The 144179-nt window shown below is 36.6% G+C and overlaps 1 protein-coding gene across 1 annotated transcript; it reads left to right on the forward strand.

Moving 5' to 3' along the window:
- Window positions 1-31538: 31538 nt before the first annotated feature.
- On the forward strand, window positions 31539-102230 carry GLRA3 (glycine receptor alpha 3). Its single transcript, XM_075041804.1, has 8 exons — window positions 31539-31617; window positions 38124-38191; window positions 59271-59494; window positions 62432-62514; window positions 77792-77929; window positions 89786-90000; window positions 92687-92833; window positions 101919-102230. Exons 1-8 carry the CDS (start codon window positions 31539-31541, stop codon window positions 102186-102188), a joined length of 1224 nt encoding a protein of 407 aa, XP_074897905.1. The 3' UTR covers window positions 102189-102230.
- The last annotated feature ends 41949 nt before the right edge of the window (window positions 102231-144179 follow it).

Here is a 144179-nt window from a genome sequence, read left to right on the forward strand (position 1 = left end):
TCATATGTAGACTTAAGGCATGGTCATTTACAGGCATGATCACTATAGTACATTTCAGAATGTAATGAAATTACTGATATTTTTTTTTTAACTTAAAAGCCAATGACTCCAGTAGATTTCATGAGCTCTGAAGAACACAAATGAAGGACCAAGATAAGCAAGACATCTAAAGTAAAATCTAACAAGATGGTCCAAAACCTATGAACAGGGATATTTTTGTTTCTTTTCTTTGATTTGGTTCCAAATGAATACTGCATATGTCCAGAATAGTCTCTTGGTATTTCCCCATGTATTGGGAAAGTTATTTTTTTTAGGGAAGTACTAGTGCCATTCTATGAAGTCCTGAACTGACCTTATGCAGAATACTGCCTTTTATTCTCATCATTTAGTTTTGAGAAAGAGAAAATCAAAGTGGAAAAAAAGGTGAGAAAAGCTACTCAGGAGACTGAAAGAGCTTGGTTCATTTGGTAAATGCATTTCCTGAGGTAAAAACAAAGGAAGGAAAAGAATAATATTGTTGAAAAAAAACACAAACATAAAGCCCAAGCAATCAAACAGAAAACTGTATGTGAATTCAAACTTGCCAGGGTTTGAAATTAGAAAAAAATTTCCAATCATCAAAGCAGTAAGATACTATCCTTCTAGGAGCAGCAGCAGAAAAAGAGTTAGATATTTTTACGATGTAACTTACATTTGTCAAACTGTGGATAAATTTTCGTGGTGCGATTACCCAAAATAACTGTGAACTAAACCTAACGTCTCAGAATTCAACTTCCAGACCTATCTTCAGCTTCACAGTACACACAGAAATACCACTGTACTGAAGAAACAAAGGATCTCATTGAGTAGAGGAGTTAGTGCTACGCAAGCAGGTGTATATCCTGTTCCCCTCCCACCACTTTCCCAGCGTGACTAATTAGGCCAAGGCAGAGCACTGCCATAGCATGGTTATTGGCCTTGCCAAATTGTTTCAAGCTGGCTCGAGTATCTTTATAGATTACTACACTGAGACAAGTAGAATCACAAGCAATATCAAACACTTCTTTCAGTATATTACTGCTCGGACCGTTTTGACAGCAGACGTTCTAGAACAGTCCTCCTTTCTGGCCCAGACAGTAGTTTCCCATTCATAGCCAAGCCTCCTGAAAGCACTCTGTGCTGAAAGTAGTTAAGTAGAAGCTAGGACATATACAAAGCAAGCAAAAATAAGTAGAATAACCATAACCTTCACTAATTGTTGACATGTGTTACTTTTCCAGTTTTTAATGCATTGACCACATTTAGCATTTAATAGTAAAATTAATAATAATAATAATGAAAATAAATTCCACCAGTTAACTATGCCACTATGAGACAATACTAAAATCACTGCTGAAAGGAAAGTTGCTAACTGTAGAACATTTGCTTTGTAATAGAAAATTTTCAATCTTTTGCTAATAGTGTTTATATATGTAATTTTGAAATACCATGCACAATTGACTTTGATGCTTCAAACCCTTCTCCCTGATAACCATGGATTCAGATCAAGAACAACAGTTGCCTTTTTGTAGAAACTAGAATTTTAAAGTCCAGTTGACCTCAACAAAAAGGAAGACATCAACAAGGATCAGTAAACTGAAAGTACTTGTCTCTGACTTAGACCATGAACGTATTCAAAGTGTTGTGAGCTATGAGGTATTTTATGGTTTATCAGGATCTAATGAATTATGAGATTAAGAACTGGGCTTACAAGGGTTGCAAAACAACAATCAAGCTGAAACTGGATCTTAAGCCTGAGTTTGACTTATTCTTTCAGGCTTTCTTCTCTAAACTCATTCTGCAGCAAGTCTGAGGGAGATGCATTCGCCTTCCCTTGAGGAAGTTCTCACTGATACTCCAAAGTTCCTTTGTGAAAACATGTCAGTGCTTTTAATGAAGACATAGTTCACAATGTACCTCAGCAGGATTGCTCACATGAACACATTTTCCAAAATCCTAAGGTATTAAGTCACTTACTGTAACAGGAATGTACATTAGGGCATCTTACAGCAATACATTCTGCTCAAAAATTATCACTTTACATACTAAGCCTATTTTTCCAAATTATTATCACTCATATTCTGCCCAAATGAAAATGTCTAATAGGTCAGTTGCTGTAGAGAACAATAAGGGGTGGTTTCCCTTTGTTCTATTTAGTTTCAGAGAGAATGTTCATTTGCTGTATTTCTTGAAAGAGCTTCCAAGTGCAGGATTCTCAAATAGGCTGCTGAAGAGAGAAGGTCAGAGAGATGGATAATTACACCTCAGTGCAAATGATCCAGTCATACAAGCCCTTATAAACAAGTCAAAATATGTTGTCGAGCACTCATTCCATATAAAAAGTAATATGTATAAAAACAATTTTATGTAATTAATTATAATGAAAATAACACATTTTCCCTGTGAATTAATTAGCTGAAATAGGTCAATAGTTGTCAAAATGTGTTTAAGAGCTACTGAGGAAAACATGGACAAAAATAGTTTGGTTTTCAGTCACAACTCTGAAAACCAGTTTTGAGTAGCAGTGTTTATAAAGTAACAGCCAGCTACCAAACTAGGCTACCCTAGGTCTTACATTTTGGAATCACTTCCCAGATCATTATAAAGGATCCCCTGCAAGTTATTTAAGTCATACAGGAATTCAAAGAGTTATTGACAGTTTATATAGCTCATAATCTTCTTAATGGAATTATGTCCTTTCTCTGTCCTTATGCTAGATGTAGCATGTACAGTCAGTACAAACATTGGAGCTGAGCACAGACCATAGCGAGAGACAAAACAGTTAGTGGGAGATTTTCACTTTGGTCTACATCTTTAATATTCACTCTCTCCCTAAAGTCATACTTGTGCTTGTTAGCTTCCAGAACGTGCTGTGAAATCTGTATAATCTCCAAGATGAATGAGAAAACTGGTGTAAAGTATGGCAGGACGAGAAAATTCGGGGTCCCAGGTTTGATTCCTTCTATTTCACATACACCTGCTGTCACTATGACTTTGCTGCATCTGTTTGTGGGCACTGAGAAGGGCTTATCTGAAAGTTGTTGGTTTTTTTTTTATTTTAATGTAAAATACTCCAAAGGTAGTCTAACATCAGCAGATTACAAAAATGTCATATCTAAACCCCTGCCTCTAAGCACAAGCATCAGTACAGCCTAAAATATGAAACACTGAGATGTCCTCATAATAATTCCACTCATTAGAAGACCCACACATTTTCACCTGTATCATTAAAACAGTCTCAACCCATATTATGTTTTACACATGCAAGCAATCGTATTTCTAGCATCAAAATCCATGGGAGTTAATTTATACAGGTACAATTTGCTTCTCAGTTAATTTTTTGCATGCAAAGCTATCCCATGGGCAAAGAAAAAAAAATAACATTCAAAACATGGAAGACACTTAAAGTTTCACACTGGGAAAATGGCAGGCTACTCTGGATACTTAAGCATTGTTCTGCTATGATTACAAGGAGTAATTAAATAAAAAATGGGGAGCGCTCACTAACTAGCAGGAACTGTCTCCCTTGAGGCTTGAGCCAGCAAAACATTCACAGGGCCGCTGACTCCAGCAGAACAACTCACTTGCTTTGAGCTACATAGTGTTTAACGGATTGAAGCCTTGATTAATAAATGGAGCAGCCTTGATTAATAAATGGAGCTAATAACAAAGTATGAAATTAGTTTGAAAATCTTTCTGCTTTTGATTGGACTCTGTGCACAACAGTTCACAGGCACTTCTGCCCCTTTTTTAGACGACTGTTTGTTCTGTTCTTTTTTGTAAAACATAGAGAAAATACTAACTTCCCATTGACTCTCATTGTCTGACAGAAATTCTCTTTATAAGCACATAAAGAAAAGACCAGATTTTGCTCCAAGGCTGTCAAGACACTATAGTGAATATAAACATATCAGCTACACCTCAGCACTTCTTTTCAGTGATGACTACTACTTATGGAGTACAAATTTACAGTGTATTTATATCCTTGCTTTGTTGTCTTCATTTAAAGTGAATACATACACATACATTTTGTAAACATAGTGACTAATATTTAATAATGTTATATTTGGATATTAGACAATTTCAGGGTGCTATTTTTATGAATATACCGGTTATTTACAAGGCTGTGGGGTTTTTCATTGAAGTTTCCAATCTGTTCTCCCTCTATCAATATATTTTCCAAATTCTGTTGTATATACACTTGATATGTTGTCGTGGTTTAACCCCAGCCAGCAATTAAGCACCACGCAGCCACTCACTCACTCCCCCCCATCCAGTGGGATGGGGGAGAAAATCGGGAAAAGAAGTAAAACTCGTGGGTTGAGATAAGAACGGTTTAATAGAACAGAAAAGAAGAAACTAATAATGATAATGATAACACTAATAAAATGACAACAGTAGTAATAAAAGGATTGGAATGTACAAATGATGCGCAGGGCAATTGCTCACCACCCGCCGACCGACACCCAGCCAGTCCCTGAGCAGTGATTCCCTGCCCCCACTTCCCAGTTCCTATACTAAATGTGACGTCCCATGGTATGGAATACACCGTTGGCCAGTTTGGGTCAGGTGCCCTGGCTGTGTCCTGTGCCAACTTCTTGTGCCCTGGCTGGGCATGAGAAGCTGAAAAAATCCTTGACTATAGTCTAAACACTACTGAGCAACAACTGAAAACATCAGTGTTATCAACATTCTTCACATACTGAACTCAAAACATAGCACTGTACCAGCTACTAGGAAGACAGTTAACTCTATCCCAGCTGAAACCAGGACATATGTACATGTGATATGTTATTACTCTGCAATATACCACTTACTAACATTGGATAAGCTCTAGCACTGAGAGTAAAATAGAGACCACCTACCTGCATTTTAATTTCTGCTACTGCTGTAACCAACCTCCCCAGAGATTAGCTTCTCATATAGTTTAGCACAGATCTAAAGAACATGATGGATAGAATAACATCAGTTGCCACTGGAACCGGGGAACTCCATCTGAATTAGGAGAAGTAAGGCTTCAGATAGAAGGTGCTTGAGAAGAAAAATTATCTGAAGAAAAACATGTGCAATCTGTTGGTCATATCTCAGTTTGCTAAAAGACTGTTAATTTCCTTAACCATGAATTAGAAACAATTTCTTTGCATACATCCAGAAATTAAATGCAACGGCCACCAGTTAAGCAAACCAGACTAAAAAGTCCATTTATTTTAGTTACCCCAAGACTTGCTTTTGAGGTAATACATTTTGAAGAATGTTATGTTACGGCCTTCTGGTAAGCACCTATATTTCTTACAGAGAAAACTGGCAAATGCTCTTATACAGACTCTCCACTTCATTTTCAGAGACTGAAATATGTTGCTCAGCCATTTGTTGCTTATTGAGGTATACTGAACTACATTTTTCTTTTTAGTGACTTTACTCCTATATTTTAAAGTTGGCCTTTCTATTTTAGGATTGTGTTTATCAAAAAACATCTATTCTATTTGTAGTTTTGTGTTTAGTAATAGGTCAAAGCCTCTGGGGTTTCACACTTGAATGAATTACATCCTGGGGAATCCTGTGTACTGAGAAAGCCAGATTAATTAACATAATCAAACATGTCTCAGTAAAACCAGAATCTAAAACTACAGTGATGTCATATCCCATCACAACACCCTCTTAAAATGCTGGAATGTTCAAACTGGCAATACAAGTGTGGTAAAGACTACATACATGAGATCTTTATTCCTTACCATGAAGATATATGTGGTTTTCAACTCTGTCAGCTTGGAGGCCAATCTAATGTTTGTAAGGTCAATTTATTGTTTTCCTAAGAAAGTAAATAACTTTAACTTTGTAGCTGAATATATCATGACAAAACACTGTGGGTTTATAGATTCACGTTTTAACACTGGAGCTATCGTTGTTTTGAACTTCTGAATCTCAAGGCTCATCAAATTTTACCCAGCAGCTTCTGGATCAAACCCAGAACATACACTGACCTACATTCAAAGACTTTAAACGGTGATCAGTTCTGCTCCCTCTTCAGTTGTTTTAATCTTTTAATTGCTTCAAAGTAGGATTTTTTTTTCTATTCTGAATTCATCTTTTATCAGCTTCCTGTCTTGCTAATTTACTACCTCTACTTACTGAAAAAATTACCTTCACTTCACAATCTTTTTTCCATCAGGAAGGTGTCTGAAGAGACCTCTAAACCTTTCTGTTTTTTACAAGCTAAACCACTTTAATCTTATGTTAGAAAAGTATTCCAGACTGTAATGTTCTTGTAGCTCTTTTCAGAAACCTTTCAAATTTTTCAGCAGCCTTCTAACAGAATGATTATTTAAACATGTCGAACCATAACATGTTCCAGGATTGGGCAGACTATAATGACAATAACAACTTCTCATGACTAGCACTATGATTAGTTTGTCTTAATATTCCACAAGGACTCTGTCACACCAAAAAGTACATTCAGTAATCCTTCGATCCATATCTGCACATTGGCTTCTCTGTATGAACACTGTTGAGTAGCTGCATGATCTTGCATTCAGTTGTATAAATTGTGTGTGTTGTTAAAGTCAGCTACTCTATAAAATTGACCTATGCTTATCTTTTGTGAGTGCAAATACACAGCTTTTCAAGTATCCCTATTTTGCGGACAAAGAAAGGTAATCTACTGTTATGATCCACATTAGTATCATCTCCTTCCAGTAACCTTACAGCATTTTCGAGTCCCAGGCTGCTACTGGTGAACATCTCTCAAGCTCATAAATACAAGTGGTTTACTTTCAAATATACCCAAATACTGGTTGGACCAGAGAAAGGGTAGCTATACAGCCTGCTGGTTATGGGCAGAATTAGAGATTGACATTAATGTATTTTGGTGAAAACTTTTCATTTTAACATACTAGTGTTTTGCATTTGTAAAGAATGTTCTTCAATTAACCTCCAATACTACTGAAAGTAAATTATACCACTCAGCTTTGTACACATATGGTATACACATGCCAGCTATCATGTTTTGAATGATGAGCAATATTTTATGATGTTGTTATCCAGGTTTATGAGGCATAGGTGAATGAACAACATTAATACTTGAGACAGATTCATACCACAGTGACACTCTATGGATTCTGTTTTTAAAATGGACGTTCAAACAAGTTTCACCTTTCAATTTACTGCATCTACCAGAAGTATCAAGAGATACCATAAAGATCTTCTAAAGATTGGACGTAGCCATGTGTTCAGCTTTGTCTAATCGCAGGTAAGTCTACCAGTAGTGATATGGAAAGAATAAAAAGATGGTAATTAAAACAATAGTGAATTAAAACACTTGAAACAATTAGGGAATATTTTATCAAAGCTTGTGATTAAAAACTAAGTATGCGTCTATGTTTCTAATCTCACTGAAGTCAACAGCATGTGCTTGAATACTTTGTTGAACTGGATCTTTTCATAAATCAAGGCGAGTTATTTGAATCCATCAGAAAAGAGTATTTTCATATTCAACACTATCCATATGAAAATTTTCAAAAGCTTGAAAACAACGTTCGTATTTAGCAGAACAAAACAATGCAACAGCAAAGTTGCTACTTAACGCACAAGCATCTGTTTTCCCACAGGGATTTTGAGAAGTTTGAACTCTGCATATCTAAAGTATAGCCTATATTTATAATTAATAGAACTTTTCCTATTGGAGAACTGGAGAGTTTGTGCTGGTAGTCTTAACTAATATCATCATAAGAAAAATGCAGTTGCCTCAGTGCAAATAAATGACACGTTAGACCAATTCACTGTTGAAGTACATAACGCACAAAGATAAAGAGCACCTGGAGAAGCGGCCTCACTAAATTCTTATTTTGAGGTGAAAGATAAGAATCAACTGTTCTAAATATACAAAGGAAGTGCTCTATACTGATTCTGTAGAGCACCTGCACTGACAGACTGTCCTTGAGCAAATAGAGGAATTCTTTAGTTTGTTTGCTATTATGTTTTCAGTTAAGAGTTTAAAGAGGTTATTTTCATGATCATTGTTGCCACCCAGGGCTATGGGGAGAACAAGAACAAAAGGGTAAACTTTTTGCACAGTGGACCTAGAAAATTGGAGAGCTGAATTCAAAGAGTCCCTGAATTTATGTAACCACTAATAATAAAAAAAAAGTTCAGGGAACAGAGGAAATAAGTTAGTGATATTCTAGTACATTCTTCAGCCATACACTTGACAGGTATCAACAAAGAAATCCAAACTGGATCTAAAATGTGTGGTTTGTGTTATTATTTAGTGATATCTGCTGGAACAACCTTGAAGAAGAGATGAAAAAAGAATAAGCACATGGTGAAAATGGAAAATGTAGGTTAAGAACGGAGGTGAAATCTACATGTGGGATATCTTTTAAACAAAAAAGACAATATACCTGGAGGTGGAACATGTGATTTCTTTAAAGATTTCTAATGAAATACCTTATTTCTAACACACACCCTATACTTGGATATAAGGAATGCATAAAATCTCTGTTTCTTATTTCTTTCCTGCATCTCCTATACTCAACGTATCTTTTAATCTCTTCCTGTTCTGTGTAAAAAGTTGTTCTGTATTTCACTCTCTTTGTGTCTTCCCTTTTCTGTAATGAGTTTATTATACTTCCCTCAAATTTCAGTTTCTTTTACCCTGCTTCGTGTGCCTAATCTTCCTGAACTTTTGCCTTTCTCCACATCTGCTTCCTTCTTCAACAGTTAAGCTTTCTATAGCTTTTTAATAGTTTAACTAAGACTCTGGCCTGAGATAATCGTGTGGGCTGCGCAAGTAGTGGAGCTGCACAAGTACTGGGGCTCCTGTCTAACACAAATTAGGGGCTATAGGAAAAAGAAAGCCAGCAGATTATACTGAGGCAAAGACTGAGAGAGGGACATGCCCAGCCAGATACATTTCACACATGCAGAGATCTGTCCCTGAACTGCTCCCAGATTTCTCCTTCCATTGGCTCTCCCAGACACGATGTAGGCATTCAAAGGCCATTGCCTTTTAGGCTCACAGAGAGTATCCCTGCTCTACAATCTCAGACATATTTCCCTCCTCTGTCCCTCTCCAGGTATAGCCCTTCCTCACATATCTTTCATTGTATCTCATGTACAATCCGTACAGATTCCCACAAGAATTTCTCAAGCAGTATTTCTCACTATTGACTCATAAATCCTCACCCCTTTCTAGTGCAAGCAGCTCCTGGCTTGCATGAAATGTTTGGTTTCTCTAACAATAACTGTAGTCACCTCACTTTCCTACTGTAACCTGTACTTGTAAACTCACTCTCTGATCCTCCCTCTTCTCATGAGTAACTTTCCTGTTTCCGTTTTACAGTGCTCTTTCCCTTGCTCCTTCCCATAACCCTTTCCATTCTCCTCCCCAGCCAAGCTTTCAAACTCTTTGGATTTCCCTATTAGTCCGCTTTATGGCACTAGATCATCTCCCTTTTCGAAAAAGTGCAGTAGAACAGGATATACTTTTTGTGTGTCCAACAGCACTCTACTTTCAAAGAAGAAGAATAGACTGAAATACAGAGGTGGGGTTTTTTCCCCCCGTTTCCAAAGAAAAAGCGCCCCACCAGCCCCACAGACAAAGCACAGTAACTCCCCCACCCCTCCTTCCCCAGCCCTTTCCGAGACCCAAGTTTTCCGTGAACTCGCCCCAGCTCTCGAACGAGAGCTGCCCTGCGCGGGCACCACTCCCGCCGCCCCTCTTCCCGCAGGTGGGAAGGCACTCAGCTCAGGCCGGGGCCGTTCTCCGCACCAACATCCACCGCCAGCCCCGGCTGAGCCCTCCCCCGCGGCCCCGGCGGGGCCAGCTCCCCTTCCAGGGCAGCCGCTCCAGGGCGCCCCCTCGCCGCCGCCCGCCCCGGGCCCGCCCCGCCGGCCTCCGCGGCGGCAGCGCGCTCCGGGGCGGGGGACGGGGGACGGGGGACGAGTTTGGGGGCGGCCGGGGCCGGCCCCCCGCCCTGCCTCCCCGCCCGCCCCGCCGCCGCCGGGGCCGCGGCGCCCTCCGCGCCCGGGCTGCGGCCGGCGGCGGCGGGGTGCCGGCTGCTGGCAGGAGCCGGGGGCAGGAGGGCGGAGAGGTGGGCTCCCGCCGCCGCCGCCGCCGCCGCGGCTGGGCGCCGCCGCCGCGGCTGAGATTAGGCTCCCGCTCGGCTGCGATGCGGAGCGGCGGGGCCGGCGCGGCGGGGCCCGGCGGGAGGGCGCGGGGCGCCGCCGGGCACTAGGCGGGCGGCGGGCGGGGAGCCGCCGGAGCTCTCCAGGGTGCTGGGGCGCCGCCCGCCCGCGGGGAGCCGCGCCGCCGCCCTCCCCGCCGCGCAGAGCCGCGCAGAGCCGCGCCGAGCCGAGCCGAGCCGCGCCGCGCCGCGCCGCGGAGCCCCGCCGATGGCTCGGACACGACCGCCCCAGGGCGCCGCGGCGCCCCCGAGCAGCATGGCCCGGATTCGGTACCTCCGCGCGGCTATCTCGGGATTTTATCTGTGGGAAGCCGCGGTACTGCTCAGGTGAGTTGTTTTTCTTTGGGGATGCAAAGGTTCCCCCGCCGGTTTTCTCGGGTGGCTGAAATGCCCGGGACTCGCGCGGAGAGTCGCCGCGGTCACTGCCTTGCCTCACCGCTAACGCCCGGCTGCCTTCGGCAGCCACACTCCGGGCACGGAAACTATACGCGTGGCGTCCGCGCTTCGCGAATGGCTTTGTAACTTTGCATTGCCTCCAATTTGATTTTGCGTTTTGCATGCTGAAGGCTGTGTATTCCCTTCAGCTGTTCACAGGTAGGGTTTCCCTGTTTGATCTGTGAATTTTATCACTGGTTTTAGCAGGAATTCTAACATTAATGATCTTGAAAATTCTTCAGGCGCAAAGTGTCTATACGTAAAAGTTACAGAGGATGGTCTGAGTTGGGAATATATGGACTTATTTATTACTGTCAGTTCTTTTCAGTAAAAGGAAAATCAGGGATTACGTTAGGTCTGAGAATTCTTATACAGAAACAGAAAAATGATAGCTGAGTGAACAGAGGATACGGTCTACAGAATTTCCCTCAAGAGGGAAAGCGTTTGTTGTACCACCGGCAGTCTAGGATTTGTACTATGAAAGACAGCAACATATCCATCGATTATGACCTGAGTAGAAGACTGAGGTTCATACGGCTTTTTCTACTTTCTGCCCGGCACACTTTTCCTAGCTAAAGTAATGTTATGATATCAATGCAAGCATCCTTTTAATACATAGCTCTGGAAGCGTGGTGTTAACAGGGTAAAATAAACTTGAGTCCTCCATTTAAAGGTGAGGCAAAACTTAAAAAGAAGAATCAGACATCTAAAGAAGCAGACTTCAATGTCATCATGTATTCACTGGTGATGCAGAGTTAGCCATGCTTGTTATCAACAAATATTCTAGCTCCATATCACAATAAACAGACTATGGCATATAACATGACAGTGCCGGACTGTTTGAAGATTCACATTGTTACTTGACAAAGATAAAAAAAGGAAACTTAAATTTGAAAAGTGGTTCTCCAGAGAGAGTTTGGGAATTATACATGCAAGGGATTTATAACTGCAAAGTTAAAACGGTAGCGTGCAGTGCCCCACAGTGATGGCACGCTTCACAGGTGCTCCCAGGTTCATAGCAAATCTTTTCTTTTTGAAGTTAGCTTAATGACCTGTTTCATATCAACATATGTAACGTAAATAGTTTATAATGTGATTTTATTGTAATTGTGCCAAAAGAAAGAGATTTTGAGAAACTGGGTCACATGGTATGGGATTAATTGACACTGGGAAGAAAGAGTAAATGCACATATATTACAGCTTAAATTTTCCAGTTGCATTGAGTATTTAATGTTCAGACTAGATGACCAAACCCCTGTGTAGTGTAGGCAATACAAGCAGTACTGTGCTGTTATTATTCTGTTTCAATGTACTTATAGAACTTATTTTTCCTCTGCATATTATTTAAATGTCACCATACTGTTGAGTGATTCATCCTTTATTTTAATGATATAAAACCACATATTATAATCCAAGGGGGGGGGGGAAGTGAAAAAGTCAGTTTTGGAAAGCATACATGTATTTTGCATCACATAATTCTGGACTAACATTTAATTGTTTCAAAATCTATACAGGCATCTTATTTTGCATAAATTCAAACTATTCTGTTCAGTCTCCAAATAACTGTTGTATCGCAATGAACATGGTTACTGTGCACAAGGAGTATATAGTCTGAGAAAGACTTCAGAAAGCTGCTCAGAATCTATGTATAACTTTGATATGTATCTCAGTATAGAGACTGCTGGTGACTTTATGTCTAGCAATAATACCCGAGAAACCTGAGTCAGTTCGAGACACAGAGGAGTTCTGTCCATGTTTTAAAATGGAAAAAGTGTTTAAAAAAAAAAAAAAAGTTAAAAGATTAAAACCTGTAAAATTCCCAATCTTCCTGGAGCCATTAATTCTAGTTCTTTTCCACCTTAAGCCTTGTGAAATGATTTACATTAGAGCAAAGGGAACAGGGAACGGGAGGACTCTGCTTCCACTCTGTGTAAGACACACAGACTCTATCCTTAGCACGTATCAAACACTCTCAGTGAGAAGATGGATGTGCCGTGAATTTCTAGGAACAACCAAACCTTAAGTGCTTCACTTGCTCAAATGTTATGGAAAAAAATAGTGTATGTTCTCCTACATTGTGCAACATTAAAACTTTTCTGCTTTTTATTAACAAGCACTCAAGGCTGTGTGAGAAGACTGAATGAACCTAACAGGAAGAACCTTCAATTCTTGTCCAACAGCCCTGAGGCTGTTTAAAGTGATTGTTTATATGCCTGTGAAGATAGACATTTAGTTTTATTTTCAGTACAGGTCAAATGAAAACAAAAAGGATTTTTTTCAGTATAAAGTTACAGGTTTGTTACTTTAATGAGCAAAGTCTCTGGATTGGCATGCTTCGTAAGAGGAAACTGCACCTGATATTTTTTTTTTCAATAATAATTTTTCATCCCACAGCTAAAGGCTCTTCAAATGGAAATGACTGAAACAAGATGTATATAGATTGTAGTAGGATCTAATTATTAATTTGATCTCTGAAAGACATTGTAGAGAGACTAAAATGTTGTTAATAGTCTTTCATAATATTGTGCATGTTTGTACTACTATGTCTTAGATTAATAACATACTTGTTGGTAATATATTAATAGATTTTAGACATGAAAAACAAGGGTTTAACCACACAGCACTCTATTATGTTTTCAGTGATATATTTAAGGACTGGGAGAAAAGCTATAATCAGACCTAAAATAAAAAATTATTATTTATTAATGACTGCCAGGCCAAGCCCCAGTGTGATATTAAGAAGAGGGTAGAAGTGTAAAAATGAGGGTAAAAGCTAGGGAAAATAATGTAATGGAGCCTAAAAATAAATGTAATTCACTACCAAAGGAGGAAAATAAACACTTCTAAGATATGGTTTGAAATTATAATAATCTCTAAGACTGAGTATTCCTCTGAGTTTTCATTAAAGTAATAGTGTTAACAGAAATTCCTCTGGATTTGTCTGGATCCCAAGAGGTCAGGCTGAAAGCAAGATCATATTTGTAGAATCAACAAGAAGACCATATTTGTAGAATCAACACGAAGACCATATTTCTGATTCAAACAGTTTTATGACAGCTCTCGAACTTGCATGGGCACCAACACAGGTCTATTAGAACTACACTGTCAGGGACTTGCCAGGCACTCTGCTTTCTCCTTAAAGAGTATAGTATAGGTATTTTATATGTAGATGTGTGTATGGGGAAAGCACAGGGTGAAAAGGTAGGTGGCACTGTGGAAATGCAAAATAGACTCTCCCTATATGATACTTCTTCAGTTATCCATATTAGCATAGACAAGAATCATGCTACTATTAGGTTATTGACTCTTTCCTTGTTCTATTCAGTACCCCATTGTCCTTATATTGAAGGAAACAGTATCACAGAGACAGCTAATTGCACGTAGAGACCAGATTCTTGTGGAAAAAACCTCCAAGCACCCTAACTCTGGGGCATGTCCGAGCTTACAGTTAACTGACTTTGAAATTATTCCTGCATTGTATTGCAAATTGATTTCAGATGAATAGCTTTCAGAAGCAGAAGTCAATATCCTTTAAGCCAGCATTAGTTCCTCCAAATAATGAAAGAGAAAAAAAAACAGCTAGAAAATATTAACTCAGACATATCATCAAAAACATCTTTGAAAATAAAGATTTTCAGATGTTCTAATGAGACTTCAGTAGCTTATTAATAAGAATTATACCTACAATACTATTCAAGAAATAAAAGTGTCTGTTAAAATCAGGATGTGAATAAAATAGTGTGTGAAAGAAAATGTAGTAATGCAAGATGAGAGCACTGAAGCACAGTACCTTTCCTCAGCAGCCCAGACTCAATTTGAAAAGATTGTTACTGTGGGATAAATCAGTCGACAGACTCCAGGTCCTAATGAAAAAGATTTGGTATGTGTCAGGGAGCAGCAAGGGAAGGGAAGGTGAGCTGGGAGTTCAGACTCACAGCAAGGCAGGCAGGAGCGGGATCCTACCAACAAAGTTTGCAGTTGCAGAGCACCTGTGCAGGAGCAGAGCAGATCCAGTCCAAACAACAGTTCAGATTGACAGGCCAGGTTGGTAGTGATGAGGCAGGTCCAAGGTCAAGCCAAAAAGTCAGGTCAGCGGATCAGGCTCAGGGTCAGAATTAGGAAGGTACAAGGCTGGGTAAAGGTATACTTGCACAGTAGCTCGCACAGAGACCAAGAGCATCTCCCCAGCACTCCTGAGGGAGGAAAAAAAAAAAAAAAAGGAAAAAAGAAAAGAGAAATGAACAAAGAAAAAAAGAAAAAAACTGCTCCTGAGAGAAGAGGGGTGGGTGAACCCCTGCCGAGGCTTCTACAGCTTTTTATCAAACAGCTCTGCTTCAAAGCTGGGCTGCTGCATTATCAGAGCTGGCACTAAGTCCAGGTAGCCAAACCCCTGGGATGAAGGAAATGTGCTCAGGGTCCTTAAAAAAATGTTAGGAGGAGAGCGTCGGGGTTCCCTTGCAGGATGTACCCATAGGCAGGCATTCATTGTACTTTCCAAAACTCAGACAAAAAGGAAGTGGGGGGTTTTGTGACGAAGAATACATGATTCAAATTCTCCTGTATTTCAACTATACCAGTGAAAACACTGAAATCCCTTTGAACCAAATATGAGTTTTGTCATGAGTATGCATTTGATCAGAACTTTTACTATCCAATCTTTATTTCTATAAAAAACAACTATTTGTGCAACTACCATGTTTATAATTTTGAGAAAGAATTATTTGTAGATTTTTGAGTTTATAACGTTATAAACTGTAAGAAAAATAAATAACAAAGAAACTTCAATTAAAAACATGAATCTTTCAATTCTTACCATGCCCATGACATTTTCTTACTTTTTAACCTCTCCTAATTCATCCCTAGCCAACTGATGCTAACAACTGAAAGCAAGTAATATTGTGAGATAAGTGCTGTGCTTCTATATGATGAAAAAGGTAGTAGCTCCTCTATCAGATTAGTCTTGTCCAGATATCCTAGGAATCATGACAATTAGAGAAAATGAAAATTTTTATAAGATTAGAGCTTCTTATTTTAACAGATTTAGAATACAAGCTTCAAATGACCTTACCGAGTATTATGTAATAATACCTATAGGGAATTATTCCTGCAAATCAGCTTTTCTCAAGTAATGAACAATGAAGAGCCCTCTGTGTGGTGTTGCATCTTCTCCTTTTTATTGCTTTTTCTACTAATCTTCATGATGTTTATTGGAATAATCAGTAAAAGGAGATGGGAGCTAAAAAGGAGTAGCTTTACTTTCACTGATATGTAGACCTTGTGAACAGATGGAGTAAAAGCCACCTTTTTGAGGATATCAACTACCAGCAGAAAGGGAACATTTCAGAGAGCAGGAAAAGACACAGCTAGAAACTATGTGTAACAAGAATGCAGGACGAAAGCAGAAGAATTAGAAGAGCATCATGAAGCAGAACAGTCTGCACAATAATGTCAAGAGAAAAGAAGGCGAGAATCTTTGAGACTGTGCTTTTTTCTCGCAGGGACTATAATCCATTATTTTTTATGGCTTCTGAAACAATATGATCGTTCCTGACCGATGTCTTTAGATGCTGTGTCAATACAAATGCTAAGCAGTGACAGTAAAAAGAAAGAATCAAGGAAAAAAAGTACAAAAATAGACAGCATATGGTTATAAAAGTATAAAAGAATGCATTTTGTTATTACTCTTCCAGTCAGCTGTAATGAATTACTCCAACCTTATTCAACAGCAGACAGGGTAATAATACTTGGTCTACATTGCAGTGGACTTTCTACATAATGAACACTTCCTGTATAATTTTCCTATACCACATACCACCCTGTTATTCCTGTAGACCTGCCACAGATGTACAAAATGAGCAGGGACTGTGGGGAGAGTCAGGATTATTTCCAGGTAGGAACTTCCCTAGGGAAGATCAGAACTCTTCAATATTGTTATTACTCAAGTTTCTATTTGGTGACATGAAACATTAGCAAAATGTAGTTTCCAAGGGAAACAGTTTGAGACCACAGAAAATGTAGAAAATTTCAAGAAGACTCTGACCTGAGATAATCATGTGGTCACTGATGGGGCTGTTGAAATAATGGAGCTGCACAAATAGTGGGGCTACTGTCTAATACAAATCAATGGCTATAGGAAAAAGCAAGCCAGCAGATTATCCTGAGAGTGTTTCAGTGAAACAATGAAGTGAGTAGAAAGCAAACACAGGAGTACTAAATTATCTCAGACTGTGAGATTGAGTTAATTGCTATTAACCTGTATGTGACTGTTACAGCTAAAACTAATTTAGGAAGGGTATCATAAGCAAAATCAGTAGACCTATGACATTTAAAAAAGCAAACTGATTTTCTCCTCTTCCTGATTAAAATTCAAGCTGCAGTTATAACCACATAACCTACTGTCTTAATATTTTGCCCTTCATTGCATTCCATCTTTGATATAAAATATATATAAAAATACCTTTGATAGAAAAAAATATAATATTGGAATATGCTACCCATCTCACCGTTGCCCAAGGCTTCAAATACTATGTACAGTTTGCATAAGACTCCACTATGTCTAGAATTTATCTCCAGTTTCTTGTAAAATACATTTTTCTACCTTTCAGAATTTTGAAAGGTAAAGGTAAAATATGAACCTAATTTAACCCTAAATAGCATCTCTGAGGATCCATAAGTACAATAATATATCATTTCCAAGATGACTTTCTATAAAATTGGCTGCTTAGAAATTTGTATAATTTTTACCAACAATTACCTTTAATTAACTTCAATTTCACAACTAACCACTCAGCAGAAATGCCTAGTAAATACAGTTATACCAGCATAGTTCTTCAGGTTTTTTAAAAATTATTATTACTTTACATCTTAGTGGGTGACTGCAGAGCTTAGGGACTTTTTTTGTGAAAAGCTGGTTTATAATGTTCTGGGATACAGTGGGACTTGTTTATTAAAAAGATCCTGAGTTCTTGTCCTGCTAAGGCTTTCATTTCATAAAGTTTTCAAAACTGCACTGTCATCTGTTAGATTCAGTAATGCACAGGGGCATTCATGCTCTGGGCATATGTAGGCTAAGACATATTCATCTGCAGGGACCAACTAAACTTCCAGTTTCGTGAGCAAAGTATCCGCTGGCTAAGGGTGCCCTACTAGATAAATAAAATAAATGTCACAAAGTGGTAACTTGCTGGCAAAAGTAGGGTAAAACTTTTCATTTTTTTGATGGGAAAAATAAAAATAAAAATTTTGAAATCAATCATGACTAAAGCACTGACTTCACACAGCTAAATTATGACTAACTACAGTATTCTAATCTAAATGTTAATTCTGTGCCTAAGCATCTATATAATGCCTCCATGAAGGGATGCGCATCTGAGCGATGTTTTCCCCGATGCTATCAGGTCAGATCCTTTACCACTGACTCAGCAGTATTAGAACTAAAATCAAAGTGGGCAGATATCAGCATTACATCTGGACTACATCCCATAAAAGACTTTCTTTGAAATCCATAGTGGGTTTTTTCATTGCTTTATTCTATCAGGAAGAATGCTTTATGCAAACTTACTTTTATTTTTTCTAAAAAAAAGGAAGCAGATTTATCAGAGTTTGCTTTAACTCTCAATTTGCAAGAGTTAGAGTAAAATAAACTATCTTCTGTGTTCCTTTAGTTCTTGCACACTAAAGATTGGATACTCAGTTGTTTTGAACAATATTGCAATTTTTTACTACACAAAGTGAATATGAAATGCACCCTCTTGAGACAGTAATCCCTGGTGACAAAAAGTACCATAAAGTAGAGAACTGGAATTAAAAGTGCTATTTGCAAGCAGTTTCTCCATATATGCATTAAAATTAAAATCTCCAAAACTTATCCCAAAATTCTAACACTGTGCAAATGAACTCTACAAATATACCTATATCTTTACCTGTTTTTGTTGTTCCTGTACACAGATCTTTGGAAGTAAAAGTACTCAAATCTTCCTCTGTAATCAAAATGTGAGCACAAATGCACTTGTTCAGATTCCCTAAGCAATGGTTAACAGAATGCCCTTTTTCATCCGTTTTAACAGTGATGACTTCTTCAGGAGACGAAGTGTTTTGCACATAATAAAGACTGGAACACTGTTAGGGGGGCTCCTCAAAGTCTCCATAATCGCCCAGGGAAGGGGAGGGGAGGGGGTGCTCTACCTGGACCCCATGAAGCCCCCGGACCAGCCCGCGCAGGTTCTGCTGGGGGTGGCGGGGGATTGGTGCATGTCATGATCTTTCCTTCACCCAGCATATTTCCATTTGTTTATACGAAGCTTAGATTACTCAGATGAAAATGAAGGGGGTGCTGACATAAGCAAGACTAGTATAGCAAAGACAAAATGTGTATCTGAGGGGAAGTTTAAACACCACTTTCCATGTGTGAAAGAGAATGCGTGTAGTGGACCACAATAATTTTTTTGGAAATATGAAAGGCTAGCAGCACTGTTTTTTAACCTTCACATTATTTTCTTTGACTTATTCAGTAAGGAATATGCTTCAGTGCATGCATTAGGAACACTGGGTTCTGTCATTATGTGGCATGAATCCTGCCACTCTTATCATCACCCTGAAGCTCAGCCCTGTTGTTGCTTAAAGAAAGTCTTATACTGAATTATTATAGTGTTGATTCTGGATAGAATTAATAAAAAGGAAAAAATTACTTAATCCATGTATCACATGTAAATTAACACAGCTGGTTGAACATCACCATTCCTGCTCACAGAAAATTCCAAAGCTCTGAAAAGATTTTGTTGCTTTTTCAATGCACAGAAGGAATTTTAAGTTGCAGAAAGCAGGAAAAAAATCACTGTCAATTCTGTGGGGGAGATGTTCAGAGAAATTTTTGAAAATTAGAACCCAAGACCTCACCTTCAGTTCCCTCCGACATTAGAAAACTGATTGTGGCTGACAGAATAGAAAGGACACTGGACAATAGTCCACCCAAGCCTGCCAGTATTTCATTAAAAAAACATCGAAACAGATATGTTTCTGTAAAACTCTATTTCAAGAAATAAGTATTTTTTCAACTAGAAATATTGCCTTAATTGAAAATTCTTAATCAATAGTAATAACACAGTATCTACACTTTAATTAGCTGACTAATCAAAATAAACAATTTCATGAGAAGTGTTTCAGGCAAGAACTTTATATAGCACTGAGTTCTACTGACTGATAAGTTTTGACTTGTCTGGGCTGTAGTCCTGCTTGTTGAAATACTTTATTTTAAGGTGCATGACTCTTCAGGCTATATTCAGCTTTTCTCTAACTGAACTCATACCTTATCAAACTTATTTGGGGGAAAAACTCTCATCTTCTTAACAGCCATCTGACAGGCTCACTGAAGATACAGGACAACATTGTTGTACTGATACAAGCAGAGCTTCCCTAAGGCAAATGGAATAGTGTTTAATTGAATTGTGCTTCAGTCTTCACAGACCCTGGGGTTTTAATTCAAAATCAAATTTTTATCCAGTTTTGATAAACATCAACCATTTCATTCTGTTATAAGATTTTCTATGAAGATTTTTACGAATAGTAAAATAATTGTTTGAAAAGAAACATCAAAGTACGCCAATTTTCAGTTTCAGTTATGGTTTTCAACTCATAAAAGTGGATTTTTAAAGCAAAACCAGGCAAAAGAGGAACAGAAGGCTTATGACATTCTAAATGGTCATTAATTATGATTAAGATAAATATATCTTTTCTACAGTTGCACACTTCAGTGGACGTTGTTCCTGTTTATATTGAGTGAGAGTACAGCAACCTAGTGGATGCAAAGTAAGCTGATGGGGCAATGCCACAACAATAGTAAAAAAAATCTATCCAGTGAATTAGAACTAGAAAACACAGTAATATGCAGCTTTACAATTGAAAGGACATTTGGGGATGCATTCAAAATACAGGATCAACCAAGCAGCTATAATCTGTAGAATTCTGTTTTCAGAATTTGTTTTGCCTTGGAAAACAATAATTTGCAGTTTTAGCCAGGCAAAAGTCTTGTTTTAATTAATTCTCTTTTCAATCTAGTGCGGCCTCATTGACATCAGTTGAATTACTATTCATTATAGTGGTGAAAGACACCAGTCAGTTCCTGCACAAGTTCAGCTGGTTAGAGGAATCATTCGTTAATCACAAAAATAAATGTAATTGTTCAGCTCTGAGAAGCCTTTATAGAAGGATATCTGGTGTTATAAAAGATAATATTCTGAAATTATTTTACTTGGTCATTTTGCAATCTATCCATTACTCCAATTTCTTTTCTCCATTATTCAGTTAATAGTAATGCAAGTTCGGATTGCTATAAATCAGTGATTTACAGTTTCTATTTTCAAAGATATTCTGTTCATTTTAGCCAAGTATTTTCTGTCTTAAAAAAACCCCACCCAAACAGTTAATTGAATTTTAGGAAAATCTGACTTATCTTTAATTCAAAGTTAGTTCAAAAACTTAACCCATGCAGTAGATCTTTGGAAGAGTGAGAAATTTGCCAGAATTTGAATATTTGATACATTCTCTGCTCCTTGTATAGCTGTTTGAGTCAGCTTTTTCTCCAAAAATGTAGGTTGAGTAAATTAAGAAACAGCAAGAAAGTAAGACCTGAGTTTAGAACATTTATAAAAATAAGGTATACAACAGGTACAAAATACTACTAAGGAAGTAGGTGCTTCTGGGAAAACAATGAACAAATACGCAGATTAGAGTCACAATTCGTAAAAAATCTCAAGAAAATTCACATGCTGCATGGCTGTAATTGGCAACAACAAACTTGTCTTAAATTAAAATTAGAGGGACAGCCTGTGGTTTATTGAATCCAGTTGAATCCATACCTTAATTAAGCTAGAAAGCCATGCCCATAGGATTATGAAAAATGCTGACAAATTATTTTTATTCCTTTACCCTAAGGGATAATTTTTTTTTTCCAAAGGGGCGAGGGGAGGCGGGAGGGTATAGTAAAGCATTGTGCTTATATATGTGCACTGAGTCACAAACAAAAATAAGTATATACAAATTTAGCATCATCTAGAATATAAAGCCCTCTGACCTGTAGAATTGTGATCAGGTCAGAGTGACTTAATCAGAATACTTAAAACCCCATTGTTCTGTATTTTTATTCTCTGTTAAGAAAAGCTCCACAGCAATCCAAAGCTTTTTTAAACTATAGTACACAAAGTAAATAAGCTATAAACATTATACCATTTTATTTCCGTGACAAACAGGACTGGAGGAAGACTGTAGGGCTGGAGGAATTCTCAACTGTATTAAGAAAAGGGAAAAAAATATGACACCATAAAGGTATCAGGAACATCATAACAAAATGCTTGTAACCATTGCCTAACCTAAAAAGAACACTAAAATGCAATGTTACTTCAGTCACTGAAACAGAAAAATGAAATTTTTCCAAGTCTGAAAGAAAAGACATTTTTAATAGTTTCATTGAAATACAATCCCATGTATTTTTCACATAGTTTTCATTTCTAACTGAATCACTAAAACAATAAAGAATGGATAATTAGTGATCTTGAAATGGAAATTTATTGTTTGTTTCACATAAAAATTGTTACTTTGGCTGAAAATGTGTCCGGATGTAACTCTACTTATCTCTGCAGGGTTATATTGAAAAATTAATCTGACCATTTGAACTTATTCAAAATAAGAGGATAAAAGAGCAACTAGAAAAATCTAAAACTGTGAAAAATCAGTAGAAAATATAACCTGTCGCAGAAAATATTTAAAATTCTCCTGAAGATTTTTCTTAGAAAATACCTCTTTAAAATACTGGTGATACAACGCTTCTGCTCCTGTTAGTTGAAGTGACAGCCTTTTCTCTGGCAAACGTGAGTTAAGAGTTCTGTGTTTCTCTCTGATCTGGTAAAATTATTATCTAAAACATTGTAGGATATGAAAATCTGCATTTTCATTGCATTAGGAACTAACAACTTCATGACCTACAACAAATAAAAAAAAATCATCTTTAATTTGCAAGCAACACATTATTGTCAGTTTTAACAGAAATAATAGGAGAAGCATTTGTAATCTCAGTCTTTTTTGAGACATTGGAAACAATTTTTTCTCCTTCATTTAATCTTTTTGGGTTTAGTACATCACTCTTCCACTACTCTTTCATCATTGGAAACTCACCTTTCTTTTTTTTTGTTTTATTTGGTCCCTCAGAATGAAATTAATTTATTCACCAATAAAGCTCAAGCAGAATTATTTTCGTGCTGGAATAGAAAGGAGTTGGAAGAAAATGATCTCCTTGCATTAACCTTGAACTGTAGAAGAAGGTAAAGTTATGTAATTCAGGCATCTAAACTAGGAGTTCAGTTACCCTGGGTTCACAATGTAGATAATGTGAAGAGATTGAGTCTTCCAAAAGATAAATCAGAGAAGAAGCTGAATTTTGAGTCTTGTTTTGCTCCTCAGAAGAAATTCTTTCTGTGTGAGCTAAAATGGGACAGCAGTGACAGCTGATTCTGTGTGTCACTTTCAGGACTGGATCCATGCAGCTGTGATCCTCTGACACAGCTCCTGCCTTTCCAGATTAGCCCTGGCTTCTCATGAATCAATATTGCTGATGAATGGACTCCAATAAGAGAAGTCTATTTATCTTCTGTTTTATGTGAAGGATTTTAATTTTCAGTAGAGTGAAGAGATTGCCTTAAAATTTTATTGCAATTTTTAAAACTATTTGCTTTAAACATGTGTCCCCCCTTCTGAGCTCCCAGTCCACAATATTTGCCTCATTTGCAAGGCTTTCAAAAGTCAAAATTGTTTATTGAAATAAAAAATAGAGAATTTCATTTCTCTTCTGACACAGCTATCTCGGGTAGCCAGTTTAAATACATCACACCTCAGAAGAACATCTGTGTCATGCTACTTGACTGAACAAATGCATTTTATTGACAAACTGCAAAATTTTGGAAAAACTTTAGGAAACAGCTTTATCCGCAAAAATCAAACAACTTAGTATTGTTTATTCTTTACATTGAATTTTTTTTTCCTGAAATTGAAAGCAGTTTTCACCTTTCTGAAAGAGCAGGATTTATTATTTTTGTTGAAACATGGAAAACACTTTCATTTGAATGGGCTTGAGGCTTTCAGTGGTCATTCTTGTTAACATTTGCTGGTTTTTGGTTTAAGCTGTCACATTCTGGAACATTCATCTGTCAAAAAGGTATTTTTGTCAGGTTTATGTTCACTCTTGGAATAATGTGAGCAAATTCTACATACTATAAACTCCGATCTTTTTCGTTCTTTTTGTACTTCAATTAATAGATCAGATAATTAGAGACACTCCCTTTACAAAAAAAAAAATCCTATGCTTCTGACCTCTTCAAACATCATGTTCGTTTTTCCCATTAATCATACTAAATACATTTTGTTAAGGGATCTATATTGCACAGAAGAGGGTTTAAATACTGTCTTCATACCACAAAATCTTATTGCCACAATTTTCAAAGTGCAATTATCAGATACCACCTATTTGAGGATTATTTCATTTCAGCAAACCTTGTTAATTACAGGGTTATACTGACTAATTTTTGTTTTAAAATTGATGAATTCTATCACCATTACTTACAGTTACAGAATCAAGGGAAGTAGTCATGAGATTAATTTACCCAACCATTATTGGTGAACCAGTGAATAAGTAGCAATTCAGATTAATTTACTGAAATGCTTTCATGTATTGTTGTTTGTGAGATGCTGTTGAGTGCATATTGGCTGGCTGCAGTTTTAGCTTTCCTTATGAGTGTGTAATTAATTTCCTTGAGTTTCTCTGCAAAGCTTTTTAATGTAAAAAGTGCATTAAAAACATTCAAACATCGGTTGGAGAGAATGGACCACAAACACAAGATCCAATTGCTCCAGGGGTTTGGCCACGCTTGCAGTCTTAGAGAATAAGCTAAATGATGAAATGAAATGAAAGAGCTATTGGACCATCGTAATGCATGCAAAGCATCATATAAAAGCTCTGTAGTATGTATTGTAAGGTGAAATACAAAACTGCTACCTCTCTGAATAGCTAAGATGGATTGTGTTTGAGACAAAAGAAATAATATATGAGCAGATGAGAAAAATCAGCAAGCCAAATACAACAGTAACTTAGTGTTAATATAAGATTTTCAAGTTAAAATACATTGGTAGTTTAACTATGGAAGGAAGAAAATGAACATACCATCTAATTAAAAGATAATTTGTATCAATTATATTCAGAAGTAAGTTAGTGATACTCTGGAGACTACTCTCAGAATAACTTAGATAAATTAGAGGACTGCTCTAACTTGGTCTTGGAAACTTCTCTCTGGGAAATCTCCAGTGGAAGGCATCATTACAGCACACCATACTCTTTCTTTATCTCTGTCATCCACCTGTAGCAGCAACAAACTGGAAAGACTCAGCAAATGCTGTAAAATGTAATTTCTTCCTTCACCTTTTGTCTATACTACTCTTATTAAGCTCTTCTGGAGGGCTACAACCTTGCTTATACTAATGTTGACAGTAGCCCATTACTTCTTTTCTTCAATATTTGCAAATAAGTAGGTATTGTTTTAAGACTGAAACAACACACTGAAAGTGATTTTTAAGAACCCACCTTAAAGATGAAAAGTTTTAAAGAGAGAGGAGAAATCAGTGAAAAACAGTACTTTCTGTAACACACAAATGATACAAAAGTCTCAAAGGCTGTATGATTGAAATTACTTTTGAAAATATGTCTTTTAAAATAAAGCATATATAAAGCACTTTCATTTGTAATGTTCCTTTCCTCTATTTGTGCTTTGGTAAAAATGTGCAGAAGTATGGAGCAGATAGAAAAGAGACAGCTTATGAGTAGGAATACAGTGGTTCTTCAGAAAAACATGGGAAAGCCTTAGCATTGTAGCTTTAAATGTTTTAGAGGAGAAAACATTTGTAGAGATTGTGAAATTTTCTCATCATTTTCTTTTGGAGGAAGGGAAGAGAGTAAGGTTTTCTCTCACAAACATATCTACTTTAAATGGACATTCCAGGAGCACAGATTCATGGCCTGTGCTTTCTCTTGCTGTCTAAATTGCCAGCTGCTAGATGAGATCTCCCATTTAAATTCTGTAGATGTTGGTGCTCTGGCTGCATAGCTCTGTTAACTATATATTTTTTCAAAGTTCTGTAGTAGTAATTATTTTAAACGCGTAAAAGAATCAATAATAATGTAAACATAACCTCAGCAGAGGGGTTAGAACTGAGTCCCATCACCTGCAATCACAGTCATACATGTTACAGCGTCCTAATATCCTTATCTACCTCTGTCTTCAAACACACAGGGCTTTTCTATCTCTACTCAAAGTGCTAAACTATTCTGAACTGAAATGTTTCAGTGGTTGAAAGCCTTTTAATTTATGATCTAAATTTACCCTGGCCTCTTTGTATCTATTTGCTTTCATGACAATCTTATCATTTAGCTTAAAATTCTTTCCTCTTTGCAGGTGCATGTTATAGATAGAATATTAGCTCATTTTTTCCTAGTAGTGGTCGATCTCTGATTTTTTAAGCTGCCTGTAGTTTATGGGCAGCTCAAGTACAGTTTCCATTCTGGAGCTTAATTCCATACTGTGTAAGGAGCTGATGCTCATACAACTGCTGGGTAAGTCAAATACCCAGCTGTGAAAGGAATTGAGCAAAATCAGCCTACATTACAGGTTACAGCACAGGCAACTGCAAGCCTGCAACCCAACCCCAGCTTAGAAGGACCCTGAGAAGACACAGTTTTCCACTTTGAACTATGCTCATTGCTTCCTTTCCTTAAGCTCTTCAAGTCCATAAAGTGTGTTTTGGCAATCTGAAGATTTCTGCATGAGATTTGTAATGTCTACTCTGAATTTGCCTGCTTTTCTATATATCATAGGTCATTCCTTTTCACCAAATTGGCCATATATGAAACACAATACCTTATATTTTGCTAAATTGTTTCTTCCAGAAAGCTATACTGTCTTGGCTGGTACAGTTTGATCTTCTGTTAAGTTACCTTTATTATTAAACTGCGTGCCTGAATTCCCATTTGAATTTGTCTGTCTCTCATTGATTTTTCTTCTTTGTTCTTTAGATAAATGCCCAGCATTTTCTGTCCCTTTGAGGTATTTATACACTTCAATCATGTTATTTTTCAATCTTCTTTTTGATAAACTAAGCAGAGTGAGCTCTTAAAGTCTCCTACTTTAAGAAAATTTCCCTAATTCTCAGATCATGGTTTAGCGGCTTTGTTCAGTACCTTTCCTAATGCTTTAATATCCTTTTAAAACTTGGACATAGAATTTGATGCAATGTCCCAGAAGTGTTCTCATTAATATCATATAAAATAATAAGTGACCTTCATGCTTCCACTCACTCTTTCAATCTTTCCACACCACTGGATAACACAGTAGTGCAGTGAGAACTTTATCACAACAGTGCTGAGTTGTTCAACATGAATCTGAATCCTTCTTCAGACTCACTGCTTTCTCCAACTCTGCCCACATTCCCAATTCCTGTATCTCTTAATATCCTTCCTCTGTCTGTTTTAAACTGTTCTACTTAAATGAACTGAACTTAAGAAATTTCTTGCCCTCAGCAATACTTATACCTCTGTCAATTTTTTTATTTTTTTTTGCAATTCTTAGTTTTAAACCATTAATGATATTGTATTTTCTTTCTGGATCATAGATGCCAGTGCTGAACACCATCCTTACTACAACCACCTACAGTAGCTTTTTGTCTAGAATTTAGGATGTGGGTACTGATCTAGAGAAGTTGCATCTTGGCTGTGCTGGGCTGCTTCTTGCTCTCTAACATTTATATCCCACTGTAAATGTCCTCAGCTTGACCTAACACTTTCTGATTCAAATATGACTTTTGGTAAGTCATGGACTGTCACAGACCTGTGATTCAGGATGTTTTCCTATCTCGGTCCCTGAAATTCCAACTTGACAGTCTTCAGGGCATGATGCAAAGCTCACCTCTCCTCAGATTTTAGGTGAACACTGGTTTGACAGACAGAATAGACCAAAGACAGGAGTAATTATAGTCCTGGTGATTCTAATTTTCTGTTCATGCCTGGTTTTGTATAACAGCTTATTTGGAACAAAAATTCTTACCCTAACTTTTGATGGTGTAGATTCAGCTGGTCACAAATGATTTTTTGAATATGTCATTTGACAACATTTTCCATTTTTTTCTTGATTTTTGTCCACTACTTTTGTTAACAAATTTCTTTTTAATTATTTGGCAAGGCTTAATTTCCATTGTAAAGATGTTCAGTACACATTCAGGAAAGTGAAATAGCTTTAAGTCTGAAATTGGAAAATGGTTTAAATCCTTGTAACTGTTAGTGATATTTACCAATAGCCCACAGGAACAACACAGAATCACTACCAGGGCTAGCATTCTTGTTGGTAACTTTTCCTGCTAAGATATGAATAGCCCAGAAGACTAGGAGGTTATAAACTTTCTCCAATAAGAGTCTTCAGCAATGAGAAGCCTTTGTTGCCTCTACCTGTGAACAAAAATGTACAGCTTTTCTTCTCCGTAATTTAAAGTTGTGTGATGACTTTATGCTAATCACAAGTCTATTGTAGCTTACTTCCGAATGCACCACAGGATAAAAGTTTTGCTGATAGTAAATTCTTCTAATTCTGCCTGTTAGAAAATGGATGCACAAATTCTTTTAAAAAAAGTGACAGGTCAGAGTAAATTCCCTCTAGAGGTACGCAAAGCCATTCCTGGACTTATGGAATAGTTGGGTGTCAAGGAGGAAGCTATGTGCATTAACACTAAAAGGAGCTAAATTCATACTTCATGAAAGGAGTGTAACTTTCTCTAACCACTTAGCCAGAGGCTTATTTTTCAGAGTCAGCGTACAATAAAACTGAAGAATCCTTACCATGCAGAATTAATTTTTATGTTAATCTGCAAACAGAAAACCTGTACTTTGCCAGGTAGGCCTTCCCAAAATCCACTACCTTACTCAGGTTTTACTATATTACCAAGTCTTGCTCCTTTTTAACTAGAAGAATATTCCACAAGTCAGCTCAGATAGATGAAAGTATTATTTGTCCAATAGTATTCTTGAAATACATGTTTTCAATTTAAGGTAATTTGAAAGGACAAAATTCTGCAGTGCTCAACCAGATTTTACTCAGTAACACACCAAGCTAAGAAAAACGGAAAACATTCTTTGAAGAAATATTTAGTTACAGATTATAGCTGATTTCTACAATAAAACTGGCTTATACAAAATTTATTAATTATGCTGAATTTATTGTTTTCAGAAGCAGACAATAAAATTATTTAAGATATTCTGAGAGTTTTAACTGACTAATGAAAGCAAGTATTAATGATGCTGTCATACAAAAAGGTAAATGCCACTTTGAGAAAATCCATAGTCACAGCAATTACTATTTTTCCTATTCAGCATTAGTTGCCTTAATTTCAAGGTACTCTATTCCATGGCAGCCTTTAAAAGTAACAACTACAAGTACGACAAATAAAGACTTAGAAAAAGTTGAGTGAAGTGAATAAAGGACAAACAAACAAATTCTCCATTCAGAGAAAGTGCTCAGAGAAAGATTAAGCTAACAATGAGCTTTTCTATATTTGTGTTCTGGAGAATTTATTTACGTCCAGAATAAAAATATAGGAGATAAATCTCCTGTTGTGTCGGAATTCTATATACCCTGTGGAATAGAAATATATCTTTCTTATACAAGAGTATAAGAAAGAAATCTAAGTGTTTTATATATATATATATATGTATATACATATATGCATATACACAGTAACTTGATTGTCCTGCCTTACAAATAGATAAAATCCAGCAAAGTGTACTTGGACTCCCATATTTTATTTGCTTTATAACCACATACAATGTTTTACAGAAATATTAAATGACTACAAGTTGCAATAATATGATGAATCAGATACATTCAGAATGATTGATAATGAAAATTATGCCAATAGGATAATCTGAAATTGAACTACAAAAAGAATATGTTAAGTACTTACTTTCTCAGAAAGGGAAATACATTCTCCAGCTATGGGAAGAAATAAAGAACTAGGTTAGCTACTGAAGGAGACTAAAGAAACATTTTTACTGAAAGGTAATACTGAAAGAGATACCAAAGTATTCAGAACAATTTAGAAATATCCAACAATTCAGAAATTTATGCGCAATCTAGAAATATGTAAATCAACTTACATACAGAATAGAATAAACACGAGATAAGGAAATAAGCAGAAGGATTAATTTTTAACTCTCTGATTTCAGATAATATTACAATTAGAAGACTTAATTGCCAGTTTTAATTCAAATATGAGTAAACCACAGCATTCTAAAGGTTTCTATGTTCATATTCTGTGCATGCCCAAATTTGGAACACTGAAGACTTAATATGGATTAGTTTTTTATTTAAGTTATTAAATCCAAATTTCAAATTTGAAGACAGATTTTTTAGTAGACCTTCTAAATGGAAGTTGCCATAAAACTATAACTTTTCATGTCCTGGTTAACACAGTCTTGGGAGGAAAAAAATGACATTGCCAATCTGCACTTAATATGGCAACTGCATTACACACATACCTGTATGGAATTTTTCTATTTTGGAAGTCCATCCATGGCTAACAAGCAAAGTTCAGCATCATTTTTTTATGAGTTAGAAAATTTGGAAGGGTTTTACATTATTCCCTGTGTTTACTTCTAAACAAAGGCATATTTAAGCACTTCTAAAAGACTGGATTGGCATTAATAGGAGACAACGAAGAGGGTAAGTAAAAGAGATTCACATCCTTCTGCAATAGATTTTTGACTCGAAGTCAGCACAAACAGGAAAAAGCTCTTTATCATTTCTGAGACTCCCAAAAGCCATGAAGGATATTAGTTGCACTGTGTATCACAATGTTACTCACAATTTTATTTACGTATATATTTACTGACTGTATTGTTTTTTCAATGTGTTGGCCAGCACTCAAGTAAGCATTCCACAACAGTAAAGACCTTTTCTTTGGGTCCACATGGCTGATCACAGTGCCAATACTCTTCTCTCTTCACATGTGCAGAGCACACTTTAGAGTGTCAGTGGGAGTTCTGCATGCGCATGGAGAGGAGGCTATTGGAGATGACACTTACCATGTGGCCCTGAGATGAAAATTTTGCCCAAAAATAGTTCCTTCAGTAAGTGGTTGGGTTTTTTCCACTGCAGCAGTCACTTTTGTTTTAACAGAAAATGAACCTCTAAGAAAATGTTGAAGAATATCAGTTGCAAAGAGACTGATATATTGTGTTAAGTTTAAATATCAACATAAAACATTGGTTGGACAAAAATCAGTGGTAGTAGTACTATTCTATGAAAGACCCTTACTACCTTTTTTTTTTTTTTCTGATCTAGGCTTCTATTACAGCACACCCAGTTAAACAGACCAATCTTGGAATAGACTCCAAATTATGACATTGCACATGCACAGCTATTTGTGTGATGATATTATTTAAGTCTGTGATAATGCATTGATTACTGTTGACTGAAACTGTTATTAATCTCCAAAAGTCCTGAGGAAGAGGCAACAGCAACCTATAACTATGCAACTCAGCAAAAAAAAATTTGCATATAAAATGACAGATATAAAAAGAACTTGGTGTTTCCATTTCTTTGCTACTATTATTTTTGAAGGGTAAACTAGCTTGAAAGGCAATCTTAGCTTTCTTATTTTCCTGTTCATACAAGAATGAACTAAGTGATTTACTGTGTAAAATTAAAGTTTCCCTAACAAAATCGCTAACAAAATGTTTTGTTTTGGTTTTTTGTTTGTTTGTTTTTCCCTGCTGTTAGCTTGGTAGCCACAAAGGAAACAGACAGTGCAAGATCTCGTAGCATGCCAATGTCGCCATCTGATTTCCTGGATAAGCTAATGGGTAGGATGTCAGGCTACGATGCAAGGATCAGACCAAATTTCAAAGGTAATTTCAAACCTAAACCTTCAGGTTTTCAGTATTTCAGTATTTCTTCTCACACAAATGCAGTTTCTGGAATAAATGTGAAAATGAAGAAGTACACTCACTAAAAAAAAAAAGTGCCTTCTTTTGCCTTTCTTTGCTATGACAGTTCATTTCACAGCTGCCCAACATTTCTTCTAGAAATTAGATTATCACTAGATTTGAATTGTCTAATATGGTTTGGGTTTGGGTTTTTTTTCCCCTTTCCTGAAATGCTTATTAATGAATTCAAATTCCCACCTTGGACTACCATAGCCTGAAGCACTCCAGAAAGCAAGTTCTGTGAAAGAGAGGCCAAATCCTCATACCTGCTTGATCCTAACTAAAATGAAGAGTATGTTAATAATATAACCATCAGAGTCAAACTCAAGAGAACTTATCTTAGTTACCAAATCTATCACTAAAATAGATTCCTCACCCCTGTGCCCCAGTTGTGCTTTGAAATGGCAAAAGGGACTATCTTTCCTCTTGTTCCTTTCCCTGTTCTAAGTTCTCCACTGAAACTGCAGGTTCTCAATACCTGGAATTTTCTTGTGGTGTGTGCCTTTCATGCACTTATCACAAACGAGATTCAAACAAGACAAAAGAGATTCAAAGAAGATTGAAAGTCCAAAGTTTGCAAATGCAATGGTTACATCTTCTGAGGGTCTTAGTGCAAACCAGACTCAGGCATGCCGAAGTAGAGTATTTAATGAAGGGTTATACAAACTATATTATTATACAAATACACAAACTATTATACAGACAAATACCACCCATTCTAACTTTTGCAGTCTGGGAAGTTTATGTAAATTTGACTATACTTTTTTTAGAATGCAGAAAGTACCAATAATATACTGGAATTATATTTAACTCTATTTCTGAATCTTTAAATCAAGTTATCAGTCTTTAAATTCTCCAGAATATAATATTTTTTTGAAGAGAAAACCTATTGTGATTAAAAATGATATTATTCTTAATTTGCTTTAGCTGTCTTCTCCTATGCTTGTCTTCCTGAGTCCAAGAGATTCTCTTAGCTCTAACATTTCACTATAAGGCAGGTTTTACTCCATTTTTGCTACAAAAATTTTCCTTCAGGAAGACAGGCCTTCCTCCTCTAAGTCATCTGTCACTGCCTTTCTACCTTAATTTTTATGCAGCACTGAATTTTATAATTTTTTGACATTTCCAAGTCCCAGGAACTTAAGTGGTTATGACTCTAAAGCCATTGCTATTTGCTTGTTTTGCCAGAATTTGCCCAGACTGATTCATAAGGACCAGATAGTTCATCAAATTACTTCCTCATCAGTAAGCCATAAAAAGTTGGTGCTGTATATATAAACTTATTACCAAGGATTTACTGCAGCTGGAAATGCTTTGCTTTTAATAAGTTAGCGGTGCTGATATTTCTCAGGAAATTATAAACATGCACTGGAAATTCAAACTCATCCCTAAAAGATTTACAACAGTGATCAATACCCCTAATGACCATACAGAGTAAGTCCCTTGGCTTTTCCTTGCCAGAACTACTTTGAAGAATGTTCCAGTGCCTGGCTTCCTGGAGCGTTAATGTATGAAACAATATTTGCAAAGTAATGCAAAGCACTGTATTTCTAAAATTACTTTCTTATATGGGTGGTAGCTCTTAAATTATTTTTGCTCCTTATTGAAGTTACCTTGACTTGTTGCCACAGTATACTCTTTAGCATGCAAACTGCAGGTTCAACCTAAGGTAAAGCTGTGCTGAGCAAAAGAGGACCTCAGGCAAAATCTAAGCACTGCAGTTTTTCTTCTTTCTTCTTTGAGTCTCCTGAAGTCCTACAAAGAAGCATTTAAAAATGAGGAGCTTATAGCTTAGCAGTTGATTTGGAGATTGGATTTTGGAGTTTGTCATGTACACCATGCAATCAGAGTCTTCTAATGGGGCTACAGTGAAGAATAGGCAGATGGTTTAGAGATTAGCGAATTCAATACAGTACTTCTTGAAAGTATAATTCAAAAGACTTAGAGCCTTGTTTTGTAACTGTTGAAATTTAAAGAGACAAAACCTAATTTGACATTGTTCTTTTTCAAAAAGTGCACATTCTAAATGTTCTAGACAGCTATGCAGTTTGAACAAATCTGCCCAGAATGATTCAGATCTATCACTAAGAATAAGTATCTCCTTAAGTGACTTTGCCATTTTCTGGTTAGTTTTATTAGTCCTAGAACAAGTGCTGGGGCTTAATGCCTTTTTGAGTTTTTAATCTGGCAACAGTTTTAAAGAAACAGAACGAGTACTAATAAGAGAACTCAGACAGGCATTTTAAATAATCTGTTCTTCCAATAAAATTCCTATGTAGACAAGATTTTTAACTACCAATTTTAGTTATAATTAATCTTGGTCAATAACATATAATTATATATTTTGTCTCAGTGCTCTGCTTTTGGATAGGGAATTCTGCATATCTCTTCTTCTTCAACAGAAATAATAGAGAAGACTGTTGGTATTTATTTAGCTATGGAATAAAACAGAAAATTAAGAACTCTTGTAAAATCTTTGTTCCAGTTGCAAAATACTTTTATTTCTGGTACATCAAACCTATAGCAAGGTCCTTCTCTTACTCAGCTGTTCGACAGACTATATCTGTTCCTGCAAATATAGGAAATACTTCACTGTCTTTCAAATTTGGACACAATTATGTAACCCATGCATAAAAATTGTCATGGCCTCAGGATGCCCAGAATTAACCTGATACAGAAGAGATGTTATATTTTTAAATCTGTACAGCCCAGGTTGCACCACTGATAACAATCTATTAAGGTGGAAATTTTGGGATTCACATAGGAAAGTGTGAAGTGTTCCTTGCCCTGGTATTGCCAAACAGTATTCAGCAATCATCAGTTTAGGGATTTCTTAAGCTAGGACTTACGTGAAAAAGTAAATTTAGATAAGTATGTTCTTCTGATCACTTCTGGAAGCTGTTTATACTTTTGGCCTTTCCAGTATTTTATGGCAATAAAATTTTTGTGGTTTGGAATAGTGAAAAGTACCATTTTTTGTTTGCTTTGAATTTGGTGACTATTTTACAGATTTTATTACCATGTGACATACTGAGAAATGGAAGAAAAGGATTACTTCCTTTTGATCTTTACAGATTGTATACTTATATATCGCTCCCTACTGTACACCTTTTCCAAAGTGAAGAGTCCTGCTCTACTTAAGCTGGTGTTGTGTGGCAGCATTTCATAGAATTTGTGATCCTTCTTTGACTACTTGACATCTCTTTTCTCCCTAATATATCTTTTTGAGGCAGACAGAGGAGAAATTTTGAAGTATTCAGGATGGAAGTTCATGATCTACTTGTATGGTAGTCCATTTTTTTTTAATGTATTCTTTGCATTCTCCTATCTTTATTGATTACAGAGCATGCTTCCAGACAACAATCCCTAATTAATCTAGCCTTTCTTTCCTGCATGGAAGTCATTAATTTGGAGCCCCTCGGTAGGAGTGCATAGTGAAGATTATTTGGCATTTGACTGACGCTGAATTTCATCAAACATTTTATTGCTCAATAGCTCAGTATTTTGTGATTTTTCTGCACCTCCTTGCAGTCAACTTTATATACAACTACACTAAATAATCTTATAATAGAAGCAAAATTGTATTGCTATATCTTCTTTTCTAGGTCATTAATATTGAACTACTAAGATTCAGTTCAGATCCATGAAGGAACTCGCCAGCAATCACCTTGCACTTTGAAAAATGGCTATTGATTCCTAACATTAAATAACTTTAAAGCAAAAGGCCTATAAGAGAACTGTCTCTCACGTCATCAAGACTAATATCCTTAAAAAGCCTTTGGCAAAAGATTATGTTGAAAAGTTTTTGAAACTCCAAATAAACTATTTTAATTAATTTAATTATATATTACAATTAAAATTAATATTTATTTAAGTTAATTAGATCGCCTTTGTCTACATGCTCATCAGCTCTTTCAGAGAGCTTCAGTAGATCTGAGAGATGTTATTTCAGCAAAAATAATATTAATCCATATCTGTTAATCCTAACAGTCTTCATCATTTCTACCAGTTTAGCTGGTACAGAGGTAAGGTTTACAGGGATAAAGTTCATTGTCAATGTCATCCACCATCATACCTGAAGTCTGGTTTTCTTTTTTAATTCAAGTTATACTTGCTGGACATGGCACGCATTTCCACTGATAACAAAATGGACACAGGTGATAGCTGACTCACAGTGATTCATATTTCCACAGTTTTGCAAAGATTTTTATAATGTCTGGCTTGATATCACCTCAGCCTGTCAGTTTGTTCCTGTTCACTTAGTCTGAAATGTCTTCTACAGTCCTTATACAAATCCTCCATCAGAATGGCTCCAGTATTTGACACAGCTAGCAATTGGGACAAAAGCTGCTACAAAGACTTCATTTAGTTTTTCTGCTCTGACCTTCTTCACTTTCATGGACACTTTTATATCTTAATCATCTTCTCTTTACTTCACCTTCCAGATCTTGGCAGGATTCTATTTTTAACATCTTGCAGATAGTTAGCATTGTTAGCTTTTCTGTCTCTAGTGAGTTTCAGCTCTATACTTTTCCTCCCTGTCTTTAACTGATGTTCAACTTGTCCAAGTTCCTGTGTTTGAATATGACTTCCAGTTTTAACATCTTCATTTATGCTTCTTCTTGACCATGTTTTGGGAAGTTCATTTTTACTCTCAGCACAGTATCTTTAAGTAATCTGTAAACCATCTGCAAGCTGCTTTTAGCTTCTCCTTTTATCCTTTTTTTAACTAGCCATTAACTATATTTTTGTATTGCTGCTTTTGAAATTAAGCATCAGCATTGTAGTGATTTAGGGCTTTTTCTTTATAAAAGCAACTGTGTTTGTTGATATAGCAAACTTACACTTTAAATCATAGTAATACTTTAAACAAGATAGTATCATACCAAATTTGAAATGATGACAAGTAGTACAACATGAAAGTGTTTGAAAGGAAAGCTACCTTGCAAACAAATTATCTAACATAGCCAGGAAGTAAAAATTTCTCCCTGACAGTTTCTAGTGACTCTGCCTTTGTTTGTCTCCCCTGCTTTTTCTTTTTCCCTTGATCCTTTTGAGGAGTTTTCAGTCAAGCTTTTACTGAATTCTAAGAAGTACTGGATATGCTGCACAGCTCTAAATAATTAACCAAGCATCAAAGCAAAAATAGTGTAAAAGTGACTGCAGAGTGTTACCTCCTTACCTGAGAATTCTGCTCCATAGACGTAGTCTAGTGTATTACAATGACTGAAGTACACATAGTGAGGTTTTGTTCCAGTTGCTATATAGTACTTCAAAACAATTATTGTCTTGAGGAAAGAAAGCTGGATCTTCCAAGTTGTGTCCTTTTGGCAGAATTTTTAATGGACTTTCTGATTCTTCGAGTATTTAATATCAAGTTCATTGGTCACAATTGATTTTGCTAGTTGCAAACCACCAGCAGCGGCAGAGCAGCTTCTTAGTTCAGCGACCCTAAAGAAGACATATTACATAAGGGTTTGTAAGACCAGTTCTCAAATTCCAGATGCAGATCTTTCATTATTAGTGACTGCTTACAACTGCAAAAAGAAACCAGGTTCTCCAATGCTGAACTGGGTTATTGATATAAGAATATTAAGGTGCAGGAGGGTGACAAAAAACCCTTGTGATGGAAAAACCTTGTTTCTGCTGTACACAGACTGAAGTTGATAAGAAATAATGGAGAAATCAGCATGCTCTACCATAATGCCATTTTTACAGAGACTTTCAGAGAAATAATTTAGAACCTTTTCCATGAAGAGACAATTCATTGTTCAGTTATCATAATGACTGCTCTGCCACTACTGATACTTCACAAATGCAAGATAAGACAGAACGACAGTTGACTGAAGACCCATGGTAACAGAAAGTTCAGTTTAAATAGATTCCTAACCATTTTGTGGATTTAAGAGAAATGAGAATGGAATCGAAGTCATTCTTTCTTATCCACATTTGTTCCTTTAACCAGTAGAGATAAGAGCAGTAATAATGTATTTCTATTACCAGTGATGACAGATAACATTAAAGTAGCATCTGCCTTGAGTGAAAAAGGTCACTTTTTCCCGTAATTTTTGTGAGAAGTGACATACATTGCTCACTGAAACACACATAAAAATACTTTCTACTATATATTTCAAATGGGATGTTGATTTTTTTGCATAGAATCATCTGTGCAAGTTTATAATGAACTTTCTCCTTTTTTTTTTTTTTTTTATTGCTAGAACTGGCCAGTCAAGCAGTATACCTTTGAGAAAAGTCAAAAGGAAAATTATTAGAAATAATCCAATTTAATTGTTCATTAAATAAGTTGTGAATGTAGCATTATTTCCTCCTAAGTCAATAAACATTGTTTCATAATGGTTTATATTTTACAGTCAGCCAATAAGCAATGATTCTGGAACAGGGACTGGTGTCTTTTTTTTCTTTTGCAGGCCCTCCAGTTAATGTCACATGCAACATATTTATAAACAGCTTTGGATCCATTGCAGAGACAACCATGGTAAGATATTTTACCTCAAGCAGTGTTTAAAGTTCAAGTTAAATATGTTCAATGAGCTCAAAAGCTAGCTAGGGCTTCTCTTCACCTGGAACTAAATGAAGAAGGAAACCCACTTCTGAGAACAGAAAGTGAGAACATTGAATTTGGCAATTGATTTTTCTAACAGAAAATTCATCATTATACCATCAGACACACATGTAAAAGTAAAGCCAAAGGTTGTCTTTTTTATTTCTCCATAAGTTTTATTTGACAGTTGTAATGAACTGATTATTTTCAATTAGATAGGTATTAGTTTCTACAGTGTTCCACCTTTCTAACCTCAAAAATGTCAATTCATGAAGTTGCTTTGTTAATAATATTTTATAATTTCATTATATACAGTGCATATGGGGATGTAGACTTTGTGTTAAAAGTCCCTCTTCCATAGAGCTATTGCACAGAGATAATAGAGTAAAAGAGTGAGCTCGTATATAAAATTTCGTTATGAATACTAAGAGTGGGATAAATATAAGTGTATTGCACTCTTTTTGTACATACACTTATAATTCATCTATTAAAGAAAGGCAAAAGATAGAGTACAAAAAGACTGGAGATTTTAAAAAAATAAGGACAAAGAGAGGTCAAAGTCTAAAGACAGTAAAACTAGATATTGAACCATAAATCCATAAAAATAAATTGGATAATCTTATTCAACAAGTGAAACATATATGCTAACAACTTGGAGCACAGATTTACTCATTAAAATTCGGTGAGAGAGAAGATATAGGCATTCTTTCTCCATACAAGTGCCTCACATATTTTTAAGAAAGGCAAATAAACACCTTTGAAAACAGCTTCATAGTAATTTGGGGACAGAGAGGGTTAAAATACAGAAGGATGAAGGAAGAACTGTGGGAGTTTGTAAAATCCAAATATAGTAAATACTCTGAAATCCCAACTATTTCAGGGGTCAGGATATGTACTTGGAATGACAGAACACAGACTAAAAATAATTGGTATAGCAAAAAAAAAAAAAAAAAAAAGAAGAAGAAGATAAAGGAATAATACTAAGCAAAAGCCATCCTTCTGAATTACCAGTAAGAGCAAGAATGAGACCTTTGAATGTAGCCAAGGACCTGTAGTTAGGAAATCAATAACGTAAATTCATAAGGTCAAATAATTATGCCCCCTACCTTCAAAGAGATATTCACAGCTGCCTCATCTTTACGCGGCTTGGAATATAGTGGTAGAAAATTTCAGGTAGAAAATTACTTTAATTTGTCTTTGGGTACATTGCCAGATTGCAAATCCCAAACAGATTTACATGGCATCCAAGGAGATTTATTCAGGTTTGATCAGAGGATTAAGCAATGCCCACATGATTAGACTAGTCCTCCACAGCTACTTTTTAATGGCTGTATGGGTTAATCTGGTGCAAAGCAGGAGGCAGACCAAAGGGTCAGTAAAGTGCAAAGATCCAGCAATTAGATCACTATATAAAGGATATTTGGAAAACTGATGTTACTACCACTTAAAAAAATTGTCCTGAATTTGGGAACAGGATGCCTGAGTTCACATCTCAAGTGCGTTTTCTCTCCAAAAAATGAGAATTATAAATGTTTCCTTTCAGTACAATTTATTAAGTTAGTAATATACTTCTATCTTATAATGAAATTACATTCTGTCTGCGTTGCCTTGAAAGCCAACTAAAACAGCAGAGACAGACTACAGCCTGATCTGTAACAAATAGTTCCAGGTAGTATGTTATAGAAAATACCAAACCTGGTCAGAACCATGGGGGTTTTCATTCTACTGATTATATGCATTCTAAAACAGGACAGTTAAGCACAACCTTGACCTTAGGACAAATGCTGCCTTCATGATGCTGGTATTCTGTTTATAATGTATTCACTGATACAGTTCAAACCTGACTTTTGCTTATGGTCAGACCAGCAGCTGTTGACCTCTGAGAGACTCAAATCTTCCTTTGCAGAAGAACAGATGCTTTTGTGTAGATAGGACTTTCAATTGCATATTTTATTAGCTTTACTTCTCCCCAACACTGAAGAGGAACATTTTCTGAAAAACATGAAAATTTTTCTGTCTTAAAATGACAATCAAAACCATCTTCTATTATTTTACAAACTGAATTTCTGCACTGTTGAACAGAAGTCACTTCACTGCAGTTCAGTACCAATTGTCACTATTTTACCAATTTTGTTTACTATAGTTCTTAACATTCAGGTACCTATGTGTTAATATTTATTCTAAATCTTTACACATAGAAAGACTTACTAGAACGCTGTATTAAACTCAAAAAGCACTTCTATATTCTTGATTTCCAAACTGTAAACAAAAGAGCTTAAGTAAGCAACAAGTGCAAAATAAAACCTGGCCACTAAGCAGTACCTTGAAGTCTCGCTGGTAATTAAAACTACCAGTTGAATAATGGGATACGCATATGATCTATTAGCTTTAGAGAAGTCCGAGTGCATCAAGCCACGTCCTTCCCTGTCGTTGTAAGTGCTGTCGGCCCTGTCCGTCTCTCTCTTTCTCCCCGTCTCTCTGGTTCGCCAGGTCTCTCACCGATGACCGAAATCTTTGAGCTCCCTCTGCTGCCTCGGTTATGTATAACACACTAAACACTCACGGAAAAACAATGGGTTAAAAAAGACCCAGGATCGGCTGCAAAATGGCCCGGTGCCAACTTTGCACTACCGAACTTCACAGTTCTCAGTAAGGAAGAGGAGTTTATCAGCGTGCGATGGGAACGTACAGTGTGCCGAGTGGGCAGCAGGGGTCTGCTCTCCGGCTAGTGGATTCTCTTCAACTCACCCACATCTGGTCTAACAGTTCAGGAGAGACAACCAAACCAAAATAAATTAGCTTAATCTGGTTTACAGCTTGTTAACTGTGTCAATTGGTTCTTTCTCTTTTTTTTTTCTTGTTTTTTACATTTCTTTCAACTTATTTAGAGTATGGGTTCCAGTTATTTCATATTCCCTTTCTTCCTCTCAAAAGACAAATCAGTTCGTAGTGGGGAGAAGGCATGCCACCTCTTGCTAGGAAGCTGTGATTCTAGTTGAACCTAGGTAATTTTAAGTGATCACGTGAGGAACTTAATTTATGTCATGTATGCTCTGAGGAGGCAGAAAAAAAGTAAATCGCATAATTTAAAACTCCCTTAAACCAACTTTCATCATCGGCACCACTTAAGGTCCAGCCTTGCCAATTTTTCTATGTTATTGAGCCGAATGGTAGTACCAGATCTGTATATGTCTTGATGATATTCACAAAGTGAGGATTTCATACTCATCCTCTAGCAAATTAAAACTCTTACCGTTTCGCACATATAAAGGAAAACCTAGGTCCAGTCTTATCGTTTTTACCTGTTGCTACTATTTTTTTTTCACACAATGATTTAGAAATCTTAAAGCATAGGAGATTAAACAAATGTGGAAGCCCAGAATAAAATTAATGTTTTACTATATTAAATTAACATAACATATTAACATAAATTAACATCTGAAGTTTTTTATTTAAGATAAAGAGCGACATACATAAGCACGTTTAACCTTAAAAATCTGACAAATCAATCGGATTGCTTGGACATATAAAGTTAAATGTACATTGGCAATATGGGAACCATATCCTACTGGAAACCAAATCATTTGCTTATTGGTGCACTGGAACTTAAATTTCAGGTCTTATCACAACATCCTCAAAAGTTCCTTATGGGGTGGGGTGTTGTAGCTGAAGCTGTGCTCAGCTTGTATTTGCACTGTACCTCCTAATGCTAACAGATTTCCTGATTGTCAGGAGCAGTGTCCTATATATTGTTGGCAGTTAGCAACAAAAAGAAACGGAGACATTATTCAGTCTCACAGGGTGAGAATAATATCAGTACCAACATTTTCAGCTACAAATGTTCATAGACGAAATACTGAATAGAGGAAGCAAAGACTACAGAATAGTTAGGCTATAGGGCTGATAGTAGGCCATATCAAAAAGCCTCCTTTTATTCTGGTAAATATGACTGACCAACTTCCTCAAGGTTTTCTGAGTTTTAAAGGTCAGGAACAACACTTTGATCTTCATGCAGATTTACAGCAATATCTACTAAGTATGTATGGATATGCTTAGCATAATGCATGTGCTAAAAGTGCATTGAAAGGGACACTTACTGAGAGACCTAATGGCAAATGACAATGATGCAGACAATTAACATATTAAAAAGCATATGTCTGTTATTTGTTCCTGCCACATTTTTGCTGATGGGTATTTCTTCACTCAGTGAAAATAACTGTGTTATCCTGAATGTTGTTAGGAAGCAGGCGATAGATCTTTCTGTACTCCCAGCATTAATGAGATTATTTTACATTTACAAATAAAATGTGCTTTTAACCTACATTAACCCATTTTTAAGCCATCATAATTACTCTCCTTTCACAAGTCACAGGTCTTTAATTTCATTTGCTTCATCTTTCTTCAAGTGAGCATTTCTGTTTATGTTCTGTTCTGCCTATTCTACGTTGTCTTTAAATAGAGTGCTTGAAAGGAGTGTTCACTTCTACACATTGCAAAGCTTAACACTGAAGAGTTTCACCAAATATTTTTCCTAAATGAACCATTTAGTTGATTGTCTCAAATACAAGGAAATATATGCCTTTCTTTGGTGAAAATATGCTGAAAATTTCTGTGTAATGGATATACCAATATGTTAATATTGAAGTGACGGGCAGAAATATCTACGTTGCACAATTTTTATCTCAGATGAGTGAACGTGCAATAAACGCCACTTTACAGTTTCAAAATTAAAAAAAAAATAAATCCATTTTTTCTCTATTTGACAATTAACACCCTTATATCAAGGCACAGAGAAGTCAACAGGTTGTTCTTGTATGAGTTTGGAAGGTGGATTATTTAACATCTTTTATTTAATCATAAACTTGTGTCTGCCACCCTGAGCCTGGGTCACAGAGTCAGGAGTAGACAGAGGTTTTTCAAATTCTAGCAGGTCTGCAGCTGTTCAGTTTGTTACATGACCAAATTAATCCATGCAAATCCTCCTGCTGAACCTTCATTCTAAGCAGACAGCATCATATCACCCTCCCCAAATACAGCGTCTATTTTCTATGTTGTATGGAAATTCTATAGGATGCAAACAAAGTATGCTTGAAAAAGCACATTGTGATGCATACAGCATATGAATTAGCAAACAGTGTCATTTGTTTTCAAATTAAAAAAAAAAAAAGACCTGTATCAGTTGGTTTTATAAGCAGCAACAGAAAACATTGTTTTGTGCAGTTCTGCTCTGAAACTTTTAGTCCAAGATAACTTTTTAGAAGGGAATCTTGGAATTCAGATACTGTGTGGTAGAAGATATCAGGTAAAATGCTGGCTGGTGTTACAACAGCGCAACAGCATGATGAAGCAGGGAGGGACAAGGAAATGTTAGACAAAGGTAGCACAGCCAAGTCCCATCCATCTCACTGAGTTATTAGTATGGCATGGCACCAACTGCTTGCAACCACTGATCAAGGGTGCATATTGCATATCACTAATGGGTGTTGAGAAGAGGTGTTTTCAGGTGCCTATTAAGAATGAGAGCAATTGGAGTTGTGCATAAAAACATGAGGGTCAAGTATCTGTTTTGCTGATAAACTGTAATAGATGGTGCAGCAGATGGATAGGTCGGGTGATGCTACGCATAGAAAAGGCTAGTACAGATGGTACTGTGCATGATGGTTACCAGGTACGAAGAGCTGAATTTCCAAATCTGGGGAAATCTGGTTCCCTGCTAACACTGAAAACCATCCTTACGCAACAAGTTGGAAACAAGGAGAAATAATCTCACTGTGTTTATCTCCTGGCTACTGGGAAGCTTATGAAGATGATTGTACCGTTCTATACCTTTTCCTAACCTTCTCTTTCTCTGTTATGAGAATAGTCCTGTATTCTTTCCTGGCATACATACTGGTGCTTTTTCTCAGGAAATAACTCCAGCCTTTTGGGCTGCTTTTATGACTCTGAAAAAGTAAAGCAAATGTCAATTTTTCCTTTTTGATTCCTTTGATGATTTATAAATGATTCAGAAAAAAAAATAGTGTTTGGATTGGATCATCACAGAATTAAATTCCAGGAATCTGGGCTGCAAATGGGCTTTGCACTGAATAAAATAGATTTGACTGTAATGTTTGGTTTAGGTTTGGACTAGTGAAAATGGCTGATTAAATTAATTTTTAAAAATCACCAGAAGCTTTGCTTTTGCTGGAGTTGATGACCTTTCCAGAAGCTGGTGGCAGGCTTCTTTCCCCAGCCCCTCAAGCCAGTGGTTTTTAAACTGTTTTCAGAAGCAAGTCTCCAGTGAGTTATTAGGGAGGAGTAGTGTTTGTTCCTTGGTTAACAGAGTGTGATTATGTTATTTGAAAAAGAGACTCAGTTACAGGGATGGTTTACACATATTTCATATAATTGAAAACCAGTATATTCAACATGGATATACAGAAAAACAGAAATATGAACTACGAATAGACTCGTGTCAGTAAAAAATGAACAAGTCTTGTCTTGTTTTATTAAACATTAGGTTAATTTTTCTTGTCACTGTAAAACAGCAACAAACCAACTCAAGACCAAGTCTCAGGTTTATTTTAGATAGCATCCTGAGGCCAAATTCTGCTGAAAGCTCTACAGATACAGTGTTACCTAATAACAGAGTGTATTTGTCTGAGAAAATACTGGAAAAGCAGCAAGGTCTTGTTTTCAGGTCTCAAAACCTGCCATTTCTAGATATCCTTTCAATGATTTATGAAGAATTGAAGCTTCCTTTATAAAAGGAAACTATTTCATGCAGTCAACATCTCCAAATTGACTGTGAAGTTACAGTCTAGAATAAGTGATGCTGTAATCATGAAAAGCTGCTTGAAAAAGTTTTGGACATTTTTGATAGCTTTAGGTGAAAGCACTGTCATAGAGGATCCGACTCAGTTGTTAGTGTGCACTTGCAGTATTAATGGAAATTTAAAAGTGATGCAAGAACTGAAACAAGTCATAGGTCTGAAAATATAATAACAAGTATCTAGAGTAAAGCAGATGTTCAAACTGACAGTTTTCACTGAGAGCAGCTGTGTGATGGGCACAAACAGAATAAAGGTGTGGTCCTTCTGCAAAAACAGATGCCTTTAAAGCAGAATCTAGAAACATAATATACCAGAAGGTTTCCACAATGAAATAATAGAATTCCCATTTCAGTTTTTCTGATTTGTAAACTGGATTCATTTTTGCGGTTGTGATCCATAATTTATTTCAAGATTTTTTGGAAGAAGATGAATTGGAATAAGCTTTATATTTATCCCAGTAAGGCTTGGTGGCTGAGTCACAGCCAAATTCTGTAACGTTTTCTGGAACTTGAAGCTGAAATTCAATGGGATCTTTATGCAAGATGGAGAATAAATATCTAAGTCAGAAGTAAAGACTGCTGGTTCCATTTAACTGTCCCTAGTGATATAAACAGATCATCTGGATCTTAATACCCATCTATAAGGGCGACTTACAACTAATTGCAGACCTGTGTGGGGCTGTCAAGGTTTCCAGACATAACTTTTATTACTTATTGCCAACAGACAAGAGGTAATCTCTCAAGTTTCCCAACATGCAAGAACAGTGTTTCTAGACTATGGCGCATGCAGGAGACAGGCACTCTGAGCTTATGTAGAAAAGCTGCAGGTAGACACTGGCACCAGGTTTTCTCATTTCAGAGCAGACTGCTCTTTGCTGATCCTGTTTTTGTGGTGCCTGAAGATGCAGTTCCATACCTACAACTAAAATTAATTTAAGAGAACTGCATCCAGATTTTTAAAAAAGCAAACACTGGTAGTCTTTTCTTCCTAAATTTTAGTGGGCTTTTGTCACTCAGTTTAACAAACAACTAAGACATGATGCTTAAACACTTTGGTACTCTTTGCCAATATATAAATCTACAGACAATGGTGAAAGCTGAGTGGCTGTATCCACTCGTTCAAGCTGGGCATCCACAAGCTGGGATCTTCAGCTACCTCCAGACTCATACAGTATCTTCTGCTTTGACTTCCTAGTCCTGGGAGACATGTCAAATCAGGTATACAACTATCTATACCAACTTCAGGTATACACAATTCTGTAAACGTTTTAGAACATGTCAGTCAGAGATTGTTTCATAGGTCTAGGAAACAGGCACCAGTGTGCTGGGTGATGTTTTCTTAAATTCTTACTTACATTAAGGGAAACCTAGCTTTAAATGTTTTTTACCTCATTTGAAGAAGACTGAATCCAGGCCTGCAGTTGACTTAGTACTCTAAGCCTAGGAGTAATTGTTCTGTTTTATCTAAAATAGATAAATATTTACCATGACAGGTGTTATAATCAGCTCTTCCAGACATACTATAGGAAAGAATTTTCTCATTCTCTCTGGTCCATTTTAACAAATATTCTTAAAGATTTTACAAAACACTTTGTACAATACAGAAAACTGAACAGCTCAATTTAAAGGCATCAAATTTTACATTTCCCCATAGCCATATATTGCAATTATTATGAACAAAAGACATGACAAGACCTCCTATATCATCAGTGCAAGCCCTTGCTACTGCAGACAATTTTGCTTTATAATCATATTCATCACTTGTTCTAATGCTATCCAAAACCCAACTGGTTTCTTTACATGCCAGCCCTTACAAAAGGTTCTTCCAGAATCTTTATGTCCTCATTCTAAAGAAGACTTAGCCTTTACCCAAATTTTTATGTCCTGTGCTTACCTATACCCATCCGATCTTGTTCTAGAAAAGCTGGAGAAAAGTTCACACCTCTTACTACCTCTTACCTATGCTTGCTTACATTGATTCTTCTTTCTCTAACTGCTGTTTTTCACTTAAAGGAAAAGCCATGTATCCACTCATTTGTGCTGCATACAGCACTGCACTATGAAAGCCTATGGCATTACTCCCATCCCCTCCAGCATTATCTTACTTACTTTTATATTTTTATATTAGTCTTTTCAATCTGTTTGAATAGTAGCAATCAGGTTAGCTGTTGCTAAAAGTCTATATCCTGCTGCAGCAATTACAGCATTACTTAGAAAAAACTGTGAAGATAACTAATTTGCAAGCTGCAATCTACTCAGTCACTATTGTAGAAAATCTGAGGAGCTCTGAAAATAAGATTGTGGCATCACTACGTAGCTCTGTTCTCATTATATGAGGTATGCTGTTATAAAGTTTCATATTTTGTTGCAATCACACAAGAAGATTAATTCCATTGAGGTTATGATTATGTAACACGCATGATGCTTCTTTAATTTATAAGGACACAGATACCAATGTAAAGACATCGTAAAAAAAAAAAATCTCAAAAGACTAGGCCAAAAGAAATAACTTTTCAAATATCTTTAGTGTAGCTGCCTGATGATGTGTATTTAAGCAATGGAAACTAATCTCATCATGATATATGGGGATTTTGTCCTTAACTCCCATTAACGCTAATAGGAGTTAAGTCCATAAATCCCCATCTATCACTGTAAGAATATAACCTTTCTCCCTCATTTTTGCATGAACCTGCAATTTACTAATACTTCATTTACAGAAACAAAAGCTACAGTGAACTTCAGAATAACTGTTAAATGAACCCAAGTTAAGAAAATGAAGGATTTTCAGATTGTCACCTTTGTTCCTAATTTCTCTCTAGTCTAGTAATGTGCTGGAAAAGTTCTCCAGTACAAACACTTTACATGAAGCATTAACCTTGAAATTCTTTCCTTGAATATGTTTGAGTTATTTTGGCATCATTTAAAAATTCAGTTCTGCTCTCATGTCTTCATTCTGTTCTGAATACTTGGTACTTCATGCACTCTGGGTTTGCATTTTTAATTACAATAGCCAAAGTAATCACTCAGCGTAAAAGAGCTGTGCACTCAGATTTTTTATATATCATACCCATACTGCAAAGACATATCCTAGATCATATCCAAAAAAGTTGAAACCATTTTATAATACTTTAAAATTAAACAGTAAAATTATATAATTTATCAAAAGAGCTTGTAAGAATCTGTTTTCTCCATAGTCTTTTTCCTTTTCCAAAGAGAATACACAGCATGCTATTAAATATGGTCATTAACAGCTGGTAGAACAAGAAATATTATGAGGCTGTGATTCAGGCTTTGATTTTCTTTAAAAGCCAATACAATCACAGCAGAGTGTGGGCTGATATGCATTTTTTACTGACATGCCCCTCCTTGTGTCATTACTGGCATTATAACAATGGTGCTAGATCCCTCTTCCCCCATTCCCCACCCTGCTCAAAACCCTTCTAGAGTTTAATACCAATTTACACAATAGTAAGATTCAGCATCTCTGAGACAGTTTGGTTTCTTCAACAGCACAAAATAATCCTGATGACTTCCGAATCTGTCTCACTTACATAGTTCTCAGCAGGCCCAGTCACCTCCTACAGCACAGAGGTCAGGTTCGGTACCTTCACTCACTCCCAAGGCACTTTCCTTTGTCCCTTCAGCTCGTTACCCATCTTTACCAGGAAACACTACCCTGCCATCTAGATTCACCAGACAGGTGTCTCCAGACAGGGATCTACAGATTGTTATCTTCCTCCTTACCTCCAGTTTACAGGTAATCCCAGCTCACAGGCTTCTCTGCTCCTCTGCCACGAGTGCTCCAGCTTGCAGAGGCTTATACTTTCTCAACAGCTTCATCCAGGGCTTTTGACACAGTGAAGCCAACAAAAATCAGCTCCTGCTAGCTGCAGCCTTCTCCACAGTTCGGAAAGGTCCCAACTTGCAAGCCTCTACAAAACGTTAGCAAACCTTAGGAGCAAATTTAATCCCCTACCTTTCTTTCCCAGAAAAAACCAGCCAGCTACTTCCTCAAAGCATTTCTTGTCAGAGGCTGTGAGCCAGTGTGAACAGATATTGATCAAACACTTTACCACAATCATGAAGATATTGAAGGTGAATTAAAAACAAATATATTGAATACACGTAACTGAGAAAAAGTATGTATTCACTATTTCTTCTTTACCTGTTTCTACTGATAAAAAAATAACCTTCAAAAGCACCTCTGGGGATTCTGAATTTATTCCAATGCTTTAAAAAATAAGCAGTCTTTACATTGCTTGATCTTTCAGTCACTAGTTTTCTTTTTCAGTTAATAGATTTACAAAATGTAAATGTATAGGAGCATATGAAAGCTAATTTATTGGCATAACAGGATTAAAGAAGATTTCTAGTCTGCGTTCCATCCACAAACATCGTGTGCTACAATATGTGGGATTTCTCACAATCTTCTTTTTAGTTGCTCTATCTTCCTTAGATTTAAATCGAATGAGGGTTTAGCTGCTTGATTCCTAGTAGGATTGAAGGGATAGAATACTGAAAATTTGATGTTTCTAGCCAGTCTTTATTAGTTCCCTGGTCTGCAATATATTTTTTCTTATTTTTGTGAAAATTATAAAACTGGCTACTCTACAGTTTCAGAAAACTGAATATATAAAATACATAATTTGCATGCCTTGATATAATGTATATTATATATAATAAGTAATACAAATATATAACAACACTTTTCATAGTATATGTTTATACTTTACACTGGTTAAGTCTTTAATTAATTTTGGATAATTTTACTGCAATTATTAAATATTTATACTAGACCTTACTGTGTAGCAAGACTGTTGCCCAGCTTAGCAAAATGTAGGAAAAAAGTTTCAGATTTGTGCCCGTGACTGCTGTTCAGGTGTGACTGTAGGATTACAAACCATGATATTTAAGATCTATCAAAATAAGGTTAGGATTGGCTTTTCAATGAGTAACCTCTACTTCCACTCCCTTCACCATGGACCTAGTGGAAGCCCATGAACTTGACATTTCTTCTTCCTCCCTTGCTACTCATCTAGACCCACATGCACTGGTTCATGAAAGGAGCAGGTTAGGAAATGGATACTGAATGGAGTTTGTGCCTGTTCAAGTTTTATTTAGTTGCCTAAGTGCATTTAGTGTTTTTAGAGTTGGCCTTAATAATTCCTAAGAGTCCCTGGGTTATGTAGGCTGGTAGACATATCATAGGACTGCAGGAGACATGCATCTTTTTGAACCAGCAGCCAAAAGGCAGAATATCTTAGGGCTTTTCAAATGCCACTAGACGTCTTTGTGTAGACAAAGAAATTGTTCCCTTTCTCTGCAGTACTGGTACAGTTCAAATCCACATTAACTTTTATGTGTTGCCATGACATCACTGTAGAACCTCTAAAACAACATGATTTTCCTGACAGACTTCTTGGTGTGTTTCATGCCTATGAATAAATTTAAATACAACTCACATCTAATCAAGTTTGCTTAAAGCTAGAGATATATCCCTTCCCACAGCCCATTTTAGCAGGTGTTTAAGCTTCTGGAGTTAGCAGGCCCTGTTTCTGGACTTGAGCTAGTTCAGCTTTACCTTTTATTTTACCCTATTTCCCCTATTCTAGACAATGACGTATTTACCTACCAACATAAGCAAGGCTGTAGGCAAAGTTAGTATGGAATTCCCAAATTCCTATTTGATCTAATTGGGTTATATTTCCCTGAGGAGATGAAACAAAGGATGATTTCAAATACATGTTTTCAATAAAGATTTCTACTATTAGACCCTTTAGTCACTCATTGAAACTAGTCATATTCTAAGCGCTAACATATAAAATGTATTGATAACAACATGGAATATATAGCACCAACATTTCATCTGAACAAATGAATAATCTCAGAAAAACTCAACTTTTCACTTAGCAAGAAATACCTTCTGCTGTTAGAGCAAAAGCATCTTCAGGGACACATCATTTGTCTGCAGAAAAAAAAAAAAACAGAATCTTTTGTTAACTGAGAAGATGGCAAAGATCAATGAAGACAGAGGCTTAGTGCATGATGTTTGTTCATGTAATTGTCATGTCCATTTTCATCTAATCCCTTATACTACTGCTTGAAAGTGCAAACATTTTAAAAGCCCCTGAGCTAAAGCTTAACTAAGCAATTACATTGAACAAGTTGCAAAATGTGATTTTAGTATAATGAGTTAGGAGTTGGGAACACACAACTTCTATTAAGCATGGAAGTAGTATATTCAATCTTCAATTAATAAATATTCTAGGACATGCAGTAAGAGCTGTGAAAACATTATTATACAGTATGTCTGTACTGTGTTTAATTTTTTTTTGAGAGTAAACATCCTTGCTATTATAACTAGCTTTGACTTTTGATATGACAATTATTTGTGAGCACAGAAACTAAAATCCAGCCATTGCTACTGATAACAAACCAGAAAAAACACCCAACACTAAAATTAACTAAACCTGTCCATTTTGCAATGTTTCCATCCTAAAACCCATGGAAAATAAGTAGATTTTTGTAGCACACTGTTGAATTCAACAGATTTTGAATGTTTTGTAATAAAGACAAGGGAGTCAGAAGCTAAAAATCAAGGAGTCCTCACAGAAACCGCTGACTATATTCTTCTTCTTTTAGCTATGGACTGAATGACAAAGACTGATAGCTCTGTATTAATAAGCATCCTGTAAGTGACCCCATACTTTCAGTAAGGGAAAGACTGAACCAGAGTAGTGACAGGACAGTTCTCAGCCTCCAAACCATTAGCAGTGATGGTAAATGAGATATTACTCAAGTCAGAAGAAAAGAAAGCAAGCAACATTCATCTATCCTGGGCAGAAAGTTAACAGAGGCCATGCCGCTTCAGAATCCAAGGTTATGAAGGCAGGTGGCGCACCTAGGAAGAGCACCTGGTGAACAAGTAGTGTTTACACTTATTTGCTGAACTCTGAATTTTTATTTTGTAAGGGAATCTGAGATGTCTGATATTACAGGTAGCAATTCTGAAGTCCTAGTTCTTTGCCAAGTAAATTTTAGTTCTATTGACTACAATATGCATATTGCTGGGCAGCTATTGGAGTGAAACTCTGCAAAGGAATTAGGCAAAATTTAAATAAAACTTTAACAAAACTATTCAGAGGACACCCACCTGGATACCTAGTAGTTGTGAAGCATAAGTAAAACAAACAAAACCAAAAAAAGCAACCAAACAATAAAACAGAAAGATTAAAAATAATAATGAACACCTTAAAATCTGCTTTTATACATCCATGGACAAAGAAAGAGAGAGCTCTTCATCCAAAATCCATCAACAATGTTTTCTGAATAACTCAAATAATTTCCTAAAGCTTCCTGAGATCAGAGGCAAGTTAGCCTTCACCCAAATCCCCAAACCATCTGGCCTGCCCTACTTAATGGAGGGGGTAAGAGCACTAGTCTAGGATTAGAGCTTTTATCCAGGAACCGAACAGGCCTTACTGCTCATCCTCAGCCTGCAAGTGCTCAAATCTAGAGAACCTAATCACCAACAAAGTGCTTAGCCAACTAACTTGAGGCAGGACTAGACAGGAAAAGTTTCCATGTCTTTGTGTACGGAATTGCGTACTTGCCCTTATACAGCAAAATTACAAGAATCACAGGATTAGAAAGAAAAATTGCAAGAGGAAGGCTTTCTCCTAAGGCCCATCGATGACGACATTCCTTTCTGAGGGAGGAATCCTGTGGTTCTGGAAAATTCACAAAGTTGGTCCTTACTGAGGGAGTTGTGCAGTACTGCAGTTGCTCCCAGCCTCTCTATGGGTTCTGTAATTCCAAAGTGAGAACAATAAGGTCATCCTTAGTTTTACCCACTGCCAAAATCAGTTCTGGAAAGAGAGCTTCCACCTACGGAATTATCCAGGGACAGATCATCAGGAAGGATACTGTGAGTCAGGCAAACTCTTTATCATAATCAACAGCATATCTACATTGCTTCTTATAGTGAATGCCCTACAGCTATTCAGTACAGAAAAGCATGTTCTTAGGGATGTTTGGCATTAGTCAAATCTTGTTACTCTGACACAGATTTGACGTGTCAATTAAAGTTAAGTACTCAGTGATCAATTTAAATCACATTTAATTTCTCTTTAGCTGCTATGGTAAATCTCTGACAGATTAATGAGTTACAGTTAATGGTGGAGCACAGAGTCTGTTGCAATTTGTTTTCATTCATTAATTGAACTGCCATACAGCATAGATATATGCACTATCCTTGCTGAAGTTCAGACCTGTAATAATGCAAAGATGTAATAAAAAATAGAGTCCCCTTATTTGCAATAATAAATCATGCCAGTGAAAAGATCACTAATGTTTATTAGCATGATAAGCAAAAGTATGAGCCATTTCAGTCCAGCCTAAATTTATTGATAATTAAAGATGTTCTTGTTCTTAGATTTAAAATGTTTTCTCCCTCTAGTATTTACTCTTCCACATGTTTACAGATGGCAATCAAGTCATCAATCAAGTCATAATGCAAGTCCTTTGTATTACTGGGTTAAAGAAATCAAATTTTCTTGTCTACTCTCAAAGAACTGGCTATCCTGTCCAGTCCTATATCATCCTTTTCTGCACCTACTTCTATATATTCTTTTTCTGAACATGCATGACTACAGATGAGGCCTCTCCATAAATAATCTCAGTAATCATGGAATTCCAACTATTAAGCATGAGGAAATATGGGGGAATCCTTCAGATTACATAAACTACATTTACATTTCTCAAATATCAGTGTGAATTTCAAGGGTGTCCTCCTACTTTGATTTTACAATGTCATTGGTAACCTGCATGGAAGATGACTTACCAGTTTGAGGGGCTTACTTAACTTTAAATACTTGAGTTTCTATACTAGGCAAATCTCATCAAAGGCATATTGAAGTCATTAGCTGAATAGCTTTTGGTGCAGTCTGAAATTTTCAGATATGTAAAGGAAAATTAAGGATACTCCATCAATTTACCCAAAGTAATTAGGTTACCTAAAGACCAGCCATAGTGCTTAGTTCCAGTGAACAAATTAAAAATGGAAAATGTTATTACCACAAAATACTAATCTGCCACAGGGCATCCTGTCTAATTATAGTAATCAAGGCAGCAATAAAAAGCATGTCAAGCTGCATGTTTTTCAGAGACTGAGATAGCAACTTTAGGAAATCTCACTAGTAAAAATTAAAACTAGTAAATTCTCACTAGTAAAAATTAATGTGTTCTGTAACATAGTAGCTTTTCAAGTACAGCAGTGAGAACAAGAAATCAAACCTGAGAAAGAAGACAACTATGAAAACCTGTATCCATCAAGTCCCCACATGGTACTACCTTTGTATTGGTATAACAAACGCCAAAATCATTCCTCGCTTTTTGTGACATTTTCTCCAATGGTTTTCTAAAATAAAAAATAAAAAAATTAATTCTGGCTATGGTAAACCAGGAAAGTTTATGTTCCAAGGGGAGAACTCATCTTAGAAACTGCAAAATAAAAAAGTTAGTATTATGTTTTTACTTCTGTTTCATAGCAGTAACAAGTTTAGTACAATACTGGATTGTGCAGCAATCATCTGGTAGAGAAAATAATCATTTTCTGCTTAGTTTTCCACTTTATCTTCCAGGCATGGATTTAGTTTTAAGTCTAACTTTTTTTTGCCACAATATTACATCAAAATTAAAATATTAAAGGTAAATTTGCAAAAGGCTTTTAATTAGCCTGTTAGAAGTATCCTAATTAACAAATTACATCAAGATTAAGAAGTCAAAGTATATTGAAGATAAAATGCATAAAGCAACCATAATATTTTGTAAACAAAGGCCAAATATGTTTTTCATTTACCCAAGAAACAAAATGGAAAATGAAGTGACATATGCTCAACAACATTCCTTTTATGTTGGTGTACCAAGGATGTTGTGCTGAAACATGAAACTACTAATACTATTTCACTAGCAACTGAACACCTGATAACTCAGCACCAGATAATTTTTTTTTTTGGGGGGGGGGGGGCATAGATAGAGGGAGAAGGCTGATAACACACACACACCTGTGTGACCAAATAGTCTCATTCTCTATGGGGCGATAAATTCAATAAAACAAATAGCCCACTGTAGTTACAAAATTATACTTACTTTGAAGTAGCTCTTCAAGACACTGGCTAACTTTTTAGGACAGGACTCCCTTGGGTCTTATTCTTCTTGATACATATTCCTCTCCTTTGTAACACCTACTTAAACCATTTGAATTATTCCCTGTTCCCTCAATGTCTCTAGTAGCTCTCTCTCATTCTGCCTGACTTTTACTCCAGGTCACCCTGCTAATTTTCATTCCTCTCTTCAGCCATCATGCGAGCAGCTCTTTCCAGTATGTCTGCGATATCTTCTTAGGAACAGAGGATCATATCCAGCTTTCATTACAACAAAATGCCATAGTTACCAGATTAAAAAAAAATTCTTCACAAGAACAATATTTCTCATAGTGCCTTTAAATTTACTCTTAGCAGTGTTCTTGGAAAGTTCATAGGCTTTCCATGTTAAAATTTTACAGTGAGTTAAAACAAATAAAGCAAAAATAAGACAAGTCTAGATTTCACTTGGATATATTAGTCAAAATTATAATAGTATTTGGAAGTGCAACAGGTAGAGTTCTGGAAGATTATTCATTTATGCATGAAAATTTGATTAACTGTTCAAATGACAGCATTCAAAAATTGTGAGAGAGGGTGATATGCAATGTTCAAATGAAGGGCATATTTTGGAAATTTGCTTTTATATCTCTTTCTCTCAGATCTAGAAGGATTCCACATACAGTGCATATTAAAAATGCATTAAAGAAACCAGTGAGAGTTAAGCAATTAATACCTTGAGGATTTGTACAAAAGTTTTCATAAAGCAGTCTAGCTATATTCTGTATGCTATGGGAATATAGCTCTATCTGTATCAGTATAATGAAGAAGAAATCAACATATTCTGTAAGTATTTTAGATTTTACTGTGTGCTGGAAATTGCTAATCAAAATGTTAGTATTGGAGTCCATAATGGCCTCCGCCTCAGCATGGACAGCAAAGAGCAACTACCTGATCTCCCAATTTTTATTTTATTGAGCCCTATGAAGCAGATGAACAGTATCCTGACCCTCTAAGAAAGTTCACCCTGTGGCCAAGGGTTTCGAAGGACAATGGAGCAAGTGCAGACCCATAAAGCAACCTGTAGAACCAGGGTATGGCAGCTGTTCAGACGATGGCAGCCTTGAGGTTATAGAAGTGGCTGTGGAAGACACCACATGCTTAAATGATGATTTCTCTCTCCCCTCAAGGGACCTCCCCAGCACAGAGTTATTTGAATTAGGAGTCACCCCTCTGGGCAAGTAGCATGTGAGAATAGTAATCCTCTTGCAGGAGTACAAATCAATTCTGGCAGTTTAATTCTGGTCTCTGTGTTTGCATCAAACAACCCTACTTGTTTAAAGCAGTTAAGCCTTATGCTTACAACGTGTAATTATAAACTGAGGCAATGAATACTTGTCCTTCATACAATAGCAATCAAATGTATCTCTTTCCTTTTCGTAGATTAGGAATTTTTTTAGTGAATAATGAGAGCCAATTTAAGTCAGACCTTTCAGGGGAGAGAACAATGAAAAATAGCTTCAATTGCTTCAGTGAAAAATTTAACTAGGATGTTTTTCATCTTAAAAGCTGGAAACAATTTAAACCCATAAAATTTAGCCAAACTGACATACAAAATAGCTTAATATAACCTCAAACAGAGTCCTCCATTTTTCTTCCTCCATTTTCTGTTTACATTTCAACTTTCTGCTATGCATTTTTCACCTGTTCTGTTTTATACATATGAGAAATACCTTACTCTATAAGTAATCTCACTCTTAAACTCATCATATTCTACAGAGAAAAGTGAAATAAATAAGCATACTTCAGGTTATACAAATTAAAAGGTAAAGCTTGGGTTTGGCTGAAGTGCAGGTGAAGTCCTGAGAGCTGCAGTGCTCACACCCAGCGCCCCAGGTTTAGAGATAATGTTTTCTTCAGTGCAAGGATTCCACATGTTGGGACAGGCAGTAGAGCCGTCACTGCTCCCACATCCTACTTCTTCCTGGTCTTTTGTTTGTATACAGGAATTTGGAAGGGGAACTGGTACTACATGGTATATGGGATATCATGCAAAGAAATAAGGGTATTTCAGGGGGTAATATGTCCTCTTGCTGCATGGAAGACAGCAAAAGCTCAGTTCTATGAACACTGAGGCACAAGTGTGTCTAAGGGTTTTGGCTTACTTTAGGGGAAAAAAAAAAAAGTTTGCTTCTACATCTGTAAAATACAAATCCCTGGCTCTGATTTCATCATGCGGTGGTGCTAATTGTGAAAAATACCAACAGCTTCTCTTATGAACCTTTTATGGCTCTTGAGGCTGTCACTAGCCATGATGAAAAGAGAAGGAAAATTTCCTTCATTCCTTTTCTGAAAGGGGAGTTAACAAATTAACTATTTATTTTTAAAGACCAATTGATTAACAAAACCTGGCATCTAATGTTATACACTTCAATTTGGCCAGAGAGCCTTTTTCATGTCTGCTGAAAACAATAATCTGAATTCATTTCATTCTCCAGGTGTAGTTTTCCATTTACTGGCTTTGTCTTGAAAATTTAAAAGGTTATACGAACATAAAATCATCTACTGGGACTTTCTTTATATGATATGCAGTATTTTCTGATTATCAAGCAGAAAATGCTTGGTAAACATGTTTTTAGCATATTTGGCTACCCTTATTCAAGCCGAGTAATTAAATTGACCAAAACAAGAAGATATAAAAAACTATTTCTTATGAGTAAATGTTGTATATTGAGGTTCCTGTTGTCCTTTATTATGTCTGTTGGCATGATTCTCACAACTGTATGGCTGCATGTTCAAAATTTCGTAAGACCAAATATTGATACAACACTGGAATTTTAACAGTACCCACAACTTCTACACCAGTGGGGTTTTAACTAGTTATTCTAACCACTAATCAATACTACCCATAGTTATTGGCCAAATTATATTGCTCAGCCTTGAACACTTCATTTCCTATTTTGAATCAAAAAGATTTCATTTTAAAATTAAGTTTCATTGTCTTTTTTAACAATAAACAGGTGATGTTAGTTAATTCTATTACATTCAGAAGTGTCACGTAAGCTCTGACAACCAGCTCCCATTTCACCTCTGCACCTAACATCTTTTTTCTATTTTATTTTTAATCTTCTTTCATTAATGCAGTATTGCAAATAATGAGGAAAATCATATTAGGACCAATAAAAGTATAGTCCTTATGCTCAGTGTCTCAATTCTCTCAGTTCTTGATATAATGTAATGAGATGCTAATACTTGCTTTTATTTAAAAACAAGTATTTTCATCTTTCAAAGTAGTAAAGTTTTAAGAAAGTGTCCAGCCATAAATACAACATTCTGTCTGACAGAGAGTAGATATGACTCCAAAATGGCTTCCAGAAGTTCGAAGCACTCTACTCGTCTTTTCTATAAAAGCATCCTTGACTAAGACAGGACTGTCTGTAGGAATTAAGGTGACTCCACTTGTACCTAAGCTAATTTATCATAAGAACTTATATGATCTCCACTCTATTTGAACAGAGAAAGAACATGTGTCCTCCTCAGACAGCTGTATGGTAAACTACTGCTCACACAATTTTCAATAGGGAACTGAGGCACAGAAAATCTAAGTAAGTGGTGGGTCTAAAATATGTAAAGATTAGAGAGAGAAAAAAGAAATTAATTTAACTTCCCTTAGAGCAGGAGAGATTCTCACTACCTAAGAGAGGGAAGTAGGAATGCCCCCGCCAGGACTTGGGCAGAAAAAGGTAACTCCATAAAACTCTTTCTGCTTCTCTCATTTTGATTTCAAGACAAAGCTGCTGTAGGGGTAGAGTTACATGGAGTTATATGAACTATACATGGAGGTTGGATTTCCTTAGCTTGGGATGTTTTCAATTGCCCTGAAATGCATCTTTATTCTTATCCATTGTGCCCCCACTAATACAAATAGGTATCATGCTGGCATTCAGCTAAGTAATTCTTTTGTCATCCACAGATGGACAGGGGTTTACATGGCTAAGAAATGAAATAAAAGCTAAATCCCCATGCTTGATAAAGCTTTGCTTGTCTTCCTTTCATTCAGGATTACCGAGTGAACATCTTTCTCCGTCAGAATTGGAATGATCCACGCCTCGCATACAGCGAATATCCAGACGACTCTTTAGACTTAGATCCATCCATGCTGGATTCAATTTGGAAACCTGATTTGTTCTTTGCAAATGAAAAAGGTGCCAACTTTCATGAAGTTACAACAGATAATAAGTTGTTGCGAATTTTCAAAAATGGAAATGTACTTTATTCCATCAGGTGAGTCTCTAATCAAATGATTTTTTTCAGATAGAAGCTGAAAAGTGTACCCAAGAATTGCTAACAGATATCTTCAGTTGCTAGTCATGCAGAACTATCACTAAAATAGTTGTGAGTTTTGAATATAGAACTTCATCATCATTACTGTTCATTCTTAATACTAAAATAGAAAATGATCCTTCATCAGGCATGCACATAGTAAAAATAATAAGAAAAGTATCTTTGCCATTTTAAAGTACAGATACTGAGCATAGAGTTGCTAGGACACTTGCACAGAGCAAATAATCCTGGAGTATTATAATCTGAGCTGGCCTATGTATGAGTTTCTCGTGCTGTAGCCTCCAATGTAATGACAATCCAATGTTATTTCTTTTTCACCTTTTTGGATATTGCAGTTGCACTTCAACATGGAAACATGACCTGTTTGGGGAAGCATGACATTTAAAGAATAGTTCACTTACTGCTGGAGATGGAGGGAAAAGTGGAAAGTAAACTTTTGAAAAGGTTTAAGAAGCTATAAGCAGCAATCATAAGTATTGACAAAATCAAGTTATCCTACTTCTTTTCTCTTCTTTTCTCCCCACTTTTGTTTTATTAATACAGACATTAGTAGGCATTTTACCACTATCTTGAAAAACCTGATTTAATGAGAAACACATTGGATATAAATATACTAATGACCCATTAGACATGATACAGATTTGGTATTAATACAGTGACCTATTTGTACAAAATGTTACACTTTTCAAAATAAATATACCTCTCATCCACTTAGTGTTTTGCTTTGCATGCTTTTGTGACACTGTATTAGTGGGTAATTGGACTTTTTGAAGAGACATCAGGAATCTGTAAAACAATTTGTATACTAAGAGAAAAAGAAAATGTTTGTGACTTGCATGGAATGTCTCAGTGGCAAGGGAGTCTCCTTCCTCCCTTCTTCCAGTGCAAGTGGGCAGCATCTTGTCAAGCTTACACAGGGAGAAAGGGTTGGATTAAAATTCCTACAAGCATTTCATATCCAAAAGGAGGTTAGCCTGCAAGTCTGGGAACATAATTGTTCGTCAGTGTCACAACATGTATTCTGTCACTAGAAACAGATGGAAAGCAAGTAAAAAGGTTTCCTCCTCCAGACCCAAGTAGAAAGTAGAACGAAATCAATTCTCTCCAGACTGTCTGAGTCACCCTGAGAGGCACTGGCAGTTGTTCCACTCTAATCAAACAACTCCTCCTCCTTGCCCTACTTCCTCCAGATATGTACAACACAAAGTATAGACACCGCCACTCAACTGAAACAAGTTTGGATTGCAACTTCAATAGAATTCAGACCCAGTTCATGGTCACATGAAATGGGGAAAAAACCCAAAACATAAGAAATATTATAATATTAAATTATAAAAGCAAACATTGACTGTGATGAAACAGATGCCAGATAGCTCCTGTGTTTCTTATGGAGCCAGAAAGTTTATGTTGCCATGATTTAATTGAGAACTATTACAATTTCTGAAACAGATTTAAAATCATATAATTGGCATCTAGTTGAGTTGTTATGTGAATTTGAGTCAGTTAAGCTTTTGATGAGGGGAGACATGCTAATTGCTAACTTGCCGATATTAAAAGAAAAAAAAAAGTTTCTAAATTTGCTTTTCCTTTCATTCCCTAATGTCTCCCCCCCCCCAGTTGCATTGGAATGATTCAGACAAGAAAATAATGAGAAGTGTCCAGTTCCTGATTCAATGAATACTTAATATAAAATCCTAAAATATTTACCAAAGCACAAAGTAAAGTCCAGGTGCCTCTTCTCTGAAATGACTTGCCTTGTTACTAGCCTACTAATCAGATTTTGCATTTGGAACCACTTTTAGCACGGGAATAGAGCCTGGGTCTGAGTTCTCTACTTGGACTCTCCCCCTGCAGCCCTGTCATTGACAGGCTAAACAGAAGGTGTAGCAACAAAGAATCAAGAAGCTTTGGAGAGGGGAAAAAGTAGGGTGAAAGAAATATACAGCTATACTTGCCACCTACTGCCCACTTCCCTTTAGCCCCAATGCCAAAAACAGTGAAATGGGTTTAAGAGAGGGGGATTAGAGCACTGCCATTCTAGAAAAGCCTTACGTGTAAGGAATTGATCTCAAGGCCCTCAGATTTTCTATCAACTGAATTGATAAATGAATATGGTGCAAAATTTTCACACAAGATATTTTCTAGCAAAAAGAAAGGTGCAGTCATGTCCCTAAATTATGAATGGATACGTAAACATGGCCAGTGAGGAAAAACATGTGCTTTTACCTGTTACATTCTTCTTTCTCATTCCTCTGAGAAGTATCACTCTAAAGATAAGTTATTGTGTTGATACAAAATGTAAAAATACTTCTTTTGCCTATAGGTTGCAAAGTATTTCACAGGAAGTACCAGGACTAACGTGAAACTGCAGTTCAAAATTACAGGCATATTTCAGTCTGCTATCAATATCATTAAATGTTATCTTAAACCTTTGTGTTGACAATTTAAGCACCTTATTTTAGGACAATAACACATAAATTACTTTGCCACCACAATTTGCAGCTGACATCTGTTATGAAATTCTTGCAAATCTGGATAAATTTTATGTCAATGATTTGAAATACTGTAACAGTACAATAATTCTGCTGTAGCACAAAAAAACATGCTGTTGCTGCATTCCTTTAGAGTTCTCATAAAGTTAGGTAACCCAACTGAAAAATTTGTTTTTCTGAAAGTCTATATTTTTTTTCCACATGGTCATAATAGGGTAAGCGAGTGAAATGTGTTCAGCTAATATACAGCCCTTTTGAGAGCTTCCTAATGAAAAAATGCAATTTCTTCTATTTCTAATGACTTCCAGTGTTTTCATGCATTTTTCCTGTGCAGTTCTATGGCATTTTTGTGGTATATTTTTAATATTTTTTTGTGTTCTTTCAGATTGACTTTAATACTGTCCTGTCCGATGGATCTCAAAAATTTTCCAATGGATGTGCAAACATGTATAATGCAGCTGGAAAGCTGTAAGTTTGCTTAATGTATTATCCTATAAATACTTTTGTAGGGATTACAACAGCTATGCAGGATGTAGAAAGACCCCTTGTATTGGTACAAGAACAAATTTTCAAAAAAGAATCCTCTATTTTACCAAAAGATTCTGTGAAACATACATGATTTTCAAAGGAAGAGATTCTTTCATCCTTACTTGTACTGAAAATCAACTGTTTTGTGTAAATCTGCTGTTACTACTAAAGTACCTAATGCCAGTTTACCTTCATGGAAAATTTATGCATATGGAGATTCACCATTAAGTCTTCCCTGTGTTCACACATACAGGGGGACAGTAATATGGGAGAGCATAAAGGAAACATGAGAATAACTTGAGGAAGTGATTTATGAAAATATCCTGAAATCGATAATAATGATAATAATAAAGCTGGAAACAAGACAATGTATACTGAGTCCCTGCTCTTCAGATTCCTGCCCTAGCTCTTCAGTATGCCAACATGTTACAGCTACATAACTGTAGTTTTTACCTAATCATCCTAGAAGGGATTAGGGAAAGGGTTTACTACAAGGGAGAAAAGTAGAAGATTGCAAAGCATATATATGTATATATGTATATGCCCATGTTCCTACATAGGTTATGTCACTTAAACAGCCCTCACCCCCTCAATTGGGGCAGCACCTTGGATCAGTGGAACACCTCCCAGAAAATCTTGCGAAGGGCTGTAGAGCCCTTGCGTTAAGAGGAGGAAGATGTCCATAAAAGGTACCATCTCGCTAGGGATAAAATGCAAGTATGATCTGACCATCAGCCATAACACTGGAAAAATTTCTAGCATCTTCCGAAGATTCTGGGCCTAAAGGAATGTGTATTAGCACAGATAGCTTGACATTGAAATCACGCAGCAAAACACAGAAAGAAAAAAGGACTTGATAGCTTTCTAGCGCAAAGAAGGTCTGACAGTTTGACCAAACCTGGTGTTACACTAGAATTTCAATGGAAAAAGCGAAATTACAACTCCATGTGTTTTAAATAATCTCATCATAAAGCTCTATTTGCATTCTACACAAATATCCTGAGAGTAGAAGAGAAGGTAAAACCAGCTTAGACAAGACAGGCTTTGCAGAATTATCTCTCCGTTAACATCAATACTTTTTATGTAAAACAAAATTAGCATTTGTTAACTCAAGCCATCATATATTGTACTTATCACCTCCCTTGATATCTCACTTAGGACATAAAAGAGGATGGAAAGCATACAGCAGCTATGCCATTTCAAGGTGCACACACAGACAGACAAAAAGACAAAACCAAAGGTTCTGTCTGATGCTATGATCTGAGCTAACACAGGATGTGCGAGGAGGAAGGCACAGATATGCATTAAATTCTCATTTTCCGTGATATGAACTATTTGGGAATTGCCTTTTCCCCTTAAAATGAGAGGATTTTGGAAGAGATTCCTAGCAGAAAAATCCTCCTAATGATGTGAAGAACAAAAATAAAACAAAGTAAAGCATTCTTTGAAAGATTCCAGCAATCTGAAGTTTGTGAAAATCAATGAGAGGAGAAAAACAGATAAATTCTAAGTACCCATCTTAATGTCAGATCTAGATTTACAGTTTTAGGATCAATAAGTAAATATTCACTATATGCAATTATGCTTCAAGCAGAAAGCATCACAGTGTTTGAACAATCAGAAGGTATAATTTTAAAATGTTATGAAATTTTTACTTTAACAACTTCATAAAACTCAACTGTATTTTTCCTCTTTTTCAGCCCTTGTGAGGACAGGTCATACAACAACTGAGCATTCTTGAACAAACAGGCATCTGTTTTGCTTTATAGAAACCTTGCAGGAGCTCACAATTCCCACAAACTACACCACAGGGAACCAACACTTATTAGTTGAATAACACTGTAGAAGTTTTACTGTATTTTCCAGCAGAACATTTTTCACTGAAGTCTTGTTTTTAATCATTCAGTTCAGTGGGAGTAAATTCCCTGCTGCACATTCACATAGAAGAGAAAGGCAATGTTCACAAAAGAAGAGCTGAACAAAATACAAATGAGTGCTTCAAAATCTCCTAGTTACAGAGAAAGATCAAACTTGATTTCATAAGGAAGTTACAAGTAAGAAAGTTTCCCCATATTGCCTTGTCTAATTCTATTTTACCTGTTACTCCAGACATTGAAAAATAGAGACTATGGGCAAAGTAGCTGGCCTGAGGCAGAAAATTTTGCAGCATGTGGGAGCTCTGGCTGTACCTACGTGTCTGATAGCAGAATAACCAGTTAGGTTTGCAAGAACAAGAAACCAGTTCCCTGAAATGACTTTGGGACAGACCCAAAGACGACAGGCACAGTGACATAACTTCCAAGATCCTAGACCTTCAAGAGCAGGAATTCACCTGCCCAAAACTGGTTTCTCTATACAGGCAGTACAGGAAGGGAAATAGACACCTTGGAGGAGTTACAAATACTATCTACATGCTAGACAGAAGAGTAACTAGATAACTAAAATAATTGTTTTATGTGAGTCTGAACTCTGACCAATTTCCAAAACTTAGAAAAAGGTGAGCAGAAACATTCAAATTTCAGTCTTTGGCTAAGAACGGGCACCCAGTTCCCTTTAAAATTATAGAAGAAAAAAGGAGAATGGGTGCTTTTAGCATTTTGCCAGGCTTCATATCAAATCTCCTGAGGCAAGAACTGACATAACCCTGAGAGCCTGAATCCATCCAAGCATCTCTAATCTCTAGGCCACAGTGTCATATCTCCTGTGGCTGTCTGGCTTACATTTTTTGGCGCACCGTGAGACAACTTAAACAGGGAGATCGAAGCACTAACCCTGGTGGTTAATGCACTGTCTGGGGAAGTGGAAGACACGGGGTTTCAAAACTGAGAACACAGGCCTCTCGTGTCCTGAGTAAATGATCTGATCATCAGGCTGTGTTATAAAACTGAAGCGGTTGCAGGAGCAAAACAGCAGCCATGCTTCCAGATGTTTCTTTTTAAAGTGATGATCATTGCTGTATTTTCCACTGAGTGCCAGGTTGGGTAGGACATTGTACAATTATGAATTTACAAGGCACATTTATCTCACAGTTTCTTTAAATTGTACCTGATCTTTCAAGCCTTGCTCCTGCATGCGTCACTAAGTAAATTAGACTGTTTATAACAAACCACTCATCTTTTTCTTACTTGTCTTACCACCAGGTTGCAAAGCAAGGCTGACAGTTACTTATAAAGGACAGATTGTAGGTTTTAGCTCTGCTAAAAAAAAATAATGATTTTGATTAGTACTGCACACTTTCCTTCAATATCAATACTGTTGCTCCAGCATAGAAAGCTCTAAGAGGAAAATTCATGTATAGCATTCCTTCCAAATGATATTTTTGGTTTTAGCCAGCTCATGTAATGTTTTTTCCAAGATCAGTCTAAGCATCTGGATTTGCCCCTGGTCAAAATACTTCACTTTTATCATGAAGTGTCTGAAAAAATATTTAAGTGGAAATGCCTTTTATTTTTAAGGATTTATTTTACCAAATGATTTCTCAGCAACTAGAATGAGCTGCTTTTGTATTTTAGAAAGGAAGCAAATGAAAATGCACATATGAAATAATCCCTTCTTCATTTCTGTGCCTTACACCAGGGCAGCCTATAGGCATGTGAGATAATTTTAGTTTTATTCTGCTTGAATAAGATACAAAGAAATGTCAGCTAGATACATATTTATTTCTGTGGTCCGTCTCCCAGGAAAGAAATGTTTTTCTTTCATGTGCTAGAGCTTGTTGTCTCTCTCTTTTTTAAGTTTCACTTTTATCTCACAGCATTCCTTTATTCTTATATTATAATTATAACTTTATGTGACATTCAATATTCCTGAATTTTCAAAGAATAGTGAAAAGACTATCTCAGTTACAAAAGAAGAAATATACTATGAAAAGCAACATATGTAAAGGAGAAAGCACCTGCTCACCTCGTAATTTCATTTTGATGCTTATTGTCTCTCTTAATAAATTAAATAATGGCCTTTTTTTTTTCCTTTTTTATTTATGGAGGCTTTTTAGTCTTTCTAAGCAATCATCCTCCTATCTTTTGGATTTTTAGAGAAAATTCACTCCATACTACATGATGATGTTACCTGAATAGTACAGTTTCTTTCCTCCCAGTCTCTAAATTGGAGATTGTGCAAATGGGAAGATCTGTAAGCAGGCTACAGCAATACAGGTTAGTGCATTACAGAAAATGATGTGCACATTGTTGCTTTCCCACAACAGCACAAAGACACCATAAGAAAGATAATAGAACTGGAGTATATTTCTTATCTGCCAGGGAACCTCAGGCGTCCACCTGAGTGACAGTAATTATGGACACACTAGGTCAACGCCTGCATGTGCCTGAATGTGTGGAAACCATACCTCTTCTCTCCTTTCCATTTCAGTAGCACAAAAGTTGTCCAACAACTCATCTGAGGGTTTCTGCTCTGCAGATGGGTGACTCAGCCCACTGCGCATATCTGAAGTGAGACCTGACACACAGCTACAGAGAGCTAGATATTTGTATTCTTCAGCTCCCAACTAATGCAGGGTGAACGGGCAGTAGTAACTGTACAACTGCTGCTGAACCCACAGAAACTAATATAAAAGTGACAGCTGAAAATCTATAGGCTTCAGCAAGCAATATTAGGTTTGAGAGATGTGGTAAAGGGCTGGGCCCAAAATGTTATTCTTCTCTGAAATTCAGGCTAAGAAGGATAAACCTGTAACTCCCAAGGGAGAGATTCCATTAGAATGACTTAGAGAGCAGTGCAAGGGGCAGACCCTTTGCACAGTGGCTCAGAAGTACATAGAATAAAATCCTGCTTTCTTGGAGCTCCGGCATAAATTTAGCCTTGAAATGCATCACAGCTGATTTCTGAAGCTAATGTTTTTAGCACATAATGTATATTAGAATTTATTCTAACCTCAAGCCAAAACCAGATTCGCTAGCTCTGTCATATCTTCTCCCTGCTATGTTGCTTGGAATTTAGGGTACAACTCAAATCTCTGCCATGTTCTTAGGAACAGTAGTGTGCAGGCAGCCTATCCTGGAGGCACACTGTTGGGATGCCTAACAGAAGAGAGTAGTGAAATAACTCTAGTCAACACGACTGTAGCCCTTGCCTCAGCTGGATACCTAAAGAACTGCTTCATTTGCCGAATAAATCCAATGTTACTCTTGAACCTGTACCTTACTAAACATTAAAGAAATGAGAATGGAATGTAGATAAATCACTGGGATTAAAAGAACTATAAAATAAATCCTGTAGTTGAACCAAATTCTCTTGTATAAAAATGCTAGCTATTCAGCTCAGTTGTTTCATGCCGTTCATGTCTTTGTTTATTGAACAAGAGGAAAAGAGTTAGGTTTTAATATGCCTGCAGGTATTGTAAAATGACACAAGGGAAGCATGGCTTTTCTGGTGTAAAACAGAATGAGTAGAAAATTTACAAGATATATTGGTATTCAGCTGGATCACAAGTTTTCTCAAAAATTTTATTCTTCGTGGCTTGGAATGGTACTCTAAGGGTGGTGAAAAGGAAAGAACTTTGCAAATAAGACTGTGTCAGCAGAAGTAAAAAAGGGGGTATATTGGAATTGCCAAGACAGTTGTGGTTCAAAGGTGTGGAGTCTCTGAAGGTACAGGGGAATTGCTTGCCTTGAATATCAAACCTTGTTTTTCTGTAATGGTGTAGTCCTTCGACAGCCTGAAGAAGAGATGTTAATACTTTCAAGACACTTAAACAATTCTTCAAGACAAACTTGTTGGATGTCCACTGTCTTGCCTATGAGATTATGGGCTTTTAATGCCTACAGCTGATATTGAATTAGCTAAAATAAAATCTTCATACTCTTAGCATGCATGTATTCAACCAATATAAATAGCTTGGTTCCAGTAAGTTCTATCGAGTCATGTGGACTGATGTGGGTTTAATGGAACCCTATTTGTTTAAGGCAGACTTCATTCCTATACTTTCAGAATTGGATGAATGAAGAGGTTATGTTTAGTATTAAGATTAATAATAGTGTTAAAAAACCCCCACAGATAAAATCTACTTTTTTCTTTCAGGGACCTCATATGGGTATTGGTAACAACTTGTCAATACCATTTTTGAAAAGATAAGATTTTCTGGGAAAGATGACTGAGACCAAGGGAAAAATTTGGTTTTCTTTTTTCCGGGCACTATAGCTGCCCTTGCTACTTAGAAATATTTCAGCAGGATCACATTCTTTTTCCCTGCGATTTTTCCTGAAGCCTTTAATTGAACACGCTGAAAATTTTCACTCTAGCCAGACAATTTTCAGTGCTGTCTAAAGGCTAGAGTTAGTATGTCTGTCTTGTCCACATTCTGCCAAAGAGTTTTGTATAGATTAGATCAATTAAACAGACTATCACTACAGTTTCATTTTATTTGATGTCCAGATATGCAAAACCTTGCATCAACTATTCCAGGCACAAGTCCTGACAACCACTCCTCATTCAATGCCTTATCTTTTCCACCTCCTCCTTCCATAAGGGTGACCACACAGAGTTTTTACTTTCATTTTTTCACACTTATCACCAGCCCTGTGACAGACCATTTGCTAAATAAAAACTTCTGCAGGCCAAATCTAACTTTCCCAATATGTTTCAGGCCCTCTACACTGCCAGTCAATTCTAAATTCTACTTAGTTTGCCAGTTCTTCACATTCATCTCAGGCAGAGGTCTCAGTCTGCCAGTACATGCTTCACTAGCTAATTACCTGGAATGACTTCAGGCTCCTAAAAATGAGTTGTCTCTTTAAAGGGAGCTGTTTGCTGAGGGGCTACAGTGCCATGCATACACACAGTTCTTGATTTTTCCTGTGAAATACTGCCTCTGGTAACCTTCTTCTCCTGGGTTGATAGCCTTGTCATATAATTACCAACAATTTATCATCTACTTTTGCATTACAAATGTGCAAGACGTCAGATCTTGGGTTAATAGAGACAGTATTAATGTAACCTAACAAGTCCTGTAACTTCTGAACACTGCTGTTCAACATAACAATGTGGTTTTTCTGTCCTTTCTTACCAGTTCTATCATGACACCACTTAGATTTTGTGTGATTAGTAATACCTTTATAGAATTCAGTAAGAGCAAACACCTGGAGAGTAGCCAGACAATAACAAATGCATTGCAAACTGAACTCTATTTCAGCCACAGCAGCTGGTTTGTGTCCCATAACACACACAATTTGGCATCTCTACTTCCTTTCTTAACCTTCATGCATTTACATCCTGCAAACCCAAACCCTAGCACACTGCATTTCAGTGGCAGACATCCTTACTAATCCACCTGATTTAGTTCAGGTTGGCCTCGTCCTGCAGACCACTGTACTAGATGATAGCCTCCATTACTTTCAGCTATTCTGTAGTATAAAAGGGTCACTTTATCCACCAGAAATTAAAAAGTGAGCTGTGCCCTCATATACTAACTAGGCCAGTGACTGTCCTTTTTTCAACGCTAAAATGTAGCCATCAGGACTCCTCCGTAACACTGTATTTGCTAATCACCAGTAATAAAAATATCTGGTAGCAATTTATAATAGTCACCAAAACCATCCCATAGCCAAAAAAGAAAAACTCCTTTTTTTGTGAGAGGCTGAATATCATGTTGGGCTCCAGGAAATGCAAATAAGAGATATATATGTTCTGCTCACAAAGCAGCAGCAAGAGAGATAATACAGTAAGACTGAACAGCAAGGATTTACAAAGAATAGGAATAACCATTATGTAGCAAAAGTTTACCCTGAAAAACAGGTGTGCTCAGAAATAGATTCACATTTTTTTCTTCCAGACACATAGAGAGAGATTCCCTTCAGGCATGCACACCATATTTCCTATGGAAAGCAGAATACAATGAAAGCAAGGCACATAGAGAAAACATCTTACACTCAAGTCTTATCCCAAGAAGTCAGGATTCAAGAGCTAAGCACTTATGTCTACTACAGAATAAGCTCAATACATCTAAAAGCAGAGTTAATAAACATTTAAAGTTATGTTTAATTGATAAAAGCACTCTTCTGATATGGCTTTGGGTCATCTCTTTCTATACTCAGATTTGAGTAGCCAGCCACTGAAATTATTGTCCTAGATAAAATACAATGCCCTCCTGATAGAAATGTTAGAGGCATAGGAAATGTGATTAAGAAATAACATAGGAAATGCATCTGCTATTTTTGCAAATATAAAAAAATATAAATAAACTGCAAAACTCATCACCACATTAACATTTGTCATGGGCTTCTCTGACATAGCAAATGTAAGGAGGAAAATCTAGAAACAGGTATCGTCAGGGAGATAGGGCTTCTATAGGTGTGAATCTGAACTTGAAAAACTGCAAGGGACATGATTCCTCATTCTATGACATTGCTGTGAGTTGGTTCCTCTATTTCCTCAAATTCAGGGTCCTAGGTTGTGCCAACTCTCCTGCCAGCTAGTTTCTGTGGAGTCAGTATTTATGGACCTAACAGTACAATAAAGACATTGTTATCTTCCTTATCCCTTAGAATCCCTAAAGAGAAATGTCTTGTTCTTTATGACTACTACGTAGTTCAGTGCAGTTCTTGTAAGACACAGAACATATTTAACAATATAACACATACAGTGCAAGTTTGTACTGGTAACCACACATCTGTTCAGAATAACAGACTTCAGGTTTAGTATTTCTAGAATTCACTTTAAGAGGTTTTGCCTTATTTTAATTATCATGCCTTCTGATTATTTAATGAAAAATTAATGCACTGGATTGAACCTGTAATATATTTATCACTGGCAGAATAATCCATTCCTAAAATAATCTGAACTGTTTCTGCATATATATAGCCAACAAATTAGCCCTTTCTGCTAGTGGTGCCATTATTCAAGAATATCAAAGCAAAATTTGAGACACCACAGAAAGATATCTCTCTTACTGAATTTTACTATTTGGATGCTACTGCATTCAGATCAATTATCAGCTTCATTGGGGGTTCAACTTAAATGCCTCTATGCAAACACACATGGCATGAAGAATAAACAAGAGTTGTTAAGAGATGTGTGCATACCTGCAGGGCTATGATCTTACTGGCATCACGGAGACGTGGTGGGATGGCTCCTATGACTGGGGTGTTGGAATGGAAGGACACAGGCTCTTTAGGAAGGACAGGCAGGGGAGAGGAGGAGGGGGTGTCCCACTCTATGTCAGTGACCAGCTGGAGTGCATGGAGCTCCACCTGCGGATGGATGAGGAGCCCACTGAGAGCTTATGGGTCAGGATTAAAGGAAGGGCAGGGACAGGTGACATTATAGCGGGGGTCTGCTACAGGCCACCGACCAGGAAGACCAAGCAGATGAAGCCCTCTATAGACAGATAGGAGCAGCCTCACCTTCACAAGCCCTGGTCCTCATGGGGGACATCAGCCACCCCGATATCTGTTGGAGGGACAACACAGCAGGGCATAAGCAATCTAGGAGGTTCCTGGAATGCCTTGATGATAACTTCCTCCTCCAAGTGATGGAGGAGCCAATGAGGAGAGGTGCTCTGCTGGACCTTGTTCTCACCAACAAGGCAGGGCTGGTGGGGAACGTGAAGCTCAAGGGCAGCCTTGGCTTTAGTGACCATGAAACAGTGGAGTTCAAGATCCTTAGAGCAGCGAGGAGGGTGTACAGCATGCTCACTACCCTGGACTTCAGGAGAGCAGACTTTGGCCTCTTCAGGGATGTGCTTGGTAGAGTACCATGGGATAAAGCCCTGGAGGGAAGAGGGGCCCAAGAAAGCTGGTTCACCTCCTCCAAGCTCAGGAGCGATGCATCCCAACAAAGAAGAAGTCAGGCAAAAATGCCAGGAGGCCTGCGTGGATGAACAAGGAGCTCCTGGACAAACTCAAAAACAAAAAGGAAGCCTGCAGAGAGTGGAAGCAAGGACAGGTAGCCTAGGAGTAATACAGAGAAATTGTCCAAGCAGCCAGGGATCAGGTTAGGAAAGCTAAAGCCCTGATAGAATAAAATCTGGCCAGGAGAGGTCAAGGGCAACAAGAAAAGCTTCTATAGGTACATCGGTGATAAAGGGAAGACTAGAGAAAATGTAGGCCTTTTCCGGAAGGAAACAGGAGACGTGGTTACCTGAGATATGGACAAGGCTGAGGTACTCAATGACTTTTTTTGCCTCAGACTTCACCAGCAAGTGCTCCAGCCACACCACTCAAGTCACAGAAGGCAAAGACAGGGACTGGGAGAATGAAGAACCACCTACTGTAGGAGATCAGTTTGAGACCGTCTGAGGAACACGAAGGTGCACAATCCCATGGGACCTGATGAGATGCATTGGTGGGTCCAGAAGGAACTGATGGATGAAGTTGCTAAGCCATGATCGATCATATTTGAGAAGTCGTGGCAGCCCAGGGAAGTTCCCACTGACTGGAAAAGGGGAAGCATAACTGCCATTTTTTAAAAGGAGAAAAAAAGAAGACCTGGAGAACTACAGGCCAGTCAGTCTCACCTCTGTGCCTGGGAAGATCATGGAGTGGATCATCCTGGAAACTGTGCTAAGGCACATGGAAAATAAAGAGGTAATAGGTGACAGCTAACATGGCTTCACTAAGGGCAAATCATGCCTGACAAATTTGGTGGCCTTCTACGATGGGGTTATAGTATTGGTGGATAAGGGAAGAGCAACTGACATCATCTACCTGGATTTGTGCAAAGCATTTAACACTGTCCTGCATGACATCTTTGTCTCTAAATTGGAGAGACATGGATTTGATGGATGGACCACTTTCTGGATAGGGAATTGGCTGGATGGTTGCACTCAAAGAGTTGCGGTCAGTGGCTCATTGTCCAAGTGGAGACCAGCAACTGAACGCCCTGAAGAGTGGCGTTCCTCAGGGGTTGGTACTGGGACTGGTGCTAACATCCTTGTTGGCGATATGAAGAGTGGGACTGAGTGCACCCTCAGCAAGTTTGCAGATGACACCAAACTGAGTGGTGCAGTTGACATGCCTGAGGGACAGGATGCCATCTAGAGGGGCCTTGACAGGCTTGAGAGATGGGCTTGTGCAAACCTCATGAAGTTTAACAAGGCCAAGTGCAAGGTCCTGCACGTGGGTCAGGGCAATCCCAAGCACAAATACTGGCTGGGTGGAGAATGGATTGACAGCAGCCCTGCAGAGAAGGACTTGTGAGTGTTGGTTGATGAGAAGCTGAGTAAGACCCAGCAATGTGTGTTTGCAGCCTAACACTGAAACAGGTTGCCCAGAGAGGCTGCGGATGCCCCATCCCTGGAAGTGTTCAAGGCCAGGTTGGATGGGGCTTTGAGCAACCTGGTCTAGTGGAAGGTGTCCCTGCCTATGGCAGTGGGGTTAGAACTAGATGATCTTTGAGGTCTCTTCCAACCCAAACCATTCTATGATACTATGATAAACTGCAATTGTGTCTCAGGAACACTCAGCTTTAATTATGAGCTTGATCAGTTAGATTGACTAGTGCTGCATAAACCTGGGACAAAGACAGCACCATTATTCCCTTCTCTCATCTGCCTTTGCTCAGCTAAACAGTTGCTACTCTTGTACAGTCAATGAAATAGTTTACTTGTTTTCATTTTATTCCTGTAAAACTCATTTCAGCAGTGGATGGGCGAGTGTAGTTTTTTCATCTAGATGAGTAAGGTAAATGGATTTTAGTAGAGACCTTCTTTGTTGCAGCATCTAATCATTTCCTTTTTGCCAATGTAGTCCTCAGTACTGCAAATACTATGCATGGAAGATCTGTATAGTCCCATTGAACTCAGGCACTGGCATCAGACATTTAAAGTCACCCACATAATTCTAATACTGTAAACTTTTATGATTGGCAATTCTAGGATCCTAAATCTGAAAAATAACACTCTGCTCTTAAGGCTTCAAAATTTTCATTACCAAAGCTCCCTACACTTCTGTTAGTTCCTGTGTGCTTAGCCCCCACCCCCACCCCCTCCCCCCCCCAGTTGATGGCACTAATCAATTTGGTGCCTTTTCCATATCAGGAACACAAGTCTCTACTTTGTTGCTGAGACTGAACTTTTCAAAATCTGCCATGATGTCTTCCCATGCTGCTGGGAGTCCAGACACTTCAGTAAGGGACACTAATTACATTAATCAACAGAGGTCCCAAATTTAGGGTGCTGGAGGACTGATTTTTAGGCTCATTGCATATACAATGCCATACACCTAAATCATAACAGTATATATACTACAGTATGGTAACCACTGACAGTTTTAAAGGGCCATTTCTATAGAAATGCCTTTTTCACCTTATGCACAGTGTACACAATACCATGAGCATTCTGAGTGTTAAGCACTGTGCTATTCAGCAGGTCTTCTATATAAAATTAATTAAAAACCAAAAATATTTTCCTTTTTTTTTTTTTTGAGATATTAAGGAAGCTTAGTTAGCTCAATTAGTATTGTTGTTCCTCCTGAAAAATTTCCAACACAGAACAATGTAGGTTTTAACCCTTTTGTAGATAGGATATCCTGGGATGGACCTAGGACATGAGCTGCAGTTTGTTCTTGGAAATTCTGTTTCTACTTTATTTCTGCTGGTGACTAGATACTTTCCACTGTAGTCTTTCTTCCTTTTCTCCATGCCAAGAAGAAAGAACAATGCAGTAGTTGGAAAAAAGAAAGAGATCATCAGTTTATTTGGAACTGTACCAAATAACAAAATATTTTCATCTGGAAAATCAAGAATACCTGTCCTTGTTAACACTGCTCACTAAAGAAAGTTTAGAGGCAAATTTGAGTTATCAAATAGTTCAGTATGCTTAAATAATTTATGTTTTCTCACTTCCCCACTTACAGGACTATTACAAGATTTTTGATGTCCCTAATTTAATGGGCACATTTGATTGGGTCATGTATTTCACATTTAATAAAGGGCCATAAATTTAATAGAGATTTATTTTAAGTTGATTTAATTTAACTTACCTGTGGAAATATTATATATATTATACTATATTAAATTTCTTTGGTATAACATAAACTCACATCTCCATTAAGCTCCTTTATATTTTAAGACACATTTACTTTATAACTATGATCTTGACTTTCAAAACTGAAGTTACAGTATTTAATGCTAAAGATTTATTTGGGTATTTAAAATGTAAACATGATAAAAATGAATTACCACATCAGCATTTTGCATACACTGCTATTATTTTTAACAGAGTGCACTATAGAAGAATTAGTGGGCAGGGTAGATAATCAAAATTAAAAGCATGCATTAGAGATGAAAGAATCTGATTTAGTGAAATACATTTTGACACAGCAGTTGTTTCTTGTCAGTTCAATGAGTTTTGCTCAGGGGATATCACTTCTGGCCATAATCTACATGCTTCAAATGATAATCTGCTTTACACACAACTGCTTTTTGTCTGAATTCATGGGACGTTTGATACTTCTGATTTTTCATAGTTTATGGCATTTAATAGTGAATTTTTAGACTGTGTTTATGGAATGTCATGCATTCAATAAGACAGAAAAATAAGTGTTTCCTTGCACAGTTAGTATACGCTTGTAATGACTTGAGTAATGTCTGATCTTAATTAAATACTTATTTAAAAGGATATGGTCTCTATTTTAGCATATTCATCCAGCCCCAACAAAATACCAAAGTAAACCAACAGTCAGCCTGAGTGCCTGTGAATACCTTGTATAAAGATACTCTCCAAAAGAAACATCAAGAATCTAGAAGGAAGGAGAGGTGTTGAAAACAGTTTTAAATGTGTAAACACTGATTCTTAGCTTATAGGTGCATTCAACATAGATCAGAAAGGATGAAGTGTGTCTCAGATTTGAGGTCAGCATATCAGGGCATTATGACTGAATAGCATTTATAGGTGTGTTCAAAGAATAATGAAGTCACTGAATATAATGGGAAAGATTTATGCCCACACACCAAAGAGGTTATTGCCTTCACTGGAACTCAAAATTTCAGTATTTTAGGGCAGACTGTTACTCTTAGAAAGTTCTGAACAATATACTTTGAACAGTAATTTGTTACTGGTAGATTAAAAGATATTTCTAGTTATCTGTAGGTTATCCTCAACAGCTCATTAGCATTGGACTAAAGCAGAAAGGAAATACGGCAAAGAAGCAAAATAGATGAGTGAAAGGTATATAATTTAGATGTAAAAAGTACTCCCTTTTCCTTCTGGTTCAAGCTATTATATGTGGCTCAAATGTACGCTTGTCGTTCAAACTATTACAACAATAGAAGCTATCTACTTTTAGATTTCAATCTTAAAATCTCACTTTGACCAAATCTATTAGACTCTGAGAAAGTCTTAATGAAACGTGAATGAGAATAAGAAGCTTTTTTTTTTCCCCAGTTGCATAACCAGATAAAATTTATTCAGAAAAAAATTTAGAATAAATGCCAGGGATATACTGGAAAGTTCATATATCACATATTCAGAGGAAGTAGAACTATTTTCCCCAATGATATCCCATGCAAATATTCAGCTGAGAGAGGCAAACAGAAGGAAAAAGTACTTGCCCTTTACAAAGTCTGGGCCTTGATTAGTACTTCTACTACAGCTTTTGCTGGTTTATTTAATCTTATACACACATGCATGAGGTACGGGTAAGTGCAGGAATCTGAATATTGAAACTAAATAATATCATAATAAGTCATAGTCAGCTAATATAAGAACACTACAATCAATTGCTTTCCCTTGTTTTGTACCAGTTCTGGAGAAAAGTAGTTTTTCAACTAGTACCTCACTCCTGCAGAATTTTTTATTCATTGTTCTCTTTGAAGAATTTGCACCTAACAATTCAAATTGACATAAATCCATAAACATAGCTTTGACAATCCACCATTTCACCTCAAATTAAAGGAGAAAGAGATCTGAGTGTGAAGGGCCTATTTTATCCTTCATCAGCTGGGGGGCAGGGGGTAAGATTTTCCCAAGTGCCCAAGAGAATTGGATGTTTAGCTCATTTTGATGCTTTTGTTAATTCCATTAATAGACTACCTGACTATTAAGATTTCACAAAGGGTGCATAGGACTGGCTTTTTTTCCTAGTTCAGTATGGTATAGAATGGCAGGTAGCACATTGTGATTAACAGGTACAAACAGACCCCTGTATTATCTCCTTTTTATGACATTTGATTAAGTCATGACTATTTGTTAGTCCCTGCTTTTCAAAGTTGCCAGCTGCCTTAGAGTTTATTTGCGGTTTGGTTTTTGTTTTTGTTTTTTTTTTAGTTGGATACACAATGAATGATCTCATTTTTGAATGGCAAGAAAAGGGAGCAGTTCAAGTAGCAGAAGGTCTCACTCTGCCACAGTTTCTGTTGAAAGAAGAAAAGGATTTATGTTACTGCACCAAGCATTACAACACAGGTAGGAAAGCATATTAGTGATTAAAACTGGAAAGTCATTTAAAATTTATTGTTACTTTGGAGAGTTGTTTTCATTTTTTACATATTCTTACTGAACTCACAACAAGATTAAAATGTACAGGTGCATTGGGCAGGATAATGCAGTCTTAAATAACTGACACAATGAAACAAAAGTACCTGAAGGCTGATCAAACTTCTATTTCAGTAAACTTAAGAAAATACATAGTTGAAATAATTAGGAAGCAATTCAGTCAGGAGTTTTATTTTTACAGCGGGTGCCATGACCACATCTACACTGTGGGATCTGAATCACTGCTAAAATCCAAAGGTCTATGTGCTGCTCACTAAGCATGGCCTGGCTCAGTCAGGAAAAAGGGACACAGGGTTGCCAAGCCAGCTATCCCTGCCCTAGTTCTTAAAGCAAGGGAGCAATGCAAACAATCTGAAAGCATCCTTAATGTACAATGGCCAGGTGACCAAACTAGACATGGTCTTTCTGAGATAAAGCCTTTGTAGAACTGCAATGTTTAGCTCATCATCTCTGGGTTTATTTGAAAAAGGGAGGTTTTAACATTACTAATATAGTTATTTTATTTTTAATTGTAAAAAATTATCTCAATAACTAGACAATCACAAGCATAATAATCCTCAAAAAAACCATGCAGCAAAGGCTTAGAATGCACAGCTTTCATCTTCTCATGGGAAAAAAAAACCTAGAACTCTTTCATTCTAATCCTTATCTCTCTTCATTTCTGCTCTCCAATTTGATTCTTAATACATATCTTGAAATTTAAGTTTAGAACTGATTTATTTGTATTCTGCTAAAATGGCAGAAAGGATAAAATTCAATAGGTGACATTCATAACAAATGTTCTGTTGCAATCAAAATTAAGGAAGAATAATTTTCAGCACTGAGTTTTATCACAGCTGCCATGGTACCCTAATGGAGGGAAAGGTTCTCTAATAATTTCCATTTAGAGTGGGGATATATTGATAGAGATGTTCTGTAGTGTTCCCTAAAACAAATTGGAAATACATAACATGCACTTTTACTGGAAAAATACTAAAATCTGGCTAATCCTTAAAAACCTTCCAGAAATGGAGATACATATCCTATAGCAGGGTAATTTTTTCACTCAAATATCCCTTTGTTAATGATAATAATGAAATTAATATTATTCCTCTTTTCTTTTTACTGTAATCCCTATGACAAACAAGAAAATTTTGCTTTTGTTATTTTAGTTTGTCTCCTTTGAGATATATAGGCAACCTCTTCTTCCATTTTAGGACTCTCCTGCTTTTCTGCCTTTTTAACATGTGCCTGTAACTGTACTTCTATAATCTGTATAGTGATATTAACAAATGAGAATTTGTGGTAGAAAATATTCTCCTCATTTTTCCAAAGTTCATTTGGATAATATGATGCATCAAAAACCTCTAACTGAGGAACTAAAACATTACTGTGGTACTTAACGTGATATTGAATGGAAACCTGTTTTAAAATGTCAGAATTTCCAGTGATTTCCAAATATCTCTCTAAACATCTCATCCAAAGCTGACTTGTACTCTGATTTGTCTGAGAATTTCATTGCAATCATCATAGTTTAAACCTTTTGATTTTGACTGAAACTTCATTTTTTCAATATTTTTGAGCCCCTACCTTTTTCTTTATAAACTATGTTTCAAGCCTATTTGAGTTGGTATTAATTTCCTTCTAGGCAGAAATAGGAAAACGTGCTAGGCCTAGGCATAACACACTAGGTTGTATGGGGTCAACTTACATCTATTGTCTTTTCCTGTGGTCCTAAACTGAGCTGAGAAGCGGGAGGAACAGATGTTAGTAACTGCATGTAAGGTCTCTCAAAATGTGCCTGCAAGAGAAGTGCACTTATCCTTGTGAACCGCTGTCACAGTTAGGTAGGAGAAGGGGTTTACTGTCATAACTCTAGAGGACAGCATGGCCAATAATCAGTCTGTTATATTTCTGTATTGCTTTGGCCAACCTGCATTTCTGTGGCCAAACAGGTACTCTAAAATGTGAGTGCAGCCCACAATTCTGAAAAGATGGCCAAAGTTTGTGCCTCTAATTAAAAAAAGAATTGGGCCATTTAATTTGTCCATAAAAAGCCTAGCCATTTACTAATACAGAAAACTTGGAAGCCTGGATGCAGGCACCCCCCATACACTTCAGGATGGAGACTTTAAAAGACCTCAGCAAACAAAAAGACAATTGCACAGCTGTGGAACCTGCCTATGACTGGCCGAGGAGAAAAAAATTAAATACTGAGTGGCAGCGGCTGCAGGCAGAAGGGTATGTCCTTACCAGAGGAAGCAGCAGAGTGGCCTGCTCTGAGTTACAGCACCAAAATTACAGGTACAAATCTAGAAGAATTTTGGCAGGGCAAACCAGAAAGAAAATATAGTCTTACTCATGCAGGACTACATTTATTGTGACATTCTTTTCTTCATCATAACAGTATTTTCTCCAGAGTATTTATTTTTTTATTCAAGTCTTCAATATGAAGTTAATTTAATCAAATTAGAGGGGTTTGGTTTGGTTTGGTTTCTAGAAGGGTAGGAGTGCCCTTCATTTCTTTGTTACAACCAGTATTATTAACTACCATGTGTAGGCTAAAAATCCCTAAACATTATATTAAAAGACAAAAACAGCTAAGAGTTTCTTTTCCTCCATTATTTTACTCGGGTATGTGACCAGTAATGTGCCTTCTTAAGGCTCCTGCAGTGAGATACTGTAGACAGATACCCCTTTTGGATAGTCCAAAAGAAACAGAAGAAAAATCATTTTCCAAAACTAGACATAAAGCCTATTTCTCTGGCCTATGACAGATTAGATAAAATGAATTCTTAAAAGAATTCTAAGCAACAGCAGCTGGTATGCAATAAGTGACCAAAGAAGAGTGTTCAATTTAAATTTAGTTACAACACAAGATGACAAGCTTTTCTGAGACATCCCATAAAACAGAAAAAAAATCCCCAAAATCTCCCTGAGAAACAAATTAACATGGAGCTTCAGGACAGTATGTGGAAACTCATTAGCACATGTCTCATCAGTGTTTCATGTCCAATTGAAAATGGATCACTGTAACTACAGCTTGAAAAATAAACTGCTTCTAAAGATAGGGACATAATAGTTTCAGCAACAGTACAGCATAATGGCTCATCAAGTCTTGTGTTCTGAAGTGACGCAACAACATTTCTGATCATTTTCATGTTTTTGTGTCCACTGACATATCCGCAGTGATGAATTTGGGAAGTGAAGTAGAATCGTAACAACCAGAAAAATCACAACATGAACCATTTACATTACAAGGATAGTCTTGCTTTACCACATCCTCATTCACTTCCTATGTGACATGCATTACTCCCCTGGGCTTTTATGCAACACCCCATCTTAATTTCAATCACAGGTAATTCCAATCACAGTTGCAAAAAGCCTAATATAGGATAGTATGAATTTATACAAAATAGCATTGGCTAACAGGCACAAATAGAAATACTTTGAATCTTGGCTTTATTCCTGCACCATGGATAACACACTACACCTGCACTTGAATGATGCTGCTCAGGACTGTCTTTATGTCTATTGATGGGATTTGGCTCAAAGTATTGGATGTAGTGGTCTTGGAAACAGTGGAGCTATGGTTGCTACACTCACCATCAGAACTGATGCATTCTGTATGTTACCATTTCTGATAACTCTGTATCCTTAAATCTGTGATCTTGATGAACAGCCCACTTCCTTAACTCCACATTCCCCATTCGACCTCCTAAACATACATCCCAAACACGACATTTTCTCCTGATTCCTTTGGTATCCCCTTAAGGTCCAAGAAGTTGTTTAATAACCTGTAGATTATGCCCTTTCTAGGTCCTACGTTCAGCTGACTTACAGCCTTACATTTGACCATTTTGTTGCCAACATGATAGTGATTAAAGGAGGCATAGCTTTGATGCCTTACTCTGACCACCAGAACTCAAACCCCTACTTGTTTTGACAAATACCTAAACCACTCTTTTTGAGACTATAGCAGTGACTTTCGAGCCATGGCTTTTTAACTCCTTGGGGCTTTTCATAGACCACTTCTCAGAAAAGGAAACTTGTACTTTTTGTCCAGAAGGTATTCCATGGGCATGAAAACTCTGAAGCTGCTCATTCCTTCACTGAAAAAGGAGAAATGATAAACACTTCAAAGAACAGTCTATGACAGGCTGAGGACATGACCATCCATAGACACAGAAGACAGCACTGCCTGACTCCAACAGGGCATTCTTCTCTGCAAGAGAAGAAAACTCGCCTCAATTGTCACCCCTGCACTGAACAAAATTTAAACATTCTACTTTAAAGTTTCATTGAATAAAAAGGCTTCCAAGCCTTTCCTGTAGAACTGCTACCTACCCAGTCTATCCCCAGCCTGTACCAGTGCATGGGGTTATGCCATCCTCATCACAGAACTGTGCATTTGTCTTTGCTGACTGTCATGATGTTGCGGTGAGTCCTCCAGCCTACAGAGGTCCCTCTGAATGGCAGCTTGGTCCTCCATTCGGTGAGAGATGGGAAGTGGAAATTCATCAAGCTGAAAAAAAATTGGTTGCTCTTTTCCACATTTATTTTCAACTTTCTTTTACTGCAGTCATTATCAGTCTTACACCAACGTTAAGTTTACCACCTGCCCCAGTATTTGTTTCCAAACAAGGTATGTAAAGTCACTTCCTTCCTGACCAAGAACTTATGTAGTCAATGGCAGGTGACAGCACCAGCACTGGTATCCCCCAGTATACCACTGATATCCACAGACTGTGACTTGGAGGAAAAACTGAATGTTAGTACATTCCTATAGCTGTTTTGTGAATCTTGGCTTTAGATACATATACACAAGCCATATGTATGAGAACTTGTCTAGTTCTATATGCCAGACACTCAACAGTCATCATTTCTAGTCAGGCTGCATGATCATAGATAAAGCCTGAATGTTTTATGATGAGGAAAAGGCAAGTGCTTTTATAAGCAGTTTTAATCAGCAAAATATACTCAAATTGCATTTTTTATTTCAGTGCAAATTGCAGAAAGTGTCTGGAGACTGCACTTACCAAGTGCTTTTTTATTACCCTTTCTCCTTCTTAGAGAGGTATGAAAGTAATTTTAGCTAACTTTACTTATATGTAATCAATTTTATAGATACAGTCTCTTGAAATAACCAGCTTTGCACACACACATAATTTATGGAGTGTCTTGTTTATTTAAGAAATTTTATCATGGGAAGGCAAAAGGACTGAAAATATTTAACTGTATTTCAGTAATAAGTAAAGCAGAATGCCTCTCAAATGACTGTGTAACATTCTGGGAGGAATAAAAAGGAAGTCTTTTTACTGAATAAGGTAAACTTAGCTAGACTGCTTGCCTAGTGGTGATTATGATAATGACTCTAACAGGAGAGAAAGTAAAAGGAGCAGTACTGCCTCATGGAAAAGTCAGTTTGTCCATTCTCATTCTTCATGCTCTCTGTGAAAATCATCTGTCATTATGATTGTGGTGTGATACATAACCTGCTGTACTTTGTTGCCAGGAGAGGTTAATTGTGGTCTTATTTTAGCAGATGCAGAGCAAAGAGAAAGCACATAACGAAAGGCAGAAGGGAAGTGCTGGTGGTCTATGTCAACCCTCTTATGGCAATACAGTTTTATTTCCTTATGAGTCTGTGTCTGTTTTCAGCCAAACAGTTATTTCAGTTAGAATATAAAATTGTCCTCAGAAAATTTCTTTCAACATTAATAACTTTAAAAATAAAAAGCTTTATATTTGGGGTGTTGGGGCTTTTTTCATTAATCCAGTTTGTCTGAGGATACTTGGAGTCAATACCCTCATTCTCACTAAAGACAACAGCAACCTTTGCCAGGGTGATTCCATCCTATGTACTAGATAACCTAACCCACTAGGGCTCATGCATGCAGGGCACTTAACAAAAGCCTTGATTAATTACATGATGAATGATTTGGTTTCAGGACGATACTGATCAAAACTTCATCTGTCTGGAGCTTTAACACACACATTCATAAAGGACTAGCTTTCTACTACCTAGCACACCGAAGTGTCCCAACTCAGGATGAGATGAGTGCCAGAACCAGCATTAAGGAAGGGCTGAAAAAATACAGCAAAAGGGATGGCCTGCAGTGAGATCATATTATATGTATGCATTATATCTCATGAACTATTCTCAGTGTGTATTGTCCTGCAATAGACATTTGTTTTGAGTAAATATTGTCCTTTTTTCCTTCATACAAAGGTACAGAGAGTAGACAAGAATACTCAAAGCATTGCAATGGCAACTATTTAGTGAGAGCCTGGGAATCCGAGGTATTAAACATTAGAAAACAGTCAAAGTCATAAAATGCAGTAGCCACATTGCATCAATCCATACAAAATCTATTTCTTGATTCCACCTATTGTTTTGTCTTAGAAGAGTCTTTAACTTTTGTTTTTAGAAGAGAAGGCTGTCTTTACTTTTCTCTCTATAGAGAAAAGTGTGTCAGCAGGCTTTTGCAATATGTTATCTTTTCACATAAAATGAGGAACTGTGATTTTTACAAGTCCAAAAATGATAGACACTGCAGAGGTTAAGAATAACACCTGGAAATAAATACTCTGTCTAACACAATTTTCAAGCTCAGATTGAGCTTGAACGCTTAGGATCTTAGGATGGGGAGTAGAGGAATTGAGCTGCTTAAGAAAGGGATTTCCAGAAGACAGACAAAGGGGAGAAGCTCCCTATTTTATTAAGGGATCTAAATCTAAGTCGGTCATTTAGGCTGAGCATATCCTTGCCAATGAAGAAGTCCCACTCTCCCTTTCTCCTGTCCCGCTGTGTTTCAGTACTTAATTTCATGTTAAACCTGTGCCTCTAGCTATTTTTCAAGGAGGAAAATGCAGTGCTAGAGGAGAGGACCATCATCACAGTTCAATTGCCCCAGGACTCTGTTAGCAAATCTCCATAGTTAGCAATATTTTGGCCCTCTGGCTGGCTGTTTGTTGGTCATCAGTTGCTGGTAAAAACAGAATTGTGTAGTCTACATCCATATTGACAGAAGTGTTAAAATCAGAACATAAAATATCTGCTTCCTAGGTCTAAGATTTATACTCTGCAGGGCTCCATAAAGATTTATTCAGATTTGCTTAACTTAGTTTAGTTCAGTTCACTTTTGCTAAGCTTTGAATCATTCCCTATTCAGCAAATATAAAATGCTTATTTTAAGTAAATAGTTTAATGTAATTTCATTAAGCTATATAGTCTTTAGGCCACAATCCTCTCTCCATCCATAAGATATTTCACAGTAGATCAAATATTAACATTATCAATATGATGCTTTTCTTATTAGGAAGTCCAGACTATGATTTACTAAGTAGTATCAAGAACCAGAACCTTCAGCAGATATGTCTCCATTCCATGTGGATTAACAGCTGAATCTGTGCACACTTAGTTCTTTTTTTTGTTTATACTTATTATTTTTATTATGTTATTAATTTTTAATTTCATAGTGATTTAAGAATTATTATTACTCTCACCTTTATTAGAAATTACCTATTTCTCAGGCACACTATTTCTTTGGCTCAGTTTCCTAAGGTGATTCTCCATTATGAAAACTTTCTATGTAGCTTCAGAAACAGCTACTCAGCCTTCCTGGGAATTGTAAACATGACCATGACATTGTAAGGGTACAGTAAGAAAAGCTTCCCCCAAGGCATATCTTAAGGGTTGCTAAAAGGGGACAAATATATTTAAGTTCTACCAAGTACTACCTCTGGATCTGTTTGAGGGAGGTGAAACTGAAAAGAAGGACTCCTTATGGCCTGAAAGCTACTACTTATGCTTGATTTCCCTTGCACATCCCACACTGCTGGCAATACCTTTTAATCACACAAGTATACTGCTGCCTTCATAGCCCACTGCTTAAATAGCACCTGCTGTAGTCAGAGGAGGCTGTGCAGTGTGAAGGTATGCTAAGGTAAAAAATTGCTCTTCTCATACTACTCACAATGAGCCGCAGCAGCAACAACCAAAAGAAGAATATGTGACCTAGACACTGACTCCGAAGAAAAGCCACTTATAGACTGACTGGAATATACGTTTTTCCATTACAATATTGGTTTCAGTGAGGACATTGCATGGAAATCATGCCAGCCCAGCAGGTCTGACATTGTTACCAAAGAACATGTGTAAGAGAGAAAAATGCACGTGCATATATACCACTACGTTCACTTCATATGCATAGGTACAGCATTCAGCAAGACAGCACTTTTGGTGCTTTTAGCACACTTGAATCCCTGGTTAGGCTAGATTTACAAACACAAAGAACATTACCTTTGTTTCAGGGAAAAATGTTTATCCTTTAGGAAGCCCTCAGTAACAGTTTTTTCTTTTGCATTACAAAAATCTGTCCATTGTATGGATTGTGTGCATATCTATATTTAGCTCTGGTCCAAAACTGGCATCAGGCCTTAATTTGTTACTCAGCCTCAGAAAAACCACAATACTACAAAGGTTTCATATACTCCTCCTAGCCAATCTCCATGACATTTACAGTGCATATCAGAATGAACTAGAGTTTACCTTTGATGTACTGCAAATGAATTATTAGAGCAATGCTCTTAGCTGCTTGTCTTTCTCCTTCCCCAACCGAGATGACTTCATGGGTATGTCTCTTCTGAACCATTCAAGCATCCAGTCAAATAGATTAAACCACAGCTAACCTGGCTTTGAATTTGAAATAGAATACAGGAAGAGAAAGGAGGCCCACAGCTGGATGCTGGCTTCAGCTGGGAAACAACAGCACAGCCTCTGCTGGCTGCCTCCTAGCTGAAACTCACATCTGCTAGTGCAAATGTGTTTTTTCCCATTCTGCTTCATTAGCCAAGCTTATGCAGGTGCTTCTAATCTCAGCCAGGAAGGAAAAAAACTAACATCACCCCTTCCACACTTAGACTAGCAACTACTGCAATTGCAGCGCCGGGACTGACTTCCAACTGCTGCTGTTCTCCAATAGTCAGCAGTGGAGTAACAGAGAGAAGTGTCTACCTGGGTAGCTACGAGTCTGCCTGGGGAGCTGCCACATACTAATTTTTTCGTGCTACACTGGAACAGAGCACATGAGGAATACAGTGGTCTTGCCTGGGAAGCAGTGGACATATGACTGGCATGTCCATAAACTCATTGAGCCCAAGACGAACGTCGGAGTCTAAGTCACACATTCTGTGGAGTAAGCAAAGGCATTTTTCCACTTTGAGACACACTTCACTTACTTTTTTTTTTACCTTGGCTAATGATACAAAAATACAAAACCAAGCAAAAAGATTTTTTCAGTATAATTCCTCTGACACATCAACCAGTCCTAGTTCTGGCCTCTTCATAATCCCATCTCTTTTCTTTTCTGTGGTTACAATATATTCCATTTGCACTTCTTTCTTTCATAATCTTCCAATTTTTTTAGGGTTCTGTTGTCCACAGCTATTCCTCTCTTTCTCCTTAGTACAAACCTGGCAAACTTGCAACAACATAAAAATAATCCACATCAGAGCTAGTATATTATTTATTGCTTCCTGTTTAGGACCACTGTATTTTTGTGCTGAGAGCTCGGTAATAATCCAAGCCCACTTGAGTACTCGGAAAGAGACTCAGATCTCTTAACCCACCTTTCTCTGCAGAAAAAATATAAGTACAAGCAATAGCCAACATTTATTGACACTCCAGTTATGCATATATTACCCATTCTGATGCTCCTTCGTTTTCCTCCCTAATTTGTTTTGAAAGAAGAATATAGGACCCTATAAGAAGAAAATGTTGCATGCTGAACTGTAATTCTTGCTGATGTGATGCCAAATAAAACAGCTTTGCAAGAGACCTAGACTTGGTTGATGCATTTCTGTCACTCCTTACCACCATGGTTTACTGTGATGTATGAGAGAAGAGACTGCTGCTGTCTAAGGCTGCTGGATTAACAGAACAAATGTCACAAAAAGAAATCTTCAGCATAAGGACCACTTTGAAGTAAGAATATGATTCTGACAAAGGCCAGTCAGTGCAGAACTTCTAGTTACGTGGGGTGTACTGAGCTGCTAAGTAAAAGAATGTATCATGCAGGTATCCATTCAAAGATTCTGAAAGAGAAACATAGGGGAAAATCCTGGCCTTTTCTGAAGTAAACATCAAAATTCCCATTCACTTTGTTAAACCAGGACTTCATCCCTTAATTGAAGCAGAAATCAGTTTTGAAGCTGGGGCAGCAGATGGTTGAGCCAGGATTTGGGACACAGGTTTCAGGAGTGTAGATAGGATTCAGAAAACAGCAGCAATTAGGAATGGAACTAAAAATTGAGCCAGCAGATATGAAACTCCTGAGATATATCATATCATTTTAAAATTGAACATCATAACTACTGTCTTTCTAAATATTTTTTTTAGTGCCTCAGCAGAATAAAAATTTCATACAATGACTTTTACTATGACAGCATAGAAAGAACTAATGGCCTGTTAAGAGAACTATTACAAAAATAATGAAGTTCAAAAGATATTTCCAAGCACTTAATATGCCTAGAATAAAAACATTTCAGTTTGACTTTACCTGAAACTCGTTTCCATATGCCTAAGACTATTGTCACAGCATAATACACAATATATTAAATTAGTATAGGATAAGCTCCTAAATAAGTCCATTACATAAGTTTTGTTAATATGGTAAATATTAAAGCACTATTAATGTTGAACAATTTGCTATAAAATGGCATTTTGGCAAATAAAAATGCATTAGGAAAATATCTGTCAAAACCTACTGGAAAACATAACCAAAAAACTTCATACCACAAAATAAATAACTGTATAGCTTTCCATGTTAAACTTAGAATTAGGAAATGCTTTCATTCAAATGAGGAAGAAATCTGATGTATGTACATTTCCTGCTGTGAGAAACTGTTTCATGTATACACTATTTATAGTAATAACATTGCCTTCAGCACCATTCTTACATGACTAATATGAGCATTGAGAAGAATTATAAAATCTAATGAGACCAGGTCAAGATCTGTGAAATAATCTACAGTTTACCGGGTTAAAAAAAAACAGTTGGGATAAGAGAAAAAAATGGTTTTGTGGCATTTCTATGAGCAAACAGTAGATTTTTTTTTTTATTCTGGTTTGGTTAAATCAGTGGAAGTTGATTGATGTTCAGTATCTGGAAAAAAATAATTAGCATCCTAAAATTGCTTAATCTCAAATTCTCAATTTCTGTTTGAATCATGGTCATTGTACTTTTGAGCTGGAACAGTTTGAATGGGGATAAAGGAAGAGATTTAGCAGAATCTCCCATTGATAACCTAATGCCCACACTGATCTCACTATTTTTTTTTTGCAAATTCATTGGATTAAAAAAAATAAATTTAAGCTTTAAATTGAAACAAAAGATAAAGGAGATATTATACAATGGGAGAGCAAGTCTTTTCTTTGCATACAGCAGTATTGCCAAACAATAAGTGGAAAACCAAGTGTGATCTCACAGAGGAACTTTCCCATGTCATAATGAATTGTGTTTTGTATTTTATAAGGAAAGAAGAGTTCCAGAGGTTATTGAATTCTTAAATTTTCAGTTTTTCTGTCCCCTTTCTTTCCAGTGTATATTCCTGTTACAGTGGGAACCATGTATATTAAAAATCACTGAAAAGAAATCGAAACATTCATCTTTCATTAGAGAACAAATATATTTGACAGAGTGTAAATTTTTTAGAGTGTGCACTAGATGTTGACTGTAAAGAACATTCTATTTCTATTCAATATTTCTTCTTTGTTATAAAAAGGAAAGTTTACATGTATTGAAGTCCGATTTCACCTTGAGAGGCAGATGGGTTACTATCTCATCCAGATGTACATACCGAGTCTCTTGATCGTCATTCTCTCCTGGGTGTCATTTTGGATCAATATGGATGCAGCTCCAGCCAGAGTGGCTTTAGGCATAACAACTGTACTGACCATGACAACACAAAGCTCAGGTTCACGAGCATCTCTTCCAAAGGTAGGCAGAGTTTCCTTTGTTTGTGCCACGTTAGTACAAAGTCATAATGCTATGTGACAAATAAACACTTTCAGTCAACCTTATGTGTTTTAATTATCAGCATTTAAGCATCTTCTAAAGGAGACAAATAACTTTGAAATATTTAAAGGTTGAGTCACCAAATATATTCTATTTGTCCCGTCTCAACTATTTAGCCAACCACACACCTACTAAATTCCATAAACCTCAGCAAGTGATGAAAGCAATGTTATTCAGTACTACATAAATGCCACCTAGCAATTGACTAGTTCGTCCTTTCCAGGTCCCAGTATCTGATGACATGCTAGCAGATATGACTGAATTTCTGAAGGTCATAGATTCCAACTTATTCTTAATGATATTCCTTTCCCAAAACCTGCCTACATTATGAATTAATTCACCAGTTACAAACACATTTACATTAAAATATAGAAAAATGTGAAGTTAAATAGCTCCAAACAATTGTATAAAGAATGGTTCACTACACATAGCTCATGTGTAGCTTGTAACTCATAAATAGCTTAAAGTATAGTTCTATGATTAATTATTTACTTGTCATTGCTTTAAAATTTTCTTTTTCATTTTAAGGGTTATTCCTTGACCATCTTCATGGGCCATTGCAGTTAATGGAAATAAAATGTATACAACAAAAATACACAAAGTCCACTTCTGTATTATCACAGATTCATAGAATCATAGAATCATTTAGGTAGGAAAAGAACTTTAAGATCACTGAGTCCAACCATCAACATGCCCACTAAACCATGTCCTGAAGTGCCTTGTCTATGTGCTTTTTGAATACCTCCAGGGATGGTGACTTCCCTGGGCAGCCTGTTCCAATACCTGACAACCCTTTCAGTAAAGAAATTTTTCCTAATATCCAACCTAAATCTCCCTTGCCACAACTTGAGGCCATTTCCTCTCATCCTACCTCCAGCCACCTGACAGAAGAGACCAGCACTCACCTCACTACCACCCCCCTTCAGGCAGTTGTAGAGAGCGATAAGGTCTCCCCTCAGCCTCCTTTTCTCCAGACTAAACAGCCCCAGCTCCCTCAGCCGCTCCTCACAAGACTTGTGCTCCAGACCCCTCACCAACTTGGTTGCCCTTCTCTGGACACGCTCCAGTGCCTCAATGTCTTTCCTGTAGTGAGGGGCCCAAAACTGAACACAGCACCCGAGGTGCTGCCTCACCAGTGCCCAGTACAGGGGAACAACCACCTCCCTGCTCCTGCTGGCCACACTATTTCTGATACAGGCCAGGATGCCGTTGGCCTTCTTGGCCACCTGGGCACACTGCTGGCTCATATTCAGCCGGCTGTCAACCAGCACCCCCAGGTCTTTCTCTGCCGGGCAGCTTTCCAGCCACTCTTCCCCAAGCCTGTAGTGCTGCGTGGGGTTGCTGTGACCAAATGCAGGACGTGGCACTTGGCCTTGTTGAACCTCATACAATTGGCCTTGGCCCATCAATCCAGCCTGTCCAGATCTTTCTGTAAAAGCCTTCCTACCCTCGAGCCGATCAACATTCCTGTCTAACTTGGTGTCACCTGCAAACTTACTGAGGATGCATTCGATCCCCTTGTCCAGATCATTAATAAAGATATTAAACAGAACAGCCCCAATACTGAGCCCTGGGGAACACCACTTGTGACCTGCTGCCAACTGGATTTAACTCCATTCACCACAACCCTCTGGGCTCGTCCATCCAGCCAGTTTTTTACCAAGTGAAGAGTACACTTGTCTAAGCCATAAGCTGCCAAATAGTTTTAACATGGTATTTTTAGTTTGGGTAATTAAATTTTTTTCTAAGTAGATACCCCTAACAGAGGTGGCTGTGCTTTGTGCCTCAAATATGTGGATCTGAATGTAGCATCAACAGATAAGAAAATGGAATGCTATAAAAACTAAGAAAAGAGAGAATGTAAGAGGTTACCGAACAGAGCTACGGATGTTTTTTGTCACATTTTAGATCCCTGAAGCTAGCTATGTTGCCTTATATGAAAAAGCTCTTGTAAATCTGCACAAAGAGAGGGAACAGGCCCTACTTTCCTAGTTCAGATTATGTCCTGCAGCTGAGTTGGCAATAAAGGATTGTGATGAGTTCATCTGCTCTGTAATTGATTTTCAGTACTTCTACTGTGTCAAAATTACAGGACTAATTTGAACCTATATCTTTGATTTACCATGCCTATGTTAGCAGAGAATGAACATATCAGAGTTCTCCATCCATCTCCCTTCTTCTACCTAATTTCTATTCCAGGAACTCTAAATCAGATCCATTATAATACAGGAATTCCCACTGGTCCCACTATAAACTATTCTCTGGTTCCTTAGTATCATACACAAATCTCAGTGGGACAAATGGAGGAAGAGCATGTGCTTCTTGTGGATTTTTTGGTTTGTGATAAAATACACAGTACACTATGAGGAACTGTTAATGACGTAAACAGTAATCACATTTTGTGAAAGACTCAATTTTTTAAAATAATATTTAATGCTTATAGATTGAATTGTTGTCCCTCTTATTATCTAGCTTTCATGTTAAGTTTTATTTGATAGGAGTAGTTTTGGGATGTGGAGATATTAATGCATTTACTCCTGACATGAAATACTAAACTTCACATCTGTGGTTTTAACATATTCAGTCTTCTGCTCTATTCTCTCCATAGGTGTCATATGTCAAAGCGATTGACATCTGGATGGCTGTGTGTCTGCTCTTTGTATTTTCTGCACTTTTGGAGTACGCAGCTGTAAACTTTGTTTCAAGGCAGCATAAAGAACTTCTGCGATTCCGCCGCAAGAGGAAGAAGAACAAGGTAAAAATAACAGTATTCACAACTTTGAAAGAGAGTCTAAGACTGATTTATGCCAGGATATAGGGTTAATTTGGTAAACATACTGCAGCTTAAAGTGGCAATATAAATAAAATGGCAGCAGAGAATAAAATTCACTATAGGCAGAGGGTCACTACAAGGACTACGCACTGCATAAATCCAACTTGAATTCTCGGAAGAGGGATTAAGAGGGATTTAAATGAGGCATGGGCCATGTGGGAGCCATCTGCACAAGCATGAATTTCACTCTGTTAGAAGAGTTACATTATACTTCAGTGGATGAATGTTACTGATACGTGCAGCAGTTTGTGTACTACATTGAGATTCAACAAATAATGTTTCCTAATTTCATTCTAGTATTCAGTTCAAAGCCTTAACAGCTGTTTCATGTAAAAATTTTTCAATACAAAAAATATTTATTCAATTAATATTATTTACTTTAAAAGGCTGAGAAGTTGGGGGTTTTCCTTCTGTCATGTAAATTGTTCATACAGCTAGTAAGAAACTTTGATATAACAATGGTTATTAATATTTATTTTATAGTTGAAGCTATCTAGACTACCAGTAAAATAAGTCACTACCAATGTGCAAAGTCAAACAGCAAAAGCTACAGGTTTGAATTCTGAAGTTCAGTTAAATCAAGCAATAAGCAAAATTTCTTACAACAATATGTAACTCCTAATTCTGATTTTTCAAAGAGTAAATATTTCTCCAACCTACTCATTAAATGAGTGCTCACAACTGATGTCATGCAGAGCCTTTCCACTGGGTATGTGGCTTTCAGTCACTATCTAGAATATTACTGTGGATGAAAGTCTGACCATAGCAACATAACTCAGTTCAGCCATCTTTTGTTCCTGAAGACTTACCTCTATTTACTGCTTACACCACAAGAAGAAGACATTTTACAGGTTGTTTCCCTTTTACTTAGAAGATATTGAATATCTGTAATGCTGTAAAGCCTACCTAAGCAGTCTCTGCTAGCAAGACTCCATGTTAATAGGCAGGATGAACAGTCAAATGAAAGTGACATTTTCATACATTTGCCTGTTCCTGTGTGTAAAGTCCTAGACTTCTTCAGGTGCATAGAGAAACTCATGTACTGCAGCCTAGACGATGATTCAGACTGCATGTACCTGCTTTCAACATTTGTCCCCATGAAAAATGTTCTTTTTTTCTTTTTGCTGACAGCAGCAGAAAAAACGCTTTCTGAGACACACAGGAGGAAAGCAGAATTTTTGTGACAGGGTATTTGTTTTTGAAATATGGCAGCTCTCTGAAAGCTGCTTAAAGGTTTGGAATGGGGGGAATGGGACGGGCAGAGACAGATTACCGGACAGGGAGAAGGTGAACCACGACAAGTGCATCATGTATCAAACAGCTGTGGTGAGTGAGACATTATGTGATTATACTTCAGTCTATTCTTTTTTTTCACCATGTATTATAGTGTATTCTGGATCTCAGGCAAATTTACCATATTCAACTTTAGTGATATCTTTTCACTTCCTTACATAGATACCAATTATTAAAACAACAGGGTTAGAAACTGGCAGGTATTGTTACCTTCCTTCCTCAGAATCAAACCAAATATCTTTCCAACCCCCTTTTAGCAAGACTTCAGGTTCACCAAAGACACATTTTCAGCAATCGCAATCAATCAAATTTTAGCTTAGACATATGTGAGGAAGGATATACAAAGCACTTCTAAGAGAAGACCACTTAACAAAAAAGTATGCATGTGAATAGTCTCATTGACTTAAGTGTTTTGCTGGATGAGTGCTTGACATCATGGTATTTTTGAATTCACACGTAAAAGTCCTTATTCTAATTTTACACTTCATTAGACAGTCTTCTAGCTTCAGGTAGCTTGCCTGCTAGGTTCTCATAAAATTAGAGAATTAGACTTAGAGACTGCAGGGTCTGTAGTAACATATTAATTATTCCCCTTAGATTCTGAAGGATGAAAACATCCATTTCAATGCTTTTCTTCATAACATACCCAGGTGAGGGTATTAACTATATTTGGGGGTATATGTCTTTCCCTTCCTCCCTATATCTGTATGTTTCATCATGAGACAGGTTTCTCAGCCTAAATTTACCAAAAAAAAATGCTTTGTTCCCATGCAAGGTTATGATTTTGAGAAATAGGCATTTTTCTGAAAAGATTAACTGAATGTTTCTTGACTGACTCCAATTCTATGTAGAGCTAGAGCTCCTGTCCAGACTTATCCTTTGAGAATACACCTTCTCAAGCTCTAGAGAGAGCTCAGCTAATTGCTTCTCTTTTTCTCTTAAACAATTCCTTGACCAACAAGTGTACTAGAATTTGAAATGTTACAGCATGGAGATTTTATCTCTTAAAAAAAATTGGATCACATCCTAAACCCTCTGGTATACAAATAATAAATGGCATCTTATAGATTAAAGAAAGCAGTTAATAACTAGCCTTCCTTACCACAAATGTTATTATTTATTCACCACAATTTCTAACATGAAATGCAGGCACTAGGATCATAAGCCAAATTAACTTGTGTTTCCTTCCTCTTTTGTCATTTTCAAAGTCAGTTACTATAGCTCATGATTATAAAGTTTTCTATGTGTTTTTTATCCCTTTGGGCTAGGTCAAATAGCACTGGCTCTCCAAAATTACCTTGTATTGACTTTTAAAACTACCACATATAAAGAGATGTCCGTTTGACCACAAAGTCAAAAGAGAAGAAAAGAAGTTAGGTTAAAAGTCTGTGTTTAAAATAAACTTCAGGAGCTTGCTTGAACATTAAATCCTCTTTCTTTTCAAAGTGAAAACTTCTATTCTATTCAGTATTTATGTCCAAATAGATTAGAGTAATAGAGCAGTTAGGATAACTTATTAAACTTTTTTTCATCCTACATGCTTACCATCTTGGGACATTTTACTAGGATTAGGTTAATTCCAACCGATGAAAACAGAATTTTTTGGCACTGGCAATTTATCTGCAAGGGTACAGCAAAATCTGCAGTGGTTCGTCAGTGTTGCAAAAATCCAAAAATAGATGGTTTTGGAAATATTTCATTTCAGATATATGTTGACAGAGGAGAACATGTATGAATAATATTTAATTGCAATAGAGTAGGTGAAGAATTTCCAAGGTCTGTTTATTTTGTAATTAAAAAGACATGCTTGTTGCAAGAAATATTTACTTTTACCAAGTAACCCTAGCAATGGTCAGATGATTGAATTTCAGTGCTGGAATGCCCTTGGGAGGTCAATGAATCCATTTTCCTGACCTAAGTCAGTGTCAGTTATACCTAATTCATCACAGTCATAAAAATTCCACAAGATCCCCTGCAATCTATTCCAATGGTTTAGAAAGTTTTTTTACTCATGCCTTTTCAGCCTCTCACAGCTTGTCTAGAAGGGGCACAGGGAACAGACTACTGCGTTCCTTTATGTAGCCGTTTGCACATTTCCATTCAGTGTTCTTTAAATATTCCCAGTTGGTATAGTCTTCTTTTTTTGCTCATCCTCATTCCTCTTCCCTGGAAATTCTCCTAATAAGTCCATATAATTCCTCAAAACTGTGCTTGCAACATGATGCCTAACCAGTAACAGTGAGAGCAGCTGATGGAGCACATCGTTCCAGCTATACACTTCTTTATCCAAGCCAGTTTGCCATTTGCCTTTTTAACAGCACGGTATTGACCCATATCAAGACTGTGACCTTCCATAACTCCCAGGTCTTTTTCCAGAACTACTGCAGAGCCATTCACTTTCCATCTTATGTTTGTGAAGCTGATTATTCCTGGCTAAATGTAGTACCTTGTATTTGCACCTACTGACTCTCCTTCTCTATTTTTCAGATTCTTTGTCCAAGTCACTGAATTAAATTTTAACTCTAAACATATCCTCAAACAAATTTGCAGGTTTTCCCAGATTGGAGTCTTTTGTAAATTTAACCAAAACTATGGATTATTCCTTCTCAATGCTGATTAAAAACACAATAGAACTGAAATCTCTCTCTTAAAAACCATATGATTGAACTTGGGTAAAACCCCTGCAGTAAAAAAGTGTAGCAAACAAAATAGGAACTGCTGAGTTTTATGGAAAATTTTTTAAAATGTAATTATGTACAGGGCTGTATCAAGACATTTTGGCATCCAAAGCTCATCTATCCTTGCCATTTTCCTTATGCTTTTTCCACCTACAGTCACTGCCTCTTTCTTACACCATCTAGTACATTTGCAGCCTCCCTTCCCAGACAACAGTAACAGCAGCATCAAAGGCAATACTTAGGTGTAACTGCACCCTCTGGCTACTGGTTTTATGGTTCCAAGTATGGACCTCACTAAATGATTCAAATAACTGAAAGACAAATTTCTTTTCAGAGGGCCAATCCAATTTGCACAGAATTAACAAATATTTTGAAGTGTCCAGGATTGTGTTTTAAATACACTTATAAATAAAAACTGTTATTGCAATGTAATATGCAACCTACTCATTGCTGTTTTCCAATAGGCATCACAATAGGTATAGGAGATTTTTCAAAAAAGGGTCTCGTTTCTTTATGATTACACAAATGGCATAATGAATTCTGAGAACAGGGGAATTTTGATTCCCAATTTGAGACTTCATTTGGTAGTCAGTATACGATCCATAGTGCTTTGTCCCTGTCAGAGAAAGAAGTCTGGCCAATGAACACAACCATTTCACAAATATTATATTACTAATGTGATGGAAACATTCCTTCAGAATGAATGAATATTAATTACTCATTTACAGTTAGACTCCTTTCAGTCTTGAAAGACAAAAGGAAAAAAATAGCAGAATTAGAAGTCATACAGAGATACTGAAATATATCTATAACCAGTGTTTTTTCTTAGTTGCATTCACACTGTAGAGGGAAAAATATTAACTGTGTATATATATTGAATAACACTTTGATTTTAGATTAGCTTTTAATATATTTAGTTTTCAGGAATAGTCAATCTTTCAATTCTATTTTCAAAAATCTAAAGATTACCATATCTTTTGTGAGGAAAATAGACATGCAAACTAGATTGTCTTTAATGGTAATCACACCTCTTTTCTTTTGTTTTCTTTTTGGTCAACCCATCCGTTTTGATGAAAGTATTTTGAGGGAGTTCTTGATGGAAATGAAATCAGTGAATCATTGCAGCATAGCAATGGCTTGAGATGTACAGGACCTATAGACGGGACTCTGCCTCAAATCTACAGTACAAATTTAAGGGTAAATTGTGAAGAAGATGTCCCATTTGTCATAATGTGATATCCAATCATTAACAGAGGCCCTGTCTTTTTGTCTGGAATAACATCTTCCCATGTGAACTCCATATACCTTCATTGCTACCTGTATGTGATGACGTGAAATGTTAATAAAGGTACCTGTCTTGTTAGTTCCGTAATCCATTTTGATCTGTTTAAATCTGGATTAAAACATAGTATTAAAATTTTACTTTCTGCAACTTCAAAGGAACAGTGACATTAGTTCAAGGAGAAATCAGTTGCTGACAGATCAGCACTTAAAACCAAGTTGTTTTTTGTGCAAAACAATTCAACAACACTTTTTTTCTCAAAAATGAACAGTAAAAAATATAGTGTTCAATTATCAAATTGAAGCCTCAAATAAGTCTTCAAGCTGTTACCACAACCTACAGTCAAAAGGCTGTAGAGATATTTTCAACCCTTATGCATATTACTCCTCAAGAGGAATGTATTATTAAATATATGGACAGAAAACAGTGTAGTCACAGGGCCACAGAAACTGACAGCTTTATAATACTTTATAGCTAAGTATTTTGTAGAACAATGCTGATACAAAAAAACCCTAACTGAAATAATTTCCCTCAGGCCTCCAGAGAATTCTAACTTTCTAAATAGAAATTATTATCTAAATTTATTTCCTATCTTTAATTACAGTAGTTTTAATACAGATGATAGAATATTTATATGTAGTTGTATGCAGAATAACTTTCAAATTGTTAATTCCAAAGCCGTATGTGTGAAAAGCTCATTCATATTGAACTTTTTTTAAAGTTCATTCATAATAAGATTTTAAAAGCTTTATCAAAAATCAATAAGAAATCATCATTTTCTTTTCTTTAGTGATGATCCACTAAACAAATGCACAAAAGACAAAAACAAAAGCTTCCTTATTACATTTTAAAAAAAAAATTTTCAACCAAAATGCAGGACTTTTTGAGGAAGATTCACTGTTCCAATTCTCAACTGGGACATACAGTGTACTTCCATTAGATTATTTCAGCTGCTGTGGACACGGACACGTCATGAGAAATATTTCTAGTCAAAAAGAAGGACTGTAGCCAAGTCAGTTGATAAAACAAATGGGGTCACACTAACATTTTATAAAAATGCATTCAAAAAAGCACTCAAAAGTTAATATCAATAACAACAATAACTGCATCTTTCCTGCTGTGCAAGAGCACCCACAGATATGAACCTGAGGCCAAATTAATGATTTTTCTGCATTATGAACCTGCTAGAAAACTTGCAGAACCACATTTTGGATATTCCAACTGGTATCCCAGAAAAAAAAAGTATGATGGTACCTGGCATGCTACAGTGCTCCAGAAGGTGCCCTTTCCTGCATATCCATTAGTCCTAGCACTTTGGTCTGACTTAGCAGGCTCCAGCCATTCTGCTTGCCCTCATGGAGACACCATGCAACAGAAATGCTAGACTCCTGGAAGGACTTTCACATCACTTCCTCAACAACAGGGAGCATTTCCACACAGCCTGCTCACAGACTAAATTAGGGATGTCTGCAAGCAAAAAAAAAAAAAAATCAGAGACCTGACCTTTAAAACCATTCTAGGGGATGGTTCAGTTCAGGTAAGCATCGAACAGAGACGGTAAAGTCTTAATATACTGTGCCTCATCCCAAAATCATAACCAGCTGAAAGCTGCTACTCAGAAGAATTATTTTATTATCTTTTGGAGCTTGTGCAATCATAAGCATTACTTTCTGGAGAAGTATGAAAAGATTTAAACCCTGAATTGTACGTATAAAGGTGTTTAAATGGCAAATTTAGTGTAAGTTCTCACAGTCCATATATTTGTAACTTCTGTTAACTGGACTACTACACTACAACTCTTCTGGAATGCAACCACTATAAAGATGTTATTTCCCATTCTTTTCTGACAGGAGAGGAACACTACTGTAGTAATTAGATCTTTGTTTTATCACGTCATCAGATAATGATCCTATCATTTTGTATTTCCGTTATTCATTTCCATATTAAAGTCAGTCAGTGATTTTTCCTCCTCTTTTCTTTCATGTTAATTTTTCCTTATTTTTGTTTTTATAGGAGAATTCTAATACAGATTTGAAGTAGAGTAGTTTCAGTGAACTATATTAGTCTTTAAGTTTATTCAATTTACATATATGAAAAACTGTTGCAGTTGGCTGATAACTACAGCTCTGCCAGATGCTCATGCTGATTGCCAACTAATTCACTTCAAACTTAGTAATTGATCTGCATTCTTTTGTAGATAACCTATTCAACTAATATTGATAACAAATATGATTGGATTTTTTTTAAACAAAGTAATTAACAATGTTTCTTCTAGCAAGTACTACTTAACCAAAACTTTAAATACTTTTAAAATTAATTCTCTATTCCAAAACATTTTCAGATTTTCCAAATGTGACAGGCATTTTCAAAATGCAAAATTTGGAAGTCTGGATTTAAACTGTGTTCATTGAGAAATTACATGTCTATAAAGTAAGAGGTTTAAATAAAACAAAAATATTTCAGAATTACTGAACTAAAACACTAATTATTTGACTTGCTTTGGTAAATAAATTATTTTACCCTTTTATTTTAATTTAAGCTAGGAAGAGCTTCAAAACATCAAAAATTCTCTTATAAAAGGAAAATCGACTGCTGCTCAATTCTTTTTTTAATACTTACGGAAAATATTTTCCAAAATACTTATTTAAGAAATAACATATACATAATGCTTTGTCATACTTCATAAAAGACTAGAATCCTAAAGCAGCTAGGCTAAATTAGACATGAAAAATAGGAAATCCTGAATTTAAAATCAGTATTAAAAAAATTGTAAATGCCATCTAAATCACATGGCTATCCTTGAGTAGCGTATATAGTGAAGGAATACACTAGAATATATTTCAGAACCAAATTTGGCCCTTGCTTCACAGTCTATGTATCATTTATTTGCCTGCATTTTTACCTCCTTTATTACTTGAGAATACCTATAACCAGGTAAAGAGAAGTGCAAAATGTGTCTCCAGACAGAAGCCACATTCTTGAAACACATGCTATGAAAATATGTATATCTTCAGACCTTCTACTTCTGTTTCTGTGCCACAGGATTAAAAACCATTTTCTCTTATACCACCCTGAATTCAGAATGTCTTTGCCAGTTTACCTCTGAATTGACAGAAGAATGAGTCAGAATTAAAATCTGGCCTTTAGCTTTCATTCACTTTTATTTTAAACTAAGACACTTTACATACTATTCTCTTTATCTGATGTATTCACAGGGAACAGCAGAAATAAGGCATACAGATAAGATTAACTAAATATGCAATGACCAAATAGAATTCTCACTAATATAACTAACATGAACATCATTAGTGCTTGTATGACGAGTATCTTGAGGGGCCAGGATCCCACTCTGTTAAGCAACGTATGGAGTTAATGGCTATTGTCTAAAAGACCAGTGTGAAGTTTGCCCAGTTGAAGACTGTGGATATTTACTGTAAATGGGGAAAATTAAACCAAATCAGAAGTTGTGTGCCTCATTACCACTAGTCTACTAAGCTTTCTCTTGTCTCTAAATAGATTACAGAATCTATAAACAAATAGGAAAACTCTAAGCTTGTTAAAGCTGCTGCAATATTTTTGACAGGCACTGATAGGGCTGAAATTTCAACCAGCTAAGATAAACTGTGGATTCAAGAAGTCACTGAGGTAATGGTGCAATACTTGCTATTTAGCAGCTGGTAAGATTTCTGTAAATAAAAAAAAATTCTTGCTTTTTTTCTTTTTTTTCTTTTTTTTTTTTCTTTTTTTTCAACAGGATGATGATGTAAGGGAAAGCCAGTTTAGCTTTACAGCATATGGAATGGGCCCATGTCTGCAAGCAAAAGATGGAGTGACACAAAAGGGGCCAAATAATCCTGTTCAAGCTGCACCAAAAAGTCCTGATGAGATGAGAAAGGTATTCATTGACCGGGCCAAGAAGATAGACACAATATCCAGAGCTTGTTTCCCATTAGCCTTTCTGATTTTCAATATTTTTTACTGGGTAATTTACAAAATCATCAGGCATGAGGACATTCACCAATAACAAAAGTAAGGCTTGTAGTACATACAGATCTGGCTGCCATGTTCAACAGGAGGCTTTTTGTTAAAAATACACATTGGAGGAGTGATCGGGAGAGTTAAAAGCGGGGGGGGGGGGATCCTGCATGGCCTGCAATGCCCAGTCACAGTGGAATGGACTGAATGACACCCAGAGAAGACACATCTGCTATTGCAAACTTTCAGTGTCAAACTAAATATTAACAACTTTTTCATTGTAAATCACTCTCTACTGAAGCTTTACTGCCAAGTATTTATACATACTGTTACATAGTGGTATAATTGTACAGTATTCTTTGATGTTCTTTGACTTTTTTTAACTCTGGTGCGTTTTTAATTAAAAAAAGTATCCAAAATACCCTAGGTAAATCCCACAGTATTACAGAATAGATTAGTATTTTTAACTTTTATTTTAATTTTACAAGATAATGACAAATTACTGATTTGAGATTACAGTTGTAAGGATTTTTTCTTGTCTTAAGGACAGTACCTGTGGTTTTGCAATGACCACATCTGACACATTTAAGTTACATAATTTATTCAATGTACTTCATGTTACTGTTCTCCTGGAAGATGTATGTTGAAATAATCTCAGACAGCACAGGGTATCTACAGCCTAATAGTCTGCATATCACACGGGAAATATATTAAAATTTGTGAAGTATTGATCCTGCAAAGGATTTTTTTTCTTTTAATTACCTACACTTTAATAATCAAAACTTACAATATTTTTTAATCCTTTTTATATTTTTGAAGGGGTTTTTTTTTTCTCAACTGATAAAACTCATACAGCTTGTGAGATAGACAAACTACATCAAAATTTTGCAATGCTTCGTTTTGATTCAATGCAAAGACATCTTGGACCAAAACTAAAAGCAAATAGTCAACTGCTTCACTGAAATATTTCGAGGATAAAGTACAGCTGTGTTTATGCACATTTATCTCCTACATGTTACATAAATACAGGAAGTTAAATTCATGAGTATATCAAGTTTTCTGACTCATTCTTTGAAGTATATTAATATGACTTAGATACTGGTTAAGAAGCACTTCACAGCCTTAGAAAAACATGCAGCTCTTCTAAAACATGAAAAAGGATCTGGATGGTCTTTTACATTTATTGTACTTCACATTAATAAATAGGAGAACAACTATTAAAACTCTTAGAGAGATTTTCCTTGTTTAGGATTAAATAAGTTATACTAGTTGCTTCTTTGAATTGTAACACAACAGATCACATCTCTGGCCTAGCTTGTAGGCAAGAGTGTTTCCTTTTGCCAATCCTGTCTCCTGAAAAACAAAAACATGCTAAGATATGGAACTCTGACATTTAGATTTACTAGATATTTTAAGTCCAGTAGCTGAGGCTGTTTCTTATTGCAAAATATTTTTCTTTTTAACATGTTTTAAATTTTTGGTTTGTTGTTGCTCAGAATGGGTATACAAAAGCAAAATCAGCTGAAGGCAAACATCTGGTGCACTGCCAAAGGCACAGTGCTTATGAAGCAACAGAAGCAATGTAACTCTGCACTGAGGATTATAGCATAGCAACCTTGGGTTTGGTTGCGTTTGCTGTCATTTTCCTCCAAGGATTAGTTAGAGAGATTCTGAAATAGTAGCTCTCAGATTTGGTTCATCTGTGTCATAAAGAAGCTGTATAATCCTCCTTTATTTTAAAACAGTACTATTTTTTCAGAGTTTTGCTTCATGCATGATCTGAAATGAATTCAATTCACTTTAAACAATCATTGTTTGCTGAGGTTATGTCTTGGTTTTGTTGATTTCTTTATGTGCATGTTCAAAAAAATCCTATTCACTTATGAAGGTGCTCACCTGTGTGAGGGAGTATCATGAACTAATGGCTGACATTTCAGTTGGATTATATTCATCTCTCCCAAAGTTATCATTAGCTGTATTGTATGAAAAGGGATGTTAACTTGCTTCTGCTATCAGTAAAGTCAATAGTATTTTGTTTAAGGACTGTTTGAAGTACTGGATCCATAACCAAGAGGCAATCATAAAAAATTACATTATCTTTCTGGCTCATCTCTCTTCCTTCCTTCTAAAATAGGTTTCTTGCATTCAATAAAGAATTCTTAATTGAATGGGTAAGTGCATAAAAAAATGATGACTAGATCAGAATAACTCCTAGTTATTCTAGTTTATAACACTTGAGTACCTGGTTCATATTGCCTCTTTCCCAATCATTCAATAGTCTGTTGCTCTTACACATGTAGTACTACCTTGTTTTGAAAACATTAACAAATTTGAGTCATGCAGAGTTAAACAAATTTAGCCCTAATTTCTTTCTTCACTCTGAGGCAGAAAAGGTCTATGCTCTCAAATAAAGAAATCAGACAAGAAATCTGATAAAAGAGAGATTAGATTACAACACTGGCAAAATGTAACAGGGAGTTAGAAGGAATGTAAATTGTTAAGCAAAAAAGACAAGTTCCTTCATTCATATGTGAACCTATTACCTCAGTGAGGGGGAAGAACCCTTGTGCCACATTTCTCTTTGACTAGAGGTATGCTAATCTAAGGAAAAATTACAGCATATAGCATATATAAAGTAAAAAGCATAGATCTACATTCTAATTCTTTTCTGACCTCCCTAATGGATTGTTACCTATATGTTCTATTTAAAATAAGTGAGATCTACAGATTTAATGACTGGACCTAGTGTCTAGTGTTGCCTCTCAGGATGCATCTCTTCAGCCATGCATTATGGTGAGAAAGAAAAGGGTCTCAGACCTGGCCGATGGAAAGTATATCCCTTCCTCTATGTAGTTACATTGCTCTTTCATAGGCCGTCACATTGGGAAGTTGAGCATACTCTACTTTTATACAGAAAATTTACATATAATGCTCAGTCTTCTAACAGAGCATATTGAAAATGAAGAGAATTAAATACGTTTAAAACATCATTATGAAAACTCTACAGTCTTGATGGAACATTTTTTATTTAGCAATCCATTAATAACAAAATTTCAAACAGAGGGGAAATGTAAAAAATGGTTCAGTGGTGATGGTTTCAAATGGACGTAACATTCGGCATGTCATTCTGCTGCCCTCAGGTAAGTAAAGATTTTCTATTTCCATGTAATGGAACCAAGATCTCTCCTGAACTGATGGTTTTCTGTGTTTTTACTAGAACCATGACATAAGATTTGCCAAGGTAACAGAAGCCTCTGCAGTCCACTAAATAATGTGTTTTTCAAAAGAAAGCAGAATGTAAAATCAAAATTTCATTTAGATTATTCCTGAATGACTTAGTGTAAAGTCACACAGTAAAGAAAGATAGAAATGTCATTTGAGGTGATAAGAAATTTCAAGGCACAAATGCCTGCTATTCACCACTGACTAGGGAAAAGTCCAAAAATGCTAGCAGGCATGCCAGCCCTCTGTACAAAACTAGAATCAACAGCTACTGTCATCAGCTAAGATTAGTGTGGGAGATGATTCTTTTGTAACTGTATAATGAAGTAGCAGGCAATAACATGAAGAAGATGCAAGAACTGAAATGTACACTGCAGTATTTATCAGACTGTGCTATTTATGCTACAGTCCTATGGAAGAGGCAGTGGAGAGGCAGAAAAAAATCATCAAGGAAATAGGTTTGAGGCAGACGCTACTTAGCAGGGCTTCTCCTTGTCATTGTTTAACCCCAGCCAGCAACTAAGCACCATGCAGACGCTCACTCACTCCCATCCTCCACCCAGTGGGATGGAGGAGAAAATTGGGAAAAGAAGTAGAACTCATGGTTGAGATAAGAACGGTTTAATAGAACAGAAAAGAAGAAACTAATAATGATAATGATAATGATAACACTAATAAAATGACAACAGTAATAATAAAAGGATTGGAATATATAAATTATACACAATGCAATTGCTCACCACCCACCAATTGACACCCAGTTAGTCCCCAAGCAGCGATCCCCAAGACCCCACTTCCCCAGTTTACATACTAAATGTGGTGTGACATGATATGGAATACCCCATTGGCCAGTTTGGGTCAGGTGCCCTGGCTGTGTCCCATCCCAGCTTCTTGTGCCCCTCTAGCTTTCTCACTGGCCAGGCATGAGAAGCTGAAAAACTCTTGACTTAGTCTAAAGGCTACTCAGCAACAACTGAAAACATCAGTGTTATCAACATTCTTCTCATACCTAACTCAGAAACATAGCACTGTACCAGCTACTAGGAAGACAATTAACTCTATCCCAGCTGAAACCAGGACACTCCTACATCTAAAAAAGACCCCGTTCATTAGGCTGAAGTAGATAGCTACCTCACCTCACTATCACAGAACCTGGGCTCTGCAGAGTACAGGTCCTTAACAAAGCCACACAAGAAGGCTTCTTGTAAGCACAACCCCTATGTGACAGGCTAATGCAGCTTTGCCCCAAGTCATCATTCACCATAGATGCAGACTCTGTGCTGCTCAGGTCATGTTTTTGTAGTCTCTGTAGACCAGGTCTATACTTCAAAAATAAAATACTGGCACTAGAAGATCATTGCAATACAATGAAAATAGAGGGAGGAACTGCAGGATCTGGAGGAATACTCCAGTAACACACAGACCAAAGAGCTGACACAGCCACCATAAAGGGGAAAGAAGGAAGCATGAGGCATCCTTACTACTTTTCCCCATCCCCCAGAATCCGCTCCACAGGTACACTTGTTCAGGTAGAAGCAGTAGCTGCAGAGGGAAACAATTTTTCTCAACTGCTGCAAAGTATATATTCTCTTGGGACAGTAGTTTCCACCTGTGCAGAGGGACAATTGACTTCCACACCATACACTTTCTTAATGGAAAGAGAAGGGGAGCAGGAAGGTACAGGATGAAAAGTATGGGCTGTACATAGCATAGGAGGGACCACAGGGAGAGAGAAAGCCAAAAGCAGAGTCTGGAACCTCTCATATGACTGTCTTTTCTTTCTGCACTAAAGAGAGAGATGTGGCCAAATCCATGTCATCCCTCGTAAGGCCAGAAACTTCAGGACCTTGAGAGAGGATAAGAAAGGTCCCTTAGAGGTGCAGTAGATATACTGAACTGCCACAGTACCAAACTCCTGCTTAAATTCTGAATAGCAAAATGCATTTTATTTTTAAAACAGTATTCAAATATCAACAAAATAGGCTTGCATGGTTAGAGGGCTGGCTTTTTTTCTCTATAATGTTGATAAACTAGAGAAGGCTTGAAGGAGAAAGGGAAGAAGGTATACTAGTGGTTTACTATTTAGAATGTAGCTATTTTAACACCAAAATAAAGCGCATTCTACTTTCAAGGAGTTTTGACAGCAAGCACTATTATTTAAGCAGGTAAGTGGAATTCAGGAAGAACACGGGATTTAATTATTCTTTTAGCTCCATCACATATTGGTTTTCTTTGGATTCTCTTTATTAAGAGTTTTTTCCAAAACCTTTTCATAATCTGCTTTATAAAGAATCCTTTGTGATGTGTGAGAGATGATTCTGTTTACTCACTAGAAAGACTTATATTTAGGTGATTTAGATGTGCACTTTACGTTTAAGGAGTAAGGTATTGCTTCCACTTTGTACTATAACCCCTTACAAAACTGTTGGATGATAATGTAGATAAAAAGAGAATATAATAAAGTGTATAAAACCTTATATTTTTAACAGTAGGGAAAGATAAAAAGTCTTCCTTAACCATTAAAAAAAAGTATTATTTTTAGCAATAATTTTATATTAGATGGAAATGAATTTATTTATACAGTTCCCAGCCCAAGCTGAGATGGTTGGCTGCAAAAGATAGATGTACTTTATGTGCAGCTTCTGCTCTTATTTGAGCTATCATAGGAATTAATCTAATGCAACAGAGCAGAATTTGGCCTTAAACTGTGAAACTGCTGAATGAGCTATTAATTCTTACAGTATGCCTGCGAGGTAGTAAAATAACTTTATCCACATCTTACTGTATAATCATATGGTTATTTAGATGAGGACAATATCAGATCATCATGGCTTTTTTCCTTTTTGAGACAACTGAGAAGAAAAATATAAATCACAAACCAAACTACTTGTTAATAATAAAATGGGTATCTTATTTTGGAGTGGTTATGGAAAAGGTGCCTTCAGGCAACATGCATCACCTACAGTATTTACCGAAATTCTATCAGTTTGGAAGGCTTGTGGAAGCAGGTTAGATTGCCAGAAGCAGTGGGTTAAATGCCAGAAAAATGTTGGCTCATCCTGTATTCTTGACATTCTTGAATATTACTGCACTTCTTCACTTTCATCTTTGTGAAATATGCAAGAAACGTTTCTTATGTTTGTATTTTAATGTATGACAGAGTGATGTTAACAGATGAAATGGACTAAAGTAGCTACTGATGTTCCATGAATGTGTAATCGTGAGCTGTATAAAAAGAAATTGTGCCATAAGCTTTTGACATAAAGGTTTAACATAATATACAGTATTTTGTGTGTTAGTGATCGCAGCTTTTTAAAGGTTACAGCAAGAAAAAAGAAAAAAAAGTTAATATGATAGTGTATTAATAATTTGTCTGTGAGTTTTCAAAATATTCTCCTGTGAATTCTGTCTGATGGCAATTTCATCTCAAAGTACTTACTTTTTGGTAAAACTCTGTAAATGTGTTGTGCATGGATTTGATTAAATTCCTTTTTATTGTATTACAGTATCATATTGCACTTAAACTGACATTCTCTGCACACAGAAGTGTTAAAATAGGTGACATTTATGGTGTCAGTCATGTCATTGTAGATATTTTATTAAAAAAATAAACTTAACTTTTTTCAGAAACGATGTAATTATTTTTATGATATTTTAGGCAATGGGCTTAAAGTCACAGGAGGGACTATCAACACCATTAGAAAAAAGGATGAAACCCTCAGCAGCAGTTACAGTGCATTACTATGAAATATTTCAGGAGTGAAAACTTGAGAGAAAAGGAATGGAGTGCTTTCAATTGTTATATTATTCAGATTAAGCTTCAAAATACTTTAACTGCATTAATGAAAAATACAAAGAGCTGTTTTCAAGGAGCATGCTGGAGGATGGCAGGCACTGAATTAGGAGTCTGATCTTCCAAGGCTTCCTTTACAGTGAGTGGACAGAAAGAGATCTCTCCAGAGGACAGGTGGAGGATGGGCTCCAGTTCTGAAAAAAGCTCATTCTGAAAACTCAGGAAAGTTATCTTGATAAAAGCCTACTGAAATAAGTACAGCCACTCCAAAATAGTCCTGCTGATCTTATTATCAAAAAGGCAAAGAATTTCACATGAAGCAAATAGCCTTATGGAAGCTTTATAGATCTGTGGGCCCTCCTAAGTACTGAATAGAAAAATCATTTCAAAAACACTGAAGTGAAGGTAGCAAGTAAGAAGTCCTTTGAGAACAGCCTAAATTCTGCTAATCTGATTACAGCAGTGTTAATATGCTTATAAAGAGCATACAGAATGGTCATCTCAGTAACAGCTACATGTCAACGTGATGCTATTTAGGTTAGAAACCTTTAGTAGTCTCAGCACAGATGCCTTGTGTTCCCTGCCCCCATATGCCAAAGAGCAACATCAGTTCATTCCTTTCAACTTGCTTTTCACATCAATGGGATACAAATACAAGGACTTGGCCATATTTGCAAATGAAGTATTTCCATTATCTGTTGCTAATAATTCAGTTCAGTAATGTATGGCTTGGAGCTTTATGAAATGGAAATTCCTCAAAAAAACAGCCAAATATAACAAGAGCACCAGTGGAATCTGAGCAGAAATCCTGAGCGTGCCCTCATAGAGCCTGCAGAACCGTGTGGTCAGACCCCTGTTATTTATGACAGCTATTGTTCCAGCAGGTCTATACCATCTTGAGTTCCCAAGAGCAATTCAGGTATGTTCATAAGCAACAATGTCATGAAATTACCTCAGCAGCAAATGTTTTCATACTGAGCTGCACAGTTCCCAGAGCATGAAAACTGCAAAAACGCTGTACCAGGTGTGCAACAAGCAATCAAACAAGAAAGTAACAGCCAGGTAATGTGACCCAAGAGTCACAGAAAAAAGAAGTAACAGATCTTAAAAAGCTCAATATGTGATTATGTTGCATAAACTGTACAGCCCTTTCAACATAGAATTCTGGAAAAACAGATATCAAATATCCTCTTTTTCATGTTTGCATACATAGCTACCTAATTATTTAAAAAATGAAATAAAGATTTAATTCCATGTGGTCCATGCAGTGGATTTTGTTTCTGGTATCCTACTTCTATATACTAGCAGGATCTGAGAACATTTTTTTCTAAATAAGACACAAGCATGTAAATTTAAAACCCTGGACGACAATCCACCAAAGTCACAAAACTAGAATTACAGGGAAAATTTCATTTTGGAAATAAATGAAACTTTTTCAAAATTTGAATAATATACTTCCAAATCTTTAATAAACAATTATATATTTTACATATAATATTTTTTCATTACAAAAATTAGATATTTCAACATTTACTTCACAGACTCACAAAGTCACAGAATGGTTGAGGTTGGAAGGGACCTCTGGAGGTCATCTTGTCCAAAACCCCTGCTCAAGCAGAGCCACCTAGAGCCACTTGCCTAGGACCATGTTTGTACAACTTTTGAATATCTCCAAGGATGGAAACTCCACAGCCTCTGTGGGCAACCTGTGCCAGTGCTCAGTCACCCTCAGAGTAAAAAAGTGTTTTCTGATATTCAGAGGGAACCTCCTGTGTTTCAGTTCGTGCCCATTGCCTCTTGTCCTGTCACTGGGCACCACTGAAAAGAGTCTGGCTCCATCTTCTTTACACCCTCCACCTAATTTCTTAGACAAATTGATGAGATCCCCCAGAACTGGCCACAATACTCCAGGTGTTGTCCTACCAGTGCTGAGTAGAGGGGAAGGATCACCACCCTTGACCTGCTGGCAACACGCTTAATGCAGCCAGGGATACCATTAGTCTTCTTTGCTGCAAGGGCACTTTGCTGGCTTATGTTCAACCTGGTGCCCACAGGACTCTCAGGTCCTTTTCTGCACACCTGCTTTCCAGCTGGTTGTCCCCCAGCATACACTGGTACATGGGGTTGTTGCTCCCCCAGTGCAGGACTTTGCACTTTCTCTCACAATACTGAAAAAAATTTCCTTGTAATGTTAGCCTCTATTTAAGTAATCTGCATTTAAAACCTCTACTGAGGTAATGAGCTCAGCCTGAAACCCACTTATGTCACGTTTTAATTCCTCTCTTAACAAGCCAAATAACACACCTGACTGGCCTTGAAAACCAGCATGTTACTTTGGATATGTTTAGTTATTCTCATTAGGCAAGTTCAGTAGGAACAAAAGACACCCAAACAGTTGTTTTTAAGAGCACATGATAGTTCAGCTTGTTTGCCATTGCATGAAGTAGGAGTAAAACTCATGTAGATCTATTAGATCAGAATAAGCCCACACATTATTAGAATTTGGATGACCTTATTTAAAGTAGGAGGATATTGGAAATTCTTACAAATTTCAATCATACTTGTTTGCATTATATGCGAAACAGGTTTCCCTCCCCATCCATTCCTTGTTTCATTGTAGCAATAGCATCTCAGGAAAGTATAAATTATACCACAAGATGGCTCCCTCTCATACGAATTGAGGGATGTCATGGATGTCTGCATTTTGTTCAAGGAGATAAACTTTAGCAAAATGCATTTTTCCTGTAGAAACTCCATGCACTGACATTCATTATTAAAAAGGAAAATTATAAAGCATAGGCACTATTCATGCTAAAAATCACACTCCATTTTGAAAGTGATGGAAATGCTTTGAGGTGATGGTGTCTTAGAAATAAAAATAGCTGAGATGTTCATTTATTAGGAATAAACCCCAAGGGTTTATGTCTAAATACACATATGAAAATGTAAAGGTTTGTGTACCTGAATATTTTATTAAATAAAAATGGCATTTTAAAACAGAAACCAATAATTTACTTTTTTTGAGTATCTGTTGATTGTCAAATACTTATTGCTACAGATACGATTTTGTCCAATAGAAAATGAATGGCTAACCAAGTTTTAAAGAAGTGCTTTAAAAAATGAAGAGGAAATAAAAAATTTACACTCTGCTCTCAAATCTGCTGAAGTTAGAAGGTCTTTGGAGTAGATTCCTCATATTAAGGATGCCTTCAGAGCAAAGTTACAGGTACAGGTACAAATACATCAGTTATTAGCTATGCACAACAGCTATTCCGCTTATTAACAACATGTATGCTGTTATGTTGTAATAAGTGCAAAGAAGGAAGCACATATAGCTTTCACTGAGGAATATATAACTTCACATTATCTCATATCTAAGATGAGGTGAGCACATACACTTCAGCAATGTAAACAGTGAAAATCTGTAACTCAGTCTGCCTTGTGATAGCTTGTTGTGTCACCGCCCTCTCTTTCCTAGCAGACTTCACCCCTTTACACATTCACTGAACAAATATGGAAACAGCAGTAAGAGCACCCCGAATTGTGTTCTGAAATGATACTAAGGGTATCATTATAGATATATACAACAGAATAGTTGCAGACTAGAATAGATACTATGGTGTACCACTAATATCCATTTACTCTTTGCCCTTAATTTCTCAAGAAAGTACAACATATATTCTCTTTCATGATTTAGATGTTAGTTAAATGGGACCACAATGAAGACTATTAATTTTTAATCTAACAGTAGTTAATAAATTAGTTAAAGAATGATACATTTAAGGTTCATAGCAGTATTTACAACTTAAAAATCAATGAGTATTGTGTTTGTTGTACTGTTCTTTCGCCAGGCTTTGCAGGCTCTCCTGAATGATGACTCAACTGAATTACTTTGACACAACAACCAGCTGCTTTATATTTAACTGCACTGCCAATAAAAGAAACTCAGTAAAAAAATAAAACAAGAAGAGCATATCTCAGTTCAACAGGAAATCTTTCCGTTTCATACAAATGTGGTCAGAGTTAATACAGAAACAATTTTATACCAACACACAGTTTTGAGAAAATAAGTTAAAAACACTTTCAAAAGTGTCCTATCCCTTTTTCAGTAGCCTCAGATTTACTTAAGGTTTCTAAGTAGCAAAAAAAAAAAAAAACAAACTTTAATTTTGTTATTGCAGATATATGAGACCAAGCAACTTTGTGAATAGTTTTGAAGCAGTACCAAAGCAGCTCCTGGGTGAGGAAACAGGGAAAAGGTAATAGGTCTTTCTTCTGTCTTTCCCTTTCTTTGTCTTTTCTTCCCAATAGCTTTGTATCTCACTGCAAATCTGATCCATCTGGGAGACTAGGACATTCTTGAAGGACTTTGCTCAATAGTTGCAGTGCAAGATAACATTGGTTCAAGTCCAACCTGGGCTACTGGTTGTGGCAGGAGTAGTTCAGTGTTCAGGTAAAGTCCTGATGGTATAAGATGACCCCTTTCTGAGAGCTCATTGCATCTGACCTGAGTTGATTTCACCCCTGCATTAATTCTTTTATTCCTTAATGACACCTTCAGAATGCTGCTTTCATTTGAGAGGTAGTACATTCCAACACTGCGTCTGACATAGAGCTGAGTGTGTTGAACTGGTTTATTATCCCTGCTCCCCTTCCAATTATTTCTCCCCTCTGATTAGCATCAACATTTGACACAGCTGCTCCACTTGTAGAACAGTCACATTGTCTTTCAGATTATCAAACTTCTAATACTTCATTTTTTACCTGCAGTTCTCACGCTTGTGTTCCCACTCTGGATCCCCCTCTAAGTGAAACTATGGACCCAGCTTTACATGAAAAACTGTCCTCTTCCCTGAGACCCCAGGCAATCACTTGGGATAAGAGTTACAAGAAAATTCAGGTACTTAGATGCCTTTCTCACCTCTTTCCTTCCTTTACTACCTAATCCTGGAAAAAGCTCAAGCTCAGTTTTCAGAATTAGCATGTCCAAGTTACCTAAAGTCTTCTATAAGCACCTTCTTCACTACACACTTTCAAAGTATCAAACTTATGTCTAAAACCTAACAGAATTTACAAAATTTATTTATTCCGTCCCTGGTTTCACCTGAGGGGTGCAGTTCCTTTGGGATGTCCAAAGGGACTACTGGACAACCTCTGTAAACACTCCGAAAATCTTATACATTGCCTTTTCCTGTCCACCCTCATAGTGTCTCCTGAATCTGTACCAGCTCTCATCCAACCATATCACATTCTCCAATATTTATGAGATGGCTACAGGGCAAGTCCAAGGTACAGACAGTGTTTGCTCATCTGTGAATTTTACAAGGTTACTTAATCTTTTTAAAATTAAAGCAGAATATTTTACTTGTAGCAACCAGAGCAACATATACTGCATGCTTCTTTTGGCATATGCAAAACCATCCAAAACAAAAGGATTTTTTCCAGTGTGATAGAAAGTGTTAGTGTTTTCCATTATTTGTTCCATGTCTAGCAGTTTTCTAATTCAGGGTCAAATTTAAGCCCTAGTAAGTACACAAGTCCAACTTGCTGTGTGTTTGTTTGTCCCTGCCAGGCTGTACAGACATCAGTCACAATTTGCATATGCATCAAAATTTTGCAGTTCCAGATAAAGCAGATCTATTTATGGTCACAAAAATCAAGTGTACCAATTCACTAGCTATATTTACATATTCACCTTGAACAAAAGAAGATAAAAAGTTACTCTGTCATTGATTTTTAGGCAAGGCTGTCTTACTACAGCATGATCTAATTTTCATTAAAGCAAGCGGTAAAATACCTGCTCATCCAATGGAAAATGATTCTGAGAAGTTGTCCTCCAAAGCTTTATTTGCAGCTTTCTTACCTCTGTTGGTGCCTTGCACATGCCTACCCAGATGTTTCAGAGCAGAGCTTTTAGCAGGAATAAAGACAAAGTGTGGGAAGTGCACTGTAAGACATCAGCCTTACTGAAGTGCTGAAAATGGTTTGTTTTTCTTTATATTCTCAACAGAGCATTCATGTGGTACTTTGGGTGCCTGTGAGTGCACTAAAATACAGAAGCATACATTTCCAACAGAATTTTCCACCAACATAACATTTTTACAGAAGTATATGTAAAATATGTTAAAAATCCATGGTTTTGTCATTTTAATTTTTAAAAAACACCAAACAGATTTTATTTTTTTATTTTTTTAAATAAGCACTGCCAGGGAAAGATGCTGCTAGGCTTGCTTCTAGCCCCTGTTAAAAAGTACAGAAAAGTAACATAACAAAGTAGACTGACCTTTTACCCAATATTTAACCCACCAGAGGAAGAAAGGATAACAAGTAACTACTGTGTGAAGCCTGTCACAGGTTTTTGAGATTAAAATCTTTAACAAGATATCAGGCATTTTATTTGTGTTATTCTTACTCTCAGATCAGTAATGTCTTTGACCCTGCCAATTTCATGGTATCTAACACAGCTATAGGAAAACCAATTATCTAACACACCTGATTACTCTGAGCTGCCTTCCTGGAAGAAAAACTTCTAATGTCACCTCTGAGTGTGAAAATCATGGAGGATATTAAAACCTTACTAATATTACGAACTACACAACCCCATCCATCTTAACCTATATAAGTCTCCCATGAAAAAGATATATTCAGTTTTCCAAGTTGTCTGGTCAATAGTTTAAGATCAGTGAGTGACAGACTTCATTCTGATGTTGCAATTTTCTGAACTTAATATGCTTGATACAGTTTTAGTGGCTGGAGTTTCTGTGAATCTGGTTTGAACAAGAATTTTCTGTCAAGCCTGCTTGGGTAGTTCCCAATAGCCCTGTTCTATGGGTCTGAAGTCCATGGAAAAATATCTAAGGAAATTGGATCAGGCTGGCCTACCTGCTTATAAAAGGCAGTAGTTATATATCTCATTGCAGCTGGAACTTTAATTATTACTTTTCCAAAGGAAATTGAATCACCATCTTTGACATAATCATTCTGAAAAAATTTCAGTTAACTTCAGACCTTAAACAAATGTTCCTAACTCAGGGAGTGAAGCAAATTATGAGTCCTTCCCAGTGTTTAATTATTGTGTGCCTGCAAGTTAATCACCTATTTAAAAAATACACTGTTCATAAAAATAAAGTGCAACAGAATCTAAACTGAACTTGAACATATGAACCAAACTTGAACATCTGTAAAATATGTTTGCCATCTTGCCTCTCTTAATTCTGCTACGCTCTAGTCTCGCTCTGCCTGAAGTGGAAATATTTCTACTGACCTCAACAGTGGCTGGGAGAGGCTTTTTAAGACTTATTCAACTCATACATGTGTAATTTCAAAAGTTTCAATTACACGATAATATTTTAAATAATAAAATAAACATGGAAAATATACTTAGGGATGGTAAGATAGTAATCATGCAACATCCAGAAACGCTAAAAAGAAAAAAAAAAAATTCCTTTCATTGTACAACTCTTTGACCCCCTTTTATCCTCCAATCCCTCTTTTTTTAAATTCTCAGGATAAAAGCCTTTCCATAGGAAAGAGACTATATATTTTTGTGCTGTTTACATACAGACAGCAAATAGTTAGCATAGAAATCAGAACAAGGAAAGAAACACTTATATCCCCTAGCTTTAGACAACTTATTTGAGTTGAAATCTAGAAAAAGATCACTTCATTTCTTTTTATTTATCCTGTTTTAGAGAAGCTCCATAACTATTCCCAATGTTTCATGTTTTTGTTCCATTCCCACTTGAAAGTCTGAATTTAAGTTTTCTCTACCAACAATTTAAATCAAGCGGAGGACAACAGCTCTTGCCTTTTCATGGATCCCTAGAGTGTAATCTTCATTAAAATAAATCTTTATTAAATCCCTTGAGGAAGGAGGTGGATTCCTTCAGAATCTGGATGTCTCCTCCAAACAGACATACCAAGGAACAGAGCTTCTCTTTACCACAGTCTAAGTCCAAACACATAAACTGCCTCCATGGTGTTTCTGTGCTGATAGGAACTTATCTTTGATCAGATCTCTCCAGAGCTGATGGAAAAAAGGGGAGAAATTTGCAGAAGTAATTAACCAGATTTTAGCTGTATTTTACCTGCTGAAGAACCACTCTTGGATGTTGTACTTTTCTGGAAAAAAATGCAAAACCTTGGAGAATTCCTTTTCAATCAGCTCTTCTATACCTTGCTTCTCCTTTATATGTATAAGAACTCTAGCCATTTAACTCCAGTACTACACTATCCCTAAGATTATCTAGACTGGAAAAAAGAGGAATTCGGCAGATTTATTGCTCCATAGATGGGTGTGGAAATAAGGCAGACTCTTGCTGTGCTTCTCTTGGGAGATCAGTTGATTCAGAAGGGAAAAAGGGTAGAAGAACAATGTATAGATGCATTTCTAGTCCTTTTGTCCATACAAATAAATCCATAGAAGGTAATTATTCTTGAGCAGTTAATTTGAAACCTAGCCCAACTAGCCAGACTCCATGGCTGCATCTACATAGTTCTGAAGGCAGCAGAATCAAAACAAACACTTGTGTTTACTCAACAGGAGCATGTAATTAACTCCTTTCTGAAATCATATAATGAAAGTCACATCTCACTTGTGAAGAAGAACAATCTAAGATGCAAAGATTACTATTATTTACAGACTGATCAAAAAGCTATGAACTGAATCTCTTCATACAGCACCCGTGACAATAACTCTATGAATCTTCAGCATGTTTTGCAGAAAAAAGCCAATTAGGTACAAAAGAGGAAGAAGCAAATTATCTTTCCTGTTTCTCTAGGATGACTCCCATGAAATAAGTGGAATTGTAGAAGAGTAAAAGAAGGTAACTTGGGTCCATTGCAATCTCAAAAATAACCTTATTGCTATTAGTTAGACTTAGGGCCACATCCATGGTGTAAATACTAAACAAACATATTAAGTGACTACAAGTCTTGTTCCCCATTGCTTACTTTCCTTCCATGGCCTCATGACTCTTGCATATTAGCGATGGTAGGTAGACTTAATCTTCACAAGACTCATATTGCCCAAAGTATCGCAATATCAATAGTTACAACTTCATTTCAAAGGACAAAAAACCAGACCTATTTTGGGAAGTTGAAAGTAGGAATCCTTCTTTCTCACAGTCACTATCCATTCCCTGACGTCCTCAGTCAGGCTAGGACCTGTATCTTGCAGAATGTTTACAATCTGAGTAGCCTTCAGTGCAAGACAGAACTGAGACCTCCTTCATTTTTTCCACCCTATGGGATATTCCTTTTTCTACCCCAGCTCAGCTTGCTCTGTCAAATGTTCCTTCCCAGAAACACAAGTCCCCTGCATGCTTTGCTGGCAAGAGGGAATAACTTCATCAAACTAATGTAGGGTTCTTCACACAACTGCTGGAGTGGACTGGCCATGTGCAAAATACTACCTGACATCCTGGGAAAAAAAAACAAGCAGGAGGAAGCAAGAATGCAGTAGGATGAACAAGAAACAGTAGGGCTACAATGAGCCAGGCTGGACTGCACAGGCAAAGAAATAGATTACTGACGTAACACACAGCAATACTGTGATAACCCAAATACTCTGACGACTCTCTAACAATAAAATTTTGTAAAGCTAATCCTACTCGTGACACACCCCCACACACATACAGAGGCACTAGGTGTTTTAGTTGCTTGGTGAACTAAAGAATGTGTGGAGAGTTAATATTCCATGTAAAAGAAATCTGTCTGAATAATTGGGTTTCCTATAGCTGTGCAAAACAAAATTTGAAGAAAAATTCACCCTTATGGTTGTTTGATTTTAATCAAATTAAAATTCAGTTTCATGGGAAATGAATAGTTTTACTGGAAACAAAAGTAAGTAATAAATTTGTAATTACATTGAGTAAAACTCTAAATTATAACATTATTACTTCTAGATTATACATCTAAAATATTCCTTAACTGAATGTTTCAGTTCAGAAAAAAAAGGTCTAATACCATTTATATGATGCAAATTCATATATTCACTCACTGTGCCTAAAATTTCATTGTAAGTGAACACAGAATCACAGCGGTAATAGGGACTTCCGCTTTAAGATAGAATCAGGTATGTATGTCTCGACAGACACTTGTTAAACCTGTTTTTGAAGAACTTAAATGATTTCAACTTTGCAGTTCCCCAAGACTTTATTGCAGGACTTTATCATTCTTACTCTTAGAAGTTTTTTCTAAATATCTAATATAACTCCTCCTTTTTGCAATTTAAGGCTATTATTTCTCATTCTATCTACAACAAACAAGGAAAATATATTCCTTTCCTCTTTGCTAATGGTTTATTTACCACATTCCTTCCCCACACCATATTCCTTTTTTCTTCTATTCTTTAAGACTTAAAAATTCCAATTCACTTATTCTTTCCTCACAGATCATGGTTTCCAGACTTCAAATCACTGTTGGTACTCTCCTCTACGTGCTTTTCAGCCAGTCCTCCGCCTATCTTGGAGAGCAAAACACAGAACTGAACAAAGTATTCTAACTGAAGCCTTACTATCACAGCGCAGAGCAGAGAGATTACTTCAAATGTTTTGGATATAGGGTTCTGTTTATATGTTTTCTTTTTCATAGCAGCATACCTCTGTTGATTTGTGTTCAGCATGTGAGCCATACTAACCCATAGATTCTCTTTTGTACACAAATACTAGTTAGCCTCTTGTTTTCCTTACTTGAGCAAAATATTTTGCTCACTTCTAGTGTGAAGTGACATGAAAACAATGTAATTTGAATCTTTTCCAAGGAACAAGAGGCCCCTTTTAAAATTCCTTCCCCAGCTTCACAAGACCTTTCAAAATGTTTTAAGACTTTCTGTGTTGGTCGAGCTATCCCCATCACTTAATAATAATAAAGTATCCCTGTCACAGCCAAGCTACATATTATTCATAAGCTGTAATAACAGTGCTTTTAAGGAAGTAAGCATGAAGACTTCAAGTAAATACTCATTTGATGCCATTTCGTGCTTTCAGAAAATAAAAAACAGATTTTCCATCCTTCCCTTTTCACACATGTACGCTCACAGGCACAAATTAATTTATCATGGAGGATGCAGGATTCTGCCACGGTTAGAGAGCTGTTAGAATACTTTCAGCGTATAGCTGATGCCTAGAGGAGAAGAGTTTCTGTTGTTGAACGGAAAATTTCTGTGATAAAAGTTGGAGGAACATTTTAGGTGTAATTCCCCAAAGTATTTCAGCTGCATGATGACACTGGTTTAGAGAAAAAAAAAAAGATCTGCAATTGCTGATTAAAGCGCTGACACTTTTAGGTCTTAGTCTTAAAGCAAGGGACTCATGCAAAAAAGTGAGACACAGAGGGTCACACACAGTCACCAAAATGCAGGGGCAAAGTCCAATGAAATTAATAAATAATTACTCTATTATTTTGAAAATAATTGGATTATTCAAGAATTTCAAATAAGTACAAGTTACAGGTTTGTTTTAAATGAACTATCTTGATTTATATTTTATAACCAATAAATTTGGGGGATTATATGAGAAATACTGAGTAAGCAGATAAATGAAAAAGTTAAGGGAAGTAATGACTTCTGTGAAAGAATCGTGGAGTTTCTACGTTCTGTTACTGCCAAATCAGTTATGCAATTTCTCAGGAATGACAGCTCAATGTCAAGGTAAAACCAAGCTAATAGAGTCATGGAAACAATACCATTGCAACTGACATTATGCAAAATCTGAGAGTAACTTTGTGTTGCTCAAAACATATTCACCTTTCCCTGAGCATGTCCTTTGACTTTTTGCCGGCTCAACCCCTAAACTTACAGCTTTTCTTCTCTGGTTATTAATGTTACAACTAATAAGGAAATAAATAAAAACAGTTCCTGAAGAACGCCTTCCAAGCATCAAATGATAGACAAGTTATTTATACATTAGATTTTCCTCTGTTAGCATAAATATTTTGAAACCTTTTAATATCAAATTGATTTACACTGACAATTCTCAATTTAATATTTTTCACCAATTCATAACTTAGGATAACTTCTGTTGGAGGCAGTTCCCGGTAAAAGCTAAGCTATCATTATATAAGGGATTTCTCCTAAAAATATGGAGCTTCTTAAGGTTATTTTATGCATTTCTGAGGCCACAGTTAGCAAACTCACTGAAATTTGCTCTCTTACAAGGCTAGTTGGTTAGCATTCATTTAGCTTGTTAAGAGCTACCTTACAAGCACCTAACAGAAGAGACAATTTACTGCCACAATAAAAGACCAGTGACAATCTATAAAAATGATAACAGAAAGCTATTGTTTGTGACTAGTAATGATGAGAGAGATTCATATAAAGAAATGAGATGTTAGGTTTTCAGAATGCTAGGAAACTTGCCATCATTAGAGAAAGGTAACGTTGGCACCATCACACCTTAGAAGGGAAAGAACAGAAAACACCCATTTCCAATAAGAAACCAAGATGTTCTAGCCCATTTTCATGTGAGTAGCTAGACACAGCCTCCAGGAGAACCCACTGTAGATGAACCTAATCAACTCAAGTGGCATGACCTACTGCAAACTGGCAATAAAAGTATTACGGATTTTTGGGATAGCTTTCATTCCTTTGGGAGTGTTGATGATCAGAATATAAACCAGTCTTGCAGCCTATGTTGCCCAGCATCCACCTCTCCACTCTTTTGTTGATCAAAGTGGTTTCTATCCTCCTGAAGCTTTACGTGCAGAGGGTGGAGAATAAGCCAATCACAGCTTTTTTAAACATCATATTCTCATCTGCATAGCACTGGTTTATTCCAAAGATATTTTGGGCTTCCCTATTGCAGAACCTTTACATTAACTCTAAGCTTTCATACTAGCCATTAGCTAGTAAAGGAAGAAAATATAATAACTTTCTAGCATTCTTTGACCACAGTCCCAACAGTTATATTGATGCTATCACCAAATGGCAGTGTCATTTATGGAAAGACAGCTGGATCGGGTGAGAAGAAAAGCCTTTGTAGAAGGTGGACTCAGGAAATCTGTAGTACTACTATGGACAGCTGTGTTTAACATTATCTTTCACTGCTCTTAAAGAAGACGTAGTTGAATTTTTTGAGGTTTTGTATAATTGCAGAAATCTAAAATGTAGTAAAATATAGCACAACATTTTAATATCCTTACAGCTGGGTTTACAATACTTCTAAGAGCATACCCAAACCGCTTTTCCCTGCTTCCTGTTGCTAAGGACAATATGGTCAGAATCAATACTTATTTTTAAAGGACATTTTTCTCTGAACTTGGCAAACTTTTCAGCATGTCAAGAATTATGAAATGGGATTGCCAGTTATTTCAGTGAGGACATGAGGAAAAAAAGATCTAGATAGTCTTCCAGGATCCTGAAATATCAGCAAATCCAAATGCTTCCTTTGATGTAATTTCAAACATCTGAAAAACATTATTAACCCAATGCTAAGGATTCCTCTTAAATCATTAAAGACACAAAGAAGGTAATAGACCTGATTCTCACTGTCTTTTATCTCTTATAGTTATTAGCTGTGTAAAATGTGTATGCAAGAAGATGCTAATTTTAAAATTGAGAGGGAGGGCAGTAAAGTATTTTATCTATCAGAAGCAAGCTCTTTGGTGTAAGTTGGAGGCTGATTTGATAGTAGCTGGCTCAGGTTCACTGTGGAATATTTCTTCTATTAAGCACTTTCTAAAGAAAAGACATTAACTATTAATTGGTGAAGGTGAGTTGTCCTTTTGCTGCCCTCTTCCATATCAGTTCCATCTCTGATTGCTAAGTGAGAGGGAATACAAGGTTGTGTTTCCTCTGGGAAATACAGTAATTAGCAAGGAATAATTTATTGAGAATTTCAAGATTTCAAGAAAAGTCATTTATTCTCTTCACCCAAATTTATTTTTCTAATAACGTTCTTGTTTTGTAATGTGGTTCATGCTAATGGCTGTCATGGTTTATTAGATATATTGAATTATGTGACAGAATACTATTTCAGTAATGCTATACCTGCAGTGCAGAAAGACATGTGTTCTGTTGAAAAAGGAATGCAGATAGAATACATTATAAAGCATGGTAGAAAGCATTCCCCTGCCTTTTTTTTCTTTTTTTTTTTTTTTTCCCAAGAGGTCTGGCATTATTGTATTTACTCATACCTCATCCAAGAGGTTGCTGTTATTTTGACTTTGCACTTTTACATGCTTGCAATGGTGTAAATGACTAAAAAAATACAAGGTAATGGAGAAGAAAGGGCTGGTTGTGACCAGGGACAAGTCTGGCAAAAATTCTTTAGCCAAATAACCGTGAGGGTGGTGCTCTGAGGAAACCTCTCTAAGGACAGGAAACAAAATAACTACTTGGAAATTAATTGTAACTTCACAGCAATGTAACCATTTATTTTAAATTTTTTTTTTTATTTTTTTTTTTAAGCCATAAATAAAAGGAGACAGTGAAAAGATAAAAAGGCATAACTGGTTGAATTTTCCATATAAGGGTAAAGCCTCAATAAAATGCATTACACTGAACATGGAAATTCCCTGGGTGGTTCTGGGCTCCTGTCATGCGCCAGAGCCATTATAAAATCATAGGCGTACATATTCCTGATAGCAAAAACTCTTTCTAAGAAGTAGAGGAGGCTGATTAAGCTACATTTAACAGTTATGGTTCAGTCAATCCTTTGACTACTTTAGAAGCACAAGGCACAGTGCCAGATCAGCATTACCAGTACATGTGGTCTATCACAGCAACTTCTGTAACTCCCCATTAGTGTGTGGCTTAAAATTCTGTTTCACAACTTCTAAACACAGCTGTTTGAAAATACAGAAAACAGTTTCCATAAACTTCTCAGTGATCTTGTGTACTGGAGAAGGAGGGAGCAACTAATTTTCACTCAATAGTATAACACAGAAAGTCTTAAAATTCTGCTGTAAAATGGAAGCTGGTCAGCTGTAAATGCCCAAGAAGAAGGACTTAAAGATGACTATAGAATAATAGTAAACTGTCATGTGTTGCAGGTGAGAAAAAGGCAAAAGGAATCCTAGGAAACATCAGTAAATATGCTTTTATTAGGAATAGATCCCATTCAAGAGTCCTGGAACTGTTCTGAATGTATATGTCCAAAAACCTAAAACAGATCCAAAGGACTACTTGGATTACAGGAAAAATATGAAATTTGTCTTTCACGTGAGAAGGCTCAAAGAGCTTAATTTTTCTGATCTGGTAATAGAAACAGCAAGGATATATAAATGATCTCTGGAAACTGAGCATATCCTTATAATCCTGATGAGGGATAAACACCAAGAACAAAAAAGAACTCTTTAAGCTAAGAAAGTAAGTCAGAAAAACAGAGAATAAAATTAGTCATTAGTATTTTAGGCTTTCTTCTTACAGATGAAAGAGTTCTAACCTATAGAGCATTCAAGATTTGGAATACACTTCCAGTGAAAGCAATGGGGGCTAAAAGCCTTCAAAAAGAGAACTCCTTTTATGGAACATAATGTGATTGCCTACAGCAGAATGGGATTTCTCTCAATGACTAAGTAATTTGCTTCTAGTCCATTTTTTCCATTACTGTATCAATATGCACATGTACACATACATACACACAAATATGTGCATGCAGATAAAATTTCCAGTACATAGAAACTACATGTTATTGTATAATGTATTTTACCCATGACAGTGTGTAGTATTTGATCTGACTATATACATGTGAACAGTAAATAGAGATATGTGAAATGTTGGCTAGGATTTAAATGTCATAACCCCTTGTCACTGCAAAGCAAAATATGTACTTTGGGTGTATAGCCGTGAGTCAGTATTTTTATTGACATTAAGTTGTTATACAATATTTTTATTTTGGATAAACACAACAGCAAAGTAAGAACAAATATATTTTTCCAGGAACTAGTTAGGATCTAGTGTACCTTAGTATACCCTGAAAAACGGTGTATAATTTAGGAGTGACTCACTAGGGCACCAGCTTTGGAGAATATGTTCAATTCCTGCTCTGTCATGGACTTACAATTAGTCAGAAGAAAGCCAAGTGGGCCCTATTTTTACTATTGTTAGTTCAGTCACAGTGTTGATAGAATTACTGAAATCAGTGCTAACTCACTTACTACACTGTGTGCAGCATAGTCCTCAAGACAGTGTGATAAAAATTAAGTCAGTCCAGCAACCCACTGACAGTGAAAGAGGTGATCTCATTCCTTCCACTCTCCCCCCTGATGCCCAGATATACAGCCCTGCCCTCTCCCTCACACCAGCTCTGTGGCCACCCTTCAGAAATCTAAATCAGCTCACTAAGCTCACTATTTCTGTTTTACCAGTAAAACCAGGGAAGGAACAGTCAATTCTAGCTGCTCAAAGTCAGAACCATGGGAGACAAGGCTACATCTATTAGTGTAAAATGTTCTCCAACTGGTTCAGTCATCTGAAACTGCATTCACAATCTTCAAAAGGGATGAAAAATACTATTTGTCAAGAGAAATAGCACCGTTTTCTCAAATCTCTTTTAGGCCATCATTCTGCCAAAATGCTGAGGAGCAGGAAGGAGAGGTAATTTGCCCAGGGTAATACCCAAAAATGCACTCATTTGCATTTAGTATATTTTTACTAAACTATCAATCTTTAGATCTAAATTTCTGCTGGATAGGTAAAAAAGTGCATGTATTTGTGAGTGTATTGTATGATCTAAATTACCCATTTCATATTTCAAAACCCATGATTAAGATTTATAGCTAAAAATACCTGTGGTGTTGGTGAAGTTCTATTCTGGATAAGGAGGGGAAGGAGAAAGAGTATACACAGACTGCTTTGTTTAATTGCTGGGATTAGATCTGTCTTGTACCAACAGGAAATTCTCATGAGAGAAGTTGATATGTTGAGTAGGGCTGATAAATCTCAGGCTGGTAGGAATCTTAATATTAGTGACAATCAGCCAATCAACATGACAAATAACCAATCGTAATACACTGTTTAGTTACACTGAAATAGTCATTTATCTAGTTATGTCTATCTATGTACAGGAATACAGCAAAATACTTATTCCACAGTCATCCTTGACCAACATGAGCTGTTACAAATCTCTAAATGAAGCTAGATGCTCAGCATTTTCCTACATAAAAGATGGTCTCAGCTTTGAGATAATTATTAGTGATGTGTTCATTCAGTTTATTCAAACTTTTAAGTAGCAGACAGAAAAGAAAACAGAAAGTATCTCTGCTTACTGACTTAACATTTTTTAATTGGATGGCTAAAGTGAGATTCCCACACCACTAACAAAATGTCAAAACAGAAATAACGTAATGGCTGCTGAGCCCTTTTAATTCCCATTAGTGACAAGAGTCATCTACCTTATTGTGACTGGCATCATGCCTATAATCCTAATTTATTTCCATTTATTATTTAATTTCATGGTACATCCCTTTAGCAGAAACAACAATTTTTATTGTCTGCATTATGTAGCAGAGTACATTAAAAATAGACATGGTTATTCTGGGATAATCACAAAAATAGCAGGCATCTCTTACAGGCCCTGTTATAGACAATGCCTGTGCATTAACTGTTCTTTCAGGCTTAATGTTAGGAACAAAGAAAACAGAAGACAGTAAAACTGGCTAGAGCTACTGGCTCAGAACTACAAATTGATTTGAAAATTTTGTTTAATGGACTCTATAAACAGGTCTGAACCAATGCATATCATATTCATCCCAAGGATTGCTTCTCTTAATGCAAAATAGCACGCAAGCTAACTACCAAAAGAAGCAACAGTATTTGCTCCATAGTACTGCAGGGTTTCTCAGAAATTTCTAAAGGAACAAGAATTTATGGTATTGCTTGAACCAGCTGACAAAGTCCCTACTTGAGGGACTCAGGCTAGCGATCTGTTAGCTCAGTTTCTCAAGTCCCTAAGCAGCTTTTCTCAAAATGAGCTGGGTTAGTTTAGACAACTGGACCTTAACTGGTTAGTTTTGACTGAAATGATCCTAGGAATGAATATATGAACAGTTCAACTAGTAGTCTTTGGCAGGGCTTCATAATACACATCCACGATTGGGGTATTCTCTTCTTTCCACAGAGCTGCTACTGAAAGAAATAGAGTTCTAAATGGCCAATGTTTAATAGCATGTATTAATTAAGGTCTTCCCTCCAGGACAATTCTAGCCAGCCTACTGCTTTTGTTATGAAGAGCCACTGCCTCAAGCCCCACATGAGAGGCAGGGTTAAAACTGGTGGCTTGTTATATCCAGCACACCCAGGCAGTTAAACATGAGCTGTTCAATCACTGCTACTGCAAAATAGAATCTGGACATCATCACCAAAGAAGCTGAGGTTTTTCTACATTATATTCTGCATTTTTTAATTGTATATAACTGGTTTACAGATACAGTGTCTTTCCTACAGTACCGATCACCACATTATCTAACATCTCCATTTGTATTTTTACAGTACCTCTGTGAAAAAAAAAAAAGAACTTTTTTTCTATTTATGAACACAGAAATTATGAATAAGCACCAAGAGAAATTATTTTAAAATTTCAAAATGGAAAAAACCTTAAAGGAGATCAACAGAGGACCTTACACTGAGTTCATAGCAGCATCAGGGTCCATCCCTAAGTCCTTAAGTGATGCAATGATAACACAAGAAACACTGGATTCAGTTAATGTTTTATTTTACTGCCTTCATCCATCTTTTTTATGCTCAGTGGTATTAACAAGAGCAGCATCCTCTTAGCCAATTCCAACAGAAAAACCCAGTAAGACGTAGGCAGTTGGAACAACCTTCCCTTCTCTTCCTAATGACTCAACAGCTGCTTACTATGCATTTTAATAACTCTGTTTTTCAATGCAAGAGGGTAAGTTTGTGTTGATTTATTTGCATTTTTTCCCATCTAAGTGACAGAACAAATCCAACCACAACAGACTATTCATATACAGTTCTGCGTGACTTTATTCAAAAGCAATTTCACTGTTTTTTTTCTCTAGTTGTCCTTTTTGGTAATGTTATGTTGTTTGTACTTATAAGAGTTCCTTGCCAAAGAATGAAATGCTCTCTTTTTCTGGAATGCTAAAATGACTAGTTATCATCAGACCCATGGGTCTAGATATTAAGCTATGGTTTTGTGCTCTGCAAACAGATTGCAATCAAATTTTTATGAGTACCATACAATTCCTTTTCCCCTAAACGCTTTACTTTCCAATTCCATAGTTATTTTTGTTTAGAGTTTTCCCATTGTGAAGGGAATTACATGAAAAGCACAAGTGCTGGAGGTGTACTGAGGAAATATTGTCATGCTTTGTTATGAGTCAGACTGGATGGAGTCAAAACACATGACTTGTTCTTAAGAAACACTGGCTGGAAATAATGGAAATCCCAGATATACCTCTGCTTTTATAGAGTTTATAACATCTGGGCTGAAATTCTTCTGTCATCCGATTGCAAGTGATAAATATTCTCTTTCCCTTCCTTCACTGAATCTACTCTAAACTACAAACTTATGATTTTTTTTTAATCTTAGAAAATATATGGAAAAATCTGGAAGCAAATTTCTGTGTAAAATTTATGATGTCTACAGTTGGAATAGCTTCTTCTTTTGGTTCCTCTTTCACAAAAAGTCAGTGGTAAACCTTTGTGTCTTCATGTGACTTCAAAAAGCTTTATCTCACGCTACAGTAAACAGAAAGTCCAAAAACCGAGTTATAGATACCAGCTTCCCTATCAGTGTAATCAAAGCTAGCACCTTTGCTCTTCTTTCTCTTCTGGTGTCTTTGGTTGTATTCTGCGCTTGCTGCAGGTTCCTCATACTGCAACACTCAAATGTGAATTTGTCTCGTGAATATCATCCTTTTTTTACATCTGCATGACAGGGGATGTTTTGGAGTGTTTTACAAAAAAAAAAAGAACCCTAAAATTCACTTTTCTCAAAAGGGCTGAATGCAAGTACTTGTGCAAGTTTAGAAAGCCATTTTTTGGTGTAGCACAGAGCCTTAAACCTTGCTTTCTTACAATCATGGCAATTGCTTTTCAGAGTATAGAGGGTCAGAAAGTGGATTGCTGTGAGAGGGGAGAAAAATTGGAGGCTAAACTTATGGCTGAAATGCCCTGTGGAAGTGGAGGATTTTGAAACTTGAAATGAATTATTCTCTTTGGACAATTCAGATTTTTTTCCTTGAAAAAGCAGAAGGATTTCACATACTTGTTGTTTCCCTTTTTTGGTTTGGTTTGGTTTTATTTGGTTTTAAATTTTACCCTGGAAATGTCTGAATAAGCTGTCTTCCCTATTCACTGCAAAAGTGGTATTTGCTAGATTCCTTGAAAAGTGTCTTTTAAGAGAGAAGATAGTCCAGGAAGTTAGTATACAAGAATTTGACTTCAAGTCTTCAGAGGGGTGGTGGACAGTGGTGGTGTGCTTGAGAGAAATAAAATATAACTCTAGTACAGAGACGGATCACTTCTCCTGAACCTTTTTCTTCTGTGTTATCATTACCTCACCAGCTCATCTGCTCACTTGAATGATTTGTCAGCTTTGTATCAGAGAGCTGGTGGACTACTGCCTCTTGCTTGATCCTGTTACCTTAAAACCACATAAGAGGCAGTTTTGGGTGCCACTGAAGAGCCTTCCTACCTGGGATAAATAGCTCGTTTCACATGGTCTAGGCGAAGAGGATGGAGAACTCTTTTGCCCTGAAAATTCATGCAATGGAGGAAGAAAATGTTATACAAAAGATTCTGCAAAACAGACTTGTTCCTTGTGGTCTTCTGCTCAGTTAAAACAAACATCTCTCAAGCCTAAAGTGATCTCTTAAATTTAGAATTCTCTTTGCCCTCACTTGTGTACATATTCTTGTGGACAGTATGAAAACCAGAAGTATAATAAGTTCATTGTTATATGTTAAATTTATACTCAGTAAATTTGCCAAGAGTGTTTCCAGTTGACTTAGAAATATGTCAAGCTATTGCCTTGTAAAATGGGATATTAAAATGCTTGCTGATAATTTTGTTTCCCCTGAAAAAAACAAATTAAGGAAAGAAGCCTTCCCTGAACTGTAGTATGATGATAGTGACTGTGTGTTTGAAATCACATTTAGTTCTTGTTAAAAAATACATGAAATTGATGAATTACTGATATGCATGACTAATTGTGTCTGTTGAGTTCCAAAAATGAAAGATATGCTTCTTGGTTCAAAACATCATTAGCTCCAAGATTTGCTATGCTGTGCTCTTGCCATTTTGTGCCCATCATTACTATTATAGATAACTATTTATTTGATGCTATTAGACAAAGAAAGTAATCAGTCCAGTTGAAAATGTTTAAGAATATGAAACCATAATAGGATTTTCATTTGTTTTACAGGACTCACATATATTAGACTCTGTTCATACTAAAGGCATCTTTGCCTGGGGACTGCATAAAGCAAGATTACTTCAGGTTTTACAATCCCAGTGATAACTATAACGAACCATCTCATTATTGCTGCCCTTTAAATTCTGCTTTTTATATATTCAGCAGTTTCACATGGACATGACATATGTCATAATTGACTAGAAGTTAATTCCCCTACCAAAATACTTAAGAAATTTTCATGGAAAGAAGACTTCATACCACAGATGGGTATTTTCCTTCTGAATAAAACAATAAACCTTTTTCTAAGTAAGTTAGACTCAGAGGCTGAACTTAGTCTTTGACAATACCTTGTTGCACTTCGCCTTCCCAGCTAGAGCTAGCCATATTGAGATTTCATTATTTTTTAAAATAATAATAATAAATATATTTCTAACAACAATTAGCAACTACTCTATTGTTAATACTTTCCATAAGCATATTGTTTTACATCAGGAGTCTATCTTCTTTGTAAATTTCATCTGTATAACAATATGGATGGTAGGAAGAGTCTATCTGCAAGGTTGAACTTGCACTTTAACAGACTGTGACAAAAACTCAGAGAAATGATGTGAAATCAGGTCTACTCCTCTCCTACTTGACAGGTTTGTAAAAATTACTCTGGAACAGAGCAAAATTATATTTGGTCTTGCTTTAGACAATAATAAATGACAAATACAAATCTAGAACTTTCTAAAGGCTTAGAAGCAGGATTTAAACAAAACTGAGCCATGCTACCTTAGACCAAAGGTTCCTGTAGTCCAGTATTCTGTCTGTGACAAGAGCCAATAGTACATGCTTAGAAAAAGTGTAAGAACAGGAAAAGCACACAACATACTTTCTGTGAGTATTCCTGATTACTAATTTTGTGCAGACATCTCCAAGCTGTAGGTGATTTCTGCATATTTAGAAATCCCTAATGGAGTTTTATCGTATGAATTTGTTCAAGCTTCCCTTGGAGCAGATAAAAAATTTGGTATCTACAGCATCTGTAGGACAGAGTTTCATGATCTGACTATGCATTGCATGAAAAATGCTTTTGATTAGAATTCAGAAGTTATGACTTATTATGACACCAGGAATTTCTTAGGTATGGATTGTTTTCATGGTACAACATAGGCTTTTGTTTTATTTTGTTGCTGAGCATTCATACATGTAAAAAAACTAAATTACAATAACATACATTCTTTAAATACCTCAGGTCACTTGTTACATAAATATCTGTAATTCAAGAGTATCAAATTGCCTTAAAATAAAATAAAATCAGACTCTTAGCACAACTGTCACATTTCTGTGTACCTGTAACAATTCTAAGTTGCCTGGGCAAAACTGCATCAAAGACATATAGCACATTCTTCAGATGGTGCTAGTAATTACAATATAAATTCTCCAGAGATCTTGTTTATGTGCTCCAGTAGCAAGTGCATGGAAAGGTCATATTGCTACTTGTCATTGCTAATATCTACAGTGCACACCACTAGTGACATACTATCTAAATAAAAATAACATCAGTGTGGTACCATATGCTGAAATTCCAACTTGATTTTGTGTACGAACTTTTCTCTGTTTAAAAAAGACAGCCTCTTTTCACCTTCAAATATATTACACAATGTCTATTTTGTCTTCTGTGACTTTGTATTCCTAAAAATTGCCTGGCTATGAGGACAGGTCTTGTTTTGTAAGGCAGAACTAAGTAAAATATTGCAATGGAAAAGCACTTGTTTCTCATAACACTTCATCTTTTCTTTTGTGGTTAGTTCCTTAATCAAGTGTTAGCCTCTCAAACACATATGGTTTATCTCTGTATATTGAGAAACAGCATATAAGAACATAACCCAAGAAAATAACATCCATTCACTGTGACATTAAGGTCACTGTTGTCTGAATTTACTGGACACGTTCCACTTTCTAATCTTATCAGCTGTAAAACTTCCAAAACATACAGAGCTTCCTCCACTGCTCTGGGTTTGATTCAGTAGTGTTATTGCTACTGAAAAAGCTGTGGAAGTCACATCAGTTCTTAGATACAGGCTCTAGAACATAATGAATATCTCAGTATCACACACATTTTTTCTTCAGCTCATTTATATAGTGACAAACCAGCCAAAAATGCATCATAAGTCCTTCCTGAAATTCCAAATATATCACTAAAAGCAGGAATTTCCTCTATATCTCTAATTAAAAACCAAACTGAGGCATATACAGAACTAGCAAACAAACAAGCTGATTCACAACTGCGTCAGGTCCCATACACATTCAAGTGTATAAATTGCTGGGCAAACTGCAAGGATGAGGCTTCACCCTATATGCAAGTTTGTATTTAATTCAGTTCTCTCCAGAGATTCCATGATGATTCAGTCTCACCAGTTAGTATTTAGCCATTACACAAACTAAATGAAATTACTAGGTATTGTATGATCTAGATTTTTGAAGTCTCTGTATACAGGACTTTAATTTAGAACATTGGCTCTACCACTGATGTGATATATGAAACTTAACAGATAATTACTCTGCATTTTACAACCCGGAATGGCTATGAGAACATACACATAGCCTCCTACATAGAAAAGCCCTGTTTATTGGACAATTTGACCACTGCAAACAACGGGTTTGGAATTTTTACAAAAAAAATGTGTAACAAAAAAATTGTAGAAAAAGTCAATATTTTAAATAAACCCTTTGTTTTCAATTCATAAAATAACATATAGTCTTGTAATTTCAAGGAAATCCAAGAGAAATTCAGAGTCAAATTAATTTAAAGTTTCATTTTACACACAAAAGAAAATGCAAAAAAAAGATAAGTATCCTTATTTTTCTACAAGAAGTAGAAACACCATATCAGTGTGATAACAACACAACATCCAAAATAAGTTTAATAATAAAATGTTCTGGTTCTAAATGAGGACACATAAACAGCATTCAAAACAGCTATCTCCTTTATGTTGTATGCCAGTTTAATATTCTTTCAAATAGCGTCTCTACTGAACAATTCATATGGACACCTTTTTTGTGAGAGAGTGCTGCTGGTGCGTATTTTTTTTAAAAATTACCTGACTTCTTTAAAAAAAAAGGACACTTGCTTGACCTTACATTTGGATAGGTGTATCTTACATTCTGCAGCCAAACAATACTGCTTAAAGCAAGGTGTGTAGCACAATAAAAGTATGTGGGCAGGATACAGTATCAGATCTATTTACATAACTCTACTCCTGGATGTTCTCAACACTTTTCTGCAAAAGACCTGTGTAGCCATGTGTACAGTTATCACAGCAAAACTGTATCTCTTTGACAATTACTGTTGGAGCTTTCACTCATATTTGCTTTTCACTAAGCCCAGTAGGTAGATCACTTAGATAAGAAAACATAAGAGCATGATTTATCCCACACTGATATTAACTGCTATTTCAATGCAAACAAGAGTACATGGCAGTTATCAAATGAAATGCACAATGACAAAAACATTACCTGCCACATTTATGGCATGATTCTCCTCTGTGTAAAGCCAGAGTATATTTTGAGCAATCATCTCACTTACTCATCTGACTGGAACACCAGTGTGAGCAGAGACGGATTCTGTACACCCCACCTTGTTGTACAAGCATCCCCCAAGAGCTAATGTGAAGCAGGGTGGTGGTTGTTACCCAGATTTTACTGACAGAGAAACTGAGATAAGCTAGAGATCTTATTAACAACTTGTTGCAGCCTACACAAGTCAGAGCAGGTCAAGCAGCTTGTCTTAGACCAAGATGTCTTACTATCACCAGAACTAAATGACCTTGACTTCATAGTCCTGTCTTAGCATACTTTTCTTTCTGCTCAGGTAAAGAACTTTCATAAATTTAGTACACATATAAACATCCATTTCAGTTTGTATGATACCTTCATGGGTATCAAATAATCTCTCTATTGCCAGTTTTGTATAGATGCCTGTATAGACAACTGGTTTTTGATTAAAAAAAATAATAATCTCTTAAAGGGCTCCATGTATTCTACGCTTGTTGTCTTTCTTCTTGAATCAGAGTTAAGAGCCCTCTCTATCCTCCCAGAGCAATAGGGAGACAAAATATTGCTCCAAGATGTTCTAGTAGTGAAGTAAATTAAATTAACTTCAGCACATGTAGAATTTAACCTTGAAGAACCAATGTAAACTATGTCTTGTTTTCACCACAGTTATTGATCTGAAAATGTGAGACTCTTCAGAACATCTACTTTAAAACCAGGAAGGATCCCTCTATTTGGGAAATATAGTCTGTCATGCTAAAGGTTATAGTGATAATTAAAATGAAATGTTAAGCATAGATAACTGATAAGAGACTGACCTGCTGCTATGGAACCACTGATTCAAAACACATGGTCTGTGAAAACAAAGGAGAAAAAAAGAAATCAGTTTATATAATCTTAAGACTATAAGATGTTGTTTTATAATGAGTATTAATTAAATTAATAGTTGCTGTTAATTTCATTTACTAGATTAATTCTTGAGCCTTTTTTTATGAATTTCTTCTGTATTAATTTGTTGAATTATTGATACTCATAAGACAAGGTAAGAAAACAATTTGCTAAATATCTCCTAATTATTTTGAATTGTATTGTTTACATACATCTATGTACTTGTATGTTTATGCATGTATGTGTTTATATATATGTACATGAACAGTAGCACATATATTAACTACTTGAAATCTTTGTTATTCCTATAAGCCTGCAGAAGACAGCAATTATTTAGCAAGAGGTCAAGAATTTCACTCTGTATTATTAGGAGGCTGCAAACATATGTGGGGCTATGGGCAAGTTACTACTATATGATTGGCATAGAAAAGGTGCAATTAGATTGACAATTTCTGTCAAGATTATCTATCCACTCTAATTGCAAGAGACGTACCTTTCTACACTCTTAATCCATTCCTATATCCCCTGCCTTCCCACAGTCATAACAGGCATAGCAAGACAATGTTTTCCTATGTTGTTTGTTTTCCATCTTCCATGACAAAAAAGAAAGGGAGCAGTCATGCATTATATTAAAGTTGTTGCAAAATGAATCATTATCTGTCATACATCAGAAAAAAATTATAAAATTAATTATGGCATGTTCTAGCTACAGCATTTGGAATCTTGCCATTTGCTAAGTTTGTTTTCAGTTAACTTTCTTGAAAACAAGTAAAAACCCACTAGTTTTGTTTAGATACTGGTTCCTATCAGTTTTCTTAAAGTCTTATTTATCTACCCTGTAGCATCATTAATATTTGTTCTTTAGGTTCCACAAACTTTTTACTCCATGAACATACTGTTAAACAAATGAACAAACAAAAACCCCACTAAAACAAACAAAAATAAGCAACCTCTTGCTGAAAAGAGAAATATTAGCTATACAAAATAAACAAAACCCTTCTGTACATAGCTCTCTCAGCAAAAAAAATTAAAGGTCTGCATTAGCCCATCTTCATAAAGGTCTTGACAGCAGGCTTTCTCAAGCCGATGGGGGAGGGGGAAGGGCCTCAAATTCCAAAATGTAGGCTGTGAGCCACAAAGCATTTAGCAGCTGCTTAATTTGAAGCAGGCAAGTAGTCCAAATGACTGTAAACTCTGTGTGCCTGAGTCTGCCTGCCTGCTTACTTTCTTGCCTGCCTGCAGCTAGCAAAACGTTTTCCAAGCATGGAAGCCATTTTCATGGAGGATATGTATTCACTAGGAAACTAGGTGTGTCTCCACCTATGGTAACAAAGGCCTAATAAATTCCTAATGAAGACAGGCAATCTGCAGCTTTCACATGTTAGTAATTCGCCATAGCAGATTGTGCTGCAGTGAAGGTCCAGCTTGATCTCCAAATTCATGTTGAAATTATGAACTGATTGTCTTCATTAGGACTTGACCTCATACTGGTAATCTTAGTTATCATATGCTAACTAAACTGAGCAATGAACACCTTGATTTTTTTTGAGAAAACAAGATATATGAGATAGCTCATTTGTTTACCTGAGGTCTAAATTAGGACTTATCTGAAAACAAAGTAGTCTACTAATGATTACTTTGAGAATAGTCTGGTGATCTTTATCATCTTAGTGTTACAAAAGAAGGAAATTTCTCAAACTGTAAGGATGCAAATAACTCATAATGACCCCTGGGGGCAGGGGGTGGACTATGTGTGGGGATAGATATTAGTCCTTTGTCAAGGACCATTCTCGGCAAAATTTGCTAATTAGACTGAATCGTATAGGTTTTTTCAAATAAAATAATTTTTTTTTTCCTGGCAAGCAAGCTGCAAGTTTACATTCTTTTAAAAATCTAAGCCAGGGTTCTGGTGATTTGCCTGATTTTCCAAATGAAACATACACACGTAATGCTTCTAGAAACCTGGGGTTTTTTTGGTTTGGTTTGTTTTTCAGTGAAGATAATTTCCTGCTTTATTACTTTAGAAAATGGTAATTTGAGAGGGATTGGTTTTTATTGTTGTGTTTGCTTTGCTTTATCTTTATATCCAGAGTTACAGACTTATGCTGAAGTAAAAGCTTAGTAGAGGCAAGATTCTTCAGTTTTGCCTTTAGGTAAAAGAGATTAGGTCAGCAGTATGCCTTCAGGTCTCTCTTTTTTTTATACATATTTACTTACCTGGTAGAAATACTGAAGTTCCTTGTCACTGCATGCATTTTGCTTGTAGTAATTACCCTGAGGTAAAAGCTTGCTTAATAATGAAAGCCAGTCTAAGGTTTTTATAATTATGTTTTTTGGAGTGGTGGTTGCATGGAGTTGGTAAGAGTATGAAGTCTGATGCCTGCTCTGGTAGTAGTCTGAAATTATTGCTGTTTAGTAAATACTAACAAGTTCTCTTTTCCTTTTCAAGAGAATCAGACATGGAACCAAGTTAAGTCCTGTGTTGCTTTCAGATAAAATTTTTCTCAGATCATGTCTCTAGGTACATTCTGACTAAAAGCTTAAAGCAACTCTGTACTTTATCCTACAGTACCACACCTTTACCATGGCTCCTGAATAGAGGAAGCAAAGTCAGTATAAACCTAGAAGAAACAACTGCACATAACAACTCATACGCAATAATTACTAAATGGACTTTTTCATATAAGTTTAATTAACTTAGTTCAATGGCAAAGTTCATCCAGTAATTTCCAGTGTGTAAGTACATGTTTTTTATTCATACTCCTCATTAATCACATGAATAACTTTCTTTGACACTTTTCTTTAAAACATGTTAATCAGAGAGGTTGGCAGACTACGTGTATGTAACAGAGAACCAAATTTGGACAATTTTGTTAAGAATGTCAGTGTAAATGAATCAGTTACAATAAAGTGACTGATATGTACTAATGAAGATGTACTAATGTATACTGAAATGTACTAATGCAGAAACTAATTTTATTTACAAGAATACATATAAGTAGTAAGTAGACAATATAAATAAATAATGAACCAGAACTGAAGTACTGAAAACTATGAGACCATAGGTTCAGAGTAATGTTAGTATCCCAGTATCCTGATTCTAAAAGACAAAGGAAGTAGCTAGGGAAAAGCAAGTACAAGGCAAGCACAAATTGTATTTTCTCTAATACTTTCCTGGCCTCAACTGTTTCCAGTTTATGGAATTTCTTGAACCTGATGTAGTTTATCTATTTAATAACCTCTCCCAAGCACTTGTACTACATTTCTAAGTATATTTACAGTTGTCTGCTTGAGTCCATGTTAATTTTTTTAATATAAAACATCCTTTGGCAAAAAGTTCAAAAGACATACAATCCCAGTGCTTGATCAACCACCTCCTTCTGTTTTAAACTAGATTCATACCAGCTTTATTTATTAGCACCCTAGTTCTTGTCCTGTAAGAAACAGTGAAGAGGTCTCTCCACAACTATCTCCAGATAGTTATGATTCTGAAGAGCTTTACCATATGCCTATCCAGTCATCTCTCTTTCAGTCAAAAATCATTCAGTTTAATCATTACTCATGCTGAAGCTATTCTATATCTTTGATCATCCTTGTTGTTCTTTGAATTTTTACTATTTCTGCTGTAGGCCTATATTCTGCTGTAGTGAGATGAGAAAAAATCAGTCTTCTAGGAGAAGATGAAGCATATATTTACAAAGTGGTATAAATATTTATTTAGCATTTGGTCTTTCTTCCTTTTGTAAAAATTCTTAACATTCCTTTTTCTCCACTGCTGAACGTTAAGCTGATGTTTTGACAGAACTATTTATAGTAGCGCCAGTTCACTTGTGAGTGGTAATGGCAAAGTTGCAGACTGTCACATGTGAAGTTAGGATTGTTTTTCCTCATGTGCATCATGTTGTATACATATTTACAATGAATGTCAACTGCCCCTTCATTACATAGTCACTTAGACTTCTAAGGTCCTAGCTCTAGTAAACAATACCATTTGAAAACTGTCTCACTGATAATATTCTTTTCTAAATAATTTATAAATATGTTGCTGAGCACAGCTGCACTGGTAACCTCTCTGTCTTGTAAGAAATAAATATGTATTCCCTTCTGGTTATCTTTTAACCAGCGATTTATCAGTGGGACCTTCCCTTTTATTCTATGACTACTTAGTTACCTTAAAAGCCTTTGGACAAATACAGGTAAACTATCAGCCAGATCACCTATAGCTACATGATTGCTGATTCCTTTGAAGACCTTCAAGAGGTTTGCAAGGCAGGGCTTCCCTTTATTGAAGCTATACTGAATCTTTCCAGACTATTGTATTTATATTTATCCAGATTTCTACCCTCAACTAATTTAATACACACTAAGATTCTGATCCCATAGGTACTTAAACTTTTAAATATTTTGTTTACCTGAGTCACCTATTCAACATCATAAGGCTATTTAAATGAGTGAAGTGACGTGTATGCTACATCTTTTTCAAGGATGTCCTGTGCTCCAACACAAACAAGGGATCTGATTCTTTCTACTCTATACTAAATATAGAGGTATAAATGCACCCCAGAAAACTAAGTTAACACAAGTGTATTATACTGTAATGATGCTGCATTACAATAAGTCATTTCTGATAACTAAGCTTCTATTAGAGGAAGAAGTTGGAAGCAGCTCTTATATGAAACATACTTAGTCTGGAGTACCAGAGGTAGAGTATGCTATTTGGCAAGAGAAGTTTCCAACATCCTTTGGTCTCACTCTGAATTCATGTAGTATAGAAAGCCAACAGCTGGGAAACATTGTGTCAGAAATTACACCAGTTAGGTAAAAGCAAGAAGAGGTTATTTTGTCCAAGACTATAGATATATGACAAAATAAAATGAAAAAAAGGTAACATAAATAAACTTAAAAGCAATTTTAAAAAAATACACTGGAAGAACTGTAAGCCGTTCCCAGCCTAATTTCTTCTTGGCAATATTACAGAGAAGTGGAGGTGATTGGACCAGTACTCCTCATACAGCTCAAGGCTCCAGGAAACAATATAGTAAGGGATTTAAAAGCTCTGTTTTAATTCCCGAGATTCTTAAAGCTCATAACAGCCTTTCATTATGTGTAATGGTTATGAGTATGCTTTGATTCTGATAAAGTCTTCAGGGTAATTACAGACTATCAATTTTTACATATAGGAAAAAAGTAGTAGCACAAGTTTGTAACAGAGCAGAGGTAAGAGGCAAGACATTATGTATTTGGAAATACCAAGAAAAGATGTAGTCAGGATGAAACAGGAGACAGGAATAGGAGGCTTTAGAAAAGACTGTCACAGATAGTGATTTGGAGTGGAAAAAATTAATAGTGATTAGCATGATATTATAAGACAGAAGCACTGAAATAGAAATCTTGTTCCATCCTTACAATTCTTGCCAGCTCAAAAAATCCTAGAGAGTATCACAATGTTTGAGAGTCAGAGGTTACCTCTACAGCAGCATTCTATTTCAGACTAAAAGTGCCCTTGTGAAGCAAATCCCCCAGCTGCCTCCAATTACTACACAGTGGTTTGCATTGTAGGGCACTAACAGAGTGCATTAATTGATTTTCTTTTGGATGAGACTGAGATACAGTGCAGGACTTCACCTGATGCACTTCTACCTAATACACTTCAGCTGGTAACAGGCAATCAGTTCATGCAAGCCTAGATCTAACCTGAAGTAACCTCTCCCTCCTGCAAACACATATTGTGTGGGTGTCCTCAGAAACTTGCTAGTAGCTAAGGTAGACATAACCAGAATAAGACATCAATAGCTCACACAGAGGAACAGTGCATGTGTGCTATAGCGTACAAGTACTATGTTCTGCTCAGCCTTCAGAGTAGCATGTTGCAAAATTATAAAATTAAATAACTACACTTTCGTATACAGTTGAACTAAGTTTACCTGTGTGGAAACACTCAAAATGCATGGATGAAATTGAATCTGATTAAATCTGCACCCAGAGGAGAATAATGCTGAGCAGGAAAAGAAGTTCAGTACGTGCAGCAAATCTCAGTTTTCTACATTTTAATAATCAAGACTGGTATTGGGCCTGAAGTTAAGTTTTTCTCAGTTCAACTTTTGAGTTAGATGGCAGAGTCTCACCTACTTTGGTGCTACACTTATAACAGATGGCAGTTCCAAGCAAAATCCCTTGAACACCATTTAAGGTCAAGTCTTCAGCACTTTGTCTCTCATGTTAGACTGAGAAACCACAATACCTTAATACAAGTGTCGAGTATTAAGGCAGCCAGCACACACAGAAAAATCTGATTGTATGATTCAAGAAGCCCTTGCAGGCCTGTAAATATGCCAGCAGAGTACATATGTCAGTCACTACTATCCAGCTTGGCCAGAAAAATAGCCTCTTTGCAGGAGACAGACTCAAAATTGTACCGAAGCATCTTGTAAATGAAGGTCAAGGCCAAAATGAACGTACCCACAGAGGTTTATAATTTAGTCACAGCTAAAAAAACCCTGTAATTTATCTTAATCCCAGACATTTTAACAGGACTTTTCTAAGCGTTATTCCATTTGTTCACAAACAGATGTTCAGCATGGACTACTTGGTGAAAACATATTTACTCTTCTAGACAAAAAAAACAACTGATATTGGCAAGTCTGTTTAAATGAGGAATCATCTAGACTGTGGAACTCCTGAGGCAGCTACAAGATAGATAACATCTAGCTTTTGGAATAAGGGCAATGAGGAAATTGTTTCAACAAAGCAACAGTGAAACATATGGAGTTATTATAGACATCCATATAATAGCTGGGGACATGATAATTACAGTGTCAATCAAGGTGGAACATGGTCAGAAACAGAAGAAAGGGAAGGCAAAGATCCAAGTAGAAAATATTAATTTAATTCAAGTGAAGGCTGAAAGATGGTAAATACAAAAGGAATCTAGACAGATGACAGCAAAGATGAAGACTTCAGCAGTAGCAAAAATAAAAATTTTATAATACAAGAAGCTCTACAAAAGATCCTGCAGATAATTAGACTAACCACAGAGGGCACCCAAGGGAAGACAGCTCTGCTGAGACAACAGCATAACTTGGCAGTGGTCAGAGAAACATGATGGAGCTCTGCAGCAACTAGATACAGTGCTCTGTTATGTGTGACTGCAGTGCTTACTGTCCAATAAATGAACATAAATTCATAGCATTAACTCTCCTATTGTCTGACTTTCCAATCTTCACATTGCTTTTCATGTGCTCTACACTTTTCTAGACTAATCTCCCTGGCCCAGTCATCATGCAGTTGGACATGTGAAGATAGATTAGGAACTTCTTTACTACAAGTACTGAAACAGAATGAAATTTTATAGAAACCAAGAAGGAAAACCTGGCTGCCATGCTGCCATGTTTGCCAGGAGGAACTATAACACACAAAGCTTCAATAGCATAACATGGGACAGATGTAACAGAGAGGTGCTTTGCTGTTACATTACTATGAACAGCATCTAACGGACTACTGTACAGGATGCTAAAAACTTTTGTACAGGATGCTAAAAACATTGATCTACATTATGAAGTTCAACTCTTGCACTGAGTACAAATTAGGTAAGTATGTACAAGGATGCACACATAAAAATCCTGCAATGCAAACCTTACAGAAAACTGTAAGGCCAGATTGTTGTAGAGCAGATTACCAGAGGAGCCCAAATTGCCTGGGCCTGTGGAAAATACTATTTTATTGCAACACAGATTCTCGGTAGCAGATGATTATATGCTTCACTATTTCCATAGTTATAGCAAAGCTTCCAAAGCACAAGATCTTGTACTGGGCAGATGATGTATTGATTAGGTAGGTATAACTCAACAAGCAAATCAATTTATTGCTGTATCAGAAGTAGAGGACAATTAATCAAAAATACATTCTATTATGATAAAATCTCTAATTAACAACTATATAAAGCAGTATGGTTTTCCAACACAAGCAACTCTTGTGATTAGCTTTTGGGGAGAAGCTTGGAAAGCTGTTCCACATTTCAGTAAGTCCATTTTCTGTTGAACAAGTGAATACATTCCATCATTGTTGAAAAGCATATTTAAAGGACAAGGGATTCTTATGAATTACAAAATACCTGTAACTCAATTTGAATGGATACATTTTTGAAGTCATAGGGAATGAAATATATTCATTCCAGGTCTAGATAATGATAATTCCCCCAAAACTGGTCAGATGCCTAAGCCAATGCTTCTTGAGATGGATACACAACATAAATATTTTTGAAGAAGAGGACTGCATCACTGACAAGTATTTATTGCTTTCCTGAAAATCTGTTCACAAGCAGGACATGAAGAATAACTTTTTCTATGATGTGACACACACTGTTATGATTCTCAAGGTCTCAGTAAATTTACATGAGAGTAGAATTTTCAAAGGTATAAAGAGGCTACTATGCCAAAAGAAGCAGTGAAATGGTTTATACCACACAATATAAAGACCTGCATGACAATCTTAGGCAGGTATGCACAGCCAGACTGAGCTGGTGATAAAGACTGAGCTCAGATGAGTTAAGTGTTAACAATCTCTAACCTACGCAGGTATAAACAGCAGGTTGTCAGAAGTATGCCTCAGGCCTAATGATGAGGACATTATTTGTCTGAGATATTTTTAATGGGAAATGGCAGAGGTAGTATGTTGTGATACAATCTTTTAAAATTAGTCATGTATAATCATCAGAAAACTTCCATTTGGGAGAGGTGTCATACATGAGGCAGAAACTGGCTCAGAGTCTGCAAGACTGGCATATCTGTATAAGCCATTGTCAACCAAAATCTTAGAAGAGCTTTATCTGGAATGCTACATTCTTGGTCTCACTGCATGTCTGGTGGTGCAACAGTAGGAAGAACAATTAAAAAGTATGGAAACTGATGGATCACATTCTGTTGCCCATGAAGCTGAATTACAAAACTTAGTGGACAGACTAAGGAGCAAGCCATGACAGCTGGAATGGGAGCAGATGAAAATCAAAAGCAATCCCCAGCAATAGTGTTCCAAGGCTAGGATCTAAAGTGGGATTACAATTAAGAGCTGTTTTTATGCATGTCTGCCATTTAGCATCAGAAAACTCTGACAGATTCGCTGTGCTTCCCCTTCACAATTATTTCTGACAATGAAAGCACAGTGCTGTAAATAAGATAAGAATTATGGTCCTATTATGGTCTCTTTGCTGTGTTTGGCATTGCTTGTGTATATTCTAGTTTGCAATGGTTTGGGGTTTATTTTGTGAAAACAGGTTTTT

This window comes from Buteo buteo, chromosome 1 (assembly GCF_964188355.1).
Source record: "Buteo buteo chromosome 1, bButBut1.hap1.1, whole genome shotgun sequence".
NCBI lineage: Eukaryota > Metazoa > Chordata > Aves > Accipitriformes > Accipitridae > Buteo > Buteo buteo.

Bases quoted from the DNA above. Each gene is read 5' to 3' on its own strand.
- GLRA3 (XM_075041804.1), top strand. From the start codon at position 31,539: ATGTCGCCATCTGATTTCCTGGATAAGCTAATGGGTAGGATGTCAGGC. The intron at 31,618-38,123 runs GTAATTTCAAAC...TTTCTTTTGCAG, and splicing joins GATCAGACCAAATTTCAAAG to GCCCTCCAGTTAATGTCACA. The intron at 62,515-77,791 runs GTAAGTTTGCTT...TTTTTTTTTTAG, and splicing joins TATAATGCAGCTGGAAAGCT to TTGGATACACAATGAATGAT.